Below are 122279 nucleotides of genomic sequence, written 5' to 3' on the forward strand. Positions count from 1 at the left end.
CAGAAGCAGGCACTGGCCTGGATGACTAACAGCAGTTATCACAGGGGGTTTGCTGATTTTCTTTGATAATTTGAGCCAGATTTGCTGCTGGTGTAAACCAGTAATGCTCTGCTGAAGCCAAAAGAGTGCTGCCAATTCGTATCAGCAAAAACTGAACCTTAATCTATTTTTAATCCCTTCATTCTTCATTACCTTATTGAAGAACCGTACCTCAGTCAGAATATTCCCCGCTCCAGGGACGAGCGACAGACTCTTCTTGTCCATCAGTGTATGGGAAACTCCAATAGCTGAAGTATCCTTCCACCTTTGGGAGCACACCTAGCATTGACTGCTGATCTTATATCTTGAATTGCATAATTACTGAACTAAGAGAAAATTACTTTCTGCTTGCAAGTGTCAGGACAGCTCTGAACCCATGAATGACTCACCCTCAGGCACTGGTGTTTAATTTATGAGCTATTTATCTCCTTACACACACCTCAGCGCAAACAATTATACTTAGTAATTTGTTGATTTTATCAAGCCTGTTTGATGTTACTATTGCTACCTCCAATAACGCTGTGCTTTGAAACTTAAACAGGATTTATAACCAAATTTGGATACTTTGCACACAATTCAGATTTCGGGGAAGTTTAACTCTTTGGTAACTAAAAGGTTTTGCGTACAATTCCCAAAGGAGAGCAAATGATGCATCTTTGGCTGACAAACCTGGCAAGGTGGCCCTACAGCAGCTCCGTTAACAGGCAGTTCTGCCCTTGCGTGGCACAGGTTGAGTTTTCCTAGCTGAGGATGAGAGAGGGGAGTGGGTCCCATCCTAGGGCAGGGCACCTGTGTATCACCTCCATCCCATCTGTGCTTCGGGCAGACTGCAGTGGCTGGATATGGTTCCCACACGTATCTGTGGCATCCTCCCTCAGAGCCTGTCCTGCTGTTCTGGCTTGTTCCTGGGAACCTTTTCATGTGGGCAACAGCCTTCCTCCGTACCGAGCAAGGACTTTGCTAACCTGTACCTTATGACATGTTTACCATAAATCCAACTTTATGAACCCCTTGCTCAATCTAACTCTGTTATGAGGAGAAGGTACCAAAACCAGGGCCACACATGCTTACCTCAGACAGCACTTTGGGTGCAGGCAGCTCCTCTGTGTACCCATGGCTGTGAGATGGTGAAGGTCCTCACAAAAGTGTTTCCCAAATGCTCCTCACAAACCTCTCCTCCTCCTTGCATGCTGCTGCGATCGTTAGGCTCACCAAAATAAAGCAAGTGAAGCCGGGATAAGAGGTACAAGCAGTGCAGGGATTTAACTCTGGGCTTTCAAGGCCAGGCTTAAATTAGCCCTAACTTCAGACCCGGAGGTCCCGCCATAGGTGAGGTGGGGGATCCCTGCCCAAGGCTATGGCAGTGGGGGATCCGCAGGCAGTGCTTGAGCTGAAGGGTCTGGGTCACTGGGAGTAAAAACATCACCGGCACAGAGCTGTACTTCTTCCACCCCTGCCCTCACTGGAACAGCCCTTGGAGTGCTATTTATTATTTAAGTCTGCTTCATCAGGGACTGTAGTGACAGGACAAGGGGTAATGGCTTCAAACTCTAACAGGGGAGATTTAAGTTGAATATAAGGAAGAAGTCCTTTACTGTGAAGGGTGATGAGGCACTGGCACAGGTTGCCAAGAGAAGCTGTGGCTGCCCCACTCCTGGCAGTGTTCAAGGCCAGGCTGGATGAGCCTTTGAGCAATCTGGTCTCGTGGAAGGTGTCCCTGCCCATGGCAGGGGGTTGGAACTGGATGAGCTTTTAGGTCTTTTCCAGTCTGAACCATTCTATGATTCTGTGATTTTCTGTGTTTGGACATACCCTCGTATATAACCTTCACCTCTTCAATACCGTTGTCATATAGAAGAGGCCTTCCCCACCACCCGCGTTCCTGTTCAGCCCACCTGGGTCTGCCAGCCCACTCACTTTCTGAGACTCGGGTGAATGTATTTTGTTCACTTACACATCACGTGTGCTCTTGCAACCGCCCCAGATCTTACTTTCTGCAGGGTTTATGAAATTTTTCCATACTGAGCACACACATTTTGCACGTAGGGAATAAAGCGCTACAGGCGTTCGTAACTGCACAGAGCCATAATGAGCTCTGATGAGCAGTCACCTACCAAATCATCAGTTTATGACAGCAAGCACACACATGTAACTTATTTCACAATATGCAACACGCTGCCATATGTATCTATTGCCATGGATAGGGAAGGGGCACTACCTGCAGGTAGAAGCCAAGAAATAACTGCTTCAAAGAGAGCCTTGCAATGCAGCATTTACTGTAAAACTGTCAAAGCCCAGCCAGCACATCACTGTTTCAATCCGCTGGGATACTGGGATGAATACCACTACTTTATTATTATTTTTTGAAGTTTTTTTCAAAGCCTGCAGTGGTTTTCCTGGTTTAGTTGAAGAGAAATGGTGGATTGGCACGAGCAAACACATGGAATTAGTATGGGAGAGTAAAAATTAAAACAAGTGGGTATTAGTTTTAAACGATTACTGACTTCTAGTGAGCCTCCCCTCTCCCTGCCCCATGCTTTCATCCTCTGTGAGCTGAGTGGAGAGAAATGTTAAAATTTAACTGGGATTTTTGAAACCAAAAGCCTTGCCACACACATCGCTCTTTCAGAACGCAACGTTACGGTCCTACCCTGCACCTGGTAGAGGAAACACGCAGCATTCAAGCCACCCAATGGAACAGAGCACACGGCATCATTGCCAGCTGCCACAGCAGAGGCCTGACAATGCTCTGCAAGAACAGTTTGAACGAGCCTGGCAGCCACAAGAACATCAAAAAGGGCACCAAGAAAGCAGAGCACACTGCCTCTGGGCTGACTGCCTGGGGCTGGGGCTGCTGCCCAGCCAGAAGCCCAAGCAAGGGCCCCAGCCCATGGAAGGCACCGCTGGCAACTATAACCAGCATCAGTAAAGCGCTGGGAGGTGCTCAGCAAAGCTACCCCGGCTACAGAGCAGGCACTCCAGCTGGAAGCTGTTCTGTGGGAGAGGAGGAAGGGAAATACAGCTTACGACGCGTGTTTCCAAAGCAGGCGCTCTGGCATAGACTTCTTGACCAACCAAGCCCTGCAGTCTGGAAAGAGAACAGGGTGAACTTCGGTGACAAAAGGAAGAAGTAGGTGGAAAACTTCAGCAGGTAAGAAAGGATCCTTCAGAGAATAAATAATTTAAAACAACTACAATGATGCTAGCACCTCTACAGGGCTGGACACAGTCAATGAAGGGGCAAACCCCATGAAATTAGTATTTCTTTTTTAACGATTCTAATCAAAATGCAGACCTGGGAAGGACATCAAAGAGATCATGCTCCTTACTGGTGTTTGCGGATAGACTTTAAAGAAAAGTTGCTTTGGAGAGGAGACAATAATGGCAATATTGGGTCAGACCACAGACCCCTGCAGTCCATCCTGGACTTCCTGGGTTTTTGACAGTAGCCAACAGATGCCTGGCAGGGACAAGGCATACATACCAGTTTTTCTCCCAGCATCCACAATTTGTGACTTAAGGACACTCCAAGTGCAGAGGCAATACCTTCATTTTAACAGTTTAGGGTTTTTTCCCCAGTCAACCTGTTTTTCTTCCCCCAGAGCTCTGTCCAAGCATTTTGAATGCTTGCCTTAGACATCCACATCATCTTGTAGCAGGAAGCGCAAAACTGAAACCATGCAAAATAAACATTCGGTTTAGCCTGTCACCCACACTAGCCTGAGCACTGAATTTATGAAGCCATGGGAATCCTTCAGTTCCTCTGTGGAATATTCTGACTCCAAAGTTAGTCAAAGAGCAGCCGGGAGATGGTGGCTCTTATCCTACACTGAAACATTTACTTCAGTTTTCAAATAGCCAACACACCTGAGTCTCAGGCAGTTAGGTGCCTATTTTCAGTTCATCACCAACCACTTCCTGTTTTACTTTACATAACGTACTAAGGAAACAGTATGATGTTTTATGTGATATATTATCCACACAGAAAGCACAAGCCTGCTCCCCTTGTGCTGTTCTGGGAAACACTGACTAGGACAGAAAACTTTCCTACATGAGAGGCATGCACGGGTACACGCTCTTTACAAGCTAAATCTCTGTTGTTCTTTGTGCTTCTAAGTGGTCTGAAATATCCCTTATTGGGGTGCCCAAGCACATCACTTAGTGATGCTGCCAATGAAAGACAGCAGTAACCCCTTACTTGTCTACAGCACTGTTTTTATGACCAGGAACATACTTTAAAAGTGTATCTCCTGATCACACCTATATACACACACTCACTGCTTTGCTCTGGAGGAACAGGCAAACCAGTTGTCCCTTGGGAAGCTTACAGCAAACTGGTTCTCTTTGGAGACTGAAGTGAAAACTGCCCTCTAACTCCTCATTGGGACCAGCCTGCAACCAGCCCAAGGTAGCCTCTCCGATACCTGATGTAGGAACTGCTTTGCTCTCCAGATCTATTCCTACAGAGTCACCCCACATGCTGCTGCAGGCACAGCTGCTTTCACTGACATCTCCACATCACCTTCAGGCATGCTGTTTTGGTCAGCTGGAGGCAGGTAGCAGGGATTTCCCTGTTGCACTAGCATTTGTTGAATCACAGAAACATGCCATCACCACCATGGTTATTAGGCACTCTGGAATACGAGTTAAGAGAGTTAGTACTTGTCCTCCCATGCAAAATTCCCCACTTTCCATGTTTTGGAAGAGCGGGGCCTACAGCGTTTTCTCACCCATCTCCAGCTGGAGAAACACAATGTCTCCTTCTACTCACTACCATCATCCCCAGCGAGTACTGGTCATGGAGAGTGAAGAGCATGCAGGCAGAATTCACTTTTTCTTAAATAGTAAATGTGAGTAGGATGCATATATTGCAGCTGGAGTCACCTGTGCAGGTTGAAGTGCATCAATAACATGTGCTTGGCTTAAGTCAAATGACAATTCTATTTGAAATACAAGTTTTCAGGAGGTGCATGTCTTAAATACATAGACCCAGTGGGGGGAAACGCAAGCTGCAAATACTTAATGTGGCAGCTGCCACAAGTAACCAGTGATAGGAGTTTATCAGATTATTCTTTCTTTTAATAAAATTTGGGTTTATTCTGCAATAACTGATTAGCTTCAGCAGTGAAAAGAACATTAGCTAAAACAGCTAAGAAAACTATACAGGCAGATCAGTAAGCTGAAACGTAAACCATAATACATATTTGAAAGCTGTGGCAAATATTTTAGGTTTGTTTTCTACTGCAGAATATTGTGATTACTTCAGAAAGCCCAGCCTATCATGAAAAACAGTTCAATTTTTAATCGTTTTTATTTTTAGGACAGGGAGGTATCCTGCAGCACACACATTCAAATCTACACAGCTTATTAAACATAACTAAAAGATGCAAAAATAAGAAGTGATCTATTAATTGTGCTGTCCTTTCCAACAACATGTTCACTGACATGTGATAATTAGGGAGCATGGGAATTTTGGAAACCAGGATGAGTTTCAGACAGGAGAAGGGAAAACGTTTCAGCAGGTATTAACGCAGTGAAGTGGTTACTTCTCTTTCACCAACACATATACTCCACTTCTCGCTCACCTTTCATTGCATCTGAAACCCAGCATGAGCCCTTCTCTGTTACTAGCACCTTGCTGACTTCCAAGAGAAACAGGTAGCCTCCGTTTTCTTTTGGATTTGACTTTTAACACAAGATTTGGTGGTCCTAATCTTTTCTCAATCATGTAACATCAAATTAACACCAAGAACAAATACTATCCGCACCAGGGAGACGGTATAAAAGAGAATTCCAAGGGTTCCAAACCATCTGAAGCCCTAGCTTGCCTGCTTTGCAGTATTCTCCCCCCCCCCCTTCCTGCCACCCTGCAAAAAGGAGACGCACTTTAAAACGAAATCAACAACTGCGCGTTGAAGTCATCTGCCCTCCCTCTTTCTCCTCAGTGCAATTAAAGGCAGGATGCCAACTTTTCAACAATGAGCCTTGTGGCTCTGGCTGACCCATGTCTTACTCTTTCAGAAAGGAGCAACAAAGCTCAAAGGCAGCATCTCCAGGGAAGCCTCGGAGGAGGAGATCACCAGCGCTCTCAGTATCTTAAGTGCAGAGGGAAGGTCAGCCACCAATAAGTTGTCATTTACAAAGTTTGTAGCAAGCAAATTTATCACAGCAACGTGAGAGGTCTGGCATCACCAATGAGCCACAGGTAACATCAACATCTCTCCCAGCCCTGATCCCACTTAGTCTGTAGCTGAAACCAGAGGCACTTCAGAAAAAGCCAGGCTGCTTTAAATACTTTAAACATCCTACAAGCAAGGGCAATTCTATACCTGGCCTTGAAAGTACAAGCTTGGTTTTCCTTTTGCCAACAACTCATTTTTCTGTGTTGCACAAAGAGACTAGCTCTCCCTCATGGCTACAAGGGTAAAAAAGTACTTACAGCTGCAACCTTATTTCAGCTGAAGAACTTACCTATCCAGGCCAGCGTGACCTCTTCCTTCACAACACTGTATCACCCCGTGCTGGCCTGAAAACCAGACCTGAGAGGACAACACACAACATCAGGCACTGCTGCTCCGGCCCCCACAATTTAGTAATTTCAAGGCAAGAGTTAAATACTTTTTCAAAATGATCTGAACAAAAAAGCTTCAGTCTCAAGGACAAAATGCTTCTTCTACATATATTTCCTCTCTCCAGTGAAAATCATTTACGCTGCATCATTCTTATTATCGTTGCTATCATCTTTCAGTGAATGTCCATCTACAAATTCATTAACTTTTTTGAGACAAATCACTGGCATCCTAATCTTCCGATTCCCATGAAAGACTCACTTTTGAGACACAATTGCAGCTGCCCCACGCTGCCAGTTACTGTATCATACACGTCTTAAAATTCTGTAATCAGCATCCACCAGGTGCCGTATCGCATTCAGCACACCACAGTCAGTCAATACAGACATCCCCAAACACACCAAGGCTGGTTTTGTCAAATGTTTTATTGAGTGTAGACATCTGGAGTACTGTAAAACATGCATTATCTGTAGATTCAAAAAGGAGCAAGCCACATTGTCCTCACTGTCAAACGTGTCAGGCTTGGCATACATGATGGAGATTAATGAAGTATCATGAGAGTAATATGGTTCCTGAAAAGCTTCTACAATTTGGAGTAGGGTCTTAATCGTTTGAAATGCAAAGCTGCTCACATTTAGTGAACTTGCATGTTCGCTGGAGGTGCCATATTTTAATTCAAAACAAACAAGGATAATTTCACTGGGGGGGGAGGGGAGGTTCCCTAGGTAGAAACCGTATTTTTTTGTTTCCAGATATTCCATCCTAAATAAAAATTTATGTGCTTTTTGAAGCAACACAGTTTGTTTCTGAGCAATGAACAACATCTGATTTTCATTTCTTCTTGGGTTGTTGAGGTGTATTAAATTTAAAGAAGATAATATCTCCATCCTCCACTATGTAATTTCTGCCTTGTTGTCTGTATTTTCCAGCAGCCTGTACACAGAACAGACAAAAGGAAAATGGGTTATTTCATTAGATATTTTATAGCATTTTCAAATTGTAATTATTTAAATATATTTTGGCACAGAACTGGTACTACTTCAGTTTCAGATTTTGACAGCCACAATACTTCTCGGTTTGACATAATTTGCTTTTATATACATATAAAGTAGATACAAAATAATTTAACCCCCGCTTAATCAGTGATGCTTAAATACCATCTGCAATATATAGTGGTAAATCTGTAAACCCTGGCAAGTCTTAAGATAAAGGACACTAAAAACTCTTTTCTCCCCCCCCCCCCCTTATCCCCAAGCTTTCAGGCTTTTTCTTCATCTAAAAAAACTGCAGATGGCAAACACTGACAGCAGGAATCTAAGACAGTTTTGCTGGAAAGGGCGATTGGCAGCAGTCTGCATCATGGCTACATGGCTGTCAAACTGGCTATGAACCACTTCTGAGAGGCTGGACAAGTGAGCGCTGTCAAAGTGAAAGATGGGAACACTTATGCAAGAGTCACAGCCATACATGTCTTGTGCTTCAAGTGGGGCTCTTGTCTGCTTGTGCCCAGCTAATGAAAGACAGGAGCACAAAATACAGGCTCAGTTTTTCTGTCAGAGATTTCCTTTAGAAGAAATGCGCTTCAGAAGAAGAGATATAAGAGCAGATAAGCTGCAAAACCAGGATACAGGAGAAGGCATATAGACCTAAGACATGAGAAGGAAATTTGTTACAAAAATGCTGTATTTGAGGGCAGAAAATAGGCAAGGAATCCATTAAAAATCACTACTCTCTGCATTAGAATTTATTGTTCTATTTTTCTGTCTCTATCTCATTGTAATTAAACCTAGTATTTACAGAGGATACAGAGAAGCTGCAGCGTTAGGACTGACAGACTGGGTGGGAGGTGGTCTGCAGAAGCATTTATCTTGAAAAGTGATCCACAATATGGAAAAGTTGAGAGCTTCTGCTTTAGTTCAATAATGATTCCTGTTTTGAAGTTTGCTCTTGCAGGAGAAAGTGCTTCCATGCAAGACCTCACTGTGCCATTATTCTCAATGACACTATCACAGTGGTGGCATGCTAAGATCCCATTACAGGAAAGCTGTTAACTAATGACCTTAGTTGCAGTAGAACAGATCAGATTAATGGTACATAGTTAACTTAGACACCTTTCTTTCACAAATCCTGCTCTGTAAAGCAACGTATTTCTCCATATTGCTGTCTAAAAATTTAGAGGCTCAATAACCTTGTTGCTGTCATTCCTTATTTAAATGTCGTCACCAGTGATGCCAGCCTACAGAAAACTGTAGATAAAACAGCCTTGACAATAAACACGCAGTGCAATAGTAATTGATCTTATCTGATATGACACTATTGGTGAATAATAAATAGTACATTGAAAGTGGTTTTATATTCCCTCCCCCCCAAAATCTGTTCAGACTATGAAAGCTTTACTTCCAAGTAGACTTACTAGTTCTTTCCTTTGAAGATCCTAATAATGCTCAAAGTCAAGAGTAATTAGACTAATTGATGGCATAAACACTAATAAAACGGTGCTGTAAAAATCATCTGCAAGCGTAAGCTGCAGGCACAGGTACAGAGATATTTTACAGTCGAATACACTTACTACTTGGAAATATTTGTGGAAAAAACTGAACTCCACAAAGTAACAATGTGCATTTTTTTAGCACACTATGGCACGCGGTCAAAGTGGCACGGACTTCTTTCATTAAATACATTTTGACACACCAATGCAAGTTTATGTATTTCTGTTACCAGTTTACAGTTAATTAAAAGTGACAGGGTTCCTTTAAATTCTCTAGAGACCATTTAATCCATTTCCATTGCTATCAGAAACACTGGTTGAAAAAATCAATACCCATTTGTGAATCTTGAGTATGTATTAAACAAGACACGTCTAACCAGTTCATTTGCACTTGAAAGCAGCCATCTGTAGAAGCCAGCTTTGCCTAAGCAGATATGATTGCTAATAATGTGATATCCCTGTAGACTACAAAGCCCACACAGAGCTATTCAGTGTATAGTTCACAGCGCTGGCATTAAATTAGTTATGCTGTACTGGTGTTAAACACACACAAAATCAAACTTAAAAATCGATCAACTTGATAACATACAAAGCAAGCCACTGCCATTACCACTGTTATTTCGGTTGACTCCTGAAAGCTCCCAAATTTAATTTTGAAATTTACCAGCAATATAGAAGTAATTAGTATTGTGTATGGCATGAAACATTGTATTAAATGCAAATTAGAGAAAACTAGCGCGATATAACACATTTTTCTAAGAGCAAGGGTTTTTTTCTAACATTGATCTAAAAACTGAGTAACAAATGCAAATGTGCTTCCTTTGCAGATACTTCAAAACAATAAAATATTAATCATTAAATATAATTTGAACACGGAAGCTTGATGTTTAGAATCTCACATTGTGAAAAGCAACAAAATATGCATGCAAAATGCAGAATATTTTAATAGGTATTAACTGATACAGCTTCTCAGAGAAAACACTCGGATTTGAGCATCAAAAACTGTCGCTGGCAGAATTTGAACCTTGGTTATGTAAAGTGGTCTCTGACTGCAGAATATTAGATATATTTATAGCTGTGGTTTCACTTTACAACTACAACTCTACTTCCCTTTTCATAAGGCAGTTCACATGCTGCAATGAACCAATTATACTGGGATTTTTTTCCCCTCACTTCCTGGGGTTCAAACAAACCTATTAAAGTCCCGCTGCTCAGTATGATCTTCCTTAGTGATACCACTGAGAATAAGCTGAATTTGAAATCATAGTTTTGCATACCTTTCAAGCTATCAAATAGCAAACAATAAAGCTGGATCTTTTACATTCTTTAACATATTATAGTGTGTTGAAACCTTCAAATACTGCAACTGATTAAATCAAACTAATGTGCTTTGTAATTGCAATTCTATAAAATACAGATCTTAAGATATCAAAACTGCTAAATGAGAAATCAAATGTGCATGAAATAAAGGCAACCTTCTCTGCTTAAAGACAGTGGAAATAATGTGATAGCAATGCAGAGAAGAATAGTTTTTCTTACAGCATTTATTTGCCATGTACAAGTTCATTTCATATTTAGTAACTTCAAATCAGATGTAATTTGTCAGCTGTAAGGGCACAACTTTGGGCACCCAATCAGTCTCTGCCCTCTAGTGTTGAGAAAGCAGATAAAATTCTTCTTAATAGAAGTGTCGCTACAAAGAATCGTGAGCTGAAGAAAAAAGTTTTTCATTAAATATCTGCACTGCCTATTCAGTAGATGGTAGTTAGGAAACTTCATCTACTGTAATATCTTTTTGTGGACTACACACAACTATTACTGGCACCCTGAACAATCAATGCAAGGCATGGCATTTTTGAATAAGACATCAAAGGGCAACTGAATTAAATACTGAAAGGGTAAATTTAAAGATTCTAATTATGCCTATCAGAGCCTAGGAGTGCAATCCACTAACCCTGGAGGGGAAAGGTATATTTTTTATAATATAAGATTGTATTAACCATTTGCACCTGACATTTACAATACTTTCACTGCAAACCCAAAACAAGATGACACATTATCTGAAGAAAGAGATTTTCTGTTTCTTTCTGCATTTTGTTTTTAGAGGTGATTTGAAAATCTGCTCTCTCAGGTTAAAATATTGATTTTTCAAAACCAAGTTGATTTTAAAGCGTATTAAATTCTGACTACTAACGTGTAAACAGAAGAAAGAAAATAACATGGCATTTGGTCTTATTGTTGATATTTAGTCCATAAATTGTCATATCTTGAATACTGGAATGGCTGCATTCCCATTCAGTAAGCTGGAGCATCTGAACTCTTTCTCAAGCAAAAGATGAAAACAGATTTTGGCCTATTGCTAGAGGGGCTGCTAAAATTCACTTCGCATCAAGAACTTCTTCCCAGTGAAAAATAGACTTGAAAGGGAAAAATGGCACATATGGAGGAAGGGAGAAGAAAAAGATGGGGAGCTCACCTTGACAGCAGCTTCTGAACCCCCTTCTTTAAAATCTTCGTATTTCATTACTTCAGCCATAATGAATCCCTTTTCAAAATCTGTGTGAATCTTCCCTGCTGCCTGAGGAGCCTTCGTCCCTTTCTGTCAAAGGAAAGACCCGAAGAAAATTAATTGCATTTAAGAAGACTGATTGCAGGAAAGAGGTTTCTCCTTTTTGATAGGCTTTCAGGATCTGCTGAAACTTTGTTTCCTATCAGTAAAAACGTCACGCATACAGCTAGGTCATCCTCTATATTAGGATATACAGATAGGTGCCTTTGTCTCAGATGAACCAACTGGTATTAAAGAAGGACAGCTTTGTTTTTCCTAATAGATATCAACAGCAGTATTGATTTTAGAAGCTATGATTGTGTTTTACTGTGGTATTCACTTCGATCCCTACCTCTCCACACAGAAAGTGAGGAAAATAAAGATTTTTAAATAACTTAAAATTCTGAATTACTCAAGTCTTTTACTTACATCCAAATAATTTCAATTAAATGATAACATTCACTGGCAAACCACATTTGTAATCAAAAATGATTTATGGATCTCAAGCTCTACATGTCAGCTTATTTTTATTTCAGAATAATTTTAGTAAGACTAATATAGAACAAAATGACTGTTCCTACCAAAATTTCAACAACCAGATCACAAAAAATTAAAAATCACTGGCAACTATTATAAGACAATTTAAGTTTCTGCAATAGAGAAGAATGCATTATCACTGCACGCTTTAAATTACAGGGACATACATTCTGTGCACATACAACCATGGAGGGAAATTTGAGAAATAATGGTGACCTAAAGGCTGCTTAATAAAGCATGTTAAAGTGCTAAGGAGTCTGACACTGTAAAGCACAGTTTTTACAATAAAAGATGTATTGGGTTAATATGGCTACTCACTGATGCTTACCTGACTAAATATCTTTGCACATTAAATCAAAGATACTTACAATCAGTCTTAAGATAAACCAGCTTTCAGATTTTCTAATAAAGAGCAAGCATTTCTCCTACTGAATACAGTGGAGTTTCAGAATGTGCTTTTAAAAACTATGGCAAGAATCAGAACAACAGAACTTCTGCTTTTATATTATTCTGTAGCTATTGCAGGGACTTCAGCTAGCAGTCACGTAAAAGAGGATGAGATTAAAAGGCTAAAAAAATAAACCTGCTTTTAGGAAAATAAGTTTAACATGCTAAAACATATACATAAACATCTGTAGCAGTATTAATAAAAATATAAATTTACTGGAAATTATGTTAATGAAAACAAATTAATTCCATTGAATGAAATTAAATACAGCACTGAAATTCACTGCACAGCACTAAATACACTGATGCAAAAAATAAAAGCTCAGTGAACAGATTTGCACCTCCAAAAGTTAACACTTGTGTCATTTTTAAGATAGATTTTGTAACTATGTGCATTTCAAAATATTTTTCAGTACTAATCTTTATTTTATAACAATTTACATTCAAAGGCAAACCACTACAGCTCAGCTCTTACTGTCCTCTGGGAATAAATTAGTCAATCTCTATGGCTATAATCACTCTACATCAATATTTAAAATACATGATATAAATTTTAGGCATTACCTAAGTTCCTGGATAAGCATATAAAACTACCAAAATAAACTAGGTCTAAATATTAAAGTCAGTAAAAGACCTGAATTACTGCACACTGATTTTAGGCTTTTGAACCCAACTGTGTATCCATGAGGAATATAATGATGTTATATTGCTTTTATTGCTGAAAATGTAATCCGAGCAAAGCAAAGGAGGAATGAACCATCCGCAACCCAAACAAACTTAGTGAATACAGAATGAAAAGCAACATCAATTTCACTGCAGACAAACCCAGTCACACAGATTAAGCAAGCACAATACTGGTACGTCTTATCTCTGACCACAGGAGGAGGGTAGACAGATTCTACAGGATGAAGAAATTCAGACTATGTAATAGGCAGAATCAATTGTTACCTGCCTCAATCAATGCACCTCCACTTTCACTGTTCAGCAGCTCACAAATAATTAAAGTTATCCTGGACAAAAACCTCATCTGTAATGACTAGCTAACTGCCACCATGACAAACTTCAAAGTCAGTGATATCAATCTGAATTCAATAGTGTGGAACTGGATATAGCTGATGAATAAGTATGAATCTTACCCTGATGGTCCATGCACGCACTTCATCTGGGCCTGCAGTGAAAAAGTATTCTAGTTGGAGTGCTGCATATCCAGCCTTAATGATCTTTGCTAAAGCACTGAGAGGAAAAAAAAAGAATCCAATTCATTCAACATATACACATAAAACAGCCAAATGCCCCAAGTAATCAATTTACATGGAAAGACAACAAATATTTTGAAGACACAGGGTCTACTTTTAAACACAGCAATAATCGCAGTAGCTTTTTTCTTTGAACTCTCTTCAGAAAAACTACTTTTTTACTGCAGAATCATGAAGAATGCATTTTGCGTTGTTTATTCTGCACACTACAGAAATATGGGATAAATTTAAATCACTATCCAGCAGCACTTCTGGTTTCATGCGATTTTCAGGACTCCAGGTCATGAAAGCATAACTGTTTGACTGAAATTCAATATTGAAACAATTTATTATAGTTCTTCAGAAAAAATATGGCAACATTTTCTCCACCGTCCCTATTCCCCATGGATGACGAAACAGTTTTGGTGATCATTCCTTCTCAAAAATATACATAACTAATACCTATGTTATAATTAAAACACTGTACAGAGATGACAGATGACAGTTAAAAACTTAATTTAAAATAAATCTTTTCACTCTGTCTCATGGTAAAGAAAGGAGAAGATTCTCTCTTTATAATGGTAATTACTCTGTCATTTATTATTCTATCAGCGCAAGCAATTAAATTACTGCAAGGAAATAGTTGATAATAAAGTGTAGGGAAAATGAATGCTAATTAACCTTTGTGTCATGTTCTCTTCCAGATACTTCTGTTTCTCCTCAGCACTCATATCTTGCAACTTGAGTTCCAAGGCCCCACTAAAAGGAATGACCAAAGCACCCGGGTCGTGCTTGTCCACCCACTCTTTAATTTTTATCAACCTGTAGACAACAAAGGGCACAATATTATCTTGTAGTGCATGCATGGCTGTACCACATTCATTATTATCAAGTAGCACATACATATTCATAAGAATTGCACGGATTTATGATGCCATCTTTTTGTGTATTGCTTTCCAAGGTCAAGGCATTAACAGGCAGCAATTGCTTCAGGTGTACTCCATTAACATTTCACTGTTTCTTGGTTTCTGTTTGGCATTTAATCTATCAGAAACAGGCATAATTTGAGACATAACCAGGTTTTTGGTAGAGGTGAAATACTTGCTATCTAAAATGTTAACTGAATAAAACTTTGTAGATCTGTGGATGTACATTTTTCTGAGATTTCCAAGAGTGATATTTATCAAATGCAGTAAAGCTGGGGTGTCTTCAATTTTCCCTCTGACCTCCTCCCCCCCCAAGCTAAGCATCTCAGTGGCTAGGGCAGCTGATAGTAGCAGACAGAAGAGAACACCAGACTCTGTAAACTCCTAGAGAGCAAGCTGCACCCTGCTTTTTTTTGGCTATTGATCTTGGAGAACACCATAGCTAATGGATACAGAGCTGTGTTTCTACTTGTTTCTCCCACTTTTTTACTCTCCCTAGGACAAAGCTTCTAGATATTGTACTATTATTATTCTTTTAAATAAAGAATAACGTTTCCAATTTCTTTTCATCTTCAATAATTGGCAGCATCAGTAATAGTCCGCTGTACAGCTAATACATTTTTTTAGTTGAATGAAACTACAAATTTAGAGCTGCAGATGTAAGGTGTTAAGTTTTTCAATGTTCAATATCCTATTAGAATCAAGAAAATTTTTGCAGCAATAGCTGATGTTTAAACAATCTTTAAACACAGGCATCACATTCATGACTGCAAGTAATATTTACTTTAAATTTGAGACATTCATAAATTACCTGTAAGGAGTTCAAAGTTATTTATAAGGCACTATTTCTGAACAGGTGTGAATGGCAAGAATGACAAGTCTGTATGCTCAGCAAGAAAACACGAGGCATGGGAATACTTCCTGTACACTAAGACTCGAAGGACAAAATACAGTACTTTGGGTGCTGTAGATGTTTCAGACCTGAAGCACCCACCATACAGCGCAGGATTTTATGCTTGCTGAGTTCTTTTTCTTATTCCTGCTAATCTCCAAGATTTAGACTAAGGTTTTAACTGCTATTATACTAAAGTGCTTTGAAACTGTGGCCTGCAAACCTTTAAATAACCAATGCAAATGTCACTTCAGGAAAAAATGAACTGAACCACAAGTTCATCAACACACATTTGTCAAAGAAAATAGCAGGGGATCAGAGCTATTATGAGATTAAGTGCATGGCCCACTGAGTAGGGTTTTAGATGGGACAAAGAATATAAAAGTTCACTCAACAGTTTTCACACGTCTGTTATATAAGGCTGGTCTTCTATCATTTACTTATGTAAATACCCCATCAGTGGTTTTCAATCCTCATTATACTAATCTTTTTGTCCTGCCGTCACCCAGTGAAAATATAGTCTGGTATCCAGGACTGATACTGAAACACTACTGCCTTCAGAAACATCTGAACTAAAAAAATCACAATTAAGGTGCGTTTCTGAATGTGACATTAACAGCACTTCTAAACCCAGCACTTGTAGTTAAATAATTGATTTTGGCTAACAGACAGGACATCAAAGTTCAGTGCTTAAAAACATGAACCTTTTACAGAAAACGTGTCTAGAAATGGATCTGCTATTCATAAGTGTACTTCAACATCTGTGCATACATCATTTTTATTTGTATTTTTAAAAGAAAAGTATCTAACATTGGTCTCTGGACTAATTAAATAACGTACCAAGTGAACGAGAGAATGAAACACACAAATCTGAAAAGTGAAATCAGCATAAAGGTAATGTCAAAATTTGGATTCAAATTCTGTTTGGTAAATATGGTCATCCTAACTAACAAACTAAGAACTATTGTGGAACAACAAGATAAGAAATAATTACTTTGGCTAAAACACCAATTCAGAATAATAATAGTCTTAGACTGTCATTTTAACAGCTTTTCTATTGAGTCCTTAGAGGGATTATTTGCATTCCTCAGGTATTCTATTGTACGATTCAGATGAATAAAGACTTACAAATCATTCCTCTACCGCCAGTGTGAGACTTTGATCCAGTGAATACACCATTGTACCTTAACTATAATTGGCAAAAAACCTGACAGTGTAGAGCATCACAAGCTTAATAACAAAGGAGAATATCTCAAAGTGTTGACAGATGATCTTCATAATGCAGGAGCAGAGCTGGTACATTTTAGCAATAAATGAGCACTGAGGTCTAAAGGTCTCTGAAGTGACTGACATCAGACCTGCTACAGCCTGACTAAAAAAATAAGGTACTGCATCCCACTCTGTACAGACAGTCAGGTTCTCTGCCCGTGTCTTTCACTTTTGTGACTTTCAGTGTCACAGGCATTACTAAAAAGTACCAAGGAATTCCCATAATAGTCATCAAAATAAAGAAAACAAACAAAAAAGTAAATACTCAAATATAAATAATGATATATTTCTAAACGACATTTTCTCCAAAGCAAAAATGTCTGGCTAATAATCAATCAAGTAATAGTGCAAGTAAACTGGGAACTATCTGAAAACAGTGTACATACTAAAAACAATTTAAAATATCCTCTTTCTTCATCAGGTTTCTAAGACTGACATTATTAGGAGAGTTAAAACTAAATTGTTTATAAAACATAAAGCAAAAAGAAGAAAGGCTTATTCTAATACTACTCAGTAACAATAGTGAGGGATCTCTTGGAGCACTTCTGGACATCCAACAGCCTTCCCCTATCAGGGTGGCTTGGTTCTTTCCTCCAGGTGGCTTTGTGGAGAGGAGTGTGTCAACAGCAACAGAGGGCTCCTGAACTGAAATTTTATTCTATTTGCCAAAAAATGGACAAAATACCCTTCTTAAAAGAAAAATATATATATATATACGCAAGAGACAGTAAGACAATCATTCATTTTGAGATGGCAAAAATAAAAAGTAAAAACTGAACTGAAAACTCAAAAAGACAACTGTGTAAAAACTTGACACAAGAATAAAACAGACAGGAACAAAACCAGATGTGAACAACTTGCATGCAAAGGCAGCACTCAAAATTATAACCATGGAAAATAGCGAAGAGAAATTAAGGTGCTCACCTGCACCTAACACTGTTACCGTCGGCTCATGAGGACATACGGAAAGACAAATGCATGTCAGCATATCTACTGCTAACTCAAAAAAAAGCTATGAAGACCAAGATGTTTTCTTGCCACTACAAGATTCCAAAATTTGACAAAACTATCATTTCAGGGCATTCCAATTTTTAACTCTGCATCAGCCTGACAAGGAAAAAGTAAATGGAAGAAGCCAATGACTTCAAGTGTGAAGGACCAGGACCACTACCAGAGTTAGCTCCTGATACTTTGATCAGGATGTAGAACAGAACTTGGAGAAAGGTTTGAAAATGAGGGCATTCACTAAGAAAGTCAATAAGCAAATAGCATAAGAAAGGGGAGTTGTGTAGAAGGGAATGCCTTCACTTTAAAATGGGGATTGTTCCGGAGGCAGAAGAAACAAAAACCTGCAGACAACTGAAATAAAGAGGTACAACAGCTGCAGAATGTACATTAACTACAAATCGATATTTGACAGAGTTTCACATGAGAGATCCAGCTGGGAGCAAGAGACAGAGTTCAGATGGAAATCAGAAGTAGCGATGGAAGAGAGAAACTGCAGAGAGAACGTAAGCTCAGTGGACACCTGCAAGACAAGATGATCTGAAAAACTGACCCCTAAGAAGAAAGGTTACTCTTGAGAGAGAATGCTTTTGTACAAGCAAGACAAAAAAAAAAAAACCCAACCATCTAACTCATGGAAAGGAAACAACTGTTTTTCTGTTCTACACCTAACTATGAGTGGAAACCAGCAGAAACCAACCAACATGGCAGGGGAGAAGAGAATACCAGACAGCAATGAAAGAAGGAAAGAAACAAATGCAGGTAATGAGATAAGATCAAGTTAAGTGATCAAAATATACAAAAGACTAAAAAAAAAGACCTACAGATAGGAGTGAGAACAAGAGGACCTAGCAATTCCAACAGGCTCTTCCTGATGGCATTTTTGGGCAATCCCGGATTTTTCAAACCTTCTAAATGCAATCTGTTTAGTGCTTTGTTCCCCACTATTGAGAAGTTTTCCACATGCGTAGCCTAAGCCACCTTTATTTTAATTTAAATGCATTAGTCTCGGAACACACACTCCCTATTTCTATACAGCAGCAAAACCTGAGGTTTTGGTTTTTTTTTTATTTTGAGCTTTCCTTGTAAGCCAAGTATTACTTCCAAACTTTGAACCTTCTTCTGGAATCTCTCCAATTGGTCTAAAAGTTCCTGGAAGCTCTCAATAACAATATCTTTCAAGCATTAAAAATAGTTAGAGAATTAACTCACACATTTTTCAGGTGATTATCCTGTTCATAAAACTCAATATACTATTTGCTTTTTTTTCTTCCCTTGTGACAGCAAAATTATCTCATGTTCAATTTATAACTTACTGTATGACCCTGCTACACTTACTATTTGTAATACTGTATTTGCATAGTTTATTATTTCTACATAAAATCCTTCTTAGAAGTTGCACCCCAGCTCTTTTTTTCCCTAATGATATTTTCCATTTCTTGAGATGCTCTTAAATTTCAATTTTGTTCTGTACATACCTGGACATCACCTAGTTTTTGGGGTCATCTACAGATTTAACAAGAATGCTCACCATCCAGCTCATTAATGGAAATACATAACAGTATTCAACTAGAAGCCGCTTCTGCAGATCTCGTAATGAGATATTCTTCCATTTGGAAAGTGAACCATTGATAACTATGCTCTGTGTATTATCTTCTAACCAGTCTTGCACACTCAACTGCCAGTAGGTTCCATCTAGCCAATTTTTCTTTCTTGTTTATGAGATTGTTGTAAGGCACTGAAACCTTTAAAGGCTTAATAAAAATACCAATATGTAGTAAAGCACTTTTTTTCACTACATGCAAGACCATTAAATTTATCGCAAAATAGTAAGAGTCATCTGACAATTCAGACAAGTAATATACAGCCAAAACAAATTTGTGAAGACAACTGGGTTGCTTCTCGGTGATTAAAAACAGTTGAATTTTTCCAATATTTTTTTTGAAATTAAAGGAAAATTCATCGACTCCAAATGTTTTGTTTCTTCTTTCCTCTTTGTAGCTTTCTCTTGTCTTTTGAAGCCTCACCCATTATTCACAAGTTATCTAAAATGATGATGAATTAGACAACAATTATTGGGTTTTGCCATGTCCCAAAACATTCTACTATGAATACCATTAGGTTTAGTTGATTTGGTGGGATGGAAGAGGAAGATTTAATTTACCTAAGCACCAATACTGCATGACACAGGTCTTTCCCTTCTGTTCTGTTAGCATGCACAGACTCCACAAAGATCAGATCACACTGTCCTCAGTTCTGTACATATATATATGAATATGTAGTTTTATATAAATAGGAAACATTCACACCCTCACTAATTCCAAATCTATATAATCAAGGGAGAACGGAATGGTAAAAATTATGAAACCAAAGTATACCCAAAAAATGTCAGTGTCAAAACTTAAGAACAGGAAACAGAAAGCACAGGTGATACCCTAACAGATTAAGACACTCTCTTTATTGCTACCTGCCTTTTTTAGGGTATCCCTTTCTTCTTTCACTACACAAACAGAAAGGAAGACTAAAGAGGAAAACATTAAAGAATATAAAGGTACTTGCTTCCCCACCATGACAGTTTGCTGCTTATGAAGACAACAAATGTACAGGTGGTTTGGGAGTACCTTTTACTGACCAAGGCAATCTCATTTCAAATCATCAGTGACATTTACAAGCTGATTTTTTTTTATTCCCTGTTCCCAGATGGCCAGGAGGAATGCAGGAATCCTTAAGATTGGCTCTTTCCTAACCTCCACCCCTCACCTGCAAATACTTTCTAGTAACATTTCACAACAAAACTACTGCCTCCACACGCTAGGCTGCTCCCTGGTCAGGAGCCTTCTCATAGCCCCTCAGAACAAGAGTTTTAGGAACTCAGAACTTCATTTATCCTTGGTACCCTAAATGTGTTAAGTTCTTCAATACCTTCCTAGAGTCCAATGTCACTGCATTCAGATAAACCTTACAAAAAAACAACGTGAAGAACCGTATTCTCATGTGTTAGATGCCCTCAGCTCCCAGCACAAGATTTACTTGAGCCTTGAAACATGCAGCATAATAGGCCTTAAAATTCTTTACCACAATGTCCTGGGTTCAGCAGTAGCGTTCATTTTTCTTTCTTAGTAGCTGGCGCAGTGCTGTGGTTTTGACTTTCAGCCTGGGAACAGCGCTGATAACACCGATGTTTTTAGCTGTTGCTCAGTAATGTTTACTCTGACCAAGGACTTTCTGAGTCTCATGCTCTGCCAGGGAGGACGGGAAGCTGGGAGGAAGCAGAGACAGGGCACCTGACCCAAACTGACCAAAGAGGTATTCCATACCACAGCACGTCACGCCCAGTATATAAACTGGGGACAGTTACCTGGAAAGGCTCAACCACTGCTCGGGTCGGGCTGGGTATTGGTCTGCAGGTAGTGAGCAGTTGTATTCTCTTCCCTTGTTATTTCCCTTATCATTATTATTACTACTGGTGGTAGCAGAAGTGGTTTGTGTTACACCTTAGTTACTGGACTGCTCTTATCTCTACCCATGGGAGTTTCATTCTTTTGATTCTCCTCCCCATCCCTCCGGGAGAGGGGGGAGGAAGGGGGGAGGGGGGGAGTGAGCGAGCAGCTGCGTGGTTCTGAGTTACCAGCTGGGCTTAAACCACGACACACAACATTTTCAGGGACTTGTGACACACGTCATGATTTCAGAAATCTTACAACAGAATAGGTATATCAAGTATTTAATTCTACCAGATCTGGAGTTCACACTTCTTAACTTCATTACAATTTCAACTGATAACTTATCAAAAGAAGAATAGAAGTTCCTGATCAACACTGTCATTTGTCATTTATTATAGATGGGTTTATAATTTTCTTTAACATTCTCCTTTGAAATGTAAGTAATCCTAGGCTCTCTGCCTCATGTGTGTCAAAGCAAGCTTTTCTAGGGCCTTGATCGTTACCATGGCCATTATCTTAAATCCCCCCTAAATCTGCAACATTATTTGTTAGATGGGGTGATCAGTATTGCACCTACTAATTTAGTTCATATTGTATCCCAGATTCTAAGTATTTTCATAATCCGGACATGAGCTTCTCATCCCATTCCTTATCCATCCAGATGTTACACTTACTTTTCTGCTACCAACTGCATACGGAAGCAGCGACCAGCACTTCCTGCAGGCATATTCAAGGTGTTCACCAACAAAAATAATCTGGCAAAGAGCAGTTTTGGGAAGGAGTATTTCTGTCATACCTCCCCTTTCCATCCTTCTTTTAAGGTGGCCTGATTCGTTTTCCCACGTATCCTTACAAGTGATTGTGCTAATGTAACTGAAGGAAGGGTGCTGCAGGACCAGGTGAAGACTGTTAATAACAGGAGTGCCTTAAATTAGGCTACCAACTAAAAACCAGCAATGCCAGGAAGCCAAGCTCAATCAGGAATTTTGGTGTTTATTATTGGAGAATACTTGTATATGACAGGACTCCTGAGCAAAAAATAGTCCTATATGAGTTCACTTGAAAATAGGCAGAAAACAATATTAGGTGACAGGGAAAGAAAAAAAAAAATAAAAATCAAGGCAATATTCCAAAAATTCATACCCTCCAGATATAAGTCTGTTAACAAATTGTCTAAGGTAATATGGTAGTATGATACAGTTCTCAGTTTTTCTAGTCTAGAAAGCCACCGGGAGATATGTGCTGTTTAATGGTATGACAAGCACACATAAGTACACTATACTTGACTTACAACTTTATACTACTGACTACTTTTTGAACATACTTCAGATGAAGATTTGGCTTAACTGATATGAAACTCGTTTCGCTGTTTGGGTTTGAAATGTTGGAACTGTGAAAGAAATAAACCCCCCGAACATGATATTACCTGTAAATCAAGTACAGACAGTAGTTAATGGACAAAATACTTCTATAACTAAGAGAAATTAAGCATGCATAAAAGAAAAATCATGTTGATGACCTACAACCAAGTTGGATTCAAAAATATCAAGATGGTAGAAAGACAGAGAGAAAGAGGCAAACTAAGTCAAAATGAGTTTTTCTGCTTATCGATACACAGCTCCAGTACGAAAAGATTTTTTTTTAACAAATTATATAGCAAATACCATCTAACCAAAGGTCAGTCATGGTAACCCTATTTTAAACATTTGTAAGAAGCATCATTTACAAAGAAGAAAGATCTTGAAGTCCATTTTTAAAACATTTGTTTCTGATCTAGTTTTCAAGACTTCAGTAACATCCCTTTACCCAAACTATGCTCCCCATTACAGTGATCAAAACCAATTATGACTCAAACAATAATGAAAATGGTACTACACTGCTGCTGTAGCACCTGCTGGTATGTGAAAGGCTTACAGTCTCCAGTCCTCCTTGGTCTGCCAATTGTGAAAATTAATTCTGCCTTAAGTCAAAAGAGAGACAAAAAAAAAAAAACATGGCTGTTGCTGTCAGCAAGGATCAAACACAGTCAAGACTGAACTGCTGATGAAACTGCATAACAATGCAGACTGCAACAAATCGTGCACATTACATTTCACAGTTATAGGCATAACAGGCTCCCCTTGCAGCACTTGCACTTTGGACAAAAAGAAGCCTTGGGAAAGTCACATCTTGTTGATTTCTGCGCCATCATTTATAAAATGCAGTGTTTTGCAAGGTTATCTAAAAATAGTTTAACAAATGCTCATTCATAAAATACACCAGAAGGAACAAATCTCAATCACAAGTCTTATGTGCAAAATTATTATTACTGAGATACTACTGCAGGAAAAATTCTCGTTCCATAGTCAGATTTACATTATGGCATGAGAACTTTAACTTTTGTCTCTTAACAGGGCTTCCTATATCACATGGAAAACTGTATTCTTAAGGATCCTGAACAAAAGAAGTGGGACAATTAGTATCAATACTATTATAGCAAAGTCTCAAATATGTAATAAAAAAATAATAAACCATGTATACATAGAATATTTGATTTTTTAAAAAGTGATGCCTTAACATGGGAAGCTTTACATTAAATGCACGGCGGACAGCACCATTTAAAATTTATATTCTTTGATTCTTCTATGCACTGTGTGTACACAAGCAAATACAAGGCCATACTCCCTGCAAAAAATATGACCAATGTAAATCACTTGTGTAATGAAATAAATATATACTAACACTTGAAATAAGACACTATAAAGAGTAATTTGGAATATATTCTACTAGTGCTAAAAATCCTGCAATGAGTAACACAAATCCAGACTACAACGTGTTTATTTTGGCTTTTGCCAATGTCACACAACAACTTCATGAAACCTAAGCAAACTGGGTCAGAATAGTCTTCCCCAGTTCTCTTAATGAAACATCCTCTCCTGCTCACGCATTATAAGAAACACTTCTTTTGCTTCTCCAGAATTAGTCTGTATGATCTTAATTGCGGAGCCTCTCCAGACCACAGATTTCACGACTGCTCTTCCTCCATTAGTTGTTAAAATCTGTGTTAAGTATTAAAATTGCAAGAGTCAAATATTACTACAATAACAGCATTAGATTTAAAATAATAAACACTATTTATTTCCCCTGCCCCCTTGAATCATTACCAAGTACTAACATTTTGTGATGACATGAGACTATGAGTGACATTTTAAGAAACTACTTTAATGAGACTAATAATAAGAATCAAAAAAGCTGGTGATACTGGGCTAAGTTACGGGTATTTTAATGAGGCAAAGACCAAACTTGCTATGAGGCTGGAATATGCTACTCAATAAATTAGAAATTAACTTTGATATTTATCCAGAGAAAGACCATCGCCCAAGCTCTCAGTATAACAATGAAAGAGTTATTTAGTTGAATGGTTTAGATTTATATGCCTGATTTAGATACCTAATCTTGCTCTGCTCCCTGTACAGTTAATGAAGCAGGAGGCTCTTCTGGGGGGAGTCCACTTAAATTAGGGCTTCTGCTCTCACTTTTCTAAAGCATCTTGCCTCTCCCTTTTTCATAGGCTGCTTCAGAAACTAACCCTTACCTTACATGCCTATGATGCTTACATAAAACTATGTAGTGTGCTTCAGTCTTACCTCCTGCCGATACACTTCCCCAAAATGCTAACAAATACAACAGCATATTCTGTACTGTCATATGAACGTGTCCATGTCCAAGAAAAACACTAAATGAGTTAGAGATTTTCACAGTGTGCAGAGATACCTTGTATGAAATGCACTTCACTAATGTGAAAAGCTGTCACAAAAATGTTCAATTCTACAGACACAGTCTGTTAACTATGGTGAAATAAAAGAAAACCAAACAAAAAACAACTGTATCTGAATCATCTACTAAAACACACTTGTCCCAAGGGAACACTTTGGTGTTTCTTTTTCAGAAGCAGGAATAAGTATCTGGATCAGCGTCTGAAATTACACTCAATTTATCTGACAGAATGTAAAGGATCTGTTAGATTCAAAGATTTTTATGGCTGAAATGGAATGACAAAGTAAATTTCTGTCAGAAATAAATTTTAGTTTTGTGTTTGCAAATAAAAGTTTTGTACAGACTCACCCACAGAATAAGAGTATTCGGTTTATTATAAAACTACTGGTTTACCTAACTAATCTTCATTTTCTTATACATTTGGAATTACAATATTCTCAATGGCCCCAGGAATTTTAGTAGCTAAAAAAAAAAAAATCATTTGACTAAAAAGAAGTTTCACCTTGAAGTGCTCCCTGGTATGTTTTACCCTTACAAACCCTAGCAGGAACAACAATGGGATCAAAAAAACAAAGCTAAAATGCAATCTACTTTAATTTTTATGACTTGGACTAGAAACCATCTTTCAATGGAAAGTCAGAACGCGAGCCCCAAAACTTACAAATTCATGTTCAGTGTCTTCTGAGTAAAGAACAGGCTGCATGTGCGGTGGCATACATGATAGTTGTCAACATAAATGAAAATGTTCATGAATAAAAAACAGGCTGTATAAAGAGCTAATTATAATATTACTATCAATTGCTAGCTTACACTTGCAAATCTTTCATATCATATAAATGCATTGTTTTTGACATTTCTCTAGCTAAACATCACATCATTTCACTTTTCAAAGTAGTTCAAATATGCACAGGATATACTATAAAGGACATGGTCTGATCTACAGTTACTCTGAAAAAGAAAAAAAACTAAGACATAAATGTGCGTCGTCATAAAAAATTCACTTCAAACATTAATTAGTGTCCAAGTAAAAAAAGAAAAAAAAATCTAGACTTCTAACAGCCTTCCTACTTTCTGTATATTCATCCTTTCTACCCAAAACAGCAATAGAAAACATTTCACCCAATCATGCAACAGAAGACTCAAACAATACATACACCCAAAGCAATAGTGAAAATGTGAATTATTCAAGTTACATCCAGATGTTTTCTTACCATTAGAAACACCTTATTTGCTTAAAGCACTCACACTCTTCTAGCACATGAATTGTAAGGAAAGTTTAAGTAACCAACGAAAAGCACCATTCCTATGCTCAAATGGATTCTTCTTCTATTTTAGAAGTGCCATAGAATTAAGTTTGGAAAAGGTCTGCTCAACAGGCAAAAGCCCTAGTAAGTAATATATGGTTAAAAGCAGACCCAGCCAAAGGAAAAATACTAACAAATCATAGTGGGCAGTTATTCTGAGACAAGATAGTCTATCCATTCCTCCACCAAAGAATTATTTAATCAACAGATACAGTACCACTTTATTTTTACTTTGTTTGAGCAATGACACCATCAAAGAAGAAATGATCACAGAAAATAAATTTGGTAAACACGAGTAATTTGGTTTAAAGGAAAAAATAAAGCATGGCTTGATAAATTTATTCTCTCATTGATATGACATGATTTTCTATGCAGGAGAAATACGTCTATAAAGTATTTGATAGTGTACTGTGTCAAACTACTTATTTAGCTAGAGAAGAGAGGGAAGTAGATTTGTACAGACTGTGTACTGAGAAATGCATGGAGAACATGACAGAATATGAGGGAATAACAGGAGAAGGAACTGGGATTTAAAGAGATCACTACTCAAGTTTCACAAGGATCAAACTTACAATTGATCTTGTTTAGATAAATTAATGACCTTGACACAAGTATTACTTGCATGCAAAGTTTACGTTCAATGCAAGAGCAGAAGACATCTTCCTCAAGGAAAATCACCATCATTACAACCAATTGGAAGTGACAGAGAAGGGGATCACTATGGGTTAGTATTCTTCAAGGCAACTGTAAGCCACCAAGACAATGCACCAAGACAAATGTAAACTACAGATACTACTGGAAATGCCTCCCTTAATTTCATAGGATGCAATACATCTGCATATAAGGTATTCTTAAAGCATGTGGAATACTATGCACAGCTGTGGTCAGCTAAATTCAGAACAGGTCTAAGATTATCAGAGGAATGAGAACCTCATGTAAATGACAGATACAGGGAGAAAACTGATAATGCCTGCTTTAAATAAGTACTGGAGGTAAACACCAATCAGATAATATACCATTTAATCTACACGACAAAGCTACTAGAACCACCAATGAAATAAGACAGCCAGGGAAAAACATAGGCTGGGAATAACGGACTATTTTCAAGCCAAGACAGCAGCAAGGTGCTGTGAACAGCCTCCCAGTACAAACCAATCAGCTACTGTTAAAAAAAAAATAAATTAATTTATTTATGAAAGTCATTATACAGTGTAGCTACCAACAATAACTGTCTCTGTACTGAATGCAGACAAGGGATTACAGTAATTTAGGGATTACCATATAGTTACAAGGAAGCACTGCACTTTGTGAATTCAGAAGGACATAAAGGCTATACAGAAATGCAAAAGGGGGACAAAGAGGTCACAAATTCATACAAATCAAGTTTCTGTATTTTTCGTAAAAACCAATGCCTCCACTGGCAAAAGGCATGAAGAACTCAAAACACCATATATTCCACTTGGCTGGAGCTAGCCAGCTGACCAGCAGCAACAGACTGGCAGATTGACCATTATGTAAAAAGTTCTCCCAATACACAAAATATGCTACCTGCTGTTAAGGGCACTACTCAGTGCTTTTTAAAGGATGCATGCAAACAGGGAATCACCGTTGTAAGGAAACAAGACTCAAGCTCTTGAAAAACTAGACTTCAGAACTCAACCTTTGGGAAAACTCCATGAGTTTTGCTCTTCCAAAATAAAATGTAATCAATGAAATAAAGGTAAGAAGTAGCCCATAATAGCATGTACCAGTACCACCCATGGGCAAAGCTACAGTACTTGTACCACAGCTTGGCAGTAAGTCACTTCAAAATTTGGGCAAGGTACACATGTTTAAAATAGCACTAATGAGAACACTGGACTTCAATATCCTAATTGGTCAAATGAAGAAAATTAAAAACATGGTTAACTTAAAAATGGTATGAAAATTTTAATGGAATTTTCTTACTGGGCATCACAAACAGAAATTTAAAAGAGACAGAACTAAAATCACCAAATCTCCAGGCATGTACAATGCCTTTAACATAAAGCCATCCCTTGTCCTCCTCCAGTTCCACATCAGTATCAAGAATTGCTCCAGAGGAAGGGAATCCCGTCATCAGAAGTGTTCTTTTCTATCCGACCCTACACTGCACCTTCAAGAGCTACCCTGGACTTTGCATGGAGTGAGACAAGTTTGGCTGTAAGGGAAAGGGAGCCATCTGGTACAGCCATGAGTAGATAACCTTTTGGGGCAGGACACGGATTCTGAAATGCATTGTCAACCTTCATTGTGACATTTTCTGACTTCAAAGTGTTTCCTATTACAACATTAAGATACTTAATATAGCTGTGCATAATTTCTGATTCCCCCCCCCCAAAAAAAAGCAATCAATAAACAAATTCTAAACTGAATGTACTCAAATACATACCCATTACAGAAACCTAGCTTTCAGCTAATAGATCTACAGTGAATATCCACTCTTTAACAGACAAGAAGCTGGGAAGACATAAAGTGTTCTGTTATAAGAAGCAACAGATACTTGCTAAGAGCAGAGAAACAAAAAGACATGGTATCTCTGCATTTCATGCCATGCTTTGTAAGGAGAAAAATCTAGTGAGTAGAGTCTCTTCTGACCCTTCTTCCTAAAATATGGCCACTTTCCCATCCCATCCAACAAGTTCTTTGCATTCTGCTCAGTCTGGTTTCTTTTCCCAATGTCATTCTCCAGTCCTCAAAGCTTTCCATCCTGGTCCAACAGCTTTTTAGCAAGATGCTTCCAAATGCAAACCCCCTACCTTGTGATTCAATTCACACCTCCCTCCTGCCTTGGCTTTTGGTCACTCCCACATTCTTACTTCCTTTTACCTCACTTGCAGGGTTAACACAACCTGGTCCTGCCCAGGCACCCACTTCCTATTCAGTTTCATTCGTTCTTCAACATACAGAGGCAGACACATTTGGATCAGAGGCACTTCCAAATTCCGGTTAGGTTTCCTCATTTCCTAAGTTTAGTAGCAGCTATTTCAAAGAAAAATTCTTTAGCTGCTGTGTATCTCACAATATTTAGCACTACATTACAGATTTACCACTGCATTTTCTTACACTTTGTTTAAAAAATAAATCATACAAATACTGCAATATTAAAATTTGTGTTGTGCAAAAGATCTAATGCATTTTATTGATGCTTCCCACTAGAAACACAACAAAGTAATTATGTAACAGGCTGAAATGAAATAGGCTCAGAAACAAAATGCAGTATAAAACTCAAAAATTAAAAAACCTAATTCACTGTATAGTTACTTAAGTACCAGAGACAAAAAATAATTCAAGAAAGGTATTATATCTTATCAGATACATAGTGTAATAACTGTTTCAAAGAAATATTCAGTAGAAGTCCTTTGCTAGAGTCTAGAAAAGCACAGAACATAGAATTGTATTTCTAGTGTCTCCACTTACTAGATGATATTTTTTCTTTACACAGGCAAAGGACAAAAAAAGGGAACAGAAATAGATCAGACAAACACAACATCTTTCTTAAAAAGAGAAACTTCTCTCAGACAAAGATGCAGCTGATAGTTTCTCTAGCGCATTCACATAGTTATTGCATGCTGTACTTCTGGTACATACCTGTGGAGCATGCAACAAGAAATGCCAAGAATGCAGGAGACTTAATATGACTTAATTTTCTAGACGTAGCTGCTCATGTTGCTATTTATCACCAAGAAAACACAACTACGCATTACATATAGAACAGTCAATATTTAATGTCTTAATGAAAATAATGCAAAGTCTCAAACTTCAGAGTGATGAGATGCCTAAACTAGAAGTATTTTCCCAGATCTATAGCAGTTATAAAATGCTACATAATAATTCTCTATGGAGAAAGCACTTACTGAATTGGTGCAAAATTTATATGGTTCAATTTTCAGAAAAGCACCACACTACAAATGCATTCCATTCATTCAGAAGCAACCCAGCTTCAGTACTATAGAAGCTGAAGGTACTGCTCAATGCAATGATTCATAGTTTCCCTAATAGAAAGATTCAGCAGTTTTCAGTCGAGACCTTTATTCCCTCTCTGAATAAATGATGCCTGAAATTTTTATTCTTGTTCTAATGGAATTTCAATGGCCTTCACTGCAAATCTACTGGAAATTTTCGCATATTAAGTGGAAAAAATTAAATGATGTTAACCACATTTTAATGTGATTAAGGCTGACAGGGTCATTATTTCTGCTAATCACTCAGTTTAAAAAGCTCAAACAAAACTTTGTAACAGCCAACGTTTTTTCTGCTTTTCTGTATGTCTACTGTAGTTGAGAATTAAAAATCACTACAGAATATGAGACAGTGTATCATAAAAAGCATCTACCAAGCACTTTCTGCAATTTGCACGTGGATTTCATTATAATTAATATCAAGATTAAAAGAGGGGAATCAATCTTAAAATATGTATACACCTTTACTTCTTTAGTTTTCCTCAATCAAAAGTCAAAATACAAAATGAGAATACTTCTTTTCCTGTAGGTCCTATTTACTAGTGAAAAATAGAAAACATTTCAGCATGTCTTTACCAGGAACCAAAAGGTATGTGCAGTCACTGAACATAATTTCTTAGACAGTGTCTATTGGGCTCAGCAATACAGAGGTCTGCTTGTTACCAGTTAGTTCGGCATAACCTGGAAAATGGGCATTAAACTGGAACAGAGGCAAGTTGCCATGATGAAGAGCAAACAGTATATAGTTTTCACAGTGTTTTGTATTTCCTCTCATGGATGATCAACAATAGAACAGAAAATTAAGGAGACTGCTGCTGCTCTCAGCTTGAGAGCCACTGCCTTACAGCCAGCCCTGCCTGCTCTTGCTCAAAGGTTTGCACCAACAGCAATCCCAATGGAGCAACTCTCCAGGGTCAGTTACAGAGAACACAGAAACCTTGAGAGTGATCAAAGAGGCTGGAAGGACTTAAAATTATAGAAAGAGACATAAGTTTGTCTCATTGACACGACCAGAAGAGCGGAGGATGTTTGCGGGATTTATTTTTTGTTTCTATCTGGGTTGGAGGAGGCTGGTCAGAAGTTTTAGTTTGGTTGGGTTTTTTGCAGAATTAGTATTTTCTGTAAAGACCACCACTCTAATGCTTACTGCCTGCTTAATAATTACTACCACCCTCTGTGAATCCCCATTTCTGGAGGACCTGTACCTCTCATGTCATGTTACCTCTCTCCTCACAAACGCAAAACATACAGATGATTAAAAAAAAAGGAAAGGAAAGAGGAAAAAAAAGGCATTTCAGCATCCAAATTCATTCTTCTACTAAGTAACTGTGTCTATACTTCAGTTACTTTAGAAGAGAATAAAAGTGCTGGCAGACTGATTCACATTGATCAATCCCATCTGGTTTAATAGATACATTTCAACCTTACTGAATCACTAAAAATAAAAACTGTATTACAGCAGCTTCTTGAATTACAAAAAACATTTTAAAAAACAGTTAACAAGATCATTGCCTTCTTAACCTTGAGGTACATGAAATGTATCGGAAAAATATTTTATTTCCCTCCCATTCCTTGGGAAGTATCCAATCACATATACAGAAATTTTAGATCTACTTCATGATTACAACAAAAAATGCTGAGAAAAAAAGATGGTGATTAATCATACACAAGTCTTTTCATGTAAGATTCTACTTCTACCTTCGTATCTAGCATGTACTACTAACTCTGTATTTCAACAACCTGCAGCTTTTTCTTCCAAGAAGACTATTTGCTTCCTGCCTGAAAACCTTCCATAACAAGAAAATATACAAACAAACAAAAAAAAAATCCAACAACATTAGATCATTTACTGTCAAGGCACAAACTACATTAACATCAGTATCACACTACAGCTGTAGTTTGTGATGTTCTCAGAAAGAAACATTACTTGTATTGTTGGACTTTCTAGTTTTAGTGTGAAGCCATGCACTAGTGCATCAACTAACAACCTCACTGAATTCTTGTGCTCATCTAAGAAGGGACCCTGCTGAATGTCCTAATGCATCTTATTGTGAATCTTCAGCAAATAAGACCTCATGTATGAGCTCATGATGTGCTTTGCTGCTGGAAAGTCACAGGCTCTGTGGGAAGCTTTTTATCTTCCCAGCAGTCAGTTCTCTGAGAACATCAGTACAGCTACTGTAGTTACCTGTAGATTACTTGTATTTTCTCACATCTGTGTCCAGCAATCTAAACCATGATGATAAAGGGTCATTAGGTTTTGAGTGAGGAAGGGGATGGACTAGACAATTTGCTCTGATAAGCTCCTTGTTGTGAGTGCTAGTTTAGAATGTGAAATGCGGGGTGTTATGCACATTCTCAACTCAAAAACCAGCCCTCTCGCAACATCAATTAAAAATCATGCTCAGCCTATCTTGAACTACACGGAGACATCTTACCTGAAATTCTTACAATTAATGGTACTGCAATAAAATAATTCTATCATGGTAAGAAGGACATCAACTGTCTATTAGACACAAAAGAATTCAGGTACAATTACTAAGATAACTGCTGTTTGGAGCACAGCAAAGCAATTTCCCACAGTGGGGCTTACAGTTCAATTTACCAGTTGGGCGAATATTTTGTGCTCTGTAGTGGTCGACAGAGTTAACAGTTACCTGTAACATTTGAGCAGTGTTATACTTGCAGAAAACTTTCTTCAACCTGCACAGGTGTTTCTACTTTATGTGTTCCCATGAATATACATTTTTTTCCAACCCTGTCCTAGGAACTATTCTAAGGCTTTTCAATTAGTATTAAATGCAAATATATGAAAGAGCCAATGGCTCTCTTCTCACATTCCACGCTACTCACAATGAGGTCTTGTAAGTTATAGGCTACTTGGAAGAAGGATGAGAATAAGCACAATCTCACCTATAAAATTATGTTAGTCCTCAAGTAATTTGGCAATGGTAATAGGCTACTTTTCCTTACAGGGTATTCTTAATTCAGTAAAATAACAGTAAAAAAAAATCTCCATGAGTTACACAATACTATCACAAATGGAGAGACATGTACACACAAATGGAAGAAGGCTGCATTTTCATATGCAGCAAAACCAGATTATGCCATGAACACAACATACAGTGAGAAAGTTCCAGAGACATGCTCAGTGATAAAGCTGTAAGAATCCTTTAAAATATCTACAGTGAAATTTTGTGTTAAACTCCAGAGAGTATCATGGTATTATGTGAGGCAATAGACAAATACATGGGAAGACAAAGGAGCCACTGAGTATCTTCTGGTCAACATATGATTCAGAGATTTAAGAGTATGAAAAAATGTAACTACACTTCCCTATTCTCAAAATTAAAGATTAAAATAATTGCCATTCAAACACTAACTCATCAGCTTAGATAGTCCAAAAGGCTTTTTCTTCATTGCCCTTGCAAAGATGATGATATCCTGCTATATTGTTTCTGAGTCTTAATTTCAAGTCAGTGAAGAAAAACAGAAGACTGGTACTTCACACAAAAAAATTAGGACTATTTCCAAAGTAGGGTAATAATAACAATGCAAGTCCATAATGGATTTTCAACCAAAATTCAAAGACAGCATTTGAAAAAGAGCTTTTAAATTTTATCAGTTATTTTTATTTTATACATATACATCTCCTGGTTCTGACTTCGGCAAGAGGACTAGCTACATACACTTGTATTTTTTTTTTTTTACTTTTTTTTTATTACTACATGTCCTTTGATGAAAAGGCAACATTTTGAGAACTAACATTAACAGTCTGCATCATCAGAGAAAATGAATCCTTAATAATTATTCATACACCAAGTAACTGTAAACCCAAATCATTTCAGAAGACCTGAATGTGTCAAGAACTTTGACAATTATGACTGGAGCCAGGAAACTGTAGCACTGCAGAATTTCTTATGAATTTTTCTAGTTACTTTTTATAAATGCTGTCCTAGATGACAGCTTAATGTGTACCACATGCAATATTTATTCTTCTTCAGTGTCAGACTGTCTAGCCATCCAAGGGAATACAAAGAATGTCACTTATTAGGATAAAAGCACAAGGAAGGTAATCAAGGACATATGTAACATCAGCCAATCATGCCCTATTTCAACATCCTATTCCATTCATAACAGTTCAACAATTATTTGCTTACTGATAACTTGCTTTCAGGCTGTTTGTGTTCCCCATAATGGTGGTTTGCATTTATTTTGCTCTTTAGAATTGGACACTTGCTGTGCCATGCATGTTTGTCAAAACTTTGGATCTTCTGTCAGAAATACCTTTAGCATATCAAATCATTTCTGTTTGTCAGAAATCACTAATAGAAAATCCAGTTACCGTCTATGTCAATAGGGTACTAACATAACTAAAAATCACGAACAAAGGGCTATCACACAACCACACACCACTGCAAGACAGGCAGTTAAAACCACATTTCTGTTTAATACACTTTGAGCATATAGCTGTATTTTCAAGGAAAACCAAATACAGTAATCAGCCTTTGACCATAATGGAAAATACTTCAGAAATATACTGTCTAAGCACAAAGACATTAACCTTGGGTTTTAAGCTTAAATAGCTAAATTCCTTGCTAGTCCTCCATGTCTCTTTACCATATTTTATTTATTATTTTACCAAATGCCTAGAAAGAATGCTTGCAGACATCATTATCTGCTGCTTCCAATCCATCTGATGGATCAAGTTATGAAAATGCATTAATTCACAAAGACAAGTAGAGACAGGCAGATAGAGGGAGCCAAAGACAAACATTTACCCTCCATAAAGTTATTTTTAAATCATTATAATTTAAAAAATCCTAAGGGAAACTGAACACGCATGCACATGCACGCACACTTCATTCATCTGAATATCCTGGGACACAAAGATTTTATGAAATAGAAACAGGTATGGATTTAATGAGCCTCTGAAATAAAACATAAGCTGGAAGAACCATCACATGTTTTAGATCGACAACATTGTGTATGTTTTCAATGTATTAGGTGCAAGATTTTCTTCTCTCTTTTCAATAAAAGCCATTTGTTTGGATTTAAATACATCTTCACTTCAGAAGTGTAACTGTGACATGAAGACAAGAGTGAGACTTTATGATATACAGTGAATCTGATTAATGTATTTTCATTGTTCAAGTCAATGAAGTACAAAATCAGCACACGCACTTACTCTCTTTCAAATATTTATCTTCTAAACATCTCTTAAGGCTTTATAAACTACTGCCAGAGCATAGTAAATCCCAAACACTGTTTTATTCAACTTCTCTCCAAATTAACAATAATTAAGGGTCAAGCATTGGTAATGAAGGATAAGAAGATATCCACACCAAACACCTCATTTGACAGTTCTTCCATTAAACATATATAACCTAGGGACTTTTCTCTCTAATTTAAATATGAAGAAGCACCTATTCCTGGTTTCAAAATAAGGATACATAGTTCTACTCATTGTAAAACTAGTGACTATCAACATTTGAACATTAGTCATTAGTATTAGTCATTAGAAGAAACTCAAGTTGTGAAAATAAAATACTCTGCCAAAATTTTAGAGTATAATCTAATCCTTCTTGGGCAAAACAAGCAGTTAAATGAAAACATATTTCTGTATACTTAATACATAAAATTGAGCTGTAAATAACCATGAAAATAAAAGGAAAAAATAACATGCATCAGATTTACAAAATAATCAATGAAAAAATGTCTATCAATTATGAAACAAAGAATTTACTTCAGAGCAAAAGTGAACTTGAAAAAAAATGGGTGCCCAAGCCATAGCAGTCTATATTTCTAATTACAAAAAAGAATCTTCCTTTTTAAACATTATTTTTCTGTTTATAACAAATGATTTTCCTATTGGTTGATGCTCCCATTTGTAAGAAACAGAACAATAATCTATAAAATATTCCCCCAGAGAATGGAGATGCTGCAGAACATTCATGAACAATTTCAATATAAGAATTGTTCCCAGACCCCATAAACATCTCAAATACAAACTGCAGTGAGATAAAGAATGATAGATGAAATAAATTTAACTTCAACTATGAGAACATAAAAAGATTAACAGAACTCCACAGCATGTGATAGCAAGAAATACTTCAAGACAGGATCTAGACAGATAAATTCAATAAGCAGAATTTTAAAGGTACACACACGTACTTGTTTGCAAATCAGATACACCAATACTAACAGATTATGGAAGGAAAGAGACTTACAAATTTGGACAATGTTTAAAAGGTACTATTATAGTGATGCTGATTGCAATGTCCAATCCAAATTTCTGCATACAGATGTTTTTGCAAAAGCAATACAAGTAATTCTCTTGTTATTTCAGAATAAAAAACAGTATCATTAGAGGTTTTTTCCTCAAAAAAAAACCAAACCCAAAACAAAAAACAACCAAAAACCCCGAAATGAAAGCTCATCTGCCAGTTCTTGAAGTTATCACTGAGGTGCCTACCATAGGAATGAAGGACTGTCTTTCCTCTCAAAACCCACCAGTTACAAGCAGCAAGGAGGTATCAGATCCTAAACACAGAGAAGGAGCTACTCACATTGCTCGCACTGCATCAAGTGAGACCACAGCCACTCACCTCTCTACAGTCATTCAACAGCCTTCCTCTCCGTCTTCTAAACTCTCAACAGAACCCACACAAGGATAAATGGTGGCTTTCAACAGCCATGTCAGACATAATAACGACCCATAATGTTGAAAGCTGGGGACACATACCCATAATCCCTGTTTTCCTCTTGATTTAAAGAAGTAAATTACTTGCTCTATGGACTATGCAGAACTTCCGTTTCCATGTTGTCTAGTTGAGGAAAAACAGGCTAACACCACTCATTCATTCTGAAAGGTACAGATCTTAATAATTTAAGAAGTAATAATAATTCAATATACAATAACTTAATAAATAACTACTATTAAAAATAACATCTTGCATGCTTCTCCATTAGCTGATTTGTAAAGCAAAAAAGGGCAAAATGCCCCTTTGTAAAAAAAAAATACAACAAACCTACTTAAAAAATACAATAAACCTACTTTTGAGGGTAAGACCTACTCATTAACGGAACAAATTCAGGTTATTCTTTAAGCTCATAAATCAAACTTCGGCATATAGATTAGTCTCTACTTCTCTTTCCCTGTCAAATTTCTCCTGAGGTTCAAATATGCAGAAAAAGGTAACTTGATTCAGTCACAGCATTTAGCAGATAGCATTTTAACTGCAGTGATGGAAGCATACCTCTGTAACTTGCATCACAAAGGAGATACAAAATATTTTTATAAGTCAACAATAAATGGAAAAAGCAGCAGAACTCATCTTCTCCAAGAGGATTTAGATGCTCATTTTCAATCAAAGAATAATCTTTATCCCTGGGAAATCTGAGAAGACTATTTAGACTATTTCACCTTACTTCCTTTCTCTCATCAACATTATTACACCCAAAAATCACTACAGAGAGAGTGGCTGTGCCTGTAATACGCACAACACAAAAGAGTAAGGAAGTAAGTGTTCTACTTCTTCATTAGCACTGATGTTTCTCATCAGGGACTCAAATTATGAGAGAGATTTTGACACAAATATCTACAGGCTTACATGCACAAACTGCTTCACTCTAAAACAAGCAAGAAAGTACTACTGAACTATTTGTCTCTGGAAGTAGGATTTTAAAACTGCATCTGAGGTAATTATATTGTAGAGAGACAACAGTGCTGGTATGGTGGTTAGTACCCTGGTCTCTTGCAAAATCCCTGTGGACCTGTTGATGGGGTTGCACTGATGATGCGCAGGACTAACAACCCTAGACCATGGCAGGGGGGGTGGAAGTAGATGGTCTTTAAGGTCGCTTCCAACCCAAACCATTCTATGACTTCTATGAACGGAACACTGTAAATTACAGAACCTGGTCTTTGTATAAAAGCTGGGTTCTCAACTTGCTTAGCCTTCCCATTTCTTCTGTTCTGTGACAAAGACAAGTGAGATAAACATTGTTTCTCCTTCACTTTTTCCACTTCTGTGTTTAAGACTTCACTGACTCAGAGTATTATGAGAGATGCTTGTTCTCCGAAATAGAAGTTGGACTGAATCATAAACAGCAAGATGAGAAACTCTGAAGCTAAAAATCTCATTTTAGAGTATCAAAAAAGATATCAAACTACTGAAAATTCCCAAACTCACTGCCAGTAAAGCTACATAAAACTACACATTGTCAAAAGCTATGCTCTGACATACAGTAAATAAGAGGGAAGCATTGTAAAGAAGAATTAATTCAAAGAACTAGAAATCTGCATTCAGGTAAGCAAGCAGCACATTGCTGAGCCAGCTAAGTCTGCGAGAGCAGCATTCAGTGAAGGACCAGAACTACATACAACATACACTTATATATCACTTCAAGCAGATTTGGAAAGCCTTTCAAAAAAAGGACTGACAGAATATGTAGTTTCTTTCCAGACAATTATATTATACTGGGTAACTCGATTCTAAAGTAGAGAACATTTCTCCAAAAGATTCTGTCTATGATTTCACCAGCACCAACATTTTTAGGGAAATAGTAAGGAAAACTGAGGCACAAAGCACAAGCTTCCCAAGAGTGGAAACTAAGTAGCAGAAAATTGAAGTAAGCCCTTTACACACCATACTGGGAAGAAAGAAGAGCATAGTGTCTGCTTTCTCCATATCCACTACGTAGTAACAAAATCTACATTCAGACCTCTCTGCATCTCGGGTTTCTGTGCAGTTTAAACATTCTTCTGGTCTATGAAGTTTGAAAAGGATGTTGCACCTCAGAGAGTCAGGAACATGTCACATTGCAATGATTCTGCAACAAAGTTTACATCACTGTTTTTGACAATGACCATTTTTCTGTGGGAGTGCCTCTCCTGTTATCTATACACTAAATGCATCAAAGTTGTGTAACTGATCTGAAATCTAGTGTCACATTATTCTCTTCCCTAGTACTACATGTCTTAAGTAGCATGTGTCCATAAAGGTGACAAAAATATTTATTGAAGTAGCAATTCCAATGAAGATCAGTAAGTTTCTAAAGTGTTCAGACAATATATACAAAGAAACCCCTTGTTACCCTGCACAGGTTTGGGTAACATTGTAAGTAGTTACATCTTTGGCTGTTGAAAGCTAGCATCCTACTGGTTTAGATTTTGCCTGTGAAAATCCAAGTGTCTAAATAAAATACCACACAAATTGCTTGATTCTCCAAACTGCCATGGCAGATTAAAATAAAGTATCGCTAACAGATAGCAATTCATAAAATTACACAAGCCAGCTATAAAAGTGGTGGAGCATCTGAACTCAAAGCTGTGGTTGTTCAGTGCTACAACTGCACCCACAGAATTGTGTATAAACAGCCCAGAAATTATGGTGATGACAGCCAAAAGAAAAAAAATAAAAACACCAAGAAGAGCATCTGGAGAGAGGAGAAGAAAAAGAATAGAAGATGGGAAGCAAAGCTGAGTTGTTCAAAAGGGGGTTTGGTATGACATGCAGCTGGTAAGACAGGGATCATACACACAGCAATGAAGCTGAAAAGTTACTTATAGCTGCTTTCACTCAGCACAGCTTTACTGATATGAAGTGTTATTACATAGCTCTTTTGCGTTACTCTGATAGTATAATCAGCTTGATGCACATGGATGCTCTCAGAAAACATAAGAGGCTCACTGGGGTATAGCTGTGTTGGGCTGGTGCTTGGTGTTGTGGTATGCTGGGCTGTCATGTATCTCTCACAACACTGCAGAAACTGTTCCTCATTACTTTCATCATCCTGCTCTCTGCGGTCTGCAGGCTTTGATGAGTTGTAAGAATAGCTTGGAGCTATCTTTATCTGCCCAGGACAGGCCTTCCCAAAAACAGGAGGATCCCTTCTACCACCATCCCCCTTCTTACCAGTATGTAAATTACTGAGGCTTTATTTCCTGCCTTCGTACCCTACACTTCAGCTATTTTTAAGTGCCATGTTGCAACCAGGTGGACTGAATCTTTTAAAAACCAGCTTCACCATACAGCAATGCTATATATATTTGAAAAATTTTACCCTTGTAATGTTTAGGAGCCAAGACTTCACATTTGGCACAAAGCAAATGCAGTATCAGAGATACTTGTGTGCAAGTCCATGCAAACGAGAAATTCATGTCCTCAGTAGCAAAACTGCTCAAATTTAACACTGAAGAATCTCAGCAATTTACTCTCTTTCTATAATCCACAGCACTCATGTGCATGTGGAGCACTGGAGTGAAGCTAGGGTTTTCACGGAAGGTATTTCTGTCTCTGGGGTGAGGTTACACACCACAGCTGAAAGCAAGGTCCCATCTTCCCCATGCTTAGAGACATGTCCTCCGCACCTGCTGTTACCCAAACAATACGCATTCACATTCAAACAGATGGGGGACTCCAGAAGGGGAGGCAAAAGAAAGCAAAGCAGGAAGTCTGGTGAAAGAAACCATCCAGACCAAAGGACTGGACTGGAACTAAGCCAGCAAGAATGGGATAAAACCAGGGATGAGGGAGAGACAATTTGGCAAAGACTCATGGAGAACACGTCAGCTAGGAAAAAGGTGGAGAAGAAAGTCTGGGATAGACACAACAACTGAATGAAAATCACTGGAATTGGTTAAGACAGAATACTACATGAAGCCAACTGGCAATGTCAGGCAAAGGTACTGCAAACAAAAGAGACTGCTATTAGGTTGATAGATGATAAATTAATTTGCATTCATTAATTTGTATAAGACACAATAACTGTTTATTAAACAGCGTGCACTATCCCCTACTACAGTAGGTAAGTTCTTATGGAAAACATATGCCATCTTCTAGTTAAAACAACTTGAGCTGTACAGTACTCTCAATCAGGCTTAAGATGCAACAGGAAGCCTGAATTCTGGATCTTGTTAACTTTGAGTATCTGACTTCACAACTTGTGCATGCAAAACTCTGTTTACACACAGATAATATATTTTAATATTTATTAAAAACATTTCAGTTGTAAGGCAGGGGCAAGAAATGCAACATGTTTTAAAAAATATAATTTTCCAAATCTGTCAGCACAGAAGACAGCATTAAAATCATTAAGCAGCTATGTCAAGAAAACATCTCAATACCACAATGGCATTACAACTTACGATTTAAAGAATCCTACATCAAATACACTCTCAAATATATTTACAAAATTTATCTGCCTAAATATCCAATGACTGTGACCCATAGGATACTTAAATATACACTTAATGTAATTCAGAAAATAAATGTAATTCACAAGCTGCATTCTGCTCTCACATAGGTGTCTTGCTACATGACTAATACCCTGTATTTCCAAATAACTGTTTGCTCTAAATGATACAATTCTGTGTCTCTGCAGAGCTCCATTAACAGCAGCATCCCTCCTTTTAGAAGGGGGGTGACTTTTAGGTATTTGGTCCAAATAAGGATTTTTTTTGTTTTAGCAAAAGTTGCAAAGTTCATCTATTTCAGACAGCATTTGAAAAGGGCTGAAACTCGGACAGTGCAAGGAGCTGTGTTTCTGCTGGACTAAGATGGAGATATTTCACACTTCCATTGCGTCACCATATCTCTAGTTGTAACTGAGATGGATCTGGCCTGCAGCTGTTCCTTCCCTTATTTCCTGTGATTTTATTTACTATGATTCTTTAATATACATCTCCTTATACTACTTGTTAAGTCATCTTTTGCTTCAAGGTGCATTAATATTAGCATTTCCATTAATCTTTGCTTTTAAAATGTTTTCTTGAGGGGTCTCAAACCAAAATGCAGGTAAAATGGTAAGGAAGAACTTTCAGCCTTGTTTTTTTTTTTTCTTAAATACAGATGAAACATTTATTGTGAACCGATTTAAGAAGAGTCTGTGCAAAACCAGCACCTCCAGGACTTTTCTAAAATCAGAAATAAATTAAGGGTGGAAAGGGAGGTTTGGAAGCAGAGGGGCTTTTTGTTGTTGAGTTTCTTTGGTGAACTGAAGCCATGAAAACCTTCTGGATAGAGGATATTCTCTTACCATCCTCTTGCTCTAACAGCACATGGCATCGCCTTGGTCTTTTGCTCAGATGATAAACACACAACTATTAGATCTATTCTACCACTGGGCACGTACCCACAGAAATAAAACCAAGAACACCAAGTCTCCATTTACCACCAGATAATAACTTACTTTCCTAACTAAAGTGAAAGACAAAGTGAAACAGATTGATACTCAAGCCTATTGAGTCTTCTTTGTACTTTACCCTTGATATTTCTTTCTTCATGTCAAATTCCCCCCCCCCCCCCCTTTTTTTTAATAGTTGGAACATCTGAAGCAATATGGAAAAGATGGCTAGAAAAGGATTATTCCTCCTCATACTACAAGATCTAAGGAGCATCAAATGAAATTATGATGTGGCAGATCCAAAACAAGCATAAGGAAGTACTTCTCCATATAGCACTTAGTTAAACTATGGAAATCACTGCTCCAGGATATTGGGATGCCAAAAGTATACTTGAGTTCAAAAGGTCAATGGCTAAATTCATAGAATAAAAATCAGTCAAAAATTATTAACCACAAGTATATTGTATCTAGCATAGTCAGCTCCACAATAACAGATTGCAAGAAGCTGGATGCATACACTCTCTTTGCTTAATCTGTTCCTATAATCTTCCCTGGACATCTGTTAGTGGCCTGTCAGAAACATGACACCAGAAAAGACAGACCTTTCATCTGACCTAATTATGCCTCTTCTGTTAGAAGATGCTATAAAAATTAACAGGGAAAAGGTTACTTATTATAGCATACATGCCACATTTTTAAATACACAGGAGTAAGATACTTCAAAAGGTACCCTGTCCCATCAACACCCAACTTATTTTTGTTAACAGAATGTCTACTATAACATTTTGAGAAACAACCCCTTGAAAGTAACATTCACACACATCTGGGTACTCAAAAAGCCTGAGTTATATTGGAGAAAACAATGTTTAAAAAAAACTGTAACAAGTCTCAGACAACTTAGTTATGATCTTATAGATACTAGAAAAACTTTAGCAGCATAATCAGCTCTTCGAATGACAGCCTGCATAGGATGAAAAAATTCACTACTTTAGACTTGAGAAGTTAAAAGATCAGTCTATGCAGTTTTGATACCTACAGTATTCCTAGTGCTCACTGCCAAGAGTAAGTTAAAAATACTGAACCAAACTATGCCAAGCATGGTCCACTACATTGGCTCTTTAATTAGCTCAATATATTTCATAATTGGAATCCATAAAATGACCTGCTAAAAGCACCCTCTCTAGCAAGACTAAAAGGTAAACTTCTAGTTAGGTGAAGGGCTGATAAATCTCATGTCCTGGATTTATCTGACGTCCTGTGACTCAGAAAGTAGTTTTAACAGAAAATTAGCAGGCTTATTTAGAATAGTTTCATGGTAAAACTCAAATACCTGTATACCATGTTAAGGTATTAGATCCATATAAAAACCATTAGGAATTATTAAAAGAAGGGCTTAAGTATTCATTTAGAGCACAGCAATATGCAGTAAGAATGGTTTCAGTGGATTCCCCCATACAACATCATGATTACTGTCATCTGATCATAACACAAGTGCGACTAACACAGCTGCCATGTCAGCTTCTCTTCAGGGGCTAGGTCTTAATCATAAATCAACTGAATGACTAATTCAACATTGTTAAAACCAGCAAGTAACTGCTTGGAGCCATTCCAGTTTTTACATCTTTCAAAAGGTCAATACACCTACTCAAACACACAATAGTCCTATCTTTCACAGTGTTTTCTTCTTTTCTTGGATTGAAAAATAACATGTTAGCACTTAAATGTAAGTGTGTTTTAACTAACAATTAAAATGTTCATTAATTCTGAAAAGAGTGACCCAGTAAAACAAAGACAATTTTAGTTTTCCTCTCTACATGCAATCAGAAAGCCCCTCCTCTCACTTGCTGCTTTAAACACTTTATAGTTATAGAAGTCTTATGAAAACATTTTACTGCTGAGCGTTTCCTGCATTAACCTTACTTTTGTTATAGCAATATTAAGAATTAAGCTCAGAAATAAACTTTTCCAACTTGAATGACTAGTTTAAATGTGGCTTGCATTTCAAATATGAACCTCTACCCCTCAAAATAATAATAAAAATCACAAAGTGGCATCTAACAGTACAATATATTCTAATCATTTACATCTGCTTGCACCACACAAATGACAAAAGCCTACCGTTAGCATCCTTCATAGAAAACATTTATTCTGCTCTTAAATATAAAAGCTATGTTGCATAAACAGAGGATTTAAAGCTGTGGCAGAGTGGCTGAATGAAAGAAAATGGCAATCTTTCTGGTTCTAGTAGATGCCTTTCCCTATCACACAATGTTTCCCACTCATAAATACATGACAAATACTTCCTCAATCATTTTTTACGAGCAGGGATGCACAGGGGGTAGTCAATGGCTAGCTTGAGGGAAAATAGGAACAGCAGGAGGCAGAAACTGTACTGAAAATGGCTATGTGGTAAATTCTCTTCTGGAACATCACTCAGCTACCCAGGCTTTGATCTTTCAGCTACAATTACACTCATATCCATGAGATCTGGGTATACTTTTTAAAAACTAAATCATTAATTGTAATAGAAACAGTTAAACCATTTCACTATATGACTTCTCAACTCAAACATCTGATTTTCTACAAATTAAAAATTGCAATTTAAACAAAGATTTGCTTTCAATTGGGTTTAACTATGTCATCATTACAACTAGTCTCACAAAAAACATGGGGTGACTGGCGACAGCTAAATCACAGACTGGCGTCTCCTAAGTAGTCTGTCTACCATTAGGGTCTGGGAAATGGTATTTACTGTACAATTAGAGCCAGTGAACTCTACCTGTAATCATCCAAATACAGGTGCGAGGATCCTTTTTTTGAACAGGGAAACGGACTCATCCATTTTCACATAAACTTCCTTATCTGTACTTGTCGTGTTATAGCAAACCTTAGGAAACCTCAAGATTTGTACTTGGAAAAAAATACCACTGACAATAACAGAGCAAATACTACTGTCCTGATTTTTTAAAGACTTTTCTTGGGTAGAACCACTTTCAATGTTTAAATCATCCTACCCAAAAAATATTCAAAGACAGAGCAAATTCATTTAAAATGATACAATTTGGCTAAATATGAAAAGCTTACATTATTACACTGATGATCAAGTTTATTCCAAAGTCTGTCTTTTAGAGGCTGAGAGGGTTTGCTATTAAATAGGTTAAATTTTGTTCTTTAATACTAACACAAAATGTCTTGGAGTATCAAAAGGACAGTTTTAGTTGCAGTAATTTCACAGAATTTATTCTAATGATTTATTGGAGTTAACCATCTGACATTAATTATTGTTTTGGCTTCCAGTCTATGAATGTTTATTTTTCAGTTTAAAGCCTTCTCACTCTTTGATATCATATGGAAATGAGAATTTTTAATGGAAAATTGAAACCATGTGCATCTAAGTACTTAATGAAGTACAGGGAGAAACAGAGGGTGTACTTTAGGAGAATTCAGATATTCCGCTTTAGATACTTTTGATTTGTTCGGATGAGTTACATGCATATATCTGTTCACAAACATACATTTATACATTTTCAAAGTATCTCACAAGTACAGTGCTTAAAGATCTGATTACTAAGAAAAGGTATGTTGTTTGCTTGTTGGTTTTTTGGTTGTTTCTTTTTAACTAAATGCATGGCTCTAGATTCTTCTTCATCATACACTAATCTGTTCCCTCCTCCATAAATCAAGTATTTATCCCATCTAGAGTTTCCAGTGACAAGCTAAATGCTGTACTTCTCAACAGTGGATTCCCACCACATGTCTACCATGTTGGGACTGATCTTCATCCAGTTCACTGAATGTCTGATAGGTTGATTCTGTAACCATCATGTACTTAAGTCATAATATTGATGTCAGAAGTACTTGACTAAAACCTGTGCTGTTCATAGCATTAAAGACCATCAAAACAGGCCTGTAAACCATAAGTAAAGTGCAAGCAGTGGCAAGGAAGCCAGGCACCCAACTGCAAACAGAACAGTACTGTTAAAATGCGCAATGTTGCCACAGTTTGAAAGATCTCTCTGCAGCTTGCATAGCTTTAGTCCTTTGGCATTCATTGTTGCACTCAAGCAACATGCCAGTGGGAGCATAACAAGTAACAAAAGTGCAACATTAGTTTTTATTCCTGTTTTAATTAATATCCTTGGTGATTTTCATCGCAAGGAAATCATCACCATTGAAAAAATGTGAAATAGAAACATAAATTTAGATATATAACCTGAACATACTCACCATTTGTTTTTCTTCCTTACGTAGTCTTTTTCAGAGAGGTTAACCAAGTAGATCATAGGTTTTGATGTAAAAAACAAATGTTTGTTCAAAACATCAATCTAGAAGTGAAAATACAGGGGGAGAATTTTAAGAACAGGTTATACCAACTTGAATTAATTTTATGACCATTTTCCTCATGGCATGTCTGAAAAGGCAACAGAATTAAAGCATAATCTATAGACCACTGACAAACACAGAATCAGCTGATAAATTTAACATTCACTGTACTATGAATATGAAATTGAAAAACAAAACAACTTTTTAAAAGACAGTAACAGGTAGCAAAATTAGTTAATGCATGGGATAATGTTTATAGCCTACCTCTTTGTCATTCCAATCATGATAGAAGCGGACAGCTTTCTTTTCATCTATTACCCATGTCTTGATTTTGCACATTACATCCTATGCAAGATCAAGAAAAAACAAAGTCAAAAACTCAGCTGGATATCAGACCATTCTCTTCCATATACAAGGCATGTATATATTAAGAATGAAAACATACACACAAGTTTAAAATTAGGATATACCTTTTAAAAACAAATTTTTACTCTCCCACAAAAATAGAAATTGCTGCTTTATGTCTCTAAAGAGCAATATCGATTATTAAAGTGATACAAATCCTATAATTAGGAAGTTAAATGCCCAACGCTCAAGGATCATCTCTTGCCACCACAAAAATTAGCAGCGCTCATAAAATCTATGTAAAAATCAGTACATTTTAGATTGCTTTTCAAACTCAGTAAGACGCAACATTTCAGCATCCAGCGGGAGAGACCACATACAATATAAACATGCCATTAAGAAAAGGGAATAGGTGGGAAAAACCACAGCAAATATCTTTTTTTTTTTAAATTGTGAGCAAAAGAAATTGAGCCTATTATTGATGATCCACCCTTCAAGAAATTAATTCAAATGGCCAAAGCCCTTTTTATTCCACATTAATTTTTCGCCAACACCTTCTCCCTCCCCCCCAAAATGAAACCTGCCAAAGCCTCCATTACACAATGGCAAGAGCCTTGCACTGGTGACCTCCAACCAGCTGCATTCACTTTCAGAACATCTCTCTCGGCAGGAAATCTAAAGGCCTTTTAGTTAGCAAGCTAGTGTGCATTCAGAAGGAGTAACTGCAGGAAGAGCCCAATGTGCTTTGTTTCTCTGGCCTTTCTTCACAGAAAGATTAATCATCTGTGAAATGGAAACGGCAAACAGCAAGTGACACAAACTGAACCCTTCAAGCCTTTCCTCATCAGTTTTGTGGTCGTGAATCCGAAAGCTGCGTGTGGCACGGTTCTCCTTACAGGCAGGTGTTAATAAAAGGCTCTTGGGTCTGAAAGGTCAAACTCGGCTCTTCTAGGACTAGTACATTTTAGAGTTGCCTATTTTTTGTTGTAGATAATTTATGATCATGCTTTAAATAATGCATTTGTTAGGTTATAATTGATGCAAGTGAGAATTAAGATCCTTAAAATACAAGGAAACATTCCCTAAGCCGCTGAGAGCACAATATTTTTTGCACTTAACGCTTTGTGGTTGAAGTACATTTATAAACAACCACAAATAACATCAGTATTTACTACAGTCTTTTCTAGTCTTGCAGTTGCTTTAGTGAAGAAAAAAAAAAGAAAAGTAAAAAAAAAAAAAAAAAAAGAGAAAAAGCTCTTCTAAATCTTCAGATCCTGATTTGAAACCCTCCAGGAACAGGACTCCCCACAGATTTTAACAAGGAAGGGGCAAGCTAAAACTTTTAATGAAATCTAACATGTTCTGCCTAAGAATAATCACTTTTACTCTCCTATAACTGAATTTCACTCATAAATGTTTAAAAGTGGCTAATATAACACCATTTCCTACAAGGAGAAGATCAAAGTGCTATATTACAAATGCATTATGATTAAAAAAGCACTGTGCAGCTTTGCTATTAACTGTTCTTTAAACCCTAAAAGGCTTCCCATAGATCTCACTTGGCACTGCATATACAACCTTTGACAAGTAATGTAGACCATTTTTATTCATTGCCTAAAATTGTAGGCAATTATGTGCGTCACACTGGCCACCTGCAAATTCTGAATGCCTGCTCCAGTTGTCAGAGCAAAAAACTAATGTCGGAGGGGATTAATCTAGGGGGAGAGAGTCCTCTTTAATGGCTCCAGCAGGTGAAATGGCCCAGCTGGTTACTATGATGAGTGGCCAGAACAGCTTATGTAGAGACATGCAACAAGATTACACACAAGGAAGAAAACAGTGGTAACATCTTATCTTTAACTCTATGTGCTTTTTATTTTTTTAATTAATCAGTACAAACAAGATAAGGGAAGCAATTCTACCAATAGGTGCTTTTCACTGAAGATCTTTATCCCCTGCTTTTGTTTAAATAGATATGTAAAAATCAACACAATCTTCAGGATTCCTGTTCAGCACTGAAGGAATTCCAATTACACACTATTTTGGGTTTTAAACCAATTCTGTAGGTGCCTGCCACATGGCTTTCAGCATTACAGCTCTCCCCCAACAGCAACATACTATTGTATATAAATCGGAGTCGATAAAACATTGATATTAAAAAACCCACATAAAAGTTATCAAAGCCAATCTTTTAGGTTTAAACAACAAGGAAATGTTTTTTAATCACACTGCAACTGCAGCTACATAACGCAGAACCTCCAGAAATTTCAAGCATCGATGCAGCAAATAAAGTTTGCTCTTTCTAAGCCTAGCTAAGCACTTAGCTGCCCATCAGAATTTCTCCTCCACATTCATTCACCTACTACAGAGACACATCTAAACCCATTTTGGCACAGACCTGATTCCTCAGAGCTCTCATTTACGTACCTGACTTGATGCTGTTTGAAACTGTTGTCCTAAAGGAGCAATAACATGGCTAACTTTGTCAGGAAAAGCTGACCAACTGAATACGTTGAGGAGACCTGACAGCTGAATACTTGCACGTTGGATTTACAGAGAAGGTGGCAAAGTATTGGAAAACATTCTTTAGCTAAAAGGATGGAAGAGTAAAGGAAAATACAGCACTTATTGGAAAACATTCTTTAGCTAAAAGGATGGAAAAGTAAAGGAAAATACAGCACTTATGTCTGAAGCTGGTGGGGCAGTAAGACACAAAGAAACTGACAGACTATCTGGGCAGGCGTACCATGCATAAGGTAAGACAGACAGTTTAGAAACACAAAAAAAAAAGGGGGGGGGGGGGAACGGGACAAATTCCCCTGCATCAATGGTGGTGCCCCATTTAAATGGGATTTAATGTGACCTCTTCAAAATTAAATACTAATGACAATATGAAGAAAGACAACTATTTCCACATATTTCTTTTTCACTCAGCTGCCCCAACACTCCAAGCAAACACCAAAAAAGCAAAAAGGACATTTTAAGGCTCTATCTCATATAGCACCATTTTTTGTTTTATTAATTAATTCTGTTTAGGCCTGATGAAAGAGTATGAACTGACCTTTAATCTTCACTATCACTGTAACAGTAATTTAAACACATTTAATTGCTATCTAGTTAACTCCGAGATGCTTAATAACAGAATACAGAGCAATGATCTACTTTGTTTCATTAGATATGGCCTCCCCAGTAGCACACATTGAGGTCAATCTGTCAACAGCAGTATGATCCATTTCTCCTTGTTTGATGAGAGAGTTATTCTTATTCTGTTTTTCAGCTAGCAACATTATAGCAAGAACCATTTAGAAAGCCATCAAAACCACCTCCAAAATCCAATTTATAGTTGTCAAGTCATATGAAATACAGCAAACTTCATGAATATCAAATACCATTGTTTTAAACATCAGTTAACTTCTGACTATATCCTTGGCAATATATTTAACACATGTGAAAACTTAGTAATTTAGCCATATGCAATACGGTGATTTTAATTTCTGTCCTGCTCTCATTTTCCAAAGGCAGCAAGTAGTCAACCCACAAATGCCAAGTAGGACTTAACAGTAAGTCCCAACAGTATAAAATAACTCTAAAGAAATACATTTAAATTGCATTTAGGAGATTTATCACGATATGCTCATGAGACACTACTGTGTAGGAAAATGTGCATACATTAATATACTCTCTGGATGGATGATAGTAATAATGTGTGCCAATGCCAAATTCTGCTTACAGCATGAGGGACTAAACTGAAGCTTGGAAAACTCACTTGCCTACTTGGCATCAGAGAATTGTGATGTTTTTGTTGTAAATTAGCAGGGCATGTAATTAACCTCTGCAAATTTAATAAAGAAGTAAGCAGTTGCGAGGATTATCACTTCACACTTCAAAGTGCAAGTGAATTCTCTGTGATCCTACAGGCAGTGCAAAAGTCTCTGCTACTACAGAGAGCAACTGTGAGTACAGCAGGCTTTCTCCCCAGAAACACCTCCTGTGGTGGAGGGGAAGTATGGAGTGTTTCTCATCACCTTATTCATTCCCTTCAAAACTTTCAAGCTGTAATAAATTACTTGCTCCCTATAAACACATCAAAAGCAGTTGAATATTCTTTCTTAAAATGTTTCAATTGACAAAAATTCTATCATTTTCACTGCTCTGCTCCTCAGAACAGCTATAAGGAGACCCTAAAATGTTACCTGTAGCTTTTAGCCTCTCACGTTTCATACAGAAGTCCATGCCATGGCATACCAATAATGAAAGGAGTAGTGTGTAATTAATATATTCAGACTTCCCTAAGAAATCTGACTCAATGACATAAGGTATTTAATTCAAAAAACACTGCATACACTAAAGGGAGTGAACACTACCTAACCGGCAGGTCTTGGAATGTAAATGCAAATAAAACATCCAATGAGCATGTTTTTGGTATCACTCCAGACAAATTATTTCCATTTCACTAGTTATCATCTTTCATCAACAGCCTAAAAAAAAGGACTGTGTTAATGACACAGACTTGAGAATAGTAAATTACTAAGAATATGAATCATGTACCTAGTGACCAGAACTACTGGACAGACAGTAAAAGCAAACAATGTTTTTCACTATAAAAAAATTCAAGTTCATACACTTGCTGGGTGGGAGACATGGAAGCACAGATACAGTATTTACTAGGTACCCTTTCTGAGAGTGACTGAGAAGACTTGAGAGTCACAAGCAAATGAACTGTACTGTAATTAAAAGACTAGTACAATCTTTGATGCCTAATGTTCAATTTGAGTAATTCTACACTTGTCTCTGCTGAAATACGGAAAAACTGGAGAAAAATAGGTTTTGAAAAAGTGCTTAAATATGAAGACAGCTTAAATCCTACGATTTTATTCTTATTGCATTCAGACAGATATACAATTAACAAAAATCTCACTTAGTACAGGGCTTTTCACACTAGCATACAGAAATGAACTGGCTAAAAGTTAAAGCTTGACAAACTAAAGCTGTGTCTTATTTCTAACAGTAAAGATAAGTAATCACTGGCACAGCTTATGCACAAATTTAGCTAAAAATATTTAACTGAAGGTTAATTCCCCCTCCCACCCCGGGATGCATTCTATTTTTACTACAGTTGTGAGAATTAAACTTGGATATGCAAGAGATCAAACTAGGTAATAATTAGTATTCTGTCTGGCCTTCAAAATGGCTATGATGGTTTTCCAGATACAGATAGAGAGCTCTGCTATTTGACATAAAGAGTACTCGTAACTATTTCAACTGTGCTGCACCAAAACCAATTCATTGTGTGCACACCAATTTCTTTGTTAACGGAAGGTGTATGGCGTGCACCGTGCCCACCGTCCTGCCATCCATCACTTTCCTTGGAAATCTTTTTCAGTTCTATTTAGCATAGCTTCAGCTCTCTGCATTTCCTGGAGGTTTCTGGTGTTTTAAAAGAGTGAGGTTAAAATGACAAAGTAAGAATTTATTGTAAAAACAATGGTTTGAGACAGTGTTTTTTTTAAATGACAATTAAGACAAATTTTACAGTTAAAAAAAAAAAGGCTAGGTCATGTTTTTCAGTTGTGTTAAGTGCTTAAATAAGCTGTAGCAGCTGGGTGCAAGAAAGAGAACAAGTCAGGTACTACATCAACTGGAGTGACAATGAGCTCCTCTGTGGTATAAAACAATGTCTAATCTCTTACAATTCCCTTGCTCACTGACTTTAATAAAAATACAATGGGAAAAGTAATGGATTTAGGACAAGTGTATTCTTTCTTCAATACCTTCTAACAGAGCCAGTACAAGCTGTACATGATATAAGATTTACTCAGAGCTAGATGCCAATAATGTTTATGAACCACAGCAAGTACTTCCATCCAAAACATCCTACAAGCATTCCAGGCAATGTAATTCATGTCAATAATCCTGAAATTCTCTTGTGTGGGTCATCCTTGGGGTTAGGTTCTAAGGCATTATACATAAAATGGTATTACCACCAGTAGCTTCTCAAAGAAAAAAGCAAGCAAGAATACAGAATGCAATCTATCGACAGGTGATTATTTCTAGCATTCAGAAATTCAGAACACGTAAATTGCACTTAAAAGTAAATTGAAACATCTCCCATATAGAGTTCCATTAAACTTTCCTTACTGTGTTAGTCTACATATGCTTAATTCCAAATAAATCCCATGCGTGAATGCCTTCGTTCTAGACGTGAATTATTATGGAGTTATTTTGGCATATGTATATGCTATTTAAAAATTATACCATAGCTTGATCTAGACATACCAAGACAGACATCATTTACAAAAGTAATTACTTTAAGCCACTGTTCAAATCTACACAGAAAAGATCAGCCTTGACAGAAAATATTGAAGCATTGACTTTGCTTTGTCTACAGATAACACCAAAAAAAATCCAAATGTGTAGTTACACATTATGTACTTTTAAGTCAGGCTTTACTAGCAATTAATTCACAAACATCTGCCATGAATATTTTCCTGTTACATTCAAAATGTTCTCCAGAATGAACTTTAATTTCCTCTAAATACCACATTAAGCACAGTAAATGGTCCACTAAAGATTTTAGGCATAATTATATGCATTAAGAATATAAATATTTTCTTGATTCCCTATGATTTAACATTTAAGTTACTAATTGTAACAGCCGTCGGCAGAATGTATGTCAACATGTACGCATACGCTGCTCCCTTCCTTCTATCTCCAGTAGAACAAACTGGCCTCTCAAACTCTCCTCACAAAAAAAGACCAAAGAAACTGGGAGGGGGGGGAAATACAATTCATCGCTGTATTTATCTTCAACCTGGAATGGAAGAAAGGTGAAAATTCCCAACTGACATCATCAGTTAGAGGAAATAAGAGTTCATCCATCCGTGAGAACTCTGGTGAGCACCTGCAGAACGAGGTCAGCGAATTCTGATCTGCACCATTCCATTCATCAGAATATTGTACGAAGAAAGATTTTCACCCTGTTTTCACCTAGAATATACTGGTAACGAGAAGAAACAGAATCTACCTGCTCTCTGCTGTTTGTATCTCTCACACTGTATCGGTCATTTCATATGAACAAAGAGACCATGTTTCAAACAGTTACTGTATTATCAGGAAAGGACCAAGATACTGAATGGAAAGGAGGAGAAAGGAAGGGATTAAAGCTACTTAAAACATCATTAAGAAGATTTTTCTTTACTGCTTATAGTACCTATATACCAACAGATACTTATACTCTATGCCTGTTGTCATTGTACCAATTATTAATTCACTGCCCATCGCAGTAAGAAAACTAAGCTTGAAGCCTCTCTCCCAAGTTAAACATGCACTAGATGGTTCTGGTACCATTACACTAAAAAGGAGTCTTTAAATGTTCTTTTCAGAACTGTAATTACTTTTGCTCTTATAAAATACGTTTAATTTGAAAAAACTAATCTTATTTTAAAACCTACAGACTTTCACAGTGGAATTTAGATATATCACAGGATTTGCAAAAGCACCCCTTTCAACTGAAAAGTGGAAGTTCAAATGCAGTGAACATTGATCCTGACCTGTAATTTTTTACTTTTAACTGAATATTGGAAGTTCAAACACTGTGGACATTGATACTTGTCTTCATATCACTAACATCAATAACCTATGTGAACTCAACTACAAATGGTATTATTGTGGTCAGATATATAAATCACAATAACATTATCACTAGGAATTATTTTGTGCCAGAATTCGAGATTCAGTGCGCTAACAAAGGGCTAAAGGAATAGCTATCTGTTGCAGAGGCTCAGTCTCTAAGGATTAGAACTGAATCACGTGGGAAGGATAATGGAAGAGAATCCTGCAGTAATGTTCACTTAACTATATCATATTGTATTAACTTGAAGACTTCTGTCTCCAGGAATGAAAATCCTATAAATTAATAAATGTACTTTTTTAAAAACAAGTTTAAAAATGTGTACGTTGTGATTGATAAATTCATACATACTGAATTTTATTTTGAAATCTCCTGCTACCCAAAATGACAGATAAATAATAATAATAATAAAGTTTAATTCAGTATCTTTCTCATGTCTCTGCAGATACCAGCACCAGACAAATTTAAAATATAAAATCAAAATTACTCTGATTGCTTTTTGAAATTATATTCACACTGGCTTAATACATGCAAATCAGGGGTATTTTTATTCTATATCATCTCTTCAGAAGGTTATAGCCAAAATAATATTTAAAGGTATACTGAGTCTGAAAGAACAGTGCCCTTAGTAAAAGCAGACAGTAATTTCTAAGAAGGCAGCAAGAACACTTGCAAAACAGACAAAAATATACACGTAAAGGAAGCTATTCTAAACCTGTGTCAACATTTCATGTTGCTGATCTTGGACCATATTGTGTCATTGATTTTTAAGTAGAACTTGAAAATTATTTCATTGATGGCTCCTTAACAGCCGTTGGCTATTTTATTTGTGCTGACAGGGAATTGAGAAATCAATTCTCAGAGAGACAGGATGAACAGTTAACACTATATTCAGCTGCAAAGCCAGGTCACTGCACAAAGGTGAACTTCGCAACTGTGTTCAGTGTGGGCTTATGTGAAAGAAAAATGATAATTAACATGTCAGAACACAGGTGCAAGTAGGCAGACAATCAAATACAAATCTCAGATTTCAGAACAGGTGACTGATACAGACTGACAGTTTTCTTTTTTTCTCCTCCTAAATCTTTTGGAGATTTCAGACTATGAAGTAACAGTTGTGGAGGCTTACTGATAGAATCCTCTAAAGCAGACAATTACTACTTATGAAATAAGAAGAATAAATTCTACTTTCAATTAGGTTCCATGAAACACAGAGTGAAATCCCCTTTGATGACAAAAACGATTTTACACAGGTCACACGGAGATTATACCCTCTCTGAAATCAGCAACTTTTCCTTAGCTTTCATATTAAGGTTATTTGTTATATTCAGCAAACTACCAAAGGAAAAACAAACTTGACTAAGATCAATATTTTTTTTTCTTTTCTCACCTTCTTCTTGTTTCTCTAAGTTTATATAGTGTTGTTCTTCAATAGATCTCAAAGTGCTCTCAAAAATGTGTAAAGAAACAAAAGAGGCAATTCAAGTGCTTGATGTTTTTGTTCAGCAAGGGCACGCAAGACAATGAAAAGTCTGAAAGCGATACAGGTAAGAAAGCTTGCAGTATCTTTCTCTGAATTAACACAGAACTTTCACAACTCTTAAACAGTTGAAACTTAAGAAATGCTCCTCTTTACCTTAAATGACTCCTAAAAAGATAGCAAAAGGAAAACAATGAAAGAGACTAAAACATTAACACTGTGCCTTAAAACCAAAACAACCTACAAATGCTAAGGGCTTTTTCCCTTGTAATTGCCTAGCTTTCCTAGGGAAAATGACGGGGAACACTCAGAGTACAGATAAGAGCAGTTTGTTGTGCACCTCTGCTATGGAAAGAAGGCAGTATTAGCAATGGCTGTATATTATACCGGTAAATAACTTTAAAAGGCAAATCCCGGTATGTTTTCTCACAGCCCTTCCCTTCTACCCTGCCAATTCCCCTTTTCTGAAGAAAACCTGTTTGGAAAAAAGTATTAATTCCAGTCTATACTGTCTCTTAATTACTTCTCTGCCAGGGAAAGAGGAAGCCTTGAACAGCAGCCGCAAGCTGTATGGAAACAACGCTACAAATTGTGCTGGACAGTGAAGTACCTCTGTGCCAAACCCAAACAAGCTAACTCCAAAATGCAACAGACTTTGGAAGTGCAGAATGATCAAACAGCCAAAGCACTCCTAAGATTTGGCTACTGCTTTAGGGAGGCATAATCTTTAATTTTTTTTTTTTTCCACCAGTCTCCTATGGTTTCTCTCCTTGTACAGTTAGCCATTTACCACACAGTTAATCACACAATATACAATATAAATGCAACCACAGGCCTTCTCTGTAATGCAGAATGTTAAAGGGCAAGAGGCAAAGCAAACTATGCAGGAGACTCTCGCAACCCAGTGGCTGAACATCTAAACAAACTCATCTAGTCACTGGAAAAGCCCAAGAATTGCTTTTACAATCTTACAACTACACATACCTATCTGTAGAAGCAAAAACTAGGTCTAAGGAACAATTTACCATGAAAAGCAACCTGGCAGAGTTTTCAGTAAAGAAGTTCATTTTACTAAGATCTACTGTCTACCTTGCAATTCAAGCATACAAGCCACAAAGGAAGACAAGCAAGAACATCTAAGATCAGCAGGGCTCACAGATCTTATGCCCCACAGCACTTCCCGGAACAGATTCCCTAGTGACTGTAGTTCCTGTGTGCAGCCTCTGTCTCACAGGGAGCATTAATTTGTGCCTCCCCATTCTGTTTGGCCACCCCTTTCCACGAAACAAAGGAATTTAATGCCTTTGAAACCTCTACTGTTGTTGACAAACTCAGCTGAAACTGGTCAAGTGTAGCTGTTACTGAGAACAGAACTGGCAGAGCAACACTGACTTCAAGAACTTGGTGGGTTTTGTACATGTGTTCATAAAAAAAGGATTAAAAAAAACCAAAGAATGATGGGAAGCGTAAGTTACAAACACAATATGACAAAGTCACTTTGATGGGTGACCTAGAGATTAGCAGGAGGCTGAAAGGAAAAGGATGAGAAAATAAAGCTGGGTAATTACAGACTAATAATGCAGATTTTAATGTTTTCTTTAGTTAATTTAAGTTGTGTTTCTAGATTTGAGGATTTTATTTACTGTCTCACTTGATTTGAGAACAATCTGACATTTTTTGTTTTCAAATACATACCCACTTCCTGTAGTTAAAAGATGAGTTAAGAGCAGTTCTGTCATGCAACAGTAACTGTACCTTACCACTGAAATAATTTTCATCATTTCATCCCAATATAAAATTCAGCCTTAGAATTTTTAATTCTCTATGGACAGGATTTCTACTTGCCCCTTTATTTAAGATTAATTAAAAGATGAAATCTTATTTGAAACTGTAAGAACAGTAAAAATCACTGCCCACGTATACCTGAGGCTGGGTTGACACATCAGGTAAGACCTTAAATGAAAGCCTTCAGATCATCCAAGAACAGTTATTTTTATTGGCTCAGACCAATCAAGGAATAAAGTACTTTTCAAACCAGATGAAGACTAGTTCTTCACTAACAGAAGCTACCAAATAAGTGATTTTTAACACAGAGAATCATGAAGGTGAACACTTTGGACAGGGATGTTCACTTTCCTTTCCTATTCACTCCCAAACATTCCACTGATAAACTAACACCAGCACTAATGTGACATAGTTTTTCTTACTACTTGCTATCTAAAAAGCTGTGGGAGAAACCACTATTTTTACTACTTAAATGTTAAGCATAAATAGTTTATTTCCACACCGATACACTGCTGTAATAATTAGTGAATGTCTTTTATATACCACCTGAAATATTTATGCAAGATTAATGAAGAAAAATTAACAACTACACTACTGGCAAAGTACAGCAGACTCAAGTGGCAGTAAAATAATTATTTACAAAAATATACTTGGAAGTTGATAATTATTATACATTTCTAATTTACAAAGAAACACCACTACTACCCTGTGATAATTGAGCTCATTTAAGCAGCTTTCCACAACAACATTCTAAAATTAATTTCAACTAACACTCTTTATTTAACGTGTACTAAAGGACACAAAGTGCACCTACACCAAGAAAATATATTCACTTGGCGGCTACAGAAATGCTAGTATCAACATCAGACTAGAACTTAACACCAGGAATAATTCAGAAGGGACTGATGGACTTTGAATTACAGCTAAACACTCATGTAAGTTTGATGAAGAACTGGCAATTCTCATATAAAGCTGTGTCAGCAAGGAAACAACAGGTTAATTTAAAAAATGACATTTAGCTTTATCAGTGAAATTTTACACTGTCAGCACATCAAATAACCCATTCTAATCAACTCATAATAATGATTAGTTCAAAATACACATAAAAATAGTAGTAGTGTATCGTATTATACATGTGGGGGATTAATAACTAAATCCAACAATACAAAAACTTCAATTCAGCACAGAGAGTACTTAATGACCTAGTTTTATAGGTCATATACTTACATATTCAGGTTTTAATTTCTTGTCTCCTCCTCTTACAGCTACTTTTTCAAGCTTGTCTATACTCTGCATGATCAGCTCCTCATCTTTAAGTCTCAGTTCCTCATGTATTATTTCAATGTCACGAACAGGATCTACACTTCCTTCAACATGAGTGATATCATCATCTTCAAATGCTCCTAAAATAGAAGAACACAATTTACGTATTAAGCTAAAGAGAAAAGTATATTTACAACGTGCTGTGAATAGTCACAAGAGTTTCAGATAAAAAGTAAATCAGCAGGTCTGTCATACTGCCCAGTAGGTACACAAATGTCACCGTAATATTTTACATTGTACTGTTTCAGTCTGTTAATTTACCTATCAGCTCCAGAATCCAAAGGTTTTACATCATACTGTTTCAGTCAGAATCCAAAGCTTTATGCAGACACAAAGTATAGGACTTTGCCACTTCAGCAGAATACGTAACATATCTTTAAGAGTTGCTTCTAAATAGGAACAGCCTAGAGAACTGTCCTGAAAATAGGTACCACTGTATTTAGCAGTACCTAACCCAGCAATAGCAAACACAGTAGCTAAATTGAACAACTGAACATCTCACGACATTTTAATACACACAGTAATGGCTCATGGAAAAAAACAACAACTTACAAATCACCCTGGCAGCCCTTACTGGCTGGCCAATTTCATGCATTAAGCAAAGAAGAAGTTCTAGACAAAGCATTCTGAAGTTCTGAATGACTCTTAGTGTTTCCAAGGGAAACAGGGCTCAGCACAAAAAAAAAAAAAAAAAAAAAAAAAAAAAGGGCCTGAAATCATCTGGCAGACCTCGTCCCTGTTTCAATCTACTTTATCACTGTGGTTCTGACGGTGATTAGATAATGAACCACTCAGACACACAATTTACACAGCAGCTAATTTCATCGGCCTGATTTGAGGGTATGGTTTTTAGGGGGCCATCAAAGAAGCAGATGAAGGTGCATTTGTCATATATGAGTGACAACCATTCACACTATCTGAACAAAATGGTGCTGGCCCTTATTAGAAACACATGCTATTATCACATATTTAAAGTGCAGTTGAAGCCATAATTTCAAATTGCCAACTGGAAACATAAGGTTAAAACAACCAGATATTACTGAAGCATGTGTGCTGACTTCATGCCCTTCTGAAGACAATCTGGCAACATAATTCAACTAGGATTTAAATTATTAGATAAGCAGCATCACCAAATAAAATTCCACCCCAAAAATAAATACTTATTTACAAAATAAATATATTAACAATTAAAACCAGTTTGTTAAATCCAACTTGTTCCTGGATCAATTTTCAGACTATTTATATGCCTCTCCTGTAACATCAACGATATGCCCAAGAAATCAACCATGAAAATAATTTTACTTTAACATTACCAAAATAAAATTCAAATGTTTTTATACAAAATATAAGATAGGAAACAGGGCAAACTACAAAAAATTTTCTTAACTGATATGCAGAAAGTTGTGGTTCTTTATTGTCATGCACATCTGAAAACTTCATCTTTACCTTTAACTTCAGGAAAACAGTGGGCTTAGTAACAAAGGTTTTACATCGAAACAGAGGGTAAACAGGTTTAAAATTATGTTGACAGCCAAATGTCAAAATAATTTTCACATAAACTTATAAAAAGCCTTTAAAACGGTGGTTACCAGGTGCTCCCTCCTCTCCCACCGGCTGTCTCTCTTCAAAGACCATCAATGAGCTCCCTTGGTACAAGGAAAATCACCTCAGCAATTGATCCAGTTCTGGTGCTGGCTGTGACGGGAGAGCAGGCTGCTCCGTCAAATGGAAACTCACTGCACTAACCCATACCAGTGCCAGGCAATTAATGAAGAGACGCTGTAGCCTTTGCCTTCCATAAATCCGTATCATTGAGTCAGCTCACCTGACTCAATGGGACATGGGCTGTTCAGACGAACAAATACTAGAAAATATAATTCAGCAGCTCTGCTCTGATTTACAAGGAAAATACTGAATAAAAGGGGGGGGAAGGGAAGAAGTAGGAAGATATCATCATACAGATTAAAGAAAAGTCTACCTGTCCAGCTTTCTCAAGATGAGTAGGATTTACACAGCTAAAAAAGTAAGTTGATCTTTCTTCCTCGTATCAAGGAAAAATTGTCCATTACCATCTAAATAATACATTCTCAAGTTGTTTACATCTTCCTCCAGCATTTAGTGTCCACAGGTTAAAAAATAATAAGAAGAAACCCCACTGCTGAAGCCAGAAGAAAAGCTGCATGACTGTAAAGATCTTACATTTAGAACATAAAAATAAAAAGCAGACAGTTTTGGTCTTAAGGAAGAATGAAGGTTTTCCTAAAAAAGTGTAAAGTGAATCAGTAATAACAAAACACTTATATAAAGCTTATATACTTGTTATATTTTTCCATTTTCTTCAGCAACAGTAAAACACTTCTCCAGCAATTATCTTAATTTCTTCACATTTTCTCATTCCTTTTTACAAAAAAAAAAAATCCAGTCCTTTACTCATCCAAAACCAATTCAGTGCAATTCTACCCCTGTAAAACTGTATCCGCACATTTCATCTTTGTTCTCAAGTCCATTAAATGTTTTAACCCATGAATACTTCCAATGTGCTGCCAGAGTTTTCTTCAAGTCTCCTCCTCCCATCAGCTGTCCTCATCCGTGTATCAGCAGCCATCCTGCAGCTCATTTAGACAACATCAGTGACAGAGACCCATGTGTGGCAACAGGTAGTTGCTTGGTCAGGTAAACAGCCCCTCTACTGTGCTGATGAGTTCCCATTCAAGGTAACAATCTAGCCCTCTCTCCTCCCCACTGTGTTGCTTGACTCTTCTCATAGAAGAAATGCACACTAGTTACATATTCCATTAAAATGTTGGATTTTGAGCTTAAATTTTCAATTCTCCATTTAGAGGAAAAGTGCATTTTCCTATCTTGGAAAGAACAAAACCTATCAACAGGTGTGCTGACAAAGGTTTCCCAGTTCCCTTTTAAATAGATAGGAAATCCATTACATCAACTTAATCATGGCACTTTTTTTTCCCTTACATTATCAGGAACACTTAGACGAGAGAAATTTAAATCTCACTGAGACAGCCACAGGCCATAAGGAACTGGTAGGTATAAGATTTTATATACACAAAAGGCTGAACTGACACTAATGTCCAGATTTTAGCATAAATTGAGAGACTCTTCTTGATAAGCAACAGTCATTGAGCTTTATTTGTGAATTTCTTGTTCAGGGTTTGTCAATGATGACTTAAGTCGTTATCCTAAAACAGATCAGCTTCTGACTGACAGCCTAGCCCAAAACGAGACAAAACTCAAGGAAAGAGGAAAGGAAAAGAGAGAGAGACTCTCAGAGGTAAACCCCAATCTGATTATGAGCTGTATTTAAATATGGTGAACTTCAAACACAATGTGTCTGTCTTGTTCACATAATGAGAGTTCAACTTCTGTAACAACAAGGGACTTTTCTAAGGTCAGAAACTTGTCTACACTTTACCTTCTGCAGCATATTTACCTACCAGGCTCCTGGCTGCTGAGCTCTGTGATCTAGCTTCCACAGCTTTCATTTAAAAAAATCTTTTTTTTTTTTCAAACCTGTGCTAAAAAATTTGTCTAAAAATAAAATAAAAAGATGTTGTGATATTCTGGAATTTCAAAAAATAAACATCTAACTTTGCCAGTTCATTTATTTACTTACTACTTCCAGGGGAAAAAAAAGATAATCTATTTTATATTAATTTCTCCAAAACTAGCCACACCACAGCATTCTCAAGACAGCATAACCTATGGACAATAAGCTTCTCTAATGAATGTAATGAAAATCCCATGTCTTCATCAACTGCATTTGCTTTTAGAACAGAACCTGGCATTTTTCAAACATTACGCTAAACCACAGCGCCTTCCTTTTGCCTGCTTCCTAAAATTATACTGTTTGTGCTCCAAAACTGCCCTCCATCTGCTATAGGAAACTACAGCATACTACTGTAAGAGGAAAAAAAGGAATCAGTTTCCTACATGGAGAAGAAAAACTGTACGCATAAAATAGGCTTACTAAGGATCTTGCCAAAGAAGCAAGTTTGGCAACAACTAAGCTAAGCATACAATACAGGAAGGTCAACTAGGAAACACTAACCAGTAATTTCATTATTAAAAAAAAAAACCAACCGATTATGACTTCTTTGGTGTCCCACGTATCCCACCAGTGGTAAAGTATATTCTATCAGAAGTTATTCAAAACGAAGTAGAACAGAATCCACGTCTTTATATTCTAAGTATCAGAGCTACAGTCCTTTTTCTAAATAGTCTCCCAGAAAATGCTGATGGATTTGCACTCTAGCTTGAAAGAAACACCCCTGCTACTTTCTTTACTGTAAAAGAACAAAGACTACAGAGTTAGAAACATCAAGTTTGCAGTAAGTAAACAAATCTACTGTGGTAAATTACCATAATGTTTAAGCGGCATGCAGATACTGCCATTAAAACAAGCCAAGTATTTAGACAGGAAAATAGTAAGGCATAACACAGCAGCAGAATACATTTTGCCACCGAACAGCACCAAAAGTAATGACTTCACTTGTAGTTACTAGAAATGAGGAGCTTGAAAACAATCACTGCCACATCCAGCTCCCTCTTCCATTGCCAGTGAGGCTCAAACCTAAGAGATTCTTCAGTTTCAGGGAAACATTTATCTTCAGCTGAGCACTTTATCTGGGCTGTTTGGGCCCAAGCATGGTGGGCCCAGAAGTATTTTAAACACAGCAATGAAGAAGTAACACAATGATGGCTGGTTCTGCACTTCGCTTTCAAGTGATACTAGATGATAAAGATCCAGAAAACTGCACGACTGGCTGGAAAAGATGTGAAACCTGGTTCTGTTTTTTTCCCTGAGGAAGAGCAGGAACTGTCTTTTTGTCAAGTCTTGATGGCAGCCAGGACACACAGGCTACATCTTTTCTTCACATGCAAAAGTAACAGCACATAAATATGTATACAGCACTGCAGTAACAAATACCACATTTTAAGCATCATCTAATGGCATGCACATCTCTTTCCATTTCTTTTAAGAATCAGCTTCAAAATTCTTTGACAAAATTTACCTCTCAGCCTCCAGAAATTTTTGCATTGCTTATGTTATACCTGTCAAGATCTGATGACTGTATGTTATGTATTCATCTGAACAGAACCACTACACTTAGTTACAGGCTATCATCAACCAATTCATTCTCTTGCTAAAATCAAGTCATCCAATTACTCCTTGACTAATCAAGGCTGTTTTGGCTTTTTCTTTTTTCAAAAGGTACTCAACAGCATAAACAGTTCACTTACAAGAAATGGAAAGGGGCTAATCAGCAGAATTATTGTTTTGCTGCCACAATTTGCAGTATTTAAATGTAGTTGCTGATTGGACTGAAAGTTTTATGATATAGCATATAAAACTAGTTTGACACAAAAACGAAGCTGCCTATAAGCCTAAATTTTGCCTTCTAGCTGCTCCAAGACACCACCAAGATGCTAAAAACCAAACCAAATTACTACTACTACTAGATTTATCTTATTCTGCTCCTAATTGCAGTTTTGGAAATTAATTAATATCTTCAAGATTAATTTATATTTGATACTTCAGTTGCTTCATTTCTTTAATTTCCTTATTCTTAAAGTGAAACAGAACCTAATATTTGGCTAATATTAAACTCCCCATAACAGCATTTCGGCATCTTGGATTCATTTACAAAAGGTAAGCAACTGCGTTGGTATTGTTATGCTGTAATTAAGAGGGATATTTACAGTTTCATCAGAATTTGAACTGCATCACATGCTGAAGCTCCCATCAGTATTTAGGGTAATGACCAGCCTTTTTTGTCAATAAGCTATAAGAGAATGTTTAATAACACCGCCAAAACCCAGACCTAGGGAATAATTGATACTTGCACTTCCTCTCCAGCACACGTTCAACGACTATTATCAAAAAGAGCTGCTCATCACAGACTGATATGGCACATCACAGTACACATACACACATGCACCCTGTTATAAGCGCTGAAATAAATGAGTAATAATACCTATCTGCCCACTTACTGGGGTGAGAATGGGGGAGAGAACAAAATGAAATAAAACAGGGTATCCTGGGTGGGGGGGCTCGAAGCAGGGAATTTCTTTCAGCTATCAAAAGGAACAAGACTACAAGTGTCAAAAAACATTAAATTATAAATAATATCTGTACTTAGACTGGCTTGACATGCTATCATCAGTATTATAAAGATTTAAACGGTAAAAGATACTGCTATTTCTGAGTGAGGTACAAGTACATTTAACATTATAGAATGTATTAAACTTTGACGATGGTATATTTCACTATGCATACTCATGACTAGAAGGGCAAAAGAGTATTGTCAGTCAACATTTTACAGCTTCTTCAATGTAGCACGTGTTAACAAAGAACCAACAAATAAACTAGGTTTAGCATGTTTTCCCTTGCAAGCTAATTTCAAGTGAAATTAATCACCTGTAACACAAACCTAATATTCTTTAAGCAGAGTAATTTTCGGTTGAAGAAGGTGCACCTGCCTACATCTTCAACATAAGCAAAATCAAGTACAAAAAACATTAAATAAAACGCTGTAGTAAACCTTGACTTCTGAAGAAAGAATTTTTTCAGACATCTTTTGTGGCTTTGTTTTGTGCTACAGCCCTTTAAGTTTTGTCTTCATAAAGCCCTAACTAGTTGTAATCACTTGCAGTCTAATTGTGGACATTTATCTGCTTTTCTTATGCATAGAACATAGCTATTAAAGCTGAATGGTGATGGTGTGAAGTATGGGTTAAATTGGGTGAAATTAAAGCAAATTACTCTGGGATGTGGAACTCTGAAAATAGAAACCGCCAATGATTTGCAACCCTCTTGATGATCAGCTTCACAGAACCCTAAATGACAAGAAAACTTACATATTTTAAAGTTAACTAGATTTTTTTTAAAATAATATGTATAAATTTATTTAAAATGCAAGCAGTTACTGTGGCAATAATTATTTTGTTTTACCTGCATCGTAGAAATGTAAGAAAAGGTTTTAATTCCCATTAAACACACTTGTTTTTATTCTCAAGTTCAGCTGATTTTTAGCAACAGAAAAACAGTTTGGAATATTAGTTGCAGCATTAATTACTTTGAACACAACGTTAGAGTTTAGGCATACCATATGGCTATACAGACACAGGATGGTAAAAGCAGCTGCTTTGGGCTCTCCTGACTGGTGCGGTATTAGGACTCAAATTCATTACTTACCTATATAAAAGATAAGCAGCTACATTTACCCTGCTGAGTGTTAATACTGCAACAGTCAAGAGAGTGCAAATCAAGCACCCCTCCCCAAAAGTCTGAAATAGCGGCTGAATGGCAGTCCTTTCAATATCAAATCTATTGGGAGTATTTGACAAAAAAGGGCAAGTCTATTTCTGCACCAGCAGACACACAATGAGAGCATGTAGCAGCAATACAGGATTTTAAATGACTGTAGTATCAACTTCTTGAGCATACAAAGAATTTACATTTGCATAAAAGTACTCATCAAGCGAGTACCATACAAGGTCAGAGATGAGAATTATAACCTTCCTGGGAAACAGTAAGGCAAAGCATTCACTTCAGGACACATCAGTTGGCAGAAGAAACCACGATTCTGTTCCTGGGGGAAGCAGTTTTAACAGAGAAAAGTTGTTACCAAGACAGTCGCTTCAATGAGCTTATCTGTAAAATCCTGTTCCAGAGCCCTTACCCTTGAGTCTGTCTGACAAATATTAGCGATTTATTTCAGATGTAAAATGTGTTTACTTGCCATTGCTCTTTCATCCTAGCACCACTGGGATGTAGTCAACACTCTGCAGGCAAAACCTTCCACCTGCTGAGATTTGCTATCAAGTTGGTCATACTAGGTAAAGGACATTATTTGACAGCTGAAGGAATAAATCTTTGAGCCCTTCATGCCCTGTTTGCAGAGGGCTCGTTCTGACTCTCCTTGATCATATATTTTAAATGCTATCACTGCACTGCCTATCAAATAATGTTTGGGACAAACTCCTTGGTTACTCTTCTTGCAACAAACTTTACCCAGGATCACAGAACACGGTAATTCATATGGACTAGCAGAAGACACTAGGAAGGGCAGTACCCGATGTAAAAACACTGAAATGGCTGACATACTACTTAAATTGTTTAAAATAAGAACTCCCTAGGAAAAACTAGCCTCTTTATTCAGAGTTTTCTAGAACACAATTGTGTTCTGTGGAAGAACGGGCATTTGGAACGTAGCCTGGACTACTGCAAGATGTCCAGAAGCCAAAAAGGTTGAAGAACGCAAACACCTACTTCAGAGACAAGTGCTCTCATCAACCTGAGCTCAGCCACGCTCTGCTTCATGTTACTTTCCATTCCAATGACTGCAAACCTTCCTTTGTGAGTTGAACTCATGAAAGGAACAGCAAACAGGAACAAGGGAAAGCCTCCACAGTACCACCCTCCCTGGTGAGCGCTCCCATGGCAGCACCACCTGCATGGAGGACAGCACATGCAGGAAGGTCTGGCACAAACATCAGTGGGTAACTTTTAACATACCTCAGTGTACCACATATCCAGCTGTTCACAGAAGATAATGTTCCCATTCAAAAGTAGACTGAATCACATGTATTTGCAATCTGATGGTGTCTACAGAGTAGAAAAATGTGGTTCCTAAGCAGAAACCATTTTGAAAGTAGAAGTATGGCTATGTATCTAACAGTGCATTTTTATTTTTTCCACTACCTCCATGGTGCCTTTTACCCCTTCTTTCTGGAAGTTAGTCATCAAGGTCTTCACTTTAGGAATACTCACTGCCAAGCTCTATGGTGTCCAGTCCTCACTGGAATCTCTGAGTCCCACCCTAAAAAAACATAACTGCTAACAATTACTATGTTTTTAAGACAATATATCTACATAGATCAGGAACAGCAACTAGCAGCCATCAGTAGAACCCACAAGCAAGTTATTTTTCCTTAAATGACCAGATATACAGGAAACATTTTAATTATTCACAGACAATTTATTTGCGTGCCCTGGTTTCCACTGGAATAGAGTTCATTTTCTTCCTAGTACCTGGTGCAGTGCTCTGATTTGGATTTAGTCCAAGAATAATGTTGACAACATGCTCATGTTTTAGTTGCTGCTAAGTAGTTCTTACCATAAATCAAGGACTTCTCAGTTTCCCGTGCTCTGCCAGTGAGGAGAGGCACAAGAAGCCTGGAGGAAGCAGAGACAGGGCAAACTAACCAAAGCATAGCATGTTATGCCCAGTATATAAACAAGGGACATTGCCAGGAGGGGCTGATTACTGCCTGTGTTGGCCTGGGTATTAGCGGGTGGTGAGCAATTGTATTGTGCATCACTCATGGGTTTTTGAGGGGCTTTATTCCTCTCTTTTTCCTATTATTACTATTATTGTATTTTACTTTGTTTTGATTATTAAACTGTTCTTATCTCAACCCACAGGTAACTACCTTTTTGCCAGTTCTCCTCCATATCCTATTGGGGGTGGGTGGGGGTGTGAGCGAGTGGCTGTGTGGCACACACTTGCCAGCTGGGGTAAACCACAGCACTGGGTCACAGTATCACAGTATGCTAGAGATTGGAAGGGACCTCAAAAGATCATCTAGTCCAATTCCCCTGCCGGAGCAGGAACACCTAGATAATGTTACACAGGAATGTGTCCAGGTGGGTTTTGAATGTCTCCAGGGAAGGAGACTCCACGACCTCCCTGGGCAGCCTGTTCCAGTGTTCCGTCACCCTCACTGAGAAGAAGTTTCTTCTCAAGTTTAAGTGGAACCTCTTGTGTTCCAGTTTGTACCCATTACCCCTTGTCCTATCATTGTTTGCCACTGAGTAGAGCCTGGCTCCATCCTCGTGACACTCCCTCTTTATATACTTATATACACTAATAAGGTCACCCCTCAGTTTCCTCTTCTCTAAACTATAGAGACCCAGCTCCCTCAGTCTTTCCTCATAAGGGAGATGCTCCACTCCCTTAATCATCTTAGTTGCCCTGCGCTGGACTCTCTCCAGCAGGTCCCTGTCCTTGAACTGAGGGGCCCAGAACTGGGTCACAGACTGACTACACCAAAGATGGAGAAATATCAGAACACCCCACTTGAGCCCTGATATTTTTATTTGGTCTCACATAGCATCACATAGTAGTTACCATGACCGTACTCTTACTGAACCACTTTAGATACCTAATGCTGCAACAAAATCCAAGCCACTAAACACTGCTGAGCCCACCTCGGCTCCTGTGCAGAGCCAGCTCAACGCTCCTTTCTGCATTCATCAAGATCTTGGAGAGTTATTAGTCTTTGTAAAATAACAAACACAGAATGAATAGTTCAACTCAGCACAGAATGCAACACAATAGTCCTCCTGGAACCCACAACAAAGGGTGTAAAATTGTTTCAATAAGGCATCTTCTCTTCAGAAACATTTAAAGCAACGTCTCTAGCTATGTAAGTGCCTAGAAAAAAATCAGTAATGACAAATTTTCAGCTACAAGAGGTTAGGCATCTAAGCAGTTCCCAAATATTCTGAAATTTAAAATAGATCATTGTTACGATAAAACAAGAACTTTACAAAATGGTCAAACTTCTTGCAGTGCCTTACAAAAATGTGATAAAAATGGGTTATGGAATTTGACAGAGTGGAAAAAAAAGTTATGTTTACAAATCAGTCACTGTTTACAAAGACAGCGAATGAGTTTTTGGAAGAAGGGTATTTAAGACGAGCTGTAAATGCAGCTCATCATGTTTAACAAAGAACCTTATTCTCCCTATCTGAACGCTTCTCCTCTGAAGAACTATTTCATTGCATAATGGAGGTGAGGAGTAAACATATTAGGGGAAGGACCAGACAACATATAATAAAATGAGAGCTGATAAAGATTTAAGCAAAGATTATTTGATTAGTGCCATTATGTACACATATGCCCTGCATAAGTTTATAATGAAGTGCTGTTTTGCTGAGTGAATAAAATATCTTTAAAAGCAAAAGCAAAACGTTTCTCAGTAAATTTATATAAACATGCTTCATCATACAACCTTCCCTCTGGACAATCTGGCTGACATTCCTAACATATTACATAAACTTTATGCAAAAGCAGCAATACAATTCATCCAGATTTTTCCTTTGCAAATCAATTCACATTTTATAAGAGTGCTGCCTATTGGGTTCTATTAACAGAAATCCTGTTAATGATAATTTAAAAATTTTAATCATTAGCTGGTTAAGAGACAGTTTGCTCTTCATACATGATTTTCCATAAGCAGTGATTAATTTTCAACAAATTAAAGGTGATACCCTAGTTCTTAGGACCTCACATAACGGTACAAGCTTGGAACTGCAAGACATATCAACTGATCTTTTTAGAACAGCACCTGAAATATTGAAAACAAAAGGTAATATATGTTTCGCATCTTATTTGAGACGCTAGACCAGATAAAAGGGGTTTGGAATGTTTCCTGCTCTAAATTCAAATCTTAATGTAACAATTTCACTTTGGATGTTAGTCCCTTCTTCCTTGTAAAACTCAAACCAGCATCCCAACAGAAAACTGAGCATATTACTTGCTACAGATTGGCTGACCAATTACACTGTAAGTAGAGAACTAATTATTTTGTACATTTTAGCAGTGAAGTAATCCCTAAACTCAGGGATTTGCTTTTCTTACTAGTAACATTATATTTCAGTCATAACTACATGTCAGTTGTGTTCTGTAACTATCTGGCACCATCTAGTAGCCACTGCCGTCTTCTTTACTAAATCCCATTAACAGATTACGTTAAAAAGATTGTGACAAGGGAGACATTCAGACATGCAAGAAATAACACAAGCTTCTTTATCTAAGTTTCATATGGTCAAGAAAACTTTTTATGTTTAATAAGATACAGTTACAGTGAGTAACTACTTGTACACTAAGTAAATGCCTTCTGCCTTCCTTGAAAAGATACATTAGATATTTGTGTGTGTGCTGAAGTTTCCAAGAAATAATTTAAGAATCTACTGGCAAATTTTAACAATGGTTGACAGAATGCATTTTTTTTATGCACTTATGCAAAGATTTTCTATTTATTCCCTTCCCCTATCCTGAAAACACACAAGTTAGAAACTAAGAGAGAAAACATATGCTTTGATTAACTTGAATCCTGGTTACACAGGGTGGTTTTTTCCACAACTGTCAAAGCAGTGCCTCCTAGTTGCTAAAACTGGGAAGGAAGGGAAGGGGGCAGCAATATGAACATATTGAGGCTACTTCATTATGTTCCCGATGTGTGGCTGGGTAGAAATCTTAGTTTCTTAACAGTACTACTCCTTTAGCCTGCAAGCAAATACAAATACACAGCCTTACCATTCTGCTTCTTGTAAAATAAATACATAAATGTGATACTTTTGCAACATCTAACCACAGCTTTTTAAGCTGAAACAGTTCTTCTCCTTTTACTTTAGATGTCAAATCCACCACAGAAAAGAATTTTGTTTTTAAAAGACTTCCTCAATGAAGCAGTTCATCTCTCTGCCATTTAGCTCACTGTATTTTTACAAGCACCAGGCTGAGCAAACTATGATTGAGAGAAGCCATCTTATGCACATTGCTGTTGTCCCACATCATTCAGAACAAACCTTTTTAGATCGTTAACTACCACAGGAGTGCTGATTACACAGGCACCAGCAATTTCCTAACCAATGACCACCTGAACAATGATGTGTTCAGCTTCTCAGACCCTGAAGCCTTTCAGAGGTGAATCATTTCACAGTTTGGAACTAGATCTCCATAGCAACTTCCCTTTGAGGGTTTTAGAATCACCATCCCGTAATTCTATGATCATCAAGCTCAACCATTCCCAATGGTTCTTTTCACAGCAGATGGAAAAGGAAGCCTTGAAATTTTACAGTCTATTTCAAGCAATTCATCTGGCAGCCTATTAGAATTCAAAATATTTCGACCTTCAATCACAAAGCATGTTATCTGAAGCTGTGGTGATCTCAAGTCAAGACAAGCAGACGTTTTAGTCTAATCATCCATGATGAGAAGAGACTGACAAAAACTCTTAATTCAACCACCATCAAAATGCTTATTTTAACTGCATGAAAGTCTTTCAACAGGCAATGAAAACACACCATGTACCATTTTATCACAACCTTCCATTCAAGGGAAATATGAATTCTGAATATTGGCATGGATCTTTGCACTCCCCGACTGCTTTTGAACAAATATCTGCTTCCTAAAAGTCAGTATAAATCCAATTCTACCACAGTATTTTTCAACAGCTGTCAAGAAAAATGATGGAAGAAAACTGCAATTAAACTTCTCACGATTGAGTACAATAAAGCTGTAAATGAGTTACTTATTGACGGATCCAGTTTGTTACAGGCATCTTCTAAGGAATCCAAATAAGTTACGTCTGAGAAAATAAATACCAATTAAATTATAAAAACACAGCATTGGTTAAAATCTCAGAGCAAAGCTCGGTTTCATGATAATCATCATCAGAGACGGGGTTTAAAGTTCCTTTTCCCCTCTGTTCCCAATTCCCAACTCAATTCCCTCTGTTTAGAGTTAAAAAAAACATTTTCCTTCTCTTAAATGTTCCAGCCAACCGCTGAAACAATTCCATCGGGGCCACAAAAGCTTTACGTTTCAGAATCTTTTCACCTACAGTCCAGGTTGATTCATTCATATTTTTAATCAACCTTAAGTACAAGTTAAGTTCAAATGTTTTAAGATCTCAGTTGTACACTACCTACTCTATTAATAAAAGCAGTTCATCGAATTCCCATCCCTCCAAAAAAAGGGAAAAAAGAGTTTCCCCACCCCAACAACTCTGTAAGGCTAACTCTAGAAATACCTTATTCTTGCTATGACATTTTCAAAGCACAGAGCATCAAAACGCAGTAGTGAATAACTGCTAGCCTCATACACACAAGTTATTTAGTACTAAAGAATCCAGAAGACTCGCAACTTTCCGTACAAAAATGCTTCCAGTAAGTATTTAGCAGGATCAGCAGTAATTTTACTAAAAAAAGTGAAAGAAAAAAAAGAAAAAAGGGGGCGGTGGGGGGAAGAGGGGAAAAAATATTACCGTTTGGTGACTTGACAGTGAGATTTTGATACTTAACTGCTGTGGAATATACCTAACTTAAACGAAACAATGACCCACCTGTACCAAAGCCCCATTTTCCACTAGAAACAGTGAAATAAAGAAAATTAGTGGGTTTGTTACATTTTATAACATTTGTAGAGGCAGGAACACTTAATTGTTTTATTTTCTTTGAATGAAAACGCATCTTCAGTGTCCCTAACAGTTTCTTAACTGCAAGAGAGGCCACAATTGAGACCATTTCTACAGCACTTAAAATGCCACATTTTATTAGGCTACAGGGAAAAAACAATCAACCCACCCCCACAGTTGACCTTACCCTCCTTGGTACTGACACTGTTGAGCCATACTCTGACTCCACTTCAAAGAAAAACTCTTTAAAAAGAGAAACTTACTAAAACCCCCCACAAAACTAAAAGATCTTGACTATAATGATGTACTGACTGGTGGTTTATTGAGAGTTAGTATTTTTGGTGAAGTCATTTTGAAAACATTTCTGCAAAAGGAATTATGATGAAAATCTCTGAGGGAATAAACCAGCACAATACAGATCTATCTTCACAGATTTTGCACCGTTTGCGAAGTTAGCTCATGAACAGAGCTACACAGATGCTTACATTGAACTTCTTGAAGATCTGAGGGGGCGTATGTGAATATAACCACAAAATTTAACCAGGGATGAAGCTAGAGTTTAAGGTAACAGTAATGCAAATTAAAAAGTTATGCACCACCTGAACATGTAAACTCTTCATTTCTATGCACAATCAACTGAAATAAACACGAATTTTGTTCTAGCAATCTGAGGGAGAAATACAATGGGGAAAAAAAAATATATCTCTTGAGTAGTTAAAGTACCACCTCCTGCAAAGACCAGAGATTCAAGCAATTATACATGAACAATATTAACATTCTTAGTGGTTTCCAGTGTTAGATCAGCTACGTCAATAACCAATATAAGACTACTGGAAATATCTTCCTATGGGAGACAAAGAAGTTACAGGATACATTTTACGATACTCAAAAGTTTTGCAAAAAAAAAAAAAAAAATCAACTTTTTTTACTTTAATATGGAAGGTAATCAAATGTATTTATGATAAGTTTTAACTCATCTATAAAGCTTAGCTTACTTTTATTTTTTGTCCGTTGACCAAACACAACTTAACCATTAAGTACAACCTTTTATTTAGCATTGTTCTATCAAAACTGAATATAAAACTGCCCACAAGCACCAAGTTATTTAAGCATCTTCCTAATTAGAAAGTACAACTGTCACTGCAGCAATACTCATTTGCGCAGACAGAACTACATACATGGTAATGTAGCTATTACTAAACATAATTTGAACAGAAGCATATTTTGAAAATTCTGAAGTGATAGCAAATTATAAGTATTTTGCATTGTACAATTAGACTGTCAGCAAAGGATGCCTATTAGTAATACACAAATCATCTGAGAGTTACATCTTTACAATCTATTCTATGATTACACACAGTTATGATTCAAAGTATTTTCATGGTATTTTCCAGGTATTTCTCATAAATAGTAATTTTAAAAACTTAAAAATTGACTTCACATACTAAGAATAGGATTGCATTTTTAGGTTTTCCTCTTCTCAGTATCCCCACCACCATATCTGGAAAACCTCATCTTAAGCACAGTAGTTACATATTAGCTCACCGTTTAACAATCTAGAATAACCTTAAGTTTATTTCATAACATATAATCAAGCAACATACGGTAATTAAAGCACACTGAAAACAGCAGTTACTAGCTAATTAACATTACAGAAACACTTTTCTTAATGATAGAAAAAGACAAAGATGCTATAAAGTACCATAGCATGAGGAACAGTTTGGTAGAAATCTTTTTGTTTAAAACATTAAAAACTTCAACTTGGGAGCTTGAAATTACAGTACTTGAGGAATTAAAAATGTCAATGCAAGTTATGCTCAGTTAGATAAGTGGTTTAGGCACTACGCTTTCACCACACGGCTCATGCAGGGCAAGCACCACTAATGCGAATTGCTGCACCTCTCAAGATGGCTCAGCATTTGCAAACACCCCCAGACTCTTTATTACCCTTATTCATGCAGAGTTTCACTACTTTTATGACAGTAAGATTTATTTTGCCATCACCACAGCACCTGAACTGCAGTTAGGGACAAGCAGCAAAGAATAACTCTAGCTGTGACAACGGCACCCTGGGCTGAAGTTAGGGACCACTGCCAAAACAGCCACTGTGTTCTTTTAAATGCGCTGGTTTGCAACATCAGTTCACCAGCATACTTTGTTAGATAATCGGTTTATGTTTTGCAATTAAATTACCACTTTAAAACAGTGGTAATATTTTACCTTCACATGCTGTTTTTAAACCCACCTTCTATTTATTACATCATGCTTTATATTTCATATTTGTCTATATTAACAGTAGCACCTAAAAATGTTGACAGGCAAAACTGTGTGCACACAGTCCCAGCAAGTAGTCTCTTTGGAGATCAACACTTCCATATGGAAATATCTTCTGATTCTCCCCCCCACCCCATAATTTGTATCCCACCATTATTCACTAGCTTTCATACATGCTTATGCATATGAAGGTGTTATTAGCTTTCCCCACAGTCCCATGATTGCTAGAAGGGTAAACACAAGGTTTACAGCTGCAAATTAGGTGTTAGTAATAAACAAAATCAGGCCTTCCATAAAGTTGGACACACAACCACAATTAATTTTGTGCTCACATACAGGCACAGGACAGGGCACAAGCAAAAACAAGTGACCAACACCGAATGGGTGGAGGATGGCCTGCCTCAGCAGTATTGCCATAGTCTCCTAGTCACTACAAGCTGGGACACACACACCCCCTTTGGAAGGTTTTTTAATCTGAAATCCAAAAGAAGTGTTTCTATAACAGTACACTCAAGTTCTCAAAGTATCCACAGCTCTCTGTGTATGAATACCAGCATGAACATTTGTATCATGCAGAAAAGAGTCAAGCAGGCCACCAGAAACTTCCTCTTTGCACAATGAAACATCTATCTTAGAATATTCCCTCTCTTGATTTAAAGAAGAAAAAAAGATGTATTTCAAATCCAAACATTTCAGAATGAAAAATAATCAATACTACTGTTATCATCCTTCTTTTGACCACCGCCTTTTGAAGCATCACTGCTACTGCAACTTTTTTAATAGGTTGTGATATAAACTACCAAACTCACAGGCAGTCAGAAAGGACTCTGAAAAAAAAAAGATGTCGGTTGCTAATTCTAGCATGCAGCATCTTTTGCTCAAGGTCTAGTTTAACACTGGTCTTTTTCTGCTGAAATAAGCCTAAATATCATTCTTAGACAGAATGAAGATCCTCTCCATCTCAAAACACTCTGGCTTTTAAAGAAACTCTCTAGAAGAAAAGGCCCACTCTGGCTATCATGCTTCTGGAAATTTCTGAAGTCCCTGAAGAAAGTCCTCATTAATCAGCACTTAAATCTATCTATTAAAACAAATAAATAATCTTTATCCAATTATTGTAGCAAGGTTCCTTGCAATTTTTTTCCCCACAGCTACCATTTAGCATTTGTCTTGGACCTTGTCTATCCTGAAGAGGCTATCATTTTTATAAAAATACATAAAATTATTTTAGGGTTTCTAAGCCTAGAAGACTCTCAGAAGATACTGACCCACAATACTTACATTTTTTCACATTAAGTGAAAGACAGTTGACAAGGACATGAAAAGGCACATATAATATTTAAGCATTCACACAGATGCCTCTAACACTACTATTACAGACGGCAAATCAAACCCCATTATGAAGTTTCAACTCAACTTGCAGCCTGTACACCATTTGCCCATGGGAAAGAGGGTTAACAGGAGCAACCCAGAGGCCAGAAGAACTGTCCCAGCAGACTTTACATGACCTGCTAGTCAAAAGAGCGGAATATGACAGAAAATAAGATCTCTTCAGAGTTACATCCTATTTTTCAGTAACCTTATGATTTCAAACCAGTTTAACTTTGTTATGAAGACACAGTTCACGGTTTGATTTTTCCCTTTTTGCAACAACCCTGACAAAGAATACTATACATACCTTTTTACATAATGAAATGTTCTACCCTAAATTGGATCAGGGATAAAAAAATTCCGTATCACGTAACACAGAAAACGTTGCCCATCTAAGATTCTTTCCCTTTCATTTGGCAGGAAAACCCTGATGTTCAGAGCTTATGAAAATGTCATGCAGAAACTTCAAACAGGTTAGAAACACACCACAAATCAACAAGGGGCTTCTTTTCTACTACAGAAGAAAAAAAAAAAAAAATGAAGAAAGCATAGCTGCTGCAATGGTGTAAAAACAGGCCACATTTTACTATCGGCCAGTGTTCACTCAATGCTGATTCTTCAAACAATTTGTTTCTATGAAGTAATTTTCTGAAGTTTTATGACATGTTCTCACAGAGGTGAGGAACTCCCAAAGAGCTACAAAAGCTGTTAGGTTTCTGTTCTGTCATTTATTTAATAGTCTATACACATGTAAAATCTTTTTCTTTAAATAAACTGGTAGGCAGCACAGCTAAGAAAAAACATGTTAAGTGAGCAGAAGATGGATTACCCTTGACTAGGCTCTCGATTTCGGTGAAAAATCAGAACTCTGATCACAAGATAATTTTCTTTGCGGTTTGCTGATTACTAACCTTAAAAATGTTCTCTGATTCATTAAAATCATCTGTTTCTTTACAATGTGCTTTCAGTTACTGGTTTTCAATTTTCAACACAACATTGCTGATAATATTACAATATCCCCTCCTCCTAAAAGAGGCCTTTAGAGCCTGTTTGCATTCCACAGGAAGATGTTGCCTTGCTCTTGCATGTGGCTCCATCTGCCTTCCTCCCCCACACTGCCATTCACAAGCCCAGCTTACCCATCTAGTCACTCCATCAAGACATTAAAACTGGTGGCATACCATACATATGAGACTGATTTATGCATTCAAGCTGCATCATACGTGTAATCTTTTCCATTACCAAAGATTTCCAAAAGGCTCTTTCTTCTTAAACATGCAAAGTATTACATTCTAGTTATGTGGAAATGCTTCTACAGAGCGCTTGTATAACACAAAAATAATGCACTTCAGCATAATTATGCTTATTCTGAAACAAAGAACAGCTATTTGTTCTCCAAGGCAAAGCTTAAAACACAGAAAAAAAAAATGTAACTTCACACTGGTTTTATGGTGAGATTTTGAACCTGTGTTAAACTGGGGGCAACCTATCAAATTCCACCAAATGTAACAAACCTATTTAAAACAAATTTCCTCTAGCTGCAGTGGTCCCAAAACTATCTAGTGAAGAAGCTTTTAGCTTTCTAAGCCTGCAAACAAATCATTGTTTCTCATGCTCCCTGTTCTAGTACAATAAATTAACAGCATTCAAGTAAACAGCATTGCCGAAGTACAAAATCCTGTTAACCAACTTCACCCTGTTGTTACATAGCAAGAAAACAAAAAGTAGGAAGGCAAAAAAAAAAAAAAAACAAAACCAAACCAACTAGCAACTACTACCACGTGCAGGAGAATCGGGGCGGGGGGGGGGGGGGGGGGGGGGAGAAATCCATAAACAGAAGGAGATGAGAGAAAAGCCTAACTTGAAGTTTTTAGCTGACAAAGGCAGTGTTTCTCTCCAGCAGGGAGGGAATTTGGATGTTTTTTATGAGAACCAGATGAAGGACACTGAAGTAAGGTCTCCCTGTGTAACTGTGACACAAGCTGGAAACAATGGTGGTCTACAACAACCTGTAAGTATGCAGGCGGCTCAGGCAGCCTGAAGGCACTTTCCAGGTAGGTAGCACTGCCACCCCTGCAGGCTCCTGGCGTCACCCTTCCTGGGAATCCTGCTTCCTTCTCCCAGATATGGCCTTACATGCTCCTGACATACAACAGAGCAGAAATTGAGCCAGCTGTCCAGCCTGCAGCAGCAAGGATCAAGCGCAGGGCAGACAAGAACAGGCTTGTACACCATAAGCTATTCATACTTCCTGTAAGGATGCAGAGGCATCTGCACAGGACGAGTCTGACAAACACAGTTTACCTATCCAGACCCCACATACACTACGCTCCTGCACTTAACTGATCCCCTTAGCTGGTTACCCTGCAAGCTGTACATTGCCATCTACAGCAAGACTAGGAAACGCTGTGACACATTTGGCTGAAGCAGTGGCTGCTGAGGAAGATCAGAATTGTGATGCGTTTGCCTTTTGAAGTGTCTAGTCCATCAGATTATTCAACAACAACGCTCAGATGAGGTAGTCAAAATTTCTTAGCATGATAACACTGAACTGACAGCATGGGAAGAAAATGAAAACTTAATCAGATGAAAGACAATAAAAAAAAGGTATAGGGCTTCACTGAAAGTGAATTATTAAATAATTCTGAATGTTTTTTCTTATGTTAATAACTGAAACCCTGTTGAGGTTTAGTAAGCAAGGCACCCAAAAAGCTGAATAGCTGATCTGGCTGGCACGTACCTCTGCTCTGTGAGGCATATGCCTGCTGCACTCTCCTGTTCTAACAACGGCTAAGGCAAGTCCAGCACAGACACTGTTAACGCTTCTGCAGAAGGGAAAATATATGTATATAACAAAACTCCCCAATTATTTACTCAATGAGTGCAACTGCTTCCATTAATGCTCAAAACCACTCACAGTGAACACATGCAGAGGGGAAAAAAAAAATTAATCTAAACAAGCACATGGATGTTATTTTAATTCAATATGGGGCAAATCAACTACAAGGAAACATTCTTTCCACACAGGAAGAATATGTATTTGTAAATGATCAATTAATTCATACACTAAATTATTCATTCTATGTAGCCCAGACACACTAATGTCAGTCTGCAAATTTAATCAATACAGGAGAGGGGAGGGTGTTTATTTTTGGTTTTTTCTAAGTATATACTGATTAGTTTAGGTTCAGACCAAGCCATCTTTATTCACACTGAGAAGAACTTGACTGCAATTCATGGCATTCAAATCACAAATGCAGTAGGAGTAAACAAAAGAACTGCACCCTTGGAAAGTACATAAAAGTGCTTTAAAAGGTCACTTTCGTTCTCTCTTCCTACTTGCTTAACATACATTTTCCAAGAACAACAACAGGAAACCATATAAAAGGATGAGAGAAAGAATCAGTAATTGTTGCTAACGGTTTATCAGCTTAAACGTAACTGTGAAATGTGAGCATTAAAATTATCATATTCTTATCAGAGCCACTACATGGGAAAAGAGACTATATGAGTACATTTTTTATACCATTCAGCATGGTCTTTAGCCTGTGTTTATTTCCTCTTCATATCCCATCACTACAGGATTACTGTTGGAACAGTGCTGTAATTGTTATTTGACTGTAAGCTACTTTTAATTATATTTCTATTTATGGATTGGGGGATTACCTCAAAATATAATCATTTATTTTCCCCTTCTCTTGTAAAAGCTTTAACTAGCAAAACAAGAAACCTACCAACATCATGATATCTGGTTTTAAGACATTCAGTATCAAGCTTCAGTAATTTCTGTCCAAGTTGTAACTAGCAAAAACAGACCCCTTGTTCCACCAGGGCCATATAAAGTGGTTGGAACGCATAAACATTGGATTTATTTCATTTCACCATCAGCACAAGGGGGAGGAGGTTTGAGGAAAAAAAAAATGGATTTGCTAGGGCAAGTGGTCCCTAATCCGCAGTATTCCTCAGAAGGATAAGTTACCAGATCAATATTATGTGAAAGAATAGGAAAATTGAGCTTATACGTGCCTGCCTCAGTTCTTTTGGCCCAAGGAGGAGTGACAGCGTGATAGCTAATGGCAGCCTTCAATGCTCTAGGATGAATATGCAGCCAGGGATTTTATCACAGATTCAGTAGAGTCAGTAACTCCTGCATGCAAACTGCTACAGAATTACACAGTTGTCACATATTCCCTACAAAACCAAAGCAATTTAATATAAAAATCAGTAATAATGTAGCTTTCTTATAACCTAATTTCTTCAAATGGGAACTATGCCTGAGATAATTTTAAGTAATTTTAAGTATATGGAAATTCTTAAGAGATGTTATTCCTTTCCTAAGGTTATGTGCAACAAAGACAGACCTATTGCATATTTAGCACAACAAACATACAAAAAACTATACTAATTTTACCTGCTTTACTGAACTATCCATAAAAAAAAAACCACCTTTCACTCAAGACTACAGAATTTGAGGAGGATACAGCAGTGTTTTCCACGTATTTCTACAGCACTGAGTATCTGTTTTAACCCAAGGAATACAATTTAACATTAAGAAATCATAACCCAGTCACATGCAATTTTTTCCCATTCACTTTGAAGTTGAAAGACATGTAAATCAAAAAAAAAATAAAAGCAATAAAAGAGGAATAGAACATCACAGATTAGGTATTTCCAACAGAGAAAGCCATTCCATAGGTATCTGTACAGTCATTAGTACAGTAGGGTCAGAATCAGAAAACCCCGTGTGTGCTATGAAAACCTGAGTTTGCTTTAGGGTTTTATTTTAAACCACATAAACTAAAACTATTCTGTTCATGTCAAAATGTGTTCATATGGAACAAAACATCTCCTGCAGTCCAGATCACTTTACTGCAAGGCTTTTTTCTCTGTTGCAATATCATCATGTGCCATTAATTTGCCTGTTGGAAAAAAAAAAAACAAAACCTGAAGCCTAACATGTATTTATATCTACTTGTTAAAAATGTACAAGAAAAGCCTTCCATAATGGAGAAAGGCGGAGGAACAGAGGGGGTGGGAAACAAGAACAGGACACAAAAAAACACCTTTTCCAAAGACTGTTCAAGGCAAAAGGGACATGTCATGTTAAACAGTAGTCAATAGCTGTATACAACCAGTAAACAAATTCAGCTCTATGAAAAAAGAACTACATCACCGTTTAGTGGTTGCAATTTAGATTATTCTAGCGTGTAATACTTTAATTGTATAAAACAAAGCTGATGTCACAAACACAAAAGAACTTCTTGCAAAGCAAGCACCACAAGTAATTTTTATGCTGCCACTGATGGCTGACAAGTGATGAGCACTTTGTTAGAATTTATATACTTACGCATCTAAGGCAACAGGTGGCTTCTAAAAAGAAAACACTGGGAGCTTTTTAACTCTTCATTATCAAAATTTTTATAATATGCTTTATCATAATGACTAAACAATCACTACAAATAAAAGCTCAACACACTAACTACAAAGATGAACTATGGCTCCGGGAAAATTATCCATCATTTTGATAAAAGCAGAAACTGAGGTAAGGTTCTGGATCCCACCGACATAAACTCTGCCTATGCTCACAATGTTTTGTAATTCCACAAAGCACTCAATATTTAAACAGCACCTTATGACATATAAATTAAATCAATTTAAGACAAGAAATTTTATATTTTCTGGCTGTCTTATATATATCCGTCTCAAACAATAGTTGAATATTGTAGCACAGTTGGAAGTGCATTTTTACATTGAGGTCTTTAAGCCAACTGAAAGAGCATGCATTGTTGGTTTGGTTGTTGATGAAGCTTTGGGCCAAGAGTGGTATTACAGAAGCACACTGGGTTCTTCCTAAATACTGCACAGTCCCATAAACAGGTTTGTTTTCTTTAAGCACACAGAGTTATATAAAATAAAATAATTAAAACATCTACACTACACAGAATGCAGAATAATACTTCACACTTGCATGTTCCAGGCAAAATAAAGGACACTATAAATACACAAGTAATTCACATTAAAATTAAAAATAAATACATTTTTTAAAGGGAACTTAGAGTGGCACTGACTGATTTAGTTACATTAGAAAAAATTGGATGATAAGTTGAGAAGGCAAAAATGCAATAAGAATACCAAAACAATCTTCATATTCTGCCTTGTAATTAAACTATGAAATAACCATCTGCTTATGATTAAAACATCTTACTGTTTGCTGTTTTGGATAGATTAAATGCACATACCAAGATATTAGACTTTTTCCTCTGCACGGTAATTTTACCATACCATCCCTAACAATTAAAAAATATGACACATCAACATTTTTATCTTGCACGCTACATATATACATACACACACAGAATTTCTATGGTGGTGTTCACTGGATTAATCTTTCTGCTTTGTGACAGTTCAGAGCAGTGCAGAGCAGCTCAACCCAGAGTCTTAGACTGCCTATCTTTCAGATTCCCTCTGCTTCTTTCCATATTCTCTCTGAAAGCAAGCAATCCCTCTCAGGTAGACTACATTCTTGTAGCTACATATTTCCGGCCTATTGCAACTCTTTCACACACTTGACTTCCCATTCCTACTGCTGTTTGGTTTTGAGACATCAATTTTCACATCAAATTACCAAAGCTTGGTGCATAAAAATATTCAATAAGCCTCAAGGAACTGTTATCTCAGTAACAGCTATCTCAGTAAGTACTGAAATGCAAACCTATGCTCAAAATGTATTTTAAAAGTTTAAAACTCGTAAAGTGAGTTTGAGGTATGGAAGCTTATCTGCCATCATTGTTATTGGGAGAAAAACCTGTATGATGGGATGGTGGTGGGGGAAGAGAAGGAAGATGGCAGAAAGAAGGAAAAAAGCAGCACTAGTCTTTGATTTCATAAAGACAGCCTTTTAAACTAACTTTAACAGAAAAGAACTTCACCATTTAATGCTGGAATACTCTGAAAATTAATTCCATATCTAAGGATAAACACTGAGGTTCTGCAGAATCTTGTTGCTGTTGTACCCAAAACCAGATGAAGTCCCACTTTAACTGTGAAACTCAAAATAAGAACCGAAAGTAGCATTTCAGAAGTACTCCAGAAAAGCAAATGGTTGGGTTGATATTTAATGCATTTTATTAATTGCTTCTAGGCATTAAGGCTTCAGGATGTCATCTGAGGCTAGAGACCCCTTGGCGCCAATATTAAAACAGCAGCTTTCAAAGCATCTCTAGCAACTACTGCTAACATCGACATCCAGAGCTTAAATCCAGCCTAACGCTAATTTTAGTCTTCTGCATAAGATTTCAGGACAAAAATACATCCTGAAATACACTAAAAAATAACTGAGAGAAAACAGAGTAGAAAACACAACTTCCAAACAGAACAAGAACCCCAGACCATTAGGTTTTCTGCTGAGATACCACTGATAACTGGCTAACAAATAATCACCTGTAAATCCAAGCAGAAAAGTACAACTTTATCCTTAGCCAACAGGAAGCTGGGATTCATCAGGCCAGAAAAGAAGTTTTGGAAAGCACACTGGAAAAATACCAACCATCTTTGTTGAAGGCTCACCAAAAGCAGTCAGCAGATTTCCACATCAATACTTTATCATCACAGCAATAGCATAAAGGCACATTTGCAACCAAACCCTGCATTTCACTAACATCTCCAGCAATCATGACAGTCATCAAAAAGTCAGTTTTCCTCAGGTTCCAGTGGACAACATGCAAAGTTTGACAGAAAACATCTCCAGGCTTTGCAGACTTGGAAGAGGGGAAAAAAAGTGCTAATAATGCAATTTACGTCACATATTTCCTATGACTGCCTTTTTACAAACATTTTTCAACTTACTGTACAAGCTTAAATGCTCCCTCAGCTAGAACAGCATGACTGTTTGCTGGATTACATGTTAAATCTGATTAGAGAAATGACCTATTTTTAAATTAACCCAGCAAGAAGAATATGGTTATTTTTATAAACCAAAAGCCCTTTTACTACACTGTTCTACAATCAGTTCCAACAGCACACGAGAAAAGTGGCAGCATACAGATGAGAAAAGGTGTTAGAATACAGAGCTGCTTCAGCTACCAAAAGACAGACATAGCCAATGTACAAGTCAGGGACAAAGTGTGACTTGGGAAGGGGCACACACCTATTTTTTTAGAAGAGGCACTTTGGTCATTGTGGAAACCAGGACTACTCCAATAAATGGCCATTCTGAAAGAATATCAAACCAAAGGATTTTCTGCCAGGTTATCAAACATTGTCATAGACTGAAAAAGGTTACATCTGAATTGAATGACAGCTTTTGCTTAGGTGTGACCTCTAAAGCAACTCCTTTGGTAGAAGTAGATAAGCTCTTCAGCTTTCTAATGTACACTAACTGCTGCCAGGAACTTGAGGGACTACAGGCAAAGAAAAAGGAAGCACTTTGAACTGACACCACAAGGATCTCAAGACAGATTTGCTTGACACACACACACACACACACACACACACACACAAACACAAAAAGAAATTATATTTAATTCTTACAATTACATGTCTCAACTAAGCTAGAAACCTTGTTTAGTTTATCTAAGATAAGTAACTTGTAGCCAGCATAAGAAACCCAGAGCCAGCTTCCTCCTGGTCTTCATTTGCAATATTTACTCTACTGTTCAGTACACAGCAGTATCACAAACATACATCATGGAAATACCAATACAAGAAATACAGACAATGAGGGAGAATTTAATTCATACATTTTGAGGGCCGAAAGACCCAGCAGAGCATAAAGTATATTCAAAATAATTTGAAAACATAAAGTAAATACAGTGAACATCTGTCCAATGATGTGCATATTTGTTTTAGGAACATGAATTGAACATAAGCCTATGACTTGGCAAAATTCTTTTTCATAAAATAAAATAAACCAGCACAAAAGAGCATTTACAGAGCTGACAACTGCTCTTCTTCAAACATATTTTATCCCCCTTCATTTAGTCATTCCAGACTTTTTACTTAACATTCTTAGACTTTAGTTCCTATTTAAAGAGAGAAAGAAGAATCTTCAGAGTAACTTGGTCTCTTGCCTCAAAGCACTAAAAGCTTTATTACTGCACCTCTAGCAGAAGCTGAAGCATTGGTTCCCCTCACCTAGAGGCCACCACTTCCACAGATAATGAACCATAGCCACTTTTGTGAGTGCTCCTTGTCTATTTTAATATTAACTCACCTAATTTCACCTAATCAGCCTCAGAAGTAATTAAATCAGCTCATTTGATACTGATACACTTGCATATTTGCTTGTCATACTCAATTCTAAAGCAATGAAGGACAACGATGACGACCCCCTGAGTGTCAACAGTTAGCTCCCACTGCTTTTTCCAAACCCAACACAGGTCTATGCCCTCAGCCATGTAGGGAGCAGAGCCATCTACAGATAAATTAAGAAACAAATAGTGCAGAGCCCATTTCCAAAGTTTTCATTAAAACTCTGCATTAAGAAAAATAATACTAAAAGCAAGAAAGAAAAACATCACAACCAAAAAACCCCAAACCAAACAGTCTCTTCTGAAGAATGCACTTTTGAGAAAGCAGCTTTCTGAAAAGAAAGCTATAATATTCTCAGTCTACAAACCACTCACCCTTCTGATGCAATCACTGCACCTAATGAAAGCGATGCTTACTAGCAGTCAGCCACTTTTCATTTTCTGTTACCAAATGCTTGCAAAGAATTGTTGATTTTACCCCGAGGTGGCCTTCTTCAAACCAAAGGAAAAGAGGCTTTCACATTTCACAATATAATCAGGAAAAAAAAAACCAAAACACACAAGAAAACCTGTAGGGTTTTTCCCTTCAAGCTTTCAAGAAAGTCCATGGTGCAGGAAAAAAGAATTACTTCAAAAGTATTAAACTCTTACTGTCTTATGGCCAGGATATCCTACACCATCATTAATAACACCTATTCAAACAGGTAAACATATTTCAAAAACAGTCACCTGAACATCTTCTATCACATACTGATAATTTCTTTGAAGCATTATAGAGAATTATATCTCATCTCTATAGCAATTACACACTGCCATATGACACACAGAACTATAATAAAAGTAGTTGTAGGTCAAATAATAGCAATGACTTGCAAAAAGAACCTGCCTGGTCTTTATTCTCAGAGAAGGGGGGGGGGGCTTACTGGTCAAGTACTTTATGACTCACAGTACAGTATATTAGAAATTTTCTATGTATTCTTTAGAATTGAGAGATTGCCCTTGTAGCTCAGTAGGCAGCTCTCCTGTTTCTGGCCTACAAGGTCATAGTCCCTGCTGAGGAAACTTAACAAGTTCCATCTATAAATAGAATGGCATTAGATGCTGCTACTCTAGCAAGGGTGGTGGCTTTTAGACAAGAAATTTTTATGTTTTCATCCGTTCCGATACGAAAAAGGAATTGCACATAGGGAGACGCAGGATATAAGGCTAAAGATGAATGACAAAGTGGGCTCCAAAAGCCATTGTAACTTCAATTAATATGAGACTTACAATTCCAGCATTATCAAACTACAATAAAGGCTAGAGAAGAATGCAAGAACAATTATTTTCCTTCTCAATGAGCATAAGTAATTAACTAAAATCACAGACTTTATAATATTTGAGACTGAAAAGAAACCTCCTAGGTACTGTACAATCAAAATTTGACTTGCAACACCAAGAGACAACCTCAATATAAAACAAACTCTGGAGTTCCTTTTTATTAGTAACAAAAAAATTTGAGCATTCACAGCTCTCATCTTACACTTTCTGAAGAAGTATATCCTTGAGACATTTACTTAATTATCAGGCATTAAAAAGATATCACTCTGCAATGTTAAAATTTTTGCTTCTCATATCCATATATTTGGGGCACCTTATTCTGATCTCAGAATAACAATTACTTGTGACAAGTCTCAGAATAAAGCCTATTTAAAACCCGTACTTGAGTTTATTTGTACTTTAAACTGTAGTTATGTGGCCTTAGAGGAATATGGATTAAAGCCCAGGTACCTCTTTCACTCAGCTTGGCAATGTAATGTACTGTTGGATAAAGACAAAGGCTAACTCAGAGCACAGACAATTTTCCAGCACCTGTTCCACAATCTGCACCCACAAGCCCAGGAAAACAAACTCACTCCTCTGTGGGAGACAAAGCTGTAAACAGCATACTGCAAACAGTTCTGAGGTACAAACATGTAAGTTGTGTTCATATACACACACCAAAAGCAAAGAAACCCCAGCAAAAAAACAGGAGGTGATGGTGATTTTACAATGTGACTTCCTAGATCTCAGAAACACTAATATTATGCTCCAGTAAGAATAATGACAGGTCTTGCAAAATTCTTCTGCAATAGTTTAGCTTAGGTTACTGTCCCTCCTGTATTAATCTTATTTGCCCAAGTGAGAAAACTGATAAAAGTTTTCCACAGCTGGTCGAATTAAGCTAGTTGATTCCTCACTGGCACTGACCTATTGAACACGATGTGGGTATTCAGAACATCTTCCTCTTGCAGGTTTAGGATTAGTGGTAGCACTATTTGAAGCTGCACATTGGAAGATTTGGAAGAATCCCATCCTTTAAGTCCACTACCCATATCTGGGCCAATAACGTACTACAAAAGTAGCATCCAAAATGCACACAAAGCTCTTTTCTGCTCTTCATGTTCTTCTACAAAGTAGACTACAACAGACAACTGCTTTGCAGCATAAGCCTTCATCCTAGAGCCTCTTCCCATATCACTGTATTGGAGAGCAGGCATGCAAGAAAGGTAAGAGCCATTGTACCACACCATGGGATGCCTGGTCTCACACGTAACCTGCTCCCAATTTCACTTACATCCACTGTCTCTCCTGCTGGATGCTACACAAATGCTTACTCCAATCCTATGTAGTTATTTCTCAAGAAGCTTCTTGGAGCAGTTGTCTGTATGTGGATTTCTTCTCCCTGCCGACACTTTTTCTGAGCAAAAATATCATTGTGCTTCCATCCTTGGATCAAGAGAGAAAATCCAACAGCGGTAGAGAGCACTAGCTCTTCAAGATAGCTTAAGGCTAATACATGACACTAATGACAACTGCATGTGTTTCCCTGCAACAAATCTTTTGTTAAGGCAATCCTTTTTGAGCAGTAGTCTTTCAGGACTCATTGTTTCTTCCAATCTCTCTTTTTATTGGACATTTTGCGGGTTAGATTTGGGGGTTTTTGGCCTCAATCTGATTTTTGTGATTAAAAGAAAAAAAAACAAAACAAAACAAAAACCAAACAAACAAACACCCCCCCCAACTTTATTCAAATGTGTTTCCTTTTGGCTGCCTCACATTATTTAAAAGGGGAAGACCTGTATGCATACAGAGTTCCTCTATACAACATTGTCTGCTTCAGAACTTAGCTTAATCTGTTTTCAGCAGGCACCTGCCTGCCCCAGTCTTGTTCACTACCACACAGAATGTGGTACAGTATCAAGAAAAATGCTGAGTCCTGATCAAATTCAGCTAGTGGTCATTACTCGTGCAATCTCTTTCTACTTGCAGGTATAGAAATGCTGTAAGGAGGAGAAATCCAGTACTTCACTACTTCTGCTCATATCATCTAAACTAACAAAAGGTCTGAAGTAATATAAAGCTAAGCATCCTCTGAAAAATCTGCCTCTCCTGCAGCAAAAGCGTTTCCTTTTTATATAACGAAAAACTAATAAGCAAATGTATACACATCTCTGAGAATAATTTTGTTAGCCTCCCTTCCCTTTCAAGATGTGGTCTTCATGTCTGAATGCTGAGGTAAAATTAACACATGGCCTAAGACAAACTACCTCCAAGACTGGTTTGTTGCGGTGATCTGATATTCTGAAATTGCAACACAATGCAAAAGCAGTCTTGCTAATAGAAATTAGTTCAGTTTTATTAAGATTTTGCTAAAAAGGCCAGAGTTTTTATCGCAACTTTGAGATAAAAACAAAGAAATGAATGTCCTAGCCAAAGCCTCTTCACAGAATCAAACCACTTTACAATATTAAATAAAAACTGCCTTAGGTTAATACAATAAAGTTTTCCACATGGCCACAATCACCACTTCAATTTGAAAGCTTTCACAATTTCTGGTTTTAATACAGAGAAGTCACTTAAAGCTAATTGGAAGTTCAGCTGAACTGTGAGCTACTCCAAATATTTTATTAAATGTTAATTTAATTACTCTAACAACAAATAAGAAGGAAGAGAAAAATTTCATTAAGAACTATTATCTACTCAACAGCATACAGAAATACATCTTTATTTTGTAATATTAACAAACTTTATATGTTCAAACTACTTTTAAGCTTTGGTAGCTCAGGAGTAAAAGGTCTGTATTTGTAAACAAGGAACCCTAGCTTTAACAGGTGACAATTACGTTCAGTTATTATAAAACAAAAACAATGCATCTTCGAATAATTGAACTGAAATATGTGAAAGACAAAATCTGGTAGGACAGCTATGTTTACATCATTTCAAGTTCAATTTTGACACATCATAAAGATGAAAAAACAGCTTCACATATTAGAAGTGACACAGCCGAGCTACATCTGCATAAACAGAGTTACCATGATTACCAATGCACAGAATATACATGCTGAAGGGAGGAAATGAGACTCATACTTTGTTCACCGAAATGCTAGTGCAGTGGAGTATGGCTAAGTGATATCATCATATGCCTCCTCTCTGTAGCAGTCAGCTCCCAGAAGCAGCAATCAGCAGGTACAGCTCCTTCTTAGAGAACATGGGAGAGGGGGTGGAAAATGCACTGTCTCAAGTACATAAAAGCTACAGAATGACTAGAATCTTCATGCAGAAGATACACACATTTTAATAGAAAAATCAAAAAAATAAGTCAGAACAGAGGATGCATCTTACCCAGTTAAGTAACTTTGTCATCAGCACTGATTTTTACAGGCAAATCAAAACACTAGCAGTATTACTGCGAGTTCCCAATAACCCTCCTGATAATAAAAAATAAAGCCAAGTCAACTTGATTTTAAATGCTGAGCAAAAATCAGTACAAATATTGTCAACTCACTTTTGATCTCAAACAAGAATAAACTAGACTCCACTTATGTGATTCATATCCATACAAGTTTTAAATTATATCTATTACAGAAGTTACCTAAAACCATGAAGGAGGCAGAACCCCAGGGTGTACTAATCATTTCCAGTTATAACAGCCATAAAACCGGAGTAAAAGCAATTAAAGCTCCTTAGGAACCAATTCACATTGGTCACATCAGTCACCTCTATAAGACTGCAGGGGATGTTTACCTAGCGTCATGGTTCTTTCACTCTTGCCACAAAGAACAACATTTCATGGATTACCAGTTGCCAAGCTCCCCATCCTGCCCCTAAAAGGCAGCTGAGGAGTCAGAGCACTTCCAGGCACAGGAGCAAAGCAAGAGCTCCTCACCCCTTCCTGCCTGCACTCTGCCAGCACTGTGTCACCGCAGGCAAGTCACACTTTCCTCTGCACATCTGTAAGGCTAAGTGATGGCATGCAGGTGATCTCTCAAGTCCTGCCACAAAAGCCAACACTGACTGCCCTACTTCAAACACTGGACATCAAACCCTAAGGTTTTTTAATTTATTAAAAAGGAGCATTTGATAACAAAGTACTTTTACAGACAAATCTCCTTCCAATTTCTGTAACTTAGAAGAGAAAGACTGGCTTTCATCAAAGAAACTAAAAATAAGAGAAAAATGTGGAACGTATTTTCTAAAAAACTAGGACTTTGGGATATCAGTGGAAAAGGAAACCTAAGAACATTAAGAACTCCAGCTACTTATCATCCAGTACATTCAAAAAACTTTTCAGAGCTGTAGCAGGGACTAAATGCTGACATCTACAATTTTCTTCACCAAAGCATTATTTAAGAGTCATTTATAAATTTACACTTGTAACAAGGCTGCCACTTTTAGCCCACCATACAAAGAAAGTGATTTTCCACACATACTTGTGACTGAACCGCCATAAAAGTTGAAAGGTGGTTAAAACCCTGCAACTTGGGAAGAAACACTGCTACAATCTTCAAACAGCCTGCCTTCAGCCACTGCCAAAACATTGCTGCCCCAGTTAAAACCATAATACACTGAAACATGGTATATTTACAGTCAAATGTTTCAAATTAAACAGTGAAACTTGGAAGATTAACAAAGCTGTAACTACTTTAAAGCATGTGTCACATTACTATGGTACTAATGCTATAGACACCACTATCCAGAACAGAAAACCATTTATAAATTAAGTTTCCCATTCATTCAGCCAGTTAAGTAAGCAAGTGCATCTGTCTGAGGCTTTCACCATTGGATTTGGCCAAAAATAAAATATACCACTGCCCCTAAGAAACTGGGATAACCTCTGAAATATTTTTAAGTGTACTGAAATTAAATGGTATCTTTTAAATGTCATTCATTTTCAGTTTGTACACTTTAATCAAAAAAAGAAATATACAGGAAGTATCAAAATCCAAGAATGTAATTCTGTATAGGAAAGCTTATTCGCCTTATTTATTGAGCTAAATTGCCCTATTACCTTACTACATGCTGTTCTCACGTTGCTGCTTCTTTAGACATATTAAAATATGTTAGACATAAAACCAATGTTTTCACTGATTTAATGAACACTGTGTCTCCCAGGGAAAATAACAGTGTATCCAGGATGTGGAAATCTGAAGGCTGAAAATCCATAACCAGTTCAAGGCGGAGATGCATTTATTTTTCAAATGAAGCACAGAATTAGCCAGACAGAAATAAATGCAGTTTTCCCTCAGCTTTACGCCATGCAAGAAACAGTCTCGGTAAACATCACACAGAACTTTCACAGTTCCAACAGAAACGTAGTTATAATTACTTTGAGAGTACTACAGCTGCAGCTCACCTATGTGTCCTGCGGTGGATAAACTGAAGAGGCAACAACCTTCTTCAAAAATCATCTCATAACACAAGAAGGTAGTAACAGTGATTTCTGTTACAGCAGCTAAAAAAACCCACGACCTTTTGTTGTAAAGAAAACATAGTTTAATACATTCTAATGAATGAAGGAAACAGGATCAAAACCTTTAGCCTAGGACTAAAATACATTCAGTGAGATTCCCAAAGTTTGCCTTATCATACTGAACAAAAGCTCTCCATTCCTAGATAGCTACTTCCCTGCCCATCATTGCCTTAATACAACTTGAGTGAGTTAATTCTCAAACTGCTTTTTTTCCAAAAATGCCAACTGAACCAAGCTAGTCAAAGCCTTAACAAGCTTTTTCTTCAATATACTCAGGCATGTGGACCTTGAAATCTACATCACAAAACCCCACAATGATCCGCTTCCCATACTAGCCATTGTAGTGCATACTGCAACAGCATAAAGACAGGGAGGTTTCAGTGCTGGAAGGTGAAAACTGGTTCCAGATCAATTCAAAACCTTAGTGAAAACAAGCACTAAATGTTTCATGCTTTGAAAAAGCATGGTCCACAGATCACTTCCTACTTCAGCTCTTTAAGATTTGCACTCATTCTCATATCCTCTTCATCTTCAGCAACATCTCTTTTCCAGCTGGTTGGTATACAAAGCCTCACCTTCCAGTCCACTATTACCCCTTAATAGGAGCAACCTGTCTGGCTTCCTTTTAAGTTAGCTTCCACCAGACTGCATAGGTTCAGCGCCTACCTCTGAAAAGTGAGAGCCTCAGGGCACTGGTTCCTAAACACACACAGTCAGTCCATTCAGAACTTGGAGCAAACCCTGGCAAAAGGCAACAAACTGGTTCCTAAACACACAGTCCCTCCAGAACTTGGACAAAACCCCGGTACGGGGCAACAAAGAAGCTCCATCCTCTCAGGATCTGGAATGTTTAAGGATATACAAAAACAGTTTACATAGTTTCTGTATCTGATACAAACTGCAAATTGCAGGTATGCCAGAGACACATAAAAAGGGAATTTTAGATTGGAAGCAATTTCAACAGGCGAGTGGGTATAAAAACACTACAGCATTTTAAAAGTTTTATACATTTTTATAACATAAGTTGGCATGGTATGTTGAAAACTTCAGTGGGTTACAGGCTTTAACTAGAGCCTGTACTGTGTAACCAATAGATTCTTTTATTATTATTTCTTTACTAGAAGGTTATTAGTAGCTTTTAGTGCCAGATTTTCAGTTTTATAGTACTGTGGGGAAAGGAAAGTAGAGCTAATATGCACTTTGCGGGGGGGGGGGGGGGGGGGGGATCAAAAACCAAAAAGTTTCACATCTCTCAACCACAAAATTCTGCATTAGCTTTTTATTATTCCTAAGTAGTATTTTGAAAATACTTTGTGTTTATTGGGCAGTCAACACACAGAATTTCTACCTCAGTTCATCACTAGCTTGTGCTCTAGTTAAAACATCTAGCACAGCAGCATAAGAGATAAGGTTAAGATTTTAAAAGGAAAAAGTGCTATTTAAAAAGTAATTCCATTATCTTTCATGCTCCCAAAGAAGAACAGCAACAATTCTTTTATAACCATTACATTTCAGAATCCTTGAAAGAAACTGAAACATGTAACAAGTAAATGAAAGACTAGATTAGAAGAAATTGATGCTATTACAAAGTAAGTGTTCAAATGGTTTAAAAACCCACAACAATAATCTCATTCCTCTCAATCCCTATGAAAAAAATACAAACGGTGTTAACTGTCACAACAGCTACCCAAAACAAATGCTTAGGATTTTCAACATATAGATTAAAATGGATCTTCTCCACTGGCTATTACAATAATCTGTTCCTTAATAAGCATTTATGATACAAGCATCAAAACAGAGCAAGTATGATGAGTTTATCACTTGTTCTCAATTGACACCATGCAAAACAGTAATCACAATGACAGGTTAGCAACAGGGTTTGGAGGAATTGATCCCCCATTTTTTCTAGGGACACTATAGCAATCATTCTTGTGTAGTTACAAATATTTAAAATATACTGATGTACTAATACAGACTTCACATATTGAATTTATTCCTAAATGATGCACAAGTTCAAAAGACTTAATTCACTCTATCCAGTCAAGATCTGACCTCACCTTTTCAAAACATCTTAAATACTATTAACTGCTTAGCTACAGTCAACAGTTTTCTATTCTACTGAGAGCATGTGTTGAAAGACTTTAAACAGAAAAGAGTACTACTAGATAAAAAAAATAAGGAGGCCAAGTTTGCAAAGGAGAAGTAATGCTCCACCCTGGGACAGCTTCCAGGTACTAGAAGACCTTAAAAAAGTCCACTGTCCCCAACAGCACGCCCTACTTAGCAACAGTATAAGCCTATGAACATATTACCTTTCCCCACAAAGTTTGTCTCACTTGATTGAAAACACAGTACCAGTACTCTGCACCAAATCATTGTCTACGTGTTCTTAATACATAAAAAATTGCATTCGACTGAGGTAGAATACTTACCTACTCACCAAGCATACAGACTGTAGAGGCACATCAGGTCAATGGTCTATATAGATATGCTTCAAAAAACAAGCTCATGAGAACAAGGGCTCTAAGCATCTAAATCAATACTATCAAATAGTAATACTGCATATGCCTTTGGATTTTGTTTTAGAAACAATCTGCCCACAAAATAATTTTTTGCTCCAATCACAAAATAAATTTCATTGTTGTTCTATTATTTCATCACTTACTGTATAATAATGGACAACCAAAAGACAGCAACAAAGGTGTCTGGTTTCCTCAAATCTGAGCAAACATTATCAAGTTCAATCTTTCCAGACCAGAAGCCGTTTTCAACACTCAGTGTATTACAAACCAACATACACTTTCAACAAGCTGTTAAGTGCCAAGTTCGTAAGTGCTATTAATATGACTCTCAACGCCATTTCTGCATTGTGGTAGCAGGTGATGACAGAAAGAATCAAAGCCCTTGGTCTAACTGAAAAAAGTTCATAATTCACAGAAACAGGGGCAGGGTGGTGTGTATTCAAGACTCAGTAAAACTGACACAGAAATCAGGAAAGAAAAAGTGAGGCCTGCCCTGTGAGAAACAGAATTCCAGAGTCTGCTACTAGTTCCATATTTTCATTTTCTACTTCCATTTCACCCTTTTATTATCACATTCCATTCCTCCCCCTTCATAAAACTAAACAAATCAACTTGCATGCACTGCTGGCAGAAGAAAATAAATTATTACTGCAGACTTCTAAAAATCCAGTTTCTTTTTAAGTCTTCAGCACAACACCAATGAAGAAAGACGCACCCATTAGACAGAAGAGGAAAGGATTTGATCTGAATGGTAAAAGTTGAAACTGTAATGCGTATTTTTTCCACATTTCTTGAGTACAGTAACGCTGTCCTTAAGCTATAGAAAGAACATATAAATAAGTTTACATACGCATCAGATGAAAGATCCCATCACAGGCGTTAATATGAGACAAGAAGGAATTTCCTAAGCCTTGGCCAGTGTGGGCTCCTTTCACAAGGCCAGCAATATCCACCACATTCAGAAAGGCTGGAATTTTGCTGAAATACAGAAGTTATAAGTTTCATTACTGAAGTATATTAGCTAAGACTTTTGGCACAGAAATAAATTCATAACATGAAAATCCAACATTTCTCTTTTCTAGAACAAGAGATATACGGCGGTAACTTTCTTATTTAATGTGTAACTTATAAACGACAAGATTCCCTCCCTCCCATGTAAAACATTAACCATTCTTTAATTTCTCTGTCATTATTAATGTAAAATGAAGTAAACTAGTTTCCAAGTGTGGAATCATACTGACAACTATGCAAACTATACTCAACCAGACCAGGAACACTGCAGCATGAAGTCAGTCATCTGTAACAAGCAGTTTTCATACTGCTAAAGGGATAAGACATACCAATGGCAATTGCACTCTGCTATCACTAACACACCTCTAAAGTTACCATTTAGCAACTTTTTTGGAAGACAAGGGCATTTTTTTAATACAATGGTGAGTAAAACCAGCAGTGATCAGGTTATGCAAACACTTTGAAAGAAAGCAGAAAACAAGTTAAGCAGCATCTAGCATTATAAAGTAAACAACTGTGATGTTTTCCACCATAAACAGCACTGGGTTAGCTGACATGTCCACATACATTTCATACAGCAACAACAAAATAGTCATAAAGTTCAAATTACCTGACAAAAAATAGAAAAAGCTTTTACAGCTATGGGAAATGCATATGGCAATTTATAAACTGCAAGCCTTTTATCCTCTGCAGATTCTCAAGCTGTTTTAAAATGAGCAAATAATTTTATGGGCATTAATCTTTTCAAGTATATTCTAAACCAAATTATTTCTCAAAATCCAGCTGAGTGAGGAAAAAAAACCAACCAACAAACCCACAAACAGAAAACTCTGTGATAAGATGTTGGCTAAAAGCACCTTCATCTGGTCTATGCAAATGACAGCACTACCATAAACAGTGGCAAAGGCAGAACCACACAGAAATGCCACGAATTCCTCGCTTGCAGAAGACCAGAAACTGCAAACCAGAGTTATCAAGACCTCCAACTTAAGGGCCTCAAAATAAATAACTGGAACACTGCTGGATTTCAAAACAAACACTTTATCACACATTCATTAGCAACATGCTAAGATTAATACAACAGTTCACTACTTTACTAACAGTAAGTAGAAGGCAAAACACCCAAATCCACAGCTTTAATATCAACAATGAGAAGGGTGTGACTTACACTATGAAGTCTGCATGAACACACAGTGCCAATCTGTAAAGCAGTGAAAAGCTGTCTTCTATGGTGAGCGTTCTAAATTCTGTGGTCTACTTCACGATGTCTTTTCAAAAGACCTAACCACTGCAGTGCTGCACACAGCTGGAAGCAACAACGTAGGTTCAAATGAGTGCTAGAGATGACCTAGACAGTGACCTCCTAGCCAACCCTACATAGAAACCTTCTCTGAACAGCACTGCACTTCCGAAGTCTATACTGTCCACAGCTCAAACCGAGCTTTACAAGAGCTTACTGATAAATATATTAAAAAAACCCCAAATCAAATATTGAAATATGTCAAATCTGTAAGAGCAGAAAATTCCACTAGCATCAGAAAAACACCCTTCTCTTCTTATCCCAATGCCTGGTATGGTAACTACAGCCCAGAGAGATCAAGCTGTAGTTCATCATCTCTGCTAAGAGCAACAGGCTTAAATAGAACAGAACAAGTTAGCAACTTTTTCTGGTAGTGGTATCCCACTTCCATCTGATTGCAAATAACACAATACATTCTTTAGTATTAGCAGATATACTGCCTCGCTTGAAATGAACTCCCTAACTTGGGAAGATATGGTCCATTAGAGTCTGCCTTTGCATGCTACATCAATATTTCTGAAGTGTGATGACCCAAAAGCAAAAGATCTTATACTGGTTTTGTTTTCAATCTTCCTCTAACACTTCCCAAGAAAAAATATTTTTTTCAAGTAAGCAAATTCATGATATAAGATTTGGACACAATATTTTTCTTACCACAGTGAACTTCAAAGTAGCACTAAACCTGTCAGGTGTAATAAATTAGGATTTAATGACATTTCATTAAATGTGATGTGTTTAGAAACAAGCATAAATAGAATATCCAAAAGAGTGAGTTTAAAACAATTCACAAGAAAATATTTACAACGCAGCACGAGTTAGTTAAATTCAGGTACACAACACATTGACTTCAAGCTTTAATTCACTAGGCCCATGGAAAAAGGGCCCATCCCTGGGAAGACAGATGCTGTGTACTGCAAGCTAATGCTGCTGAATGCAGTAGAAAGAACATGAATGCAAGAACATTCTGAAGTAAAAAACTCTGAAAATTCTCCCACTATGGTTTTCCTAGAAAACTGTCTTGCTTTCTCTAACTACCAGACACAAACTTAAACAGAAAGAGCAAATTCTCAAATTTAACACACTACCAAGAGCAATGCACATTCAGAAGACAGAAACTAGTAACTCTATTAATGGAATAATCCAATAACTCCTTTTGCCTGACAGAACTGCAGAGCTAATACATACCTCAGAAGAAACAGCAGCAACTTCCCAGTCAGAATTGTTATAATTCATAATTCATTGCTTTCTGACACACAACTAAGTCAACAACAAGGTAGAAAAATGCCATTCTTTAAAGCACTCCTCCATTGTCATTTTAAACAATTTTCTAACAAAGCTGGTGTTAGAAATGTTCTCCTATGCTCCCCTCTGTTAGGATTCACTTCCTGGGCAGCCATCAGAAGAATTCACACTTTCCCTACAAAGATGCCACATTACAGCAAAACAGATGCCTTCAGATGCAGATAGACCACTCTATCACTACAATCAGCCTAATTTGCTAGACAAAAGAAGGAAAACCCCAGCATATTTATTTCACAATTTACTAACAGGAGCAAGAGATACGGATGTTTTCTCACCTTCACCTTGGGTACCACAAAGCTAACAAAGCAAAACCATCACCATTCTCTGCAGCCCCTTTCCTAGGCCTCAATCTCTATTTCATTACAGAAAGATGAATAGAGAGAAAAGCATAAAAAGGCACAAACTAGCCACACTTGCCTATACTCTGCTCTTAAGGACAAGGGGTACACATTATGAAACTAAATAAACAGAAAACACAGCAAAGAATTCGGGAAGAGTACCATATATCTAGAGTGTGGTTTAGTTCTTTAAAACGTAGAGGACTTAACTGGATTGTTCTTTTTTTTTTCTCCCTCCTCTAAACAGATTAATTTCCATTTCTTAAGATTCGTTAGTCATCATTAGCATAATGTCACTGAGCCTCAAATGATCATCAGGAACAGGTGACATCAACTGATCGTTTGTACAAATCAGTGCAACACCAACCTACCATAAAGCATGTCACAGGAATTTATAATATGAAACATTACCAAATCCAGACATATCTCCGTATTTTAAGTGTAGGTATAACTCCTGAGTAAAGATTTTTTTCACCTCACTTCAAAATACAGTAGGAGCGATTTTGTGTTTTCACGTACTACCTTCACTGTACGAGCTACTCCACAACAAAGAGCACAAGACTCTCTGCACCAAAGAACGTAACAGTTTTGCGGTCCAGTGGTTAGGGTATAAGAGACTTGGGCATTATGTAGGGGAAAAGACCTATTTCTCACCAACTTCGTTTCAAACTTCTGTCCAAACCCGTTACTTAACAGGCAGAAGGAGTTTCTTTACCTGACCCGTTCAGTGCAGTACTACTGAGGACTACAGTGCAACCAGTTACCTTTCTTCTTTTAAAATGCACACACATACAGTATCTGCAGTTTGTTGTGCATATTTATTTTTCCAAAACTTAAGGCAAAGAGGCATAAATTTCTTTCTCAAGTTTCTTCATTGTTTAGTTGAGAAACCTCACAGGCAACACACCCTGAAGGTCTGACTTGACTGAAACAACCAAAATGCTGTTTCTCTCCCTGGGTTTCTTTATTCTTCTAAGTTTCCACAATCTCTCTTCTCCAACAAAAACAATACCCCAATAATTTCTCTGCAGCATTTACTACAGGTTAGTGAAATCTCACATCCACCAGGAAACCCTGGAAAGCCATGTGACAGCTTCAAGTTCGTTCAAAATGCAGCAATTTTCCAGTAAGCCTGCTTGATTATTCTCATAACACAGACACTTTTTATTCTCAAGAAATTTCTCTCAACTCAAATTCTACATCTCACATAGTAAAAAAGCCAAATTCTACACTATTAGGGTAAGGTGTCCAGCTTCCATTTTCTCTTCAGTAAAGCCAAATGTGCTATTCATCTTCTGGTTACAGCACAAGCTCTTCTGCCTTTAAAAGCTGTTATCTGAAATCTGTTAAGAAAGGGTAACTCTTCTTCCTCCCTGAAAATTCATGCAACTTAAGTAGGAGTTATCTGTTAATAGTTCACAAATGACCTGAAGTAGTAACATAGGAGAACACATATATTGTGATAACCTGCTATAAAGCTTTCAACACTGTCCTCATTGCTTTTGTTTTTCTTGGCTCATTTCCAAACAGAAAACACAGTTCATAGGCCCTCCTACTCTTCCAGGAGACTGTACTCCCTTATTACACCTTCTGCAGTCAATCTTGCATGCAGTTTTGACCAATGTAAGTACAATACCTCACAGGGTAAAGGAATCTGCTTCTGAAGAACTAGGTACAGCAGATGAACCCCAGTCATTTCTAAGCAAGAACAATTTCATTAATAGCATTGTATCCATGGTACTGACAAACAAGACTTGAACTTACTAGCACATGAACCAGAAGTGAAAAATCTGCTAATTAAATTTTGCTTACATGAACTATTAAAAAAAGTAAGATTCGATGTGGACTATGACACATACTTGGTGTCCCCTGTATATCAAATGCCTGCATTCTCAAACTATTCACAAAATTAATACACCAATAAAATATAACTAATTGAATTTTTCCTTCTCTCACCAGGCAGACAAGTCAAGTCAAGGCTCAAGTCACCACTTCAGGTCTTTCATTCACTGCTGGCAAATTGTTCATTTGCAATGCTAGAACACACATCACTGCCAAGTTGATTTACACAGGCTCAGAGCTAATTGAAGAGCAGTAACACCAAAGGAAGAAGCACATTAACAACAGGATGTACTCAGCAATTTTCAGTTGCTTTCTGTAAAAAATGGGATTCTCCTACAGATGCTGATATATGAGAGTTACATCCAGCTAAGTTATTCATGTTTCACTCTGGAATTAGAGGTGGGTTTCATTTACATAAATAGTCTTTTTAAACCCAGAATAAGTCCCACATGATGTCATTCAAAAAGTCCCACTGCTGATCTGCTTTCTAAGCAGAACTTTCCACCGATTACATAATTTTTACTTCAAAACTTGATCAAGTATCTGAGTATGCTATCTTACAGTAAGTTCAAGAGAACATGTATTTAATATTATGTAGGACATCCGTGACCTAGCCAACATTGGAAGTGACTCAGATTTAGTTCAATACCATTGCTTGAGCACTAAAGATCTTGGTGCATGAACTTCAACAATCTACAATGCAACAGAACAAATTAAAGCAATTTACTGACAAAAAGGATGGAGCTCCTTAAGTACACTGGATGGTGACAGAGAGATGAAGAGGGGTAGTTGCATTTTACTATTTCCTTCCGTAAGATAACAAAGATTGCCTTAAAATTTAAGTTGGAAAGGATATCCAAGATAGATTAAAAAGAGTCCAAGTTAAACAGAAATGCTTGTGGTTTGCAATAAGCATTGTGCTTTGTGAACACATACATGCAAAGCAACACACCTGCTTACAGATGCAAACAAGGAATTAGATGAATACTGATAACATGAGAAAGGATGAACAAAACTACTTACATTTTACTCACTCCCGCTTATAATCTTGTTTGATTTTAACCAGAGGAGGAAGCAGAAACATAGATTTTTAAAATCACTTCATTATTAATGTTTTCATACAGGGTGATTACTATCAGCCAAGAGCCCTTCACTGTTAACTATTTACAGTTAAAACATAGCTATAGTTAAAACACTACTTCTACCTGACTATTTCTTTTACTTAAACATATAGCTTAAAATAAAGAAGAAAGAATATAAATAGCTGTAGTGAGGAGGTTATTTGGGCACAAAATAAATTAATAAATGAGAAGGAGGAAACAGCAGTTTTCTCCACTTCCCCACTCAAGATCCTTTTGAGGCTTGAATCAAATGTCACCACTGAGATACCAGTCCTGGTCAGGCACAGTAGACCACAGTAGTAGACAGGGCCATATGGGGTAAGTCTGGAGGGTATATAAACTCAAAGGCTTTTGAGATACTTGTGAGTTAGGACACAAGTCACTTGTCCAAATGAAATCAGTTTAACATACTTACACTGAAAAATATTTTTAGGTTTAAGGTGATTAAATGAATTTAGAACAAAAAAAAAAACAAACAACAAGTATAGCTTTATCAAAGCTTTTATTAAGTTACTAAAATTTCTTCACATGAGCTACACAGTTCTTGTCTTGTGTAAGAAATCCATCACGTCTAAACACAAAAAGGCCCATTAAAATACTACTGTCAAGAGATCAACCTGTTTTGGCTTTCAAATCCCTGTTTTCAAAGCAGGAGCTACCTGCTGAGATGAGGAACCTCTCTTTTCCATTTTAGAATGAGTAGATCTCATCCTCTGCTACCTACTTAAGATCCAGAGATTGGGGCAGGAGGGACAAAAAAAAGAAAACAAAACACACAACAAACTACACCTTTCTGCTTTAGCTCCTGCTGAAGTTAATCAGTCCAAAGCAAATACTCTTTCCAGCTACTGAACTGCAACTAATTCAATCATTAGTCTACCAAACCTTGCCTGAAAAGTAGGGACAACAAAATAAGAGCCCAACACTCTCTCCTTTCTGAAAAAGCTACATGTTGACACCATGCAACAAACTTGAGTTTTCACTGAACACTGTATAAATTTAAAACAATCACATCAGCTGCTTACATAAAGTTAGTAACAAAACAGAAACTAAGACCTTAAAATAACAAGCATTCAGAATTATATTTAAAACATTAAAGTCTGTTTTGTTGTGTTTTTTTTAATATCTACAGTTTCATTCACACCAGAAAGTAAGCAATAAGCAGCATTAAATCTCAAGGAAAATTGCTCATCTAATCTATTTGGCAGCAAAACAGCAGTTTTTACGGGAAGTTTTTGGAGCCCACCTTCTGTCTACAGCCTGATCATTGAACTTATTTATTGTTAACAGTCATATACACCATCCACTGCTGCAGAAAGAAAAAAAGGTTATCAGTTCTGGTAGCATACCTTAATTTATTAAGTACAACTTTACCTTGATGTAACAGTCTCCAAAATTCTTGCCTGCATTATTTCATTTACAAACGTCTACACTTCCAATTAAGTAATACCACTCAGATTTAGCATGGGCTAGCAAGTAGCTGCACACAAGTCCCATCGAAGCTGATGCTTCCCTCTTTCAGGGATAGGAATAGATCTTCAAGCAACAAACAGTACCCAAAGAGCCTAACTCTTCCTCCAGTGGCAGAACAGCTGCAAACTCATACTAGCAGTATTTCCAGCAGTAGAGTCTGTCTCTCTGTAGCAGCAGCAATCTCAGCTCAGTGTGACAGACAGCGACAGCCAGTCCAACCCAGTCCCACTCTTCCTTTCCCTCGCTCACAGCAGGCATCAAGGCAAAATCACTGGCCTGTCATACACTGCTTTAATTAAGACAAAGTCCCCCCTCCTTTTTTTTTCCCCACCTCTCAACAATGACTGCAGTTATGCGATGACTAAGTGTAACATATGCGAAATAAAAACCTGAATGCTTTAGACTTTAAAAAGCAAATACTTGAGGCTAGACAAGAGTCTAATTTAAAGAGAACTCACTGTTTATAAAACATTCTGCATGCACGGATGGATTATGTCTACTAATCCATACAAGTAGAAAATTAACACGGAACATATTACATAAAGATGAAGAACAAAATCAAGACTATACAAGAGAAATTAAGGAATTGTATGTAATTTAAATTCAGTTGTAGATCTTCATGACCATAGCCTTCTTTTCCTGAGTTAGTCTCAGACAGAGCAGCACAAACAGTCCAAGAAGAGTTACCTCAGTCTACTGTGCTACTGAATTATCACTGGCTTATCACTGTTACAGTGAAATATATGCACCATATGCTGTAACTACTCACTAATCCCCACACCCATCGATTTTAAGTAACAAACACTCTTAAAAATGCTTAAAGACCATTCAAATGAAAGCTGATTATCCAGGTTATTTTCCAGTTTCATTAATATTTTTTAATGTCTTAATTTTTATTACTAAATATATCTATTTCCATTGATATTTGCAGGTGGCTTTTTTCAGGGGGGAGCAGAGGAGGGCAGAGTTTGCAAGTCAGAGAACACACACAGGTATGCACTCCTTGTAAGGAGAGATGGCCTAAGGCAGAATGAGGGGAGAGATCGTAATCTCTTCGTCACTTCAACTGTTAATTTAGAAGTAGCCAGTCATAGCTAAGTGAAAAGAAAAAGAAACTACTGACCTGGCCAAAGCAGCAGTAACACTACCATTTAGAACAAATTTATCAACAAAACTTGAAAGCCACACCATTACCTCTGCACAGCCAACAGCCAGAAAGTTTTGTCTCAAATTCAGTAGTTTTGGTTTATGATCCATATGGTAACAAGTATACTTAATAGTTCCTTGAGCAAGAAAAACAAGGTAACATCTTGTAACAATCCACCTAGCCAGACAGCTCCGTATCAATTAATTTTTCAGTATTTAAAAAGTACACAGCAATTAGAGAAAGAAGCAACCTATTTAGACCTGAAAATTAAGCACAAGCGGTGGGGTTTTTTTGACCAGTGACTAATCAATCTTCTTTAATTGTGGGTGTGAGCTCAGTTTAATACTGAGGATTTGAACAAAGAGTGCATGCTAATTTGCCCTACGATTTATGTAGGGTTCACTTTATTCAAGATCCCTTTGCAAGTAACTGAAAACTGAAATTAATAAATCAAACACTTATTTGTTTTCTGAAAACACCTTAATGCTGTTCAAGCAAGAATCCAGTTCCCACATTGAATATATATGGTAGATTACAGTAATAATCTATAACAAAAATCCATCAATGTGACAAAATTAATACAATCCTAGAATAAGGAACCACTGTAGTAATATCCCCGAATATATCAGATAACAAATAGCAGAGCCTATAAAAAGGTCAGGGAAAAAAAGGCTGCTCACAAAGCTTACTGTAAAAAGACTGAGAGCACAGGTACGTTGATATTTGTTTGGCTGCCTACAGCATATGCAATATTCTAAATGACACAAAATACAGGGTAGAAACTTTACAAATGAGAGAAGCTCATGACACATTAGGTATGTCCACTACAGTTCATTTTCCAAATCTCTTCAGAAGATCCTCCAAGTCACTTGGGAGCCAAAAGCTTCAAAGACAGGTACACCAAGGACCAAATGATGTTAAGCAACAACTAGCAGCAACTAAGCTTCTCATTCTCATATGTATGTATTACAAGAATGTAATTTCACATTCTAAAACGTACGTCCATAAAAACTTAAAGACACTGCACTAAAATCCTATGAAAACCCTGTGTTCAGTAATACTATTTCATCTTAACTGCAAAAAAAAGATGAAGAATTTGAGTTACCTTGGAGGTTTGTGATACTGGCATAGGAAGTCAAATCTGTCATCTGGCACAGGTACTCGACTCTCATTGGGGTCAATAGTACAGAAAGGAAAATTTTCTGCTGCTGCTTGACTCTTTGTTAACACATTGAAAAACGTCGATTTCCTACAAACAAAATACACACGTTCTTAAAGAAGTTCAGATTAGAATTATTTAAAAGGGCTGGATAGAAGCACATCTTATTCCAACTCAAAAGCAATACTGAATTTTCTCTGTACTTCAACAACAGTGACCACTACCCTGATTGTAGTACAGGACACTTTCAAATACACATATGGAGAGCCCCACTGAAACACACTGATGGTTACCTCTTCCCTGCCCTTGAAAATTACCCTAAGTGAAGATATTGCACATCAGTTATCAAAGAAGCTTTCAGTCAAAAGCAAAGCACAGCTGTATTAGCCACTACTCATTTTCCTCAAGCACAAAGTGAGAAATGGATAAGGATGCTTGAAAGTTATTCTGAATGAACTGGTTTTGCCAAGACTCACAAGCCCTTTCCCCAGATGTATTGTTTCTTCAGATTTATTTATGTATTAACATAATTTCAGTATCTAAGCAATAGAAGTTAACAATCAAGAGAGAAAAAAGGGGCACAGAAAGCAAACCACAACAATTAATCAATTACAAGTAATCTTCCATGCATATAAAAAAGATGCAGTTCTACCTTAGCAAACATTTTTCATCCTTGTTAAATATCAGTGGGAAAAAATGCAAGTGGTATCAAGGGAAAAAAGAACATTTCCACTTAAACCAAGTGGCTGATTATTTTGCTAGTTAGTATTTATTTAACCAAAAGAGAGCGATTCTTGAGTTCTTGTTAAGAGAAAGTTCTTAACTCCTGAATCTTCTACTGTAAGTATTCTGGTGTTTTGTGGTGGGTTTTTTTAGATCCACAGAACTTCTCAGGCCTAGGGGGAAGAAAAAAAAAAAAACCTGACAGTTGCCCTGCATGCAGCCACCATGTTCAAAAGTCAGTCACAGCCTTCTTGGAAAATTACATCATAACATAACTGCAAATGCTCTTTTTCCCTATTGGCATGTTACATATACAATCTTACTGCTAATTATTTCCTTTCTGGTGTGCAACTTACCTACACCCCAAAAAATAAAATAAATGGTAATGAAAAGGAAGCAGCACTCATGGCACTCAGACATGCTCAAAGGCTTTTCCTCTAACTTCTTAAAATATTTCAAATTTGAGACTGCTGACAACTTCTTTCAGTAAATATGATACACAAACTAACACCAACAGTTCACACAAGCATTCTCCAGGTAATTCATCATCATCTTTAAATGCCTTAAGTATGGGCTCTTTGAGGAGCTGTAACAACTGCAGATGAGAAGTGTGACAGAGAGATTCATCTTGCATCATCTCTCCTAAACTGTAACAACTTTTTATACAACTTTTTCCATTACTCTGATGAAGATTCAAGAATGTAAGTCCTCTTCACTGCTAATGACACTTACAGCATCATTTACCCTTTCCTGTACACAGGACCCTCTCCAAAAAAAAAAACCCTACAACATAAATGGAATCTGTATATACGGCTATGTGTGCATCTGTATCCGCATAAAAACTTTTGTTACACATACACTACAGAGTAAGTAAAGAAATGCAAAAGATGCAGGATTTTATAAAAATCAGCAATTGCCAAGACTTTTCTTCCTTTTAATTCTATACCACTACCTAGTCCAGACTTACACATACCAGCCTCATGCTACCTGTTTTATATCTCTCCACCTATACGCAGTTCAAGCCTATCGCACAGCAAACAGACTTACACTGTATCCCCGATCGCGTACACACGCAGACACCTGTCTTCACCCAGGCACTGTGCCAGGTCTCTCTACCTGGAGCAGGCACAAGCTTGGGGAGAGCGGGAAGCCCCGGCCTGCTCCTCCGCCCGCAGCCACCCCCAAGCCCAGCGCTCCCCATCACCTACCCGACGTTAGGCAGCCCGACGATCCCGATCTTCAGGGACGTCCCAAACCTGCCGATAATCGGGTGCGATTTAACCCCGTCGCCTCCCTTTTTCGGGGGCATCTGAAAGCACAGAACGGCAGCACGCTTAGGCCGTACCACAGCCCCGGGTCCCGCCGCGCACTCTCCACCCCGCTCCTCCCGGCACACCCAGGGCCTCCGCCTCGAAAAGGCCGACAAGAAACACCCGCCCGGCGCTGCCAGCCGAAGCCGCGGCTGCTCCCCAGGGCCCGGAAGCGCCTCTTCCCGGCCCGGCGGCTCCCCCTCCGCAGCGCCGCACTCCCCGGCCCGCGGGGCAAGAGCGGGCTCGGCGGGGCTCACCTCAGCTGGCAGAGCTGGGCTGGGCTGCGCGGCCCCCGCCCGGAGTAGGAAGAGGCACGAGCGGCCCCTTCGCACGCGGAACACGCCGGCGGAACAGGCGGGACCGAGCCCGCCCATTGGTCGGGAGCCGCGCGAGGGGAAAGGTCGCCCCAGGAGGGCGGCGCTGGCGAGGAGCGTGCCCCGGTCCGCCGCGCACCCGCAGCGCTGTGCTGGGAGCCGCCGGCCGCCGCTTCGCGCTCCTCGGCACCCGCACCCAAAACGCAGGGTTCCATGCGAGGCCCCGCTGCTGGGCACGGCGGCAGGTCCTGAGGAGAGCACCGGTCCCCTGTGAGGAGAACGCCGGGCGCCCCGAGCTTCTTTCGTAGAAGCAGCAGTTGGCCTCCCGTTCTCCACCCCCCTTCCCAGAAATCAGCGAGGCGCAGAGCCGTGCCTTTGGGAGGAAGGGCTACGTGGTAAAAGTGGTGGAAGAAAGGTGGTGGGGCAAGGAAACACCAGACTGGGGGTGCGGAGTATAACATTGTTTGAGGAATCCATGCAGAAGAGAAGCATCTGGCCAGGGTTCTTCACCCTTTCATGCCCTAGGAGTAGGACAAGGCCTTCATTGGCTGCATTCTCCTCAGACTGGGGGTAACAAAACTCGGTCAGGTTTACTTTTCTAACATTTTGGTTTTGTTCTGTAGCCCTTTCTCTGCGGGATGGTTCCCTCACAGTTCCCTATCAGGCACACAGTGTGGAAATACGCCACAAAAAGGCTACGCAGACTTACTCCGCAGCTCTGGTGCGTGGCACAAGGAGCCATTAGGGTTTTTTCTGCATAACAGCTTGTAAGAGTCACTAGGAACCCGCTGTCAGGACTCAGAGCTGCTTTACAAAACTTAGCATTTGCATCATTTCTACACAGAAAGCTGGAACGTAAGGAAAAGTCATTTAATTTCCCAGACCCAGTGGCTCAGAGCTGGCAGCAAGAGCAGAACCCCTGGGAGAGTTGCTGCAAATGAGGAGTCCAATCTCCACTTCCAGAAGAGGAGCACTAAACCCTGCTGTGGCTGTTCTGTCCAGCAGTATCCATCAAAATGGGCAGGAGGAAGTAAAGGGATCTGCAAGAGCTTACAGTTATCTGCACATAGGGGTTCCATTTAACCTGTAAATAGGAATTTAGTGTAATGAGCAATCATTATTATAAACTGCACTTTTGCTGCTTCAGCATTGGCTCTACAAAGTCAATTTTGCTGTTCCTTAGAAGAGCAAGGCAGGAATGCAAAGCTTGTTTATTCAGTCCCCAGATGGAAAGCTAGATTTGACCCTCAGGTCAGTTCTGGGAAGAAGTGATTGGTTTCAGAAGACAGTATTTCTAGGAGGCGTTAGGCAGCAGCATGTACACTTGGGGCTGTGCTCATAGTTCTCAGAATAAACGGGTTTTTCCATTTGCTGTTTCAAACAAACAAGTATATAATTTAGTCTGTAAGCAGAATGAAGGTAGTTTTGTCCCTGCCCATGGCAGGGGAAGTTGGAAGTAGATGATACTAAGATCCTTTCCAACCCTAACTATTCTATTCTATAATTCTAACCACTATAAGAGCCATTAAGATCACCAATTCCCATGCGTAGCATTATTTTGATTATATAATTTGTACAAAAAAAGATACTTTAAATTAATATGAGTCAGTAATGATTACATCTCGCCTACATTTCATGCCTTGGTCAGTTTTCTCTTTTGTCATAGGTCTGTGCTAATGTTACCTTCAGAAAATACCAAGAATGTAAATACCTTAATTGCATGGGCAGTATCCTTTTGTGAGTCTTTTTAAAATATCTTAACTGACAAAGAATTCCTTTTCCACCTAACTTCATCTAAGTTCTGTAGAAAGAATTTGCAAAAGATAAATAAGACTTCATCAAGAAAACAACGATTCTCTCAACCTAAATTGGCCCTGTCAAAATACACGATGCTGTTATTTAGGATGTCCTTCTCTACAGGCTTTTTTAGTGAACATGAACTTCAAAAGCTTTCTGAGATTATTATGGCTTGCAAGGAGACTGAACAAGAACCTGTACCCTTGTGGAAATAATAACACAAATGAAAGGGAAACATCGAGGCACAAAGAGTAACGCTGTTCACTGCCAAGTAGAGACAAGGGCTCACATTTCCTGGTCTTCTGTTTCCTGCCCCAGCAATCCTGCACCAGAGTGGGAAGCTCTGGAAAGGTGAAATACCCAGCACCCTGAGAAGTGCCCTGAGCATCTGTGTGCTCTTTGGATTAAAAGGAGCGCTGGTGGTTAGGCACATTACTAGATTCTTGTTCATGCTTATCTAGAGACTTCTAAAGATGGTGTGTGGTCAAGAGGAGCCCATTGTTATAAGTAAATCCCAATGTGTTTACAATTCATGTGGCAATTGCATAAACAGTAATCATCCTCTTAAAAGGATGATCAGGGAATAAAATAGAGAATTCAAGAAGAAAACATGAAACATTTAGGATCTGTGAAAACAAACAGTTGTGGAATGTTACAGATGTCAGACCAGGACTCTTCAAAAAATTAAAGACCTTTTTCCAACTCAGGCTTCGCTTCTCTGAACCATTAAAGACAGGCACCATCAAGTGTTTGCCTGCTAGGAAAATTGAAGGAGAGAAGGCAGTAAAAACTGTTCTTATAGCATGTCCTATTTTAAGTCCATAAGATAAAATTCTCAAAACTTGAAAAACACCAGAGCAAAGGAGTCAAGGTGAGAGTATCATCAGATTATATATCATCTCTGACACAATAAAAGGAATATAATGTTGAGCATTTAAAAAAAAACAACAAAACAACACACTTTTTTTTCTAAGAAAGGACACTTTTACTAATTTGGAATTGCGTATAAAAAATATTGTTTCAAATTAATGTTTTTTTCTATGACATGAGTTTTTTTTACAACAATTTGGTTGAGGAAAAGAATACAGTATCTGCTCAGAGCTCTTCTATTGGTATAGTGATAGTGACAGCAAGGACAGCCAGTTCTTGTTGGTAACATGCCTGTATGGTCTTTCTACCACCTTAAAAGCTAATGTTAGACATTTAAAAGGGAAAAAAGTAGTATCAGCCAACTAATTCAGATTAAAATGTAATTATTTAGTGGTTGGATAAAGCTAATGGATTACCACACTGGACAGTCAAAATACTGACAATAACCAAAAGTATTTACAAATAGCTGCAGAGTAGCCCTTGAATCCTTCACATCCCTAGATCACAAGCTTCAGTAACCAAAATTAGTTTCCTTTTCAGGAATGGAAGAAACGTATCTTAGTTTTCCATCCTTCTAAAGTTCAAGACAGCCCACTTTTATCCATACTCGTCTTGAAATAGGCTTACGTGAGACCATTTCGCAGCAACAATAAGGGGTGGATTTGCCTAGCTCTGTTAAAAAGACCAGACTTCCTGAAAGGCTACATTTGGAAAGCTTTTCCATTTACTACATTGATCTCTGTATTTAATTTACTGTTAGCATGACCACTTCACTAAATACAGATATAGGACTTTAAAGCATTTGATTCCTTCAGCTGGAAGTCATTCCTTGACAATGTAAGACTTCATCTTACATGCTTTTGATTTCAAGTTGCTTTTAGAGTCATGGTTTGCCTTACTTGGTTGAATGTTCCTATCCAAGTCTGTCATAATGGCAAAACCCTAATTTTAAACCGGCATATCTAGTTTAAATCATTATAATCTTAACTGTATTACATTCAAAATGTGCTTTATAAGTTTAATGGAAAAAAAACATCTAGAGAGCAACCATCTCAATGTCAACTCTCCAGCACAGAAATAGCACACAAATACAGCTTATTGTACAGCTGGAACACGTGCAGAAGTCAAACAGCCTGGAGCAATTCCACCTGATTAAAAACAATGTTTAAGGGAGAGTAATAAAACAAACACTTTGTGGTTTGTGCCACCAACATACTCTTTGCTTTTTGCTGCCCAGAACATGTATTTACTGCAAAGTCACTGTTAACTGCAAAAATAAGTGGGTTTGTAGAACTCAAAGAATAAAGACAGAGGCCCTGATCCTTGCTGTGACCAGGCAATGTTCGGTGCAACCCAGGGGGTGAGAAGAACACAGCTGCTTTTACACACCACCACTCCTGAATTGCCTGGGTCTGTGCCACTTGGAGAGAACTGGATGCCTCCCAGTAATACAGTCTTGCTAAAACGAAACACTGTTCAAGGACACGGTCCAAACTAAATGCTGTTCATTGAATTGTGCGGAGTTTAAAGGTACTCATCACCCAGCTGAACTGTGCTTTAATACAATATTCTTAAACATTATGTTTGGTAGGGTTCAGTAGGGTTTGTTCTTTTAACTGTGGATTCATCCAGTTTTGTAAATAATCTAACCTTGAACTGTTCTTTATACACTTAAATTTATACTATGTGGTTCATATTCACTCAATTTCACATTTTTTAATTGTTTTAACTATCCTTGTTAAAGGAATGGTTTCCCTTCCCCCCTAAAAAAAAATGCTTAACACTATACATTTAAGAAGGAGGAAAAATAATATCAACCAACTGAGCTTAAAATATAGTTAGTTAGTGGTAAAGAACGGTGACAGGTTGTTAATGATGTTTGTACTGCTCCAAAGTCAGAATTGCTGTGGAGGTATAAAGCAACTCTCACCCCTTTCTGCAATATCACAGGCTGTGGCAGTCTAGAAGCACATAATGCAGAACAATCTGATCTGCCACATATTGATAATATTTCTAGATCATGAATCTGGAAATTCTAGCCCAGTTTCATAACTTTAACATGGACAACGTCACTAACACTCAGTATAATGCGTACTGAGATTATCATAGCAAGAATAGTGAAAGACAGATTAACCCACTGAAAAGGAGCAAAAGCCTAGGAGAGAGAGGTACTATAGTAGGAGAAATTACCTAGGAATTAGTGAAATTTCAGTTCAAAAATGATAGGTCTACTTTGAACTTTTCAGTAGCCTAGCAAATGACAGTGTAAAAGAAAGTACCAATCTAAAATAAAAATAGGTATATGATTACTACTAATAAAAACAGAAAATTGTCTTAAATGGGGACTGATTATGGAGTGGGCAACACGAGGCTTTTTCTAAGCTTCACAGATGCAAGGACCATCCTAGCATGACCACTGGTTGTTGTTGGTTTGGGCTTTTTTCTCCAAATGAAACCCTAAGGACCATTAGAAGAGAAGAAATGGCAGTGGTCTAAGAAAAATCATAGATTTAATTTTATTTAGTACTGGGGATGGTAGCACTGAAGGGTGAATTAATCAAGATGCTTGACAGTTGAACGAGTATGAGAAAGGAACATGAGTGTCAAATAGTTCTTGTACCTTGAAGGGTATTATTAAACATGGAAGGAGATGGTCTAATGTACAAGTAGGGAGACTTCTGTCCCTGAATTCAGGCTATAATTCTCATAATTCTCTACTTGGAAAAAGCTCGGCAGCTCAGCAAAGCTTCACTCAACACCAATATTTTCCCCATAATTTACTTACAAGGTTGTTCCTAACTTTCTGCTCCAAATTGTGCAGTACTCTCTGTGCAATACTCCCTGTAATCAAGTGTTAAGGGGCCAATGCAACTGAATACAGAGCTGTGTTTAGCTATCATCTACCCATTTTATCCCATGCCCTGTTTTCCCAAAATAAGGATTAAATTCATGTCAGTAATAGGAAGAGTTCACTGTCCCACCCTACTAGTGCTGGGATGGAGCATGCACTCAGGAGGACAGAACTAGCACACCAAGAGTGCTCAGTGATCAGCCAATAGACTGAGAATACCACTGCAGAGGGGTTCTGGAAGGACTATGCAATCCTATTACCAAACACCAGGAAATGACTCACCAAGTGGTAAAGCTTACTACCATTGTGTTGTGTAATAAAACACAATCATAGAAATCCCATTGCCTCATAATCCTAAATTTTGTGGGTGCAACCAAAGTATGACTTAACAGTGTGGATGCTTGAATACACATTTCACCAATACGGATTTCAGGACCCAAATTCCACACAGGGATTTTCAAACACTATGGGCTGCCAATATGTAGTTCCTGTGCCCCAAGGAAACACAAGAGCATGGCCTACCACAAATAATTACTCTTCTGCAAATCTAATCCACATCTACACATACATTTTATACACCAGTCTCCCTTTTAAACCAAAATTTGGCTTACAGAGTATTTTAATTCTTCTCAATAGCTTTACTTAGATCACCATGCCCTTACTACAAAGTAAAAGAAAGGTTAGTGTATTTGCAGTCAGCGCAATGTGAACACTGAAGACTACTGCTGAGAAGCCGTGACAAGGCACCAAAATAACATAAGTGACCTGCTACGAAAGGAAGAAAACACATGGGCCACTCTTCTGTCAGATGCAGAACCTTTAACAGTTTAATTTGTTACATGAGTGAACTGATTGTATCTCTGCAACACTGAAATTTTGCCTGTCACAAGGAATTCTCATAGGGAAGAGTGATCTTTATCAGGAAAGGTACTCACTTGCTCTGCTTTCTCACTCAGCGAGATCTTCCATTTGACATGCCAGCTACAATTTACAGGACTCCTGACAACATCACCTGAGAAATTACACATTTGTGTTGGTCTTTTGTAGAAATCAGGTTCTTAAAGTGTGATCCCTTGTTTCTAACCACAGGCTATCTGACCGGGATTGAATACAGTTGTCAGCTGGTGGGGCAGAAATTTTTAATGTCAAGAATCTCTGAAAGCTCCATAGCCTGGAGTCATGGGTGTCTAATACGAGTAGGTAGCTTAAGTAATTTGGGAAGAAAAGTTTATTTCCTGCCTGTACAGAGCTGACTGCCAACATATAACATATATTTATTCTTTTTTTCAGTTCAAGGTGGGGAACAGTGTGCCCTTGCACATTATGTGAACTTAAAGTAGAATGTATTACTAAGGATTTGAAGCACCTAGCTCTCTTACATTGCTTGAAAAAAAAAAAATCAGACTTGTACCTGAAGGTGTACAAGATCCTTTTAAGCCATTTATCGATCACTAGATATCAGAAAATACCTTTGCTTACTTTCCTGAATATCTCATCTATAAAGCATTGTTTTAAAATAAATATGCAACTAAACTGCTAACTAATATTTCTGTGGTTCTCTTTTAAGATTTATGTTGTGATTGTTTATCACACTTCCCATAACAACATCTTTTGTGAATTCCGTTCATTTTCCTGAAGGTCTCATGATCCAATCTCCAACCTATTTAAAAGAAAACGCTTTGTGTGCCATTTTGTACTCGTGGTCGTTTGGAGTTCTATTTCAGCTTCTTTAATATTGATGCAACTTGTCTCTCCACTCATTCTCAGCAGATATTTTGAAATTAATCTTCAGCATTTGCTGTGATTTGTTTCTGTTTTGTGCTTCAGCCCCAGGTCCAGCTCTTCTCTAGTTAATTTTGTTTGCTTTCTTTTTAACCGCTTGCTATGACTGTTCTACTACTTGTGCCACTGTGGTGTGTCAGCCCTTTATGGGATCCCTGTTTCGTCTCTGCTTTTCACTGTGATTTTCCGTCATTACGGGCCTCTTGAATAAAAATGTAGCCCTTGTTTCTGACAAAGTCCATGTTCCTTTTCTTTCTGTGTGATTTTCCATCATTACAGTTCTTAAATTTCTTGAATAATGATATATACTATGAACAAATGGATGGAGCAGTAATGGCTTCATCAGTGTTTTCTAAAATATATCTGCAGCTTTTAAAGCATACAGTGCTACAGCAGAGCCTGTGCCATGTTTGTAAAAGCATGATTTTGAAAGTGTATTTTGTAGCCTATTGATGACTGTGCCACTCTGCATTAATAATTTGCCTTCTTTCTAATGTTACCTACTTCTCAGGATAGTGGTTTCAAAATGATACCTAAGGTGAAGTATTAGCACTGCACATCTTTGAATAAAATAATGAAAACATAATCACTTTGTGATGTTTACAGCAATACCACTATTTTACGGAAATAACAAGATGCTTATTAGGCCTTTTACACCCAGGATATATTCACAGGTTTCAGAACCCTTACTAAAATAAGTCAAGGTTCTAATTTGAAGCAGCAAATCATAATAAACAAGTAATCAAAATAAATGCTTTAAAAATCTATCTGCAAAAAAGTGATAAATGAAAAGTCGTAACTAATTAGTACTGAACTACATTTACCTTATGATGGAAACCAAAGGTGTGAAAATATTTAGAATTAAATTCTCAATGAACAATGTTAATTTGCTGATTTGAACAATGGAAGTCTTTAATATGTCAAAAATTAGGGTAAAAATAGGGATCAAAATATGATAAAATGTTTCCTACCTTATCTGATAGTAGTGACACAGTAACTTAGTCCACAGAGTCCTTCAGCGATTGTAAAGGGAGAAAGAAGTTAATTACAAAACACTAACCAAGTATGTCAACAACATCAGCTTTACTTTTTATTATTATTTCTTTTTTTTCCCCACCCATCTTCTGTTAAATGTTAGTTACTATTTCATTTTGGATGAAAAGCTCAAATGCCTCAAGGATCTGGAGTGACTGCAGAAGTGAACCACTGTTTCCAAAAACATTTGTAATGATACTTACAATTAGCTACAGTCTTTCCCACCAATATAAAGGGGTCTTTTGCTTTTAATTAAGAGGGAAAAAACCTGGTCCTTATGTGCCCTGTTCTCTTTCATTCAAATTACAAGTTTCCAAATTCCTTGAAGCTCTCCTTGAGGGGAGTCTCCTGGGCTGGAGACACTGTCCTCTTCCCACCAGGGCAGCTGGTGGCCTGGATCAGGCAAGCCACCTGCAGAACCCCAGCCAGGCACTCAGCAGGAGGAGCAGCCCTGCAGTATGCGAGCAAGAAGAGCAAAGCAGGTTTGGTAATGGCAGCCAGGATCAGCCAAAAGTCCAGTAACTGCCAGGAAAGTTCATAGTGACAAAGCAGGTCTGCGGTCAAGCCAGGCAGCCAAGTAAAAACAGGTTGGAGATTGGATCACAAGACCTTTGCAAAAGGTCACAGAACTAGGAGCAGGCACACCTACCAGCTCACACCTGAGGGTACATGAGCACAGACAACAAGCCCTCAGCAAGATGCTCTTTCACAGCTCTACTGGAAGCATCCCAACCCCAGGTCACACACTGCACTGCACGGCACGAGAGCTGCCCTGAGCACAGGCAGGAGGAAGAGGTTGCAGTGCCTTTATGCTTCACTTGGGCTTCACCCAAGCAGCTTTCAGTAACTGATGCTCCTTACTTTGGTGCCTTGACTTCGCCTGAAACATAGAGCTGAGAATGTTTATATATCCCTCTCAGTTTATCTTCCAAAGAATCAGTGACTGTTTAATAGTGTTTGTATTAATGATTTCTTCTTACTACTTTCCCTTACAATGCGAGCTTGGTGCCTCAGTGATAATAATTTAGCTGCACTGCTGGTTCAGTGAAAAGCCTTGGGAAGATCGCTAATTTATGATATATATCTGCCAAGTGATGATCCCACTCCAGTTGTCTTCCCTCGCAGTGTTTTGTAGGTTGGAATGTGTAGGTAGGTGGCCAAGTTTGAATAGCTGTGTTATGTTAGTTCAGTAACAGTGAAGAGTTATTATTTTGGGCTAATGCTAAAGCATAACTACTGCATGGCCTCATACACATCTGAAATTTTTACAGCTTCCAAAAAAGAAATATACACAGTCACTTACAGGGCTGTGTCCAATCATTCTAATGAGAAGATAGAGATTGTTTTGGAACACAAAGTGGGAGAAGACATAATAGAATCAGTCACAGTTTTAGGAGCGCCTTTGCTTCAATACCCAATTTATGTCAGTTTGTACCCAATTTTCTTAAGTGGATGGTTGAGAACAATATTACTGTTTTTTATCTTCCAGGTAAGTGTATTTATCTTTCCATTTTAGCTGAGACAAGTTACGAAGTCGCTTCTCAAATGCAAGTTTCAGTCCATCATTGAATAATAACTTGAATGATTATCCCTCTTTTCTTAACCCTTGGATTAGAAACATAATTGAACAGTCTGAATCTGCAAGTTTCAGTCCTAATCGTTCTTTGTTTTGTCAGAGAAGTACTGACAAAACTAGTATTTGACCACTGTCCCTAGCAATCTCAATACATATTTCAGCCATAAAGTTATAAAAGGTTTCAAATGTATCTAAGATGTTTAACTCTGGGATGCTGGGGAGGGACTCTTCATTAGGGACTGTAGTGACAGGACAAGGGGTAACAGGTTAAATCTTAAACAGGGGAAGTTTAGATTGGATATAAGGAGGAAGTTCTTTACTGTAAGGGTCGTGAGACACTGGAATGGGTTGCCCAAGGAAGTTGTGAATGCTCCATCCCTGGGGTGTTCAAGGCCAGGTTGGACAGAGCCTTGGGTGACATGGTTTAGTGTGAGGTGTCCCTGCCCATGGCAGGGGAGTTGGAACTAGATGATCTTAAGGTCCTTTCCAACCCTAACGATTCTATGATTCTATGCTTCTAACTCAGAAGCCTGAGGGATGAAACTACATGATTAAGTTCTTGATCATGTTACACAAATAGCCAAACAAAGCCATGCCTTGTTTTCAGAGTAAAATGATAATTAAAATACATAGAAGAGAAAAAGGCTCGCAGTATAAGAAACGACAGTTAAAAATCAAGAAAATAAGTGATTCAGAATTCTGCCTTAGTAGCCACTATACTTCAGAATAAACACAGAGGCTCACACATTCGTTGCTTATTTCACTGGCTAAAACTGGAAATCCAGATGACTTCACAACCGAATCTTAAATAAAGTTAACCATTTTCACAGCAATTGTCCATGATACTTTTCATGTTGGCTAGCGCTTTCTGCACGATCCCAGCAGACACACAGGCTACTTTTAAAGACATTCAACAACCCAGCAAGATTTCAAGTCCTTGGAAACCCACCCCAGTGCAAATCTCAATACACTTACCAACTCACAGCACTTTCTTGTAGGAAACTGGCAATGATATTCTGCCTACATCTTCTGCATATTTCTGAGCTGTTAGCACATGGCAACACAGAAGGTCTCCTATGAGCTCAATTTCAGCCTCATGTGTCATATATTAAAGGGGATGAGCAACAGCAACATTTGCAAATTCATCTATCTGCAAGGCAGAGTAAGAACTCCTCATGGCTGAAGCCAAAAATGATCTCAAGTTTCTCCTGTTATTTCTTCAGTCATTTCTGGGGGTCTTTTGCTAAGCACTTGCTGTATCAGTGGAGTTAGATGATACTGAAATACTATTTGCCTCAGAATTCTTTTGAGCTTAAGATTCCCACATCTCTGGAGAGATGTACTGTCAAGCACAAAATGCCTAAGAACAGCATTCAGTCGGGAAAGAGATGATGGTCACTAGTGCCAGTATTCATCTCACTACTGTGATAACACAAGAAGCTAGATGACTTCCTCAGCATTGAGCCTGAAGTTGTCTGCTGTCAGATCATCAGCTGTGCTAGCCCCAAAGTTATCTATAACAGCCGGATTCAGCAAAGCACAAAAAAAACCCAACACATTGTTTGCATAGATGATACACAAATCCCAGCCACCTACCCACTCAGCACCTAGAAATACAAATGACAGCACAGGCCTAATACAGTCTCCACTTCTCAAAGCTGGGAGAGGGATAAGGCAACTAAACACCCGAACTGGCCTTTTATACCCTTGTTTCGCTTAGCACTTGCTTGAATTCCTTCTGCCCAGCTGAGAAGCATCAAGCTGTTTTAGAAACACCCAAGCAAGGGCTTTTGGGAAACAGCCAAAGCTCAAGGACTCTCTGGCACCCTCAATGCATAGGAAAGAAAATCTAGAAATCTTCTGTAGTGTTTCAGGAAACTACAAGATGAGTTAAAGCCATTAACTGCACAATCACAGGTGGTGTTCTGTGGATTAACTTAGTTTCTCAGCCATTTTTCAGAGACCTCTTTAGAAATAATCCAAAGGTCCAGCGGTCCATAAATCACAATCACTACCTGGGAGATGCTATGTCTAAGAGGGTGAACAAATGTAATCATTACATGTACAAAATAAGTATTTTCTGGTTTGTTTGTTTGTTTGTTGGTTTTTTTTTTCTTTCTCAAGAGGTCAATTTCATATCAATATTATCTAGTACTCAACAAAGTATTATATGCTATGCACTGAGATTGTTTATAAAATAGTTTCAAAAGCAGTTTTACTTCTTCTATTTTCCCTATTCAAAGTCAAATAAATGTGTTTCAATGTTTGACCATCACAGAACTCAAAAATCCCTTTGACTTGAAAATACTAAGAACATGCAGCATTTTGGAGGGAGAAAAGGTAAACCAATGACTTAATTTTTGATTTTTGCATCACTAAGGAGAGCTGATAAATTCTCTTCACAAATTTCAGCCTTCAGTAAATTTATAACTATGCCTGGCTGCAGCTACAAGTGGGATGCAGAAGCTGAAGGGTACTGAAGCCACTCCCATGACATTTAAGAGAGGGTGTACATCAAACCAGGAGATTCATAGTAATCCCCTGCTATTAAGACACACTTTTCCTGAAAGTGTGAGTTCCCCTATTAGCTGCTCAGGAGGGGACCCCATTTACCCTACAAGTTTCCTGAAGTGGTCTGAGGCATGCAAAATGTTTAAATTTTGGGAGAACCACAACAGTGCTATCTCCAGAGTACAAAACATGACCTTTTTTTTTTTTTAATTGCTCACAAAACAAGACACGTTCGAAGCGACACGGGTACAAATAGCTTCACTTGAACTTGCCTAGAGCCAGCTCTGTAACTTACACATCATAAGAAGGATTTGGTTCTGAAACCTCATCAGCTAAGTCAACAATCCATCAGGTGAAAAACTGATGGTCCAGTATCTTGGAGCCCAGCCTTCTTCGAAAGAAGACATTATAACAAAGACAAGGCCACCTCAGGTTTTGGTTGGTTTTCTCCTACATGACAAAGAGCCCACTGGTAAAAAGCATTTTGTCAGCAGCTTCAGTACTGCAGCTTTATATTCCTGAAATTCCTGGAGACTACAACAGTTAAGCATTTTCAAAACGCTTAATATCTTAAGGCTCTAAGGTCTCTCTCCCTTTTTCAGTATGTACCTTTCAGCATTACTGACTGGAGAAATATCAGCCTGCTTAATTTTTAAATGTGAAATTGTGATAGATTGTGAGCTGTGGAGGGTATCTGCACCTACAGACTGAGAATTCACCCAGGGAACCCCTGCACCTGGGGAAAAAAACCTTGTGATTTTAAAAGCCCTAAACACTGTTTCTTATGGACATTCAATAAAATGTGTCTGTTCTTAAGAAGACCAATCTTTTGTTTAGCTGAGGTTAAAAATGGTAATCTAAAGTCTTGGAACCCTGAATCACAAAAATTTGTCACAGTCCTGCTTATAAAAATGTTATAGTAAAATCTTCATTCTGTTATCTCTGTGA

The 122279-nt window shown here is 37.6% G+C and overlaps 1 protein-coding gene across 1 annotated transcript; it reads right to left on the reverse strand.

The window, feature by feature from the left end:
- Positions 1–7015: 7015 nt before the first annotated feature.
- OLA1 (Obg like ATPase 1) lies at positions 7016–108861 on the reverse strand. The gene is made up of 11 exons (XM_057423866.1): positions 108853–108861; positions 108494–108594; positions 106509–106652; positions 96720–96847; positions 59358–59533; positions 47155–47235; positions 46795–46892; positions 14545–14685; positions 13765–13861; positions 11573–11695; positions 7016–7541 (listed from the first exon to the last, which is right to left on the reverse strand). Exons 2-11 carry the CDS (start codon positions 108592–108594, stop codon positions 7440–7442), a joined length of 1191 nt encoding a protein of 396 aa, XP_057279849.1. The 5' UTR covers positions 108853–108861; the 3' UTR covers positions 7016–7439.
- Between the last annotated feature and the right edge of the window lie 13418 nt (positions 108862–122279).

The sequence above is a fragment of the Pezoporus wallicus genome, unplaced genomic scaffold (genome assembly GCF_028554395.1).
Source record: "Pezoporus wallicus isolate ANWC-B61680 ecotype Strahan unplaced genomic scaffold, APGP_CSIRO_Pwel_v1 contig_1181, whole genome shotgun sequence".
NCBI lineage: Eukaryota > Metazoa > Chordata > Aves > Psittaciformes > Psittacidae > Pezoporus > Pezoporus wallicus.

Bases quoted from the DNA above. Each gene is read 5' to 3' on its own strand.
- OLA1 (XM_057423866.1), bottom strand. From the start codon at position 108,594: ATGCCCCCGAAAAAGGGAGGCGACGGGGTTAAATCGCACCCGATTATC. The intron at 59,534-96,719 runs GTATGTAAACTT...CTTCTATTTTAG, and splicing joins TGGGATCTTTCATCTGATGC to GAGCATTTGAAGATGATGAT. The intron at 14,686-46,794 runs GTGAGTATGTTC...TGTTGTCTACAG, and splicing joins GTAAGGAAGAAAAACAAATG to GTTGATAAAAATTAAAGAGT.